Raw genomic sequence first — 144179 nt, 5'->3', positions numbered from 1 at the left:
TCTGTCACCATACAGTTGAATTCCTTTACTCATTTACTAGCGGTTACTCTCTGCCACTACTCTGTTCTCTGTATCTACTTGTTTGTTTTTATTTGGTTTGGTTTGTTCATTTATTTTGTTTTGTTTCTTTGTTTATTAGTTTTTGTATTCCACATATGAGTGAAATCATACAGTAATTGTCTTTCTCCATCTGACTTATTTCACATAGTATAATACCCTCAAGGTCCATCCATGTTGTGACAAATGGCAAGATTTCATCTTTTTTTATGGAGATATATATATATATATCCTTTCATCCCATAATGGCACTTAGGTTGTTTTTATATCTTGGCTATTATAAGTACTGCCTCAATGAACATGGGGGTGCAGATATCTTTTTGGATTAGTGTTTTCATATTCTTTGGATAAGTACCCAGAAGTGGGATAGCAGGGTCATATGGTAGTTCTGTTGTTAATTTGGGGAGTCATCTCCAAACTGTCTTCCATAGTGGCTGGACAAATTTACATCCCTAGCAACAGTGCATGAGAGTTTTGATAATAGCCATTCTGAGAGGTGTGAGGTGATATCTCATTTTAGTTTTGATTTTTATTTCTCTAATAATTAGTAACGTTGAACATCTTTTCATGTGCCTGTTAGCCATCTGTATGTCTTCTTTGGAAAAATATCTATCCAGCTCCTCTGCCCATTTTCTAATTGGGTTGTTTGTGGTTTTATTATGGGGTTATATGAGTTCTTTAGATATTTTGGACATTAACCCCTTATCAGATATATTATTTGAAAATATCTTCTGCCATTCAGTAGGTTGTCTTTTCATTTTGTTGGTGATTTCCTTTGCTGGGAAGAAGATTTTATTTTGATGTAATCCCATTTGTTTATTTTTTTATTTTTGATTTAAAAAATTTTTTTTTTAAGACTTAAATTTATTTATTTATTTTTGCTGTGTTGCATCGTCGTTTCTGTGTGAGGGCTTTCTCTAGTTGTGGCAAGCGGGGGCCACTCTTCATCGTGGTGCGTGAGCCTCTCACTATCGCGGCCTCTCTTGTGGTGGAGCGCAGGCTCCAGACGCGCAGGCTCAGTAGTTGTGGCTCACGGGCCTAGTTGCTCCGTGGCATGTGGGATCCTCCCAGACCAGAGCTTGAACCCGTGTCCCCTGCATTAGCAGGCAGATTCTCAACCACTGTGCCACCAGGGAAGCCCCCATTTGTTTATTTTTGCTTTTGTTTCCCTTGCCTGAGGAGACATTTCTAGAAACCTATTGCTAAGACCAATGTCAGAGTGTACTGCCAATGTTTTCTTCTAAGAAATTTATGGTTTCTGGTCTTACATTCAAGTCTTTAACTCATTTGGAGTGAATTTTTGTGTATGGTGTGAGATAGTGGCCCAGTTTCATTTTTTTGCATGCAGTTGTCCAGTTTTTCCAGTGCCATTTATTGAAGAGAATATCCTTTCTCCATTGTATGGCCTTTGCTCCTTTATTATAAATTAATTGTCCATATAAGTGTGGGTTTATTTCTGGGCTGTCAATTCAGTTCCACTGATGTATGTATCTGTTTTTCTGTCAATACTGTGCTGTTTTGATTACTATGGCTTTGTGATGTAGTTTGAAGTCAGGAAGTGTGATACCTGCAGCTTTGTTCTTTTTTCTCAAAGTTGCTTTGGCTATTCAGGATCTGCTGTGGTTCCATATACATTTTAGGATTTTGGGTTCTATTTCTGTGAAAAATGTCCTTGGTATTTTGATAAGGATTTCATTGAATCAGTAGACTGTTTTAGGTAATATGGACATTTGACAATGTTAATTCTTCCAATCCATGAGCACAGAATATCTTTCCATTTATTTGTGCCTTCTTCAATTTCTTTCAACAATGTCTCATAATTTTCAGTGTACAGGTCTTTCACCTCCTTGGTTATATTTAATTCTAGATATTTTATTCTCTTTGTTGCAGTTGTAAATGGGATGGTTTTCTTAATTTCTCTGATAGCTCATTGTCAGCATATAAAAATGCTACAGATTTTTGTATATTGATTTTATATCCTACAACTTTACTGTATTTGTTTTTTATTTCTAATAGTTTTTTTGGTGGAGACTTTAGGATTTTCTATTTATAAAATCTTATCTGCAAACAGTGACAGTTTTACATTTTCTTTTTCAGTATGGATGCCTTTTATTTATTTTTCTTGCTTAATTGCTCTGACTAGGACTTCCAATACTATGTTGAATAGGAGCAGCAAGAGTGGGCATCCTTGTCTTTTTCCTGATCTTAAAGAAATAGCTTTCAATTTTTCACCATTGAGTGTGATGTTAGCTATTGGTTTTCACACATGGCCTTTATTATGTTGAGGTATGTTCCTTCTATTCTCTCTTTATTGAAAGTTTTTATCATAAATGGATAATGAATCTTGTCAAATGTTTTTTTCTGTATCTTTTGAGATTATGGTATGTTTTTTATCATTTATTTTTTTAATGTAGTGTTTCATGTTGATTGAATTGTAGACATTGAACAATCTTTGCATCCCTGGAATAAATCCCCCTTGATCATGGTGTATGATCCTGTTGGTGTATTGCTGAATTTGGTTTGCTAATATTTTGTTGAGGATTTTTGTATCTGTGTTCATCAGAGACATTGGCCTCTAATTTGTGTGTGTTTGTGTTGTCCTTATCTGGTTTTGGCATGAGGGTGATGTTGCCCTCATAAAATGAGTTAGGAAGTACTCCCTCCTCTTCAATTTTTTGGAATGGCTTGAGAAGTATAGGTATTAAGTCTTCTTTGAATGTGTGGTAGAATTCAATGGTAAAGCCATCTGGTCCTGAATTTTTGGTTTGGGGGAGCTTTTTGATTACTGTTTCAACCACTGTACTAGTGTTTAATTTAGATTTTCTATTTCTCCAGTCTTGAAAAGTTGTATGATTCTAAGATTTGTCTATTTCTTCTAGGTTGTCCAATTTGTTGTATAGCTGGTCATAATATTCTCTTATAATCTTTTGTGTTTCTGTGGTCCAACCAAGTTGACTCAAAATTAACCATCACAAGTCCACTCCTTATCATCTTGACACCCTCATGCATCTCCTTAAACAACATTTAATCTCCCAATAAAGACAATAACTAGGTCCTACTTTTGCCTATCATGATACAACTATCCCATGTACAACAAAAAGCGCATTTATCTTTTCCCCAGAAGAAGATGCAAAGTCATTGGATAATGTTTACTCTTCTCCTTGATATCTTGTAACAAACATAATGTAAAGCTAACAATACTTAAATACTATGATATAAATTCAATACATCTGATGTGACATAAGGGTTAAAAGAGTGAAGAAAACAACAATATTTGCATTAAACCTATACACACAAAATATTGATAACCAAATAAGGAAATATTACTCATGACAATGACAGTCCTCATTTTGGTAACTGGTTACATGGCTGTGGTTGTAGCTGGTACTTACAACTACCTTCTTCCATTACCCACTCTGTATTCCCTTTGCCTTCAGCAAGCACCTTAGCTGCTTGTGGTTCTTTACCTGGTGGGTGACCAAAACCTTCATTCTTAAAGGGTCAAGGCCATTGGAATCCCTCCCTGAATTGGGTTGTCATAGTTTTCCATTGACCTTAGTCACAGGGCATGGCAATATTAAGATGCCCTAATTCCAGATGTACTCTTACTTACCTACATTGTGGAATAGCAGTCCACTTTCCCCTTCATAGTCAGGATCAGCCAGCACAGTAACTCCCTTCTTTGCCTATTGATTCAAAGGTATGAGGAGCCCAAAGTGGTCAGGCAACAGTCTAAACTTGCAGTTCAATGGAATCGTTGTGTCTCCTTATGGAAATATGCCTCCCTTTGGAACTAATCCCTCTAAGCCAGTAAAGCATAAAGTCATGAGACCAGAAAGCAAAAATTTTGCTTGTGTTTCACTAGGAGTAATAGTGAGTGGTGCCATTCCCATTTCTGTCACTTGATTTTTGGACCTGTGAATCCTGGCTATGAGTGAAATAGCACCCTGTACTGGATACTAATTCAGTGCATATACAGCCTCCTGTAAGGTTGGTCCTGACTGAGACCCTGCTTCACAATTTCTTCATAAACTCAGAGACTAAGTTAAATTATCCCCATTGTAACTTACAGCTTTTAGGGTCCTATATCATGACTGTATTATACTTCATGCTTCTTAGATTAAAAAGATTATAATGTTTACTTGTTATAAAAGAATTTTGGGATCTTTTTTCTTTAAAAGGAATTACCCCCAAATCTTCAAGTATTTGCAGCCTAGCCTTAAGAGGAGAAAAATATTGACTTCCTAAATGGGATTCTCAATGATTTTCATCACATTATTAATGGAACATTCAACTAATCTAACCTGTTACAGAGAAAGGATCAGTATAAGACCTTCAGAAAAAAAAAAAAAAAAAAAGAAGAAAATGCAGCTATTATATATTTTCAACCTTAATGTTTAGAAGTGGGTAATGATAGTTCTTTGGCTTGCATTTCCATTTTAGCTCTTTAAAGTTTACTGGAGGATGCAAATTATGCCATCAAGCCATCTTGTGCTCTTTAGGGCTTTGTGATAAAATAATTAAACAAAAAACGTTTCTCTCCAAAAACATATTGATTGTGGCATAATTCTCCCTTCCTTCAAATGTTAGAATCTGAATTCCTTAGGTCAGAATGTATTCCAATATGACAGAAATACATGAACATGAAACTTCAAAAAAATAATGAGTGTAAGAAAGGATGATAATTAAGGGAAAAAGGAAGAAGGAAAGGGGAAAAGGTGAGTTACTATGCTGTTACTCTAAGAAATATTTATATTTTATAATAATTTCAAAAGCAAAATTGACTGCAATGATAATTTAGAGGAAACAAATAATGGGGAAAGAAACGATATGGCCTTCAAGAGCGGCTCTGGGCAAGGTTACTAAGTCTGGCATCAAGCTTGAAGACATCTCAGAACCCTCAGTCTTCCATCTGTTATCCATTGCAGCAGACTTGTGGTGATGGCAAATGGAATTTCTATACTGTTCACGCAGGGTTCTGACTTACTTCAGATACAGCTAGTTATTCACACCATATCTAGCCTTCTCTTTTTCTTAGTAATGAAACTTTGATTTTATTCTATGGAAGTTGCATATACAAATAAATAGTAAATTCTCCAATCTTCCTTGAAGCTAAGTGTGGTACTTGACCAGCCACTGAATTGTGGTAAATTCCGGCCATTGAGTTATAAGCAGACCTGTTTGTTAGCATTAATTTCCTAACTGCCAAGTTCAGTAGGTCCATTTCCTATATGTTGGCTCTGAAGCGATTCACCTTATTTTGTTTTTTATTTATCCTGAAACTCTGTCCTTCCTTTGCTTTCAAAACAAAATCCTGTATTTTCTTCCCTAACATTTCAGCAACTCCTTTCAACTTCTACTGCCACTACTTTAGTTAAGATCTGAGTAATCGCTAATCTGTGCTATAGCAACAAATTCTTAATTAATCTTGCAGCCTCCAATTCAAATGTAACTTCGGTTTGTTATGCACAGAATCACCTTATTTTCTCTAATCACTTTAAATTAGTACAGTTTGAGGCTGATACTATGAGGCAGAGAGTTAGAGAATAATTATTATTACTGTGACTGTATTCTCAGGATGACATAGACAAGTAGATTTCAGGAACAGTGGGACATGACAAGAAATAAACATTTAAACTCATGCATATGTGGTCAATTAATTTGAAGTCAAATAGTCTCTCCAATATACTGTGTTGGGAAAACTGGAGAGCCACATGCAAAAGAATGACACTGGACCCCTATCTTATACCATACACAAAAATCAACTGAAAATAGATTAAAGAATTGAACATAAGACCTGAGACAGTAAAACTCCTAGAAGAAAATATGAGGCGTAAGTTCCTTGCCATTGGTCTTGGCAATGATTTTTTTGGATCCGACATCAAAAGCAAAGACAACAAAAGCAAAAATAATCAAACGGGATTACATCAAACTAAAAAGCTTCTGCACAGCAAAAGAAAACACAAAATGACAACCTACAGAATAAGAGAAAATATTTGCAAGCCACATATCTGATAAATTGTTAATATCCCAAAATAGAAACTCATACAACACAATAGCCAAAATCCAAACAATCTGATTAAAAAATGGGCAAAGGACCTGAATAGAAATTTTTCTAAAGAAGATATACAGATGGCCAACAGGTATATGAAAAGATGCTCAATCTCACTAATCATCAGGGAAATGGAAATCAAAACCACTATGAGGGGCTTCCCTGGTGGCGCAGTGGTTGAGAGTCTGCCTGCCGATGCAGGGGACAAGGGTTCGTGCCCCGGTCCGGGAAGATCCCACATGCCACGGAGCAGCTGGGCCCGTGAGCCATGGCCGCTGGGCCTGCGCGTCCGGAGCCTGTGCTCCGCAACGGGAGAGGCCACAGCAGTGAGAGGCCCGCATACCGCAAAAAAAAACCCAAAAACAAACAACAAAAAAACCACAATGAGATATCACTTCACACCCGTTAGGATGTCAAATCAAAAAGACAAGCAATAACTACTGCTGGCAAGGAGAAAAGTAAATGTCTGTACTGTTGGTGGGAACATAAACTGGTACAGCCGCTATGGATAACAGTATGGAAGTTCCTCAAAAAATTAAAAATATAACTGTCATATGATCCAGCAATTCCACTTCTGGGTGTATATCCATAAAAAGCAAAATCACTATCTGGAAGAGATATGTGTACCCCTATGTTCATTGTAGCATTACTCACAATAGCCAATATATGGAAACAAACTAAGTGTCCATCAACAGCTGAATAGATATACAATAGAATATTACTCAGCCTTAAAAACAAAAAAGGAAATCCTGCCATTTGTGAAGACAAGGATGAATCTTGAGGGCAGTATGCTAAGTGAAGTAAGCCAGATAAAGAAAGACAAATACTGCATGGTATCATTTATATGTGGAATCTAAAAAAGCTGAGCTCATAGAAACAGAGAGTAGAAAGTTGTTGCTGAGCCTGAAGGGTGGGGGAAATAGAGAGAGGTTAATGAAAGGGTACAAACTTTCAGTTATAAGATGAATAAGGTTTGAGGATATAATGTAAAGTGTGGTGACTATAGTGATAACATTATATTGTATAACTGAAATTTGTTAAGAGAGTAGAACTTACATGTTCTCACCAAAAAAAAAAAAAAAGGTAAACATGTGAGATGATGAATGTGTTAATTAACTTGACGGAGGGAATCCTTTCAAAGGTACACATATGTCAAATCATCATGTACACTTTAAATAACTTACAAATATTATGTGTAAATTATATCTTAATAAAGCTGAAAAAATTTAAATGAATAAATGAATAAACCTAGCTATAATGTGCCATGGGAGGATAGAGGGAAGAGTGACTCTTGGAGATGATAGGAAAATTCATCAAAGATTGGATAACGTTAAGGTCAGTCTTAAAGGATGCGTATGAGTTTGAAAGGCAGAAGGGAAGAACTCATCAGTAGAAAGAAAAACGAGCAAAATTGCAGAGGCATTAACGTGTACCAGTATTTGGAGAATGCCAAACAAGTCCATGCAATTGGAATTTTCAGTGGGTAGGGAGAAAAGCATGGAAGGTCATATAGGCCACAGTCTTCAAACTAGCCTGTGGCTACAGAAGAAAATTTCCCAAAGGTGAACTGGCATGGGTGACCTTTTTGGTAATCAATTTTTAGATACTTTTTTGCTAACGTGTTTTTAATTACTTGCCGTTTTAGTCTAAGTATTTTTTTTTTTTCTTTTTTGGCCAAGTGACGTGGCATATAGGATCCTAGTTCCCCGACCAGGGATCGAACTCACACCCCCTGCAGTGGGAATGCAGAGTCTTAACCATTGGACCTCCAAGGAAGTCCCAATTTCTAGATACTTTACTTAACTCCTAAACATACTCTTCTAAAACTCCTTCAGAATGTCTCTGTTTTTTAGAAGTCATGCCTAATTTTCTTTCTCATCTTCCTTTTACAATAGACCTTCTCCCACTTTACAAAGGAGAGGCATATCTCTTACACAGTTTACACAGTTTACTTCAGTTTACACAGTAAACTGAATTTTACTGTGGCTAACTTCCCAGGGGTACAAATCCACTGGTCACTGAACAAAGAGACTATATATATATATGATGTGTGTGTGTAAATAAAAATGCTGTATTCTTGTCAATGCTGAGATGTTCAGTGTTTTGGGTGAGGCAGGATTACTTAATTTTTATTTAATGACTTTATCTTATCCGTCTCTGGATGATTATGAAAGAAAGCATGGCTCCAGAGACTGTGTCTCATGAGAGTAAAGCAAAGATTTTATTATAAGAAATGCTGAAGGTTGTGATGCTTTATTTTATCCAAATGACACACTGGTAGCAAGACTGATCTATTTATCTATCTGTCCACTTATCCTTCCGTTTATCACTTATCTCTCATGCAACTATCTTAGAATTCAGAAGGGAGATGATTACAGTAAAAATACGAATTTATATGTTTATTTGAATTGAAAAATAAAGACAGGATTTCTTACAGAAAGTCTGATTTGACAATGAGGGCTGGCTTTGCTAATTAGGTCATATGGTAGACATTTACCATAAACTGAATGAGCTAAGTCTGTAACTCCAAAGTTCTGACAAAGACATATTTAAGATACATCAGATTAAAGCACTTTACTTTATCAAAATTTATTGTAAGGGCCAAGTTTTATTAAAATTAGCGATAGCTAAATTTCCCCAAACCTTTCTGTTTAACTAAGTGCCTCTAAGTGAAAGAGTAAGAGAATTAGTAATTGTCACTGAATAAGTTTGGGTAAAATCTATTTTTCATATGTTCCAGAAACTGAAAAGTGAAGAAGGACTCTGTGTGATAGCCATGTAAACAGCAGCTAATTGTGCCGTGTAGATCTCCTTCCAAGAGCAGACCTGCTGTGAGCAGTGTAGTTAGCAGATGCCTCCAGCTGCCACATCTCCATTTCTACTGTGATGTTCACAAGAGGTCATGCTTTCCCTAGGCTGCTCACAGCCAGTGACCGAGCCTGGCAGAGTGACTAGAGCTGGGCCATTTCTGCCAACACCAGACTCTCCCAACAGTCATCTTTGCTCTGGGGCTGCCTTCTGACCTAAGACTTTTTCAGGGCTGTTCTGTATCCTGAGGTCCTTCAAACCCAGTTTCCTTTCCTTCCACCTCTTAGGTTTAGATTTGCATTGTAGTCTGAAGCCTTTCTCTGTTCCTCGCTCCTCTATCTCTTGTAGGTATATCCTATATAAATCTTTGACGTTTCTAATGTTGTCTTGGTGTCTGTGTCCTTATCTGACCAACTCTAATGCTAGGGCATCAAATCCTTTTCAGATTCTTTGCTTTCAAAAAAATTTGAGAGAGAACCTAATCAAATTGTCCACTCCCCAATAAGTGAAAAATAAATTTTGTTAATAAATCTGGGATTGGGCTAATCGGCGTTAAGAGTAATCTCATACCCTGTTTAGGATGAATTCAGGAATTCAGACCAAGGTCAATTGTTGCATAATTAAATAGACACAGGGATTGGTTCAAGATGGGCATACATTCCAATCTGGAGAAATGATACACAAGGAGAAGTTTGTTGGGTAGTCTGGGAAAGAGTTTTCCTGTTCTTAAAAATAGGTAACTACTGGAAGACAGTTCCTAGTATCCTCCGGATGCTCTGTATGTGGATATGAAACCAAAAATCATCATTTTCACTCGGTGAGGAAAGCAAGCAGAGGAAAGGCCAGCAAGTGAAGTGCTCAACGAACAAGGGAACTGCAGGGGGGCAGAGGTGGGGTGATCTGAATAAGTAAGTTGATCCTAAAGCCCACCCCTTCTTCTGGACCTCCTAATTAAGGGAGGATATATTTCCTCTCTGATTAAACCTCTTAGGGTCAATTTTCCTATGTATTATCATCAATGTGTCCTACTTCCTTTGTCAATGTTAGCCTCCCATTCCTCTACTTAACATCGGAACCTGTCCTGAATCCAATGTGGGCCAGTCCCCTCCCACGTGGAGTGGATCCTGTTCTGCATCCCCAGTTCCTTGGGCTGCTCTCCTGAAAATGGCATGCAGTTATTTTTCTAGCCTTTGGGCACTGCCTCTGTCTGAAGCCTCCCACTTCTAATCTTTTTCTAGAATGAGACCAGTTTGGATGTGGATACCAGCCTGAATCAAAGCCAACTTCGTGACTGTTTGCTGCATTTTCTGCTGCAGAGTTCATTTCCCCAGCTACACCTGTCTCTAGCCTCTACAACTTCCATATCAGCCAACAACTTGAGTTTCAGTGGATGGCTAAGATTTCAGAGATTATGGCTCCAACAGGAATATAAAATAAGTAACTTTCAAGCTTATTCTCCTAGGTAATTTTCACAAATATATAGTTGTGTACAAACACATATTATGCAACCTCTCTCTATATGCACATAAATATGTATCTCTCTATATTTATCATATGTGAACCTTTCTTACTAGGATATGCCCAGTACATTATGGGTAGACCAATCAGAATGGAGAACAGTAAGCAACAGAGTGAATGCAGGTAACTTCCAGGCCCCAACTATCTCTTGAGCTAACACTTTCACTTCTGAAATTTGGGGGCAGTCTAGGAAAGGTTCCAGGAGAGAGGCCAGCAAGGTGATTGGAGGCCTATGGCAGGGGCTATTACCAATTGTTATCAAAGTAATCAAATATTATAATGGCCAGTATGGCTGGATTAGTTCAAATCATCCTGAATATCAACTCTGGTTATGACAATTTGCAGGCTTTTCTTCAAGTTGTGAACAATTCCACTGATGTTGTTATTTATACTCCAGCCTTTTCCTTCTCCCTGTTCTTCTGCTGTTCCTAGCTTGCAAATATCCTCCAGTGTCCTCACCTTTTTCACTTACTATCAAGGACGTCATAAAACCGTACTGATTACATCCTTAATAAGTTCATGCTATCTAACCTCAGTCTGTTCTGGTAATTGCTCACAGTTCCTAAAAAACAAAAATTTGGATAAAGTTAAACTACTTATCTTGAGATCTTTTCTCTCATTCACTGTACTCCAGACACCCTGGCTGTCTTTAACTTCTTTTTGTGCATCAAGCTTTTTCCCACCTCAGGACCTTTGCATGTGCTGCTTCACTCAGCTGCATCTACTCCCCTTTGCCTGCTTGGCTAATTCTTATTTTCTGGGTCCTCAGTAGTCCTTCCCTGTTTACTCAACTTAAAATAGAGGCTCCACGTTATTCTCTCTATTGGTGGTTATGCTACATCATAGCACTTGTCGCTGTTTGTAATTGTGCATTGTTATGGGTTGAATTTTGTCCTCCACCAAAGAAGGTATGTTGAAGTCCTAACACCCACTACCTCAGACTGTGCTCTTATTTTAAAATAGGGTCATTATAGAGGTAATCAAATTAAAATGAAGTCATTAGGGTGGGCCCTAATCCATTATGACTAGTGTACTTGTGAAAAGAGGAAATTTGGACTCAGAGACACTAATGAAGGAAAACTATATGAAGACACACAGAAAGAAGATAGCCCAGTGACTGCAGTGGCACATCTACAATCCAAGGAACACCAAGGATGGCCAGCAAACAGCAGAAGCTAGAAGAGGCAAGGAAGGATTCTCCCCTAGAGCCATCAGGGAGAGGACAGCCCTGGTGACACCTTGATTGCAGACTTCCACCCTCCAGAACTGAAAGACTAACAATTTCTATTGTTTTAAGCCACCTAGTTTTTGATACTTTATTATGGCAGCCCTAGAGCCTAACACACGCATTAAATGGAGATTTAATTTTTATTTATGTATGATGTCTACCTCCTCATTAGACTTTTAGCTTACTGAAGGCAGGTTATGTTTATTTTATTTAGCATTACCATTTACAACAGCACAGATGATGGTATCTGGCACCTATGAACAGTGGAATATTTGTGGAATTAGTGAATTACTGTTATGACTGGATGCACGGATGATGGATATTTGAATGCAAAGTGTTTCAAAAGATTTGAGAATTTCAGATTGCTTAAATAAACCACTTAGAAGCAATAATAATTTAACCTTAAAATCAGTAATCATAATACTTCAAGTAGGAAGAGAAAATTGTTTTTGCATAATTAACAAATGCCTAATTTAACCAGCTCTGATTAGCTCTTTAATTGCATGTTCTGGGATGATTTGCCTTAAAATGAGAAAGCATTGTTCTTCTGATCTTACCGAAACATTACCCTAACTGTCACGTTTAGAATAAAAAATACAAACAATGTCTCCGATCTCCATGACTTACATTAAGAGAAATATAAACAGGAACTGTGGACATTCAATTTTTCTGTTTTGAACATATGTAATTATAGCCTTAAAGAACTGCACTAGCCAAAGTGGTGGTAAACACACACAAATACCTGTCCTATTTTAAAGGATCTCATCGCTCAAGAACCTTTTGAACATGAACATAAATACATTTTCAAACCTGGGGAAAGTGTAATACACGAAAGGAAGGGAGGAAGATAAGCAATAGTATGCATGCAGTTGGCTTCTGCTCCAATGATTTTTAATTCATATGTCTTTCCACTAATTACCATACACATTCACACACTACACATGTGTACGCACACATCCACACACACACACATCCGTGTACATAAGTACGACCTTAAATGTGTATCCATATCTATCTATATTCACACGCATACATCATATTCTGAACCTTTCTTAATACACCTTAGTAACTATGACCATTAGCATGCTTTATCTCAGGATATCCTGAGTTCATGGATGGACTGAAAGTTTCAAGTATTTGGGCAAGTAACAAAGGAAAGCTGATGTAGAATTTAGTATTTTTTTAAAGTAAGTAGTCAAAGTCAGCTGTGTATGATTTATTCTAGTACTTCCCAGCAATGTAGATCTGGCACGTTAATTCCCCCTTTCCACAGATGGGAAACTGGGGCCTAGAATACTTAACTAACAAGTTCAGAATTTTAAATGCTAAAATGCTTCTTCTTCTTCTTTTTCTTTTTTACAGTATGCTCAGTACTTAATTCTACCTCTAACAACTCTAAGAGTTTATCCAAAGCCGTTATTAACACAGAAGAACATTATTTCTACGTTTGTAAGCTAGACGTCAGAATTGGGTTGCCAGAAAAAAATCTGTTTCCAGACAACTTCTATTTCTCTCTGAAGTTAGGCTGTTCATGGTTCACGTTGCTATACCCCTACATCTGATGTGTAAAAGCTAGAAATTAGGAAACTTTTCTTGATCGTTATATTATCTATGAGTTGATCAGTACCTAATTGTTGCATGTTTCTATTTCACATTATGTAGCGATCAAATTGATTCTTCCGTTTAGGAAAGAAGCCTATGCTGTAAGGTAGGTCTCTCTGGGAAAAGTCCTAAGATCCGGTTTCTATCTTTTATGTTTAACGTGTGCACTTAATATATACAGACCTTTACATAAATTATTTTATGCAGTACTATGTTAGTAAAGTACTATTATTAGTCTTTTTATAGAACAGGTAAAGCAGGGTGGATCAGGGCACAGATTCTGGACTTCTGGTTTTCACCAACCAGTGCAATTTCAGAAGAACTACAGGGAGATGAAATGATGGTGTATTAGTCAGGACTCTCCAGAGAAACATAACCAATAGGATGTGTGTGTGTATAATTTATTATATATAATAAAGGTATCATAAAATTTATATTATATCATAAATATTATATATAATAAATATACAATTATTATAAGGAATTGGCTCACACAATTATGGAGGCTGACAAGTCCCAATATCTTCAGTCAGCAACCTGGAGACCCAGGAGAACTGATGGTGTAGTTCCAGTTCGAAGGCCAGCGGGCTCAACTTCACCAGTCCCCAAATCTGGGAAAGCTATAGACCAAGGAAGAGTTAGTGTTTCAGTCCAAGTCCAAAGCCAGAAAAATAGCCAGTGTCCTAGTTCAAAGGCAATGAGGCAGCAGGAGTTTCCACTTTTTAGTTCTATCCAGGCATTCAGCTGATTGCATGAGGTCACCCACATTAGGAAGGGCAATCTGCTTTACTCAGTGTATGGATTTAAACGCTAATCTCATCTGAAACACCCTCATGAAAACACCCAGAATAATGTTTGACCAAATATCTATCTGGCCACCCTGTGGCCCAGTCAAGTTGACACATAAAATACAATTAAATTTTATTTTAATAAGTACGGACATTTCAATTATCATTACCTCATAAAGGAAGCATATTCATGACTTTAAAAATGACTTTAAATAGGACACAATTTCAAAACAATTCATGAAGAGAATTAAGTTTGGCTATATAAAAACTACAGTAATTATCTTTCATTTTCTCATTTTAATGTGGACCAAATAAAACTGCCAAGATGAAATGAGTCAGAAAATCGAGATTTGGAGGCTACAGGGAGTATGCAAGGGAGTGAAATATTGAGGGGGATGTCCACTGAAATCCAGGGCTGCTGTGACAAAGACCTGCTTTTCTGCAGTTGAGAGTACAAAAGGAGTGATGAAATGGAGAGGGCAACCAGCTAAGAGTCATTAGGCCCCTTTGAACTTTTCTTTTCTCACATGACAAAGGCTGACTGAGATACTGTTAAGAACTGGTTGTCAAATGCCCTGATTCTAGATGTTCAACCTAAGTAGATCTGTGAAATGACAGAAATAAAACAATTTGTCAAAAGCTTAAACCTCAGAGATCTGATGCAATGTGGTGCTGTGGACAGAAAATTTGGAAGTCATACTGTGCTTACCAGGTGGCTCTAGTCATTCTACAGTTGTATGAATTTCATGATTTGCTCCTTTCATTTTCAGAAGAAAAAAAGGACTAATCCTATTTAAAAACAAAGTAACATAAAATAAAACAGCAAATTAAATCCTTTGTAAAATACCTGTGGAGAAAGGAACAAATGGGCCTAATTCTACTGCTTTAACTGTGAATGCTTTTTCGGTACTGTTTGTATGTGAAAGTTTCACTTGAGATGTTATGAAAAAAGTAGCTGCGTTTCAAATGAACATTCTCTGTCACAGGTGTCAGAATTAAGAGGTGCACTGCTAAAGTGAGTCAGCATATAACATGGTAGAGGAGTCCAGGAACAGACTGATCAACTACAAGATCAATTAAGGGCATGTTGGCGTCCAGAGCACCTCCTTCAAGGCTGGTCTGGGAGCTGTGGGAAGATCAAGGTAGCCAGGCCCCAGGAGGCAGGGGTTGAAAAGCTTCTCCCCCAGTGCAGATTTATATATATATATTTTTTCCTTCACTGTGTCAGGTGGAAACACAAATAAAATTGAAAAGAAAATACCGGGGACAAATGGATACATTAATATGATTCTGTTTGTGAAGATTAAAAACTTTCTAGTGACCTGTGTATCAGTTCTAAATAAATTACTGGGTAGCATTGTTTGGGGAGGGAAGTCCCTGCCATCCTTGTTTAGTCTCTATTAAGGAAATCTGTGTCTTTTTAATATTCTTGTGAGGTTTTAAGAGCTATAGGTCTCTTCTTGCATGTTCCACAGTAATGTGTTTGTGGGTTTTACTTTTGAATGCTTGCTTTTAGAGAGAAAAGGACATTACCCCTTACCCTTTTCCTCGATTCTCGACAACCCCAAGGGGGATGATTTAAAGGGAAGGGGTGGGGAAACACCAAAAATGAATTTATTTTATCTAAGCTCTGTAGCAGGATTCATGTTGTCCCTCTGGCAGTTCTTTCTCTTTCCTGTATATGCAATAACAAAGTTTTAAAAAAAAATGATAAAGAAGCGAGACTCTTAGACAAAGTATTTATGTAATTATTTGATAACTCTTGTAAATAGGTGGAATATGAATGCTCGGAATATTAAACTTTAATTTATTGACATTGTACATCACTCTGTGTAAATAGGATTGCCGCTGTCAGGTTTTGTGGGTTTGTTTTCCTATAGTCAGTTTTATTTCAGGGTCACAGGATCGCTTTTGAAAGTAGAAAACACACTTTCTGTACCGACATCAACACACTTTTCAAAACAGTTGTCTACAAAGAAATTTTTTTTTCTTTTTTAATGTCCAAAAGTGGGGAAAAGTGCTATTGCCTATTTTACCAAAACTTGGGAAGGTTCAAATTTCTAAGAGTGGTTCTGAGATTGCTTGGGGGCAGAGGGTGGGGAGTGCAGAGGCTGTGGTAGGACTTTCTAATTTTTCTTTTGTATTTGTATTTGCTAGTCTCTGATTTCTTCAAAACCAAGTGGGATTGACTACTTACTGTCTTCAGTATTGATGGTGTTTTGAATTGGTGCCTATAGAGATGTATATTCAGAGTTCAAAAGTCAGGTGCTGAGAGCTGGTTTAAAGACAAAAATTCATGAAGGTATATTTTGTGTTATAATTTTTGATGAGTTCTTTGGTTTTCTGTATTTTTGCCCTCTCTCTTTAAAATATCATTGAAATTTCAATAAATTTTTATTGAAATGTCAAAAAAAAATTACGGGCATGGGCACTTCAATTTAAATTAAAGGTGTTTAAATGCCATTTTTCACATGCTAACCTGGCTTAAGAGACCTGGAAATCTCCACATCATAGATTAAGTTCATTATTCTTAACTTTCAAATCTTCATGAAACAGTGAGAATACTGAACTTGATCTTTAATGAAACTGGGTGCAGCAGTCCCTCATTACTCCATTCACGTTACAGTATTCATATAGTTGGTTAAACATATTTGTAAAAGAAAGGATCACAGCTTTGTCATTCAATATATCCTTCACATCAGTGTGCTTTGATGGAATCTCAATGTAGTATTTCAATACAGGAATATATTTTATACACTGGGCTCAGTCAAATCTAATGTAAAGGTTGTATTTTCAGTACAGATGTGTGCACTGTCAACTCTAATTTCACAGTCTTGTGCTATTTCTTAGCCAATAAAATTATGATTGACTTCCTATGTAATTATATGTGCTGGACTAATGGTTTATTTATACTTGTAATCTCTAATCCACGTTCCTTCAAGAGCTATTTTTACGTTGGTCCTTTCTTGTTGAAGAATTCTAGGCATAAGAACAGAATACTGTTAATTATACAAGTGTATAGAACTTATACCATCTAAATGAATAAAAATGTAAGCTCATTTTAAAATTATACTGTGGACATAATTACTCTGTCTTCCCCCAACCTCTTCTTTCTTTTCCATAAAGCAGCCCTCTTTGTTTGGAGGATGAACATCTAACATGGGGTCTGAATGAAAGCTGCCATCTTCCTTTGGCAGTAACCTCCCTGCCTGCTGTAATTTGTATAAAGTGAGAACCTGACCTAGAATATACTGATAATAGCACCCTGGCTCCATATACTGATGATAGCACCCTGGCTCCCAGCTGCAAAGATTGGCCTGGGGCAGGGATGTGGGGAAGAGGGAGTTGGCTGTATCCCAAACCACTTTCCTGGGATTTTTCAAATGAATTGAAGCTGGAAGGGAAGAGCTTTTTCCTTCCTAGCAGCAGAGCTGGGGACTCGTGAGCCAGGAGTTACTAGGAGACATTAATCTAGACCATAATTCCCCAACTTCAGCGACCTTGCATTTTGGGTCAGACAGTCCTTTGTCGTGGGGGGCTGTCCTGTTTATTTTAAGATATTTAGCAGCATCCCTGACCTTTATCAACTAGATGCCAGTGGTACCTTTACCCATAATGTGGTTTCAAAAAATATCTCCAGACTCTATTAAATGGCCCCCATCTGAGAACTACAGAATGAGTCTCATGTATGAGCAGGACTAGGTGGAAGTGAGGTCAACCTATTCGAGCAAAGTAGGAGATAAAGACAGAAGCAGAAATAAACCTGTTCAGAACCAGGTATGCCCAAGTGTACCCTTTTCCTTTTTGGTTATGTAAGTCCATCATTTCCCATTTTTCTAAAGTAGTTTCTTTCTTTTGTCAGGTGGAATAAGAATTCTGAAACAATATCAGAAAAAGAGACGGGAAAACTGGGCCAAAGGCAATAAAAATAATCAATCAATAATAGGGTTTGATCAAGGCATAGATTTAACTGTGAGTTTTGAAAAAAAAGAACTTATAAACCTGTTTAAAGCAAAGAAATTGATTATGAAACAGACGGTCAACAGCACGAGTAGAATCCTAAGAGTTCCAGAGTAATATAAAATTATCTTCAAGGTAGTAGTCTTGGGATGAGGCATAAGAAACGGGGAAAACACATTTATTTGCATCTTCTTCAGATTATACACATGTCCAGTGATAATTTCCTATTTAAAGTGTGTGTCTGTGTGTGGTTCTCTAAAAAAGGAGCACATACTGTTTTCTAGTCAATCAACTGCCAATAATAAAAAGAGAGAAGGGAAAGTACAAACTGTGAACCAGACACGTTAAGTAACATCCCCCAAAATATCTTAAACCTGAACCCACTGACTCTAAAATTCACATGAGTCAACCTCTATGATGATGACTTTCACCCAAGTACAACACAGGAAATAAGTTTCTTTCTTCCTAGGACTTTAGGTCAAAACAACAGAGAAATTCATCATTAATGTTTCCCCTTTGAATAGCCACTTGAGGCAAAAAGATTTCAAATTCCCCTCCAGGTAACTGGAATGAAAGGAGGGAGTGGAATCCTTAGAAAGAAAGAAACAGTATTACCTGGTTAGAAGCAATTGTACAAGATGGACTTGAACCATTTTCAAAATGTGCCAAGTCTATCACCAATTCCATATAGCAGCTACTGGCCTGTCTCACTTGAAATCCTTGTCTTTTTGTAAAGGCTATGTACCAGGGGGGAAGGTAACTGAACAGCAGGAAATCTGGTTTTTTGGGAAGCAGTTATTGAAAGAAGGCACGTGTGGAATGAAAAGTACCTATAAACTTTAGGGTAGATCTTTCCTTTAAGTAAAAGTCAAATGTGTTATTTTGTTGTTGTTAAATCTTTTTTTATGCTAAGGTATCCAGTAATCATATTTTCATATCACTAACAACCCAACCACCACCTCAGCACACATCACAACAACCAGTTCAAGAAAGCTACACCAGGAGTTCCACTTCCAGGATGACAATACAAGGAGCTCCGAGGACCCATTCCCCAGCAGTGAAAATTATAAGACATAGTCTCTTCAGCAAATAGTACTAAGACAACCGTATATCCTCATGTAAAAGAATGAAATTGGGCCCTTTCCACACATCATATGCAGTAATTGACTGAAATTGGCATCAAAGACCTACATCTAAAAGTTAAAACTCTCTTTAGAAGAAAACATAGATCTGCATAACCTCTGATTTGGCAATGGCTTCTTGGATATGATACCAAAAGGATAAGCAACAAAAGAAAAATACACTAAACTTCACCAAAATTTAAAACTTCTATGCTTCAAAGTGCATTATCAAGAAAGTAAAAAGAAATATTTGCAAATCATAATCTGATAAGGGATTTGTATGTAGAACACATAAATAACTTTTACAACTCAATTATTAAAAATGGGCAAAGGATCTGAACAGACATTTCTCCAAAGGATATATATAAATGGCCAACACACCCAAAACAAAAGATGCAACAGGAAATGCAAATCAAAACAAGACACCTCTTCATCCATTAGGATGACTACAATAAAATAAAATAAAATTTAATTTAATTTAAAAAATAATAAGTGCTGGTGAGGCTGTGAAGAAATTAGAACTCTCATACACTGCTGGTAGGAATGTAAAACGGTGCAGTCACTTTGGAAAACAGTCTGGCAGCTCCTTAAATGGTCAAATACAGTGGTGATATGACTCAACAATTCCACTCCTAGGTATAGGCCCAAGAGAAATTAAAACATATGTTCACACAAAAATTTACATACCAAGTTTTATAGCAGCATTATTTATAATAGCCAAAGCTGAAAAAACCCAAATGTCTATCAGTGAAAGAATAAACAGATAAATGGACACATACACACACACACACACACACACACACACACACACACACACACACACACACACACACACACACACCCCAGAATATTTTTGGCCATAAAAAAGAATAAAGTACTGACAAATGCTACAACAGGAATGAACCTTGAAAACATTATGTTAAGTGATAGAAGACAGTCACAAAAAATCACATATATGATTCCATTAACATGAACTACTATCTAGAATAGGCAAATCTATAGAGACAGAAAGCTGATTAGTGGTTCCTCAGGCCTGGGGACATGGGGGAAGGGGTTATGGATATGGAGTGTTAACCAAAAGGTATGGGGTTTCTTTATGAGGTGAGATGATGAAAAACCAGAAGCAAAGTAAGTAACTATAAACAAGAAAATGGCTGCACAAATCACTACAGATTCAGACTAGGAAGTACTGTGCAGCCGTTTAAAAATGTATACGAGCTATTCTTGACTTTGAAGGATTTCCACAAGATATTGTGAAGTGAGGAAACAAAAGGCAAAATAGTATGTATAATATGACTTCATTTTTATAAAACAAAGCTAAAAACTGTGTGTGAGGGAGTGTGTATGTGTGTGTAAGTCTGTATAGGATACTATGAGCATAGAGCAATGTAAGAAAGGATACATATTAGTTAACGTGTGTAGCCTGTGTGTGTGTGTGGTGTATACGTGGGATAGCAGTCGTGGATAGAAAGGGGGAGAGAAGCGAGGAAAGGCATACAAAGCTAAAGTTTTGTTGAGATATAATTGATATATAACATTTAAATGTTTAAGGTGTACAACATAACGATCTGGTTTATATATCGCAAAATGATTACCATAATAAGATTAGTTAACATTCATCACCTCACAGATACAACCAAAACCTTGATAAGAACTTTTAAGATCTATTCTCTTGTCAACTTCAAACACGCAACAGTATTAACTGTCTTCATCATGTTGCACATTACATCCCCAGGCCTTATTTATCTTATAACTGGAAGTTTGTACCTTTTGACCACCTTCACCTAATTCCTCTACTCCCACCACCACTTCCCTCTGGCAGGTGTTCTAAGTTTCTGTATCATTTAACACCCTGTGAGTTGGAAATTATTATCTCTACTTATTATCTCCATTTGAGTTCAAGATTATTATCTCCAGATGGGGAAATGGAATTTGGAGTGGTTAAATGGCTTGGAAAACAATACGGTTGGGGCCATCCTGATAGGAAGGACTCTCACCCAAAATTTGTTTTGTATGTCAAGACCGGCGACGCCATGAACACACCAACAGGGTATGAAAAGGTTTATCACTCATATAATGAGGCTTCCTGGGGAGAGCAGGGCTGGCCTCTCAGGCTGTTTGAAACTGTCTTGAGACCTGGGAAAGGAGACTGGCTTGGGGTTTTTATGATGGTTAGAGGGTGAGCCCCTGCATGCTGGGAGGAGGCTGTATGGTTTGAACTTCCTGTGAGTGCCGAAAGAGGGAGCACTCTTTTGGCCTTAGCAGCTTGTCCAGACACGGGGCAGGAGAGGAAAAGGGAGGTGAGGCTTAAAAACTGTCAGCAGGGTGGTGGCGCAGTGGTTGAGAGTCCGCCTGCCGATGCAGGGGACACGGGTTCGTGCCCCGGTCCGGGAAGATCCCACATGCCGCGGAGCAGCTGGGCCCGTGAGCCATGGCCGCTGAGCCTGCGCGTCCGGAGCCTGTGCTCCGCAACGAGAGAGGCCACAGCAATGAGAGGCCCGCGTACCGCAAAAAAAGAAAACAAAAAACAAAAAAAAAGCTCTCAGCAGTCAAACATCAAAAAATGAAGCCAGGGCTTCCCTGGTGGCGCAGTGGTTGCGAGTCCCTGTCGCACGGGTTCGTGCCCTGGTCCCGGAGGATCCCACATGCCGCGGAGCTGCTGGGCGTGTGAGCCATGGCAGCTGAGCCTGCGTGTCCGGAGCCTGTGCTCCGCAACGGGAGAGGCCGCAGCAGTGAGAGGCCCACGTACCACAAAAAAGCCAGATTCTTTATCACAAATGGTTTAAAAATTGTACATGCCACTATTTAAGAAAAATGTTTAGTTTTATATTTATATGGTGTTTGTGTATCTCTTGTTTTAGTTAAGATAATCTAAATGTCTAGTTTGTGTGTGTGAGATACTTAAGAGCTAGTAACCAAATGGTACTTAAAGTCATACATGTAACAGGCATGACTAAATACCTCAAACTTTACTCAAAGTCTTGAGAAATATATATTTCCAAAAATTGCCAAATATTAGGATAACCAATACATTCAATTTTTAAATGCAGCCATAAAATGAATATAAAATTACTCTGTATGATAAATATTACTAGAATGTAAGCCTGGAGAATGAAGTGAGTGTAATGTGTCTTTATCATTATCATCATAAGCACCTGCAATTGTGCCTTACAAAGAGTAGACCCTTACCAAATAAACGGGAGAACAAATTTGATAAACACTGTGTACATTAAAAAATAAATCTAGATGTGAATTGTGAAGAGTATGTAAAAAAAAAAATACCAAAAAAAAGAATAAATTTACCAGTGGGAAAATGACTGTATAAGGAATTCTAAATAGTAACTCAAAAAATAATTTAAATTTATCTTGGTAATCTTTAAACAGTTACTTAACTTTTAATAAACCAACTTTTGAAGTTATCATTAATGTTTAATAATATTTAATCATTTTTGCATATTTACTTTGAATTCCTAATATCAAAGTAAATAGCATTTCAGAGAAAATTATGATGAAATAATGGTGAATACATAGGATAGTTGTTAACATACATTGGATTCACATTAGAATCTGCTTCAGAGGCTTGAGCTACTAGTAGAAAAAGAACACACACAAGTCATTTCATATTAAACTTTTTATTAAAACTGAGTCTTTACAATATATTTAAAATGACATGTTCCACAGACAAATATTTAAGAAAAAAACTTTTTAATGTATAATTATTAGTATACAAATTTAAGAACATAGTTAAAACTAAGCTAAATATTTATATGTATATATATATCCAAATTCATATGAATGCTCTGGAACACCTGAGTTTTAAGTTGTTGGTTTTCCAGATAGTGTGAAACACTTTTCGTTCACTTTAGAAAGGACCCAGCCCATCCAGAAAGAATAACTTTGGTTAACCTTGGTTATCTCCCAAAGATCACAGAGAAGTCTTCAATGCGATTACGATTTATCTTCAGAGGCTTCTTCCAAGTGGAGATCTGTCTGTGATGTAAGGAAGGATTCCCATGTAGCAAGGCACTAAATAATGGAAACACACCATGAGGAGGTCAACAGTAGTTCACTTTCACTGTTAGAAGGATTAATAAATCCTTACGTATCTGTTCCTATAGCAAGCTGCCCTACTCCTCTCTCCCACAGGCTTGCCAGGATCCCTGTCATTTTCTACATATTTTAATTCTTAATGAGGGAAACTGTTGCTAAATAAGAGGAAACCATAAGACGTTAAAAAATTAGCATGGATTAGTTTGCTGAAATAATCCACTATTCCCCCATTGTCAGGATAGAAAACAGATCTATAATAAACTGTAGAGGGAAAGATGGGCCATTTGGATCTGAGGGGGCAGGCATTAAGTACCTAGACAGAGGAGTAGTGATACAAGCATGGCTTAATCAGATTTGAATCCTACTATATCAAGTGTGAGTTTGTGCAAATTGATTAATCTCTATTATAGTTTCTTCAGCTATAAATTAGGTAATGACAATACTTACCAGTAAAGCAATCGTGAAAATTAAATTTACATAACCTGTATAAATTTCTATGCAGAATGCCTCGCTCAAAGTAAGTATTCAAAAAATTAGCAATGATTATATTATGATGGTCTGCTGGGACTAGGTGGTGAGATAGTCATTAATGTGCCCAGGAAATGAATCAAGGTGACCTAACTGATATCTACAGAACAAAAGAGAATATGTATTTTTTTCCATGTGCATATAAAACATTTACCAAAACACACCATATTCCAGGTTATACAAGACATCTCAATAAATTTAAAAAGAATCAAGTTATATGAGGTTTGTTCTCTGAACATAATGAAATTAACTTAGAAATCAGCAATTGAAAGATATCTGAAAAATCCCCAAATATTTGAGATCTAAACAGGACACTTATAAATAAGCCCTGTGTCAAAGAAGAAATCAAAAGGTAATCTAGAAAGTATTTTATTTTAAACTGAATGAAAATGAAAATACAATGTATAAAAAATTTTGGAATGCCACTGAAGTAGTACATAAAGAGAAATTTATATCACTAAACACCTTCATCAGAAAAGAAGAAAGGGTCTTAAATGACTTCAGTTTCCACCTTAAAAACTAAAAAACAACAAATTATAACCAAAGTAAGCAGCAGAAGAAAAAAACCAGAAAAGATAGAAGTTTGACTCAATGAAAGAGAAAAACAATGAAACCAAACATTGAATCTTTGAGAAGATTAATAAAATTGATAAACTTTTAGCCAGACTGTTCATAAAAGAAGAAAGATGACACAAATTACCAACTGTTAGGAATGAGAGAGGTGACATCCCTTTAAATTCTACTGAAGGAAAAAAAGAAAATATTATTGAAAACTTTATACCTATACAATTGAGAACTTAAATGAAACCAATGAAAAGATACAAACTACCAAAACTCACTCTAGAAAAAACAGATAATTCAAATGAATTTGAATTTGTTGTTAAATATCTTTCCACAAAGAACACTTCAGGCCCAAATGGCTTCACCAGTGAATTCTACCAAAAACTTAAGGAAGAATCATATTAATTCTAACACAAACTCTTCCAGAGAACTGAAGAGAAAGGCATGCTTTCCAACTTACCAAAGACATTACAAAAGAACAAAACTACAGACCACTATCCCTCATAAACATAGATGCAAAAATTATAAGCAAAATTTTAGCAAATCAAATCCAGCAATCTATAGAAAGAATTATATTTCATGACCAAATGGAGTTTATCCCAGGAGTGTAAGATTGGATTAATGTTCAACTATCAATCAATGTAACTGACTGTATTAAATGTAATTTATTATCATCTCAATAGACATGGAAAGACATTTGTCAAATTACAATGTTCATTTCTTACTTTAAAAAAAAAATTCTCAACAAATTAGGAACAGATGGGAATTTCTACAACTTGAGGAAGAACATCTACAAAATACCTACAATTAACATCATATGGAGAAATGCATTAAATATTAGCAGTTATTAGTATTTTATTTCTTTTCAATGCCAGGAAAACAATTTTTAATTCAGCTTTATAGATACTCAAAAATCTCCTTCACCAAATTTTGAGTATAAAAAAGAAGGAAACACAAAAATACCTAAATACAGATAATGTTTAAAAATCTATCCACAACATTTACAAAACAATGAAAACTATGAACTGGGATTGAAGGGCCCATAGAGAACCATGGTTCACCTTTGGAAAGAGTCCTGTTTCCCTTGCGAACCTGATTTCTGGCCTCTTCTGCAAATCCATACGTTATCTACTATGTGGTAACACTGCAGGGCAGGCCAAAGCAATTACTGCTTTCAGGAGATATCATATCTTTTTGATAACTCTGCCAAACTATCATTTAAAAAATCTTTGAACATATGCAAGGTAAAATTCAAAATAAAAATCTGAGCAGTCTGCTCTATTTAGAATTCCTGTCAAATAAGGGATCCAAATTGCACGAAAGATGGTATTAATCCTAATGTGATGAAACTTCTATCACTGTCATATTCTTCAACTCTCCTAGTTTAGTAAATGTCTAAGGAAGATCAGCCCTCCATGCTGATTAGTGTTGTGAATTAACATTTTCATTTCTAAAGCAAATCCTAAAAATGACAGTGAGACATGGTAAAAGAAACAAGTTAGCTACTTAACTATCTCCCTACCATCCACCATATGAAAGGCAGAAAAACAATTTACGTATTTTGAAATACAGATTATAGAACACTAGCACAGAAAATCAAGAGAAGTATCATGACAACGGCTGAATATCTATATGAATACTTGGTCAGGCGTTGTAATGGTTGTTTTATCACATATTACCTTCTTTAAACCTCACAGTGACTACTATGAATCTTATTTTATAGATGAGAAAGCTGAGGATCAAACGGTTAAGTATGTCTGTGATATTACAAACCTGGTAAGAGGTATAGCCATTCATTAGCAAATGGAAAATAACCAATCTCTTGAATGACCACCAGGATACATGGATACATTTAATAAGTCACTGGCCCATCAAGATGAGACACCTTTTTTTTTTTTTTTTTTGAGACACCTTTCTTTTACATAGTGGAAGAAGGACCATTTTGGAGGGCAGGTGAGTTAAAAAAAATGCATAATTGCAGGGGGATCAACTTTTTTTTAAAAATAAATTTGTTTATTTTGGTTGCATTGGGTCTTTGGTGCTGCGCGCGGGCTTTCTCTAGTTGTGGCGAGCAGGGGCTACTCTTTGTTGAGGTGTGCGGGCTTCTCATTGCGGTGGCTTCTCTTGTTGCAAGGCACGGGCTCTAGGTGCATGGGCTTCAGTAGTTGTGGCGTGCGAGCACACTGGTTGTAGCACACGGGCTTAGTTGCTCCGCTGAATGTGGGATCTTCCCAGATCAGGGATCGAACCCGTGTCCCCTGCACTGGCAGGCAGATTCTTATTCACTGTGCCACCAGGGAAGTCCCAAGGGGATCAACTTTTAGGAAAGAGTATATATGCAGGTTGAGTGTGTAGAAATTGATTCCTTACATACCTCTTGGAAATTTTTATGTATTTCCAGGAGTATGTATACCCTTTGAAGATGACTGAGTTAATACATGCCAGGAATATAGTAAGTGCTCAGTAAATGCAAAGACCATAGAGAAGAAATGTACTTTACTACTGATGCAAATATGCTGCTCATCATAAACACTGCATTTTTCAATCTGAATATTCATCAACTGACATCCTGGCTTCTATTGATCCCTAAATTTGTTAATGTTAGGTTTTGCTATAAAAGCCTGATCCCCACTCATGTTGCTGACCATCAGATTTCTGGATCTACAAAACTGAGGACATGCTCTGAACTGTGTAGCTCCTGAAGCTACCAATCTTCTTTTGGAATTTTGATAGCAGATTTTTTTTACTAACTAAATATGTTAACTGCCTCCTCCTGCCAATGTTTAATATTAACCTATTACCTGATATGTTGCTCATTTACCCAGTTAATGTACATAAATCTATTTTAAAATAATGAATGATAATCTCTACAACTCCTTAAATCTTTTTAGTCTTTCTTGTTTTTCTTGGATTTCTGAGTATGAAAAACTAAGTAAAAACTCAAGAAATGGATTATTTATACCACATAAATAGTTTAGTTCAGTATTCACTGCATCCAGGACTGTGATAATTGGAGGATATAAAGAATCATCAAAATGACAACAACAAAAAATCTCAAAATCTAGTGTGAAACTTCCTTATAATTGTAAATTATATATATATATATTTTAAATTTTTTGCAGAACGCGGGCCTCTCACTGCTGTGCCCTCTCCCGCTGCGAAGCACAGGCTCCAGACGCACAGGAGCTGAGCTCCAGGCTCAGCTCCAGGCTCAGCTCCAGGCTCAGCGACCATGGCTCACGGGCCCAGCCGCTCCGCGGCATGTGGGATCTTCCCGGACTGGGGCACAAACCCGTGTCCCCTGCATCGGCAGGCAGACTCTCAACCACTGTGCCACCAGGGAAGCCCGTAAACTATATTTTTTAAAAATGTATTTCCCTGGTGGTGCAGTGGTTAAGAATCTGCCTGCCAATGCAGGGGACATGGGTTCAATCCCTGGTCTGGGAAGATCCCTCGTGCCATGGAGCAACTAAGTCTGTATGCCACAACTGCTGAGCCTGCGCTCTAGAGCCTGCGAGCCATAACTACTGAGCCCACTTGCCACAGCTACTGAAGCCCGTGTGCCTACAGCCCATGCTCTGCAACAAGAGAAGCCACCGCAATGAGAAGCCCACACACTGCAACAAAGAGTAGCCCCGGCTCACTGCAACTAGAGAAAGCCCATGTGCAGCAATGACGACCCAATGCAGCCAAAAATAAATAAATAAAATGAATAAATTTATTTAAAAAAAAGAAAAAGATGTTAAAACAATTATTTGAAAAAAATATATTTCTGTTATTTGGCTTCTCACTGTTTTCTATCAAGAAACTGATTTTTTCCCCACTTTTAAATCATTATAATTAGTAAAGCAAACTAATATCAAAATTAGAGTAACAATCAAAAATACACAGTGTCACGGGTGGCCTGACCTTCAATCATACCCATCAGCTCATTCTAGTTTTAGATTCTCATATTGTCATAATTGTCATAATTCCCCTTCTAGTTGAATAATGTATTATGATTTTCCATACACATTATTTTATTTGATACAACAATACTTTGACAAACTCAAGTAATTGCATCTTATAGTTAAGGGAACTGTGATCCACTGAGTCCAGCACTCTTTTCTAGTGCCCCACACTTCCACTGCAGTAAAAGTAAGTCCATAAACATGTTGAACATATTTATTGGCAGGATGTTGGGTGACCAGAAAGCAAGTTGATCACAAATCCTCGTTAACTGAGAATGCAGTGCACACTTTTTTCCAGGTGGCTCCAGTTTTTAGACAAAGACCAAAAACTGTAGCTTCTCTATAAAGGGCAGGACTGGGAAAGAGGCTGTATCGTTAGAAAAGTGAGCCAGAACTAGGGTAAACAGGTCTGACAGGTAAACAAAAGCCCTTTTGTCCCAAAACACATTCTTATGAAAGTAAATCTCTTGCTACCCCAGTAAAGTAGTGATGACATTTTGCCATTAGATAAGGTAAATGTCTCTTTAGTTCTCATAAGTAGGTAGTGATCACACAAGCAGATATGATCAAGTGTTCTACAGAATGAATGATAACAAAAATGGTGTTTCTGTAGATATAGCTTCCAATGAAAACTTCCACATTTAAGAATCAATATTTTCTCAAGATGGTGGGATATGAAGAGGTTCTGTTCCACAGTCTGACTTCAGGCAAATCTTTTCATTTCTCTAGGCCTATTCGCCCATTCATAGAATAGGGGGGTTGGACCATGTGTGTCTGTTAACTTTCATCCTAGAACCTAAAGTGGCCAACACAAAAATAAACAAATGCAACCTAATTATTAACTTAAAAGCTTTTGCACAGCAAAGGAAACCATAAACAAAACGAAAAGACAACCTACAGAACGGGAGAAAATATTTGCAAATGATGCAACCGACAAGGGAATAATCTCCAAAATATACAAACAGCTCATACAGCTCGATATCAACAAAACAAACAACCAATCAAAAAAGGGGCAGACCGAAGATCTAAATAGATATTTCTCTAAAGAAGACATACAGATGGCCAAAAGGCACATGAAAAGACACTCATTGTCACTGATTATAATTAGAGAAACGCAAATCAAAACTACAGTGAGGTATCACCTCACACCGGTCAGAATGGCCGTCATCAAAAAGTCTACAAATAATAAATGCTGGAGAGGGTGTGGAGAAAAGGGAACCGTCTTACACTGTTGGTGGGAATGTAAATTGGTGTAGCCACTATGGAGAAGAGTATGGAGGTTCCTTAAAAAACTAAAAATAGAGCTACCATATGATCCTGCAATCCCACTCCTGGGCATATATTTGGAGGAAGCCATAATTCAAAAAGATACATAAACCCTAATGTTCACTGCAGCACTGTTTACAAGAGCTAAGACATGGAAGCAACCTAAATGTCCACTGACAGACGAACAGATAACGAAGATGTGGTATATATACACAATGGAATATTACTCAGCCATAAAAAAGAATGTAATAATGCCATATGCAGCAACATGGATGGACCTAGAGACTATCATACTAAGCGAAATAAGTCAGACAGAGAAAGACAAATATCATATGATATCCCTTATATATGCAATCTTAAAAAAAAAGATACAAATAAACTTATACACAAAACAGAAATAGCCCCACAGACATAGAAGACCAAATTATGGTTACCAAAGGGGAAAGTGGTTGGGGGGTTGGATAAATTAGGAGTTTGGGAATAACATACACACATTACCATATATAAAATAGATAACCAGCAAGGACCTACTGCATAGTACAGGGAACTAGACTCAATATTTTGTAATGGCCTATAAGGGAAAAGAATCTGAAAAAATATATATATGTATGTATAACTGAATCACTTTGCTGTACACCTGAAACTAACACAACATTGTAAATCAACTATACTTAAATAAAAATTTAAAAAACGAAAAAAAAATTTGGCAAGTGAGATCACATACAATTTGTAAATATGCCTTGTTCTATTTGGCTTGACACAGTGTGGAAAGGCATCAAACATAACATTTTACCTCTCCCCTCTGTATTTGATATTTATAAGGTAATTGTCACTATAAATAATTTCCAAAGGTAAGGTTCAGAAATACATGAGAAATATTTTCGATTACTACTACTGCTACTATTACTACTAATAGTTTACATTTAGCAAAACCTTATTATGTGCTAGGCACTGCATTAAGAACTTAACATATATTTTACTTATTTATTTACTTATCTATCCAGCAGCTTTCAAACATATTTTCTACATTGGCTATTTCGGGCTCAAGTAAAATAAGTAGTGACTTAAGGGATAAACTAGTTGAGACTCCTGGAAAAGTATTTATGAGTATAAAAGCTTCAAAATGATTTACTTTTAGTAACTTACTGGGAATATTGAATTTTGCTTCTAAAACTTTCCTTTCATCTTTCTTTATTCCATTATATACATACAAACATATGTGTACATATATATTTTAATACCAAATAAAGCTGATGTATATACTATTATTTTTAGTACTTTATAGATAAGGATGCTGAGGTCCACTGAAATACAAAAAAGTCTTCAAGGTCTCTGAGCTTAAAAGTCACAAGTTATGCCTGTCCAAAGCCCATGCTCTTAGCCACCAGATGATAATGCCAACATAAAGTTTGATATCTCCATAGGTAATGCTACCACACTGTTCATGGAACAGCTAATAGAAAACCTAGTCTCATCCAAATTATCACATAAGTCAAATTAATAAAATATTATCTATATATCTCTGCTAATAAAGTAAAATAACCATATATTTGCCTAAAACAATAACAATATCTATTATTGTAAAATGTAATAAAAGCCAAACCTTACCATGTACCCCTTTTTAAACCAGAAATTTCCATATTAAGTCAAAGTTGTTGTGCTTCTAGTTTTCCTACTAATCTAAAAGTATCTTTTAGACAGTGCCATAATAATTGCATCTCTCTTAATAAATGAAAACTGAGAAATATGACTGAGTGTCCTTTACGTACTTTAATGCTGTCTCAAATGATCTTGGGCACAGACGACATCACCTACATTTGAGGAAACACTGAAGCTCAAATATGTAAACATCTCCATACTAGGCCAATATCACTGCAAAATAAATTACATTATAAAAATTGTAGGCCATGCCTAAAATGAGGGCAATGGAGTGTGTAACATTTTAGTAATTGTTTTTTTTATCATCTAAACCTAAGATCCAAACAGTAATGAAAACTTTCAGGAGCTGCATATTTAAACATTTTTCTGAAATGTAATCAATCCAGAAAGAAATTAGAGATTATGTTACAAATGGAAAGCAACTTCTATTATTTTGCAATGGCTCAAAATTATTCATTAAATTTCATTTTTGAAAAAGTCTAAATTCAGAATAACCTGCCAACTTATAATTTGAGAAATGTCAACAACTTCAAAATAACAAGACTTGCATACTTTTTTCTAAAATTACTTTTACATATCTCTCAAGAACATAAGTAATAAGTTTGGATTTGTAAATACTGCAAATACTTCAATGACTGCAACAGAGTTAACACAAAAAACTCATTAGCTACAAACGCCATCTTGTGGTCCATTTAAAAACTAATTTTGTAGTATTAGTCTGTAGATCTCTAACTCAAGATCTGCTAAAGATAGAAAAAGCCTTAGATACGAATAACTCCACTTCTGTCATTGTTACATGTGGAAAAATTGGGGCTCCAAAAGATCTAATACATTGGAAATCTTTATAGAAAGAATATGAGAGCCAAATTTTCATATCTTTTCAACTCATACTTTTCTATACCATATCATCATTGTTTTTTAGCAATAACAAACCAATTACATGAAGTTTGTCCAGTTTAGTACCCCAGACACTTCAAACACCAAGCTTATCTGTGTTTGCTTATCAAACATGGAAATACAACAAACTAAAAAAAAGCACATTTACTTTCGGATTACTGGAAAACTATCAAGGCACAGCTATGATGCTTAACTACATTATTTTAAAGCATTTCACACGTCTTCTAATTTTATTCTCCTAAAGACCTGTGAGGGATGTGTGTGGATAGGGTGTGGAGGAAGAGGAGGACCATCAGTACCACTTTTTTTTTTTTTGCTGTACGCGGACCTCTCACTGTTGTGGCCTCTCCCACTGTGGAGCACAGGCTCCGGACGGGCAGGCTCACGGGCCCAGCCGCTCTGCGGCACGTGGGATCTTCCCAGACCGGGGCACGAACCCGTGTCCCCTGCATCGGCAGGCGGACTCTCAACCACTGCGCCACCAGGGAAGCCCGGTACCACTTTTTGACAGATTAGAAAACTGGGTATAGAGAAAATATGATGAAGATTTTACAATTAGTGGCAGGCACTCTGATATCCAATTTTAATTTTTTTCATTAGTAAACCCACCTTCTTTTTTCAAGATGTTACATCATGCAGTGTGTGCATGTGTGTTTTAAATCATTTCTTCCTTTTCTTTGCAGGAACTATTTATTGGTCCATAGTGTATAGTCTGCCATTTATGAAGAACAATAAGAAGAAAATTCTTGATTCAGAATCTAGATAATTTTAGAAATTATTTAATTATCATATATAATCGCCTATTCAAGTATTTGATAAACTTAACTACAGAAAAAGTTATCCAATCCAAAGGGTGGGAAGAGGCACAGACTGTCTATGCTATGTCCCTTTTACATCTAAGCTCAAATTCGCTTGTACAGATAATTGAGAAATAACTATCTCACAGAATGAGACTGGTGAAAATATTTTTAATACAAGTTTTTAAGAAAGCAGAAACCTGCAAAACAACAAAAGCTTTAAATTACATGAACTATAATAAAAGATGTACACAGTTATGTGGAAACATGAGCTATAGCTATGGCTTTGGAATATGCAATTCAGAACAGAAATCATCACTTAATAAAACAACAAAATAGTTAATTACATAATACTTCAGAATTCTAAAAATGATAAACACTCGATTTTTAAGATTTCCTTAGAAGTAAATAAAAGTCAGACCCTGGTGCATTTAAACTGAATTCTATAATTAACTGTGCTTTATATACATTATAATACTTGAATATTAATCAGATTATAAATGTTTAAATGAGAAAAGACACTACCTATGTTAAGTGTAAGAGATGAACAGACTTTTAGAAAACAGAAGGAACTTTAGAGCAGTGCTTCTCAAACTATCTGCGATGATGAATAAGTCTTTTTCTTTCAGTCTGCTGAGGACCATTAAGTGAACCTACTGAGCTGACTAGTTTGCACTTCATGCCACAAGAAATCACCACAAAAGCTGGATAATACTCGAATTGGCCTATACCTTATTTAACAAAAGTCTAATAATCACCCACTTGGATGTCATGACAATGTCTAATTGCTATAGAAGATTTCAACTGATTACATTTAGTTTCTGAATCTATCATGTTATAAATCTGTAATTAACAATTTATGAATTGGACATTAGTCCACAGTTTAAGTAGCATCACTTTAGAGATCAACATAATTACCTGAAGTTTCCTAAATTGTGTTCCATGACAGGCTAATCCTATAAGAAGAAATGCTGACCTAGTCAAAGAAATTATGTCTTCAGATTCATAAACCATATAAGCACATAAAAGACTCTGAGAACTTTAGTAAAAACGCCTGTTTAACTTTAACTCAAACTTATTTGACTACAGAACCTATCTTTTCTTTCACGATTAACACCCATTAACATTACAAAAACTAATTTCCTATAAAATGCATTGAGAAATTCTAGTACAGACAGAATTTCTGATGTACATTATTCAACAATTGCTTAAAAACTCCCAGTGGCAGAGAACTTATTTCTTTGCATTGCAATTTAATGTAATTTAGAGAATTTTAATACATAGGAAATAACTCCGTCTGTGAATTCAAATTATACAATTTCCAAAAGTTGGTGCTAGATATGTTTTCTGAAGCAACAATAAAACATGTACTCCTTCCATGACTGCCCTCCAAATACCTTTCTTCTTTTCCAATTCCTTGAATGAAGATGCATTTCTTAGACCACTATCACCATGATAACCTTATTCTGACTACATCTTAGTTTGCTAATATTACTATCAAAATGCATCATCAAGTCTGAATTCAGCATTTTGAATAGCTACTAAATAATGGAGATCATTATTTTGTTCTAATTTTTTTTAAGTCAAAAGTGTCTTCTAATATAAAAAGACCTCAATATGCCTCTTATGAAAGTTAAGTTTTGAAAAAAGCAAATTTCAGTGTGGTCACCAAGATAAAGACCCAGTAAATTAAATGACTTAACGTCTGCAAAGTATACTATCATTCTACATGCTGAAGATAATCTTATTGCAAAGTAATTTTGGCTTGAGTATAAGGATTCCTTGTGGTGGGTGGTGGTAGAAGTAGTTAGAAGTAGATTTACTACTTGGAATACGACCTTGTCATCAATGTAGAGGATAACAATGAACCTTACCTGCTATGACAGAGGAGCATTCATTTGTATCACTGAAAAGCTGTATCAAATTATTGAGGTGTAAGTTTAAAAGGTCAGTTGGCTACAACAGAACAGTCTTTTAAGCCAAGTGGAACTGAAATGTACTGTCAAGAGCTCATATTTACCTAAACTTCTTCAGATGGTTTTACAATAAAAGCTCTAATGAACATTTTTACCAGTTTCCTAAGTGTTTTCTAGAGACTATTTCAGACATTAATTTCATAAATGACTTCGGTGAACAAATAAATCTGAGATCTTAAACAAAGGTGAACAGATGTTTTTCCTAGGGAGTTTCTTAGAAACTTTAATGTGCTAAGATGCATTGCCAAACTTCTCCACAAAGTGAAACAGTACAACCTAAAAGGAAGACACTTGGCTATGAAGTTGTCATATCCAATGACAGTCAAAGTAAAATCAATAGAAGCAAATGATTGTGTGATCAAGTATGTCCTTAAATATACAACAATTAGAGACCCAAAGAACTATGCCCTGGGACTTCCTCTGCCATTTGTAATAGTTGATTTAAAAAATTTATAAAATGTCTTTAATGTAGAGTTCCCTCAGCTCAATTTATAATTCTCACCTCTTCACTCATCCAGGATTCCTGGTACAATCTATCAAACTGAGAAGGCAGCTCTGCAGCCTCTGTGATAGCTATTCTCCATAGATGCCTCCTCCGCAACCAATCGACCATAATAGAGGACCATAATAGCCTCCCATGAACAATCCAAGCAAGTGTTTTATTGATGAGTTTGTTTCCATAATCGATGGTGAAGCTTCTCATCAGACAGTGAGAATAAAAGGTTTTAGCCTTAGGATGACACAAGGTTATTCCATCTGTTTCCATTGTTCTAGTCATTATTACCGTGTACCTTTAAATTCTATTTGAAATAGGAATTGATTGCTCCCCCCAAAAATGATCTCCATAGGATAAATGGTAAAGAGGACAAGATTAATCATTAAACAATCAATAGTGTTGGTCTCTTTACTCAAAATACAAAGGGAAAAACTCCTAGGTATTCAATGGATTGTCATTTAACAGCATTAAGAAGATGAAAACTTGGTGTTTTTCTTTTGATGAAGATGACCATCCCTAAATGAATTGGATGCTGCATAGAAGAGTAGTGTAATGCTGCCTGAATTTGCTAATCCAGACATTCAGGCTTCTAATGAGTGCCTCCCATTGAGTAAAAAAGTAAATAATGTGGACACAAGAACGTAATGAATTGGAAAATTTAGCTGGCATAAAAATGGTCAGGTTGAGTAAATATCTAAGCATCTTAGCCTCTCAAGCTGGTGGTGTGTTTACTTTCCAGGAAATCTATCCTACCCATTAATGGAAATCTACTGAATCCCCTAGGGTATATAATGTAGTTCTGAAACAGTCTTCAAATAGTTCCAAAGATAGACTGCTATTTTCTGAAGGGCTCCTTTAGCACCATCAGATCTGTCTTCCTCGGTCCTAGGGATTAGGTCAGGTACCGGCTTTAGTAAATGTTATGAGGCATGACTGTAAAAAGAAAAGTACCCTGATATGGATTCAAAAATCCCTGTCCTAGATAACTTTGAATTATTCCAGCTCTAGCTAAATTCTTTATTCTTATGATTTGGAAAGGGAGTTGAGACACATTAACCTTAAAGAAAGTATCTGTTTACTCTGTTTCATCCTAAGAGACTGTCAATATAAAAATATAATTTAAATGGTTCAACATAGACCAACTTTTATGCCTCTCTCCCAATATTTAAAAGGAAAACTCAAAAACTACAGGTCATTCCTTAGGACCAAAATGATACTAAACAACTACAACTGGTTAAATCCTTAATCACTTCCATCCTTCTCTTTACAAGAAAGGCTGTTACAAAGAGTTGAGCAGTATGAGGTGATTGTGTATGGTGCGTAGAAATTACAGAGGTTAACTATTTTGGAAACAGGTGTCATTGTTTCAGTATCTCCCAAAACCTTCTCTGGAGCTAATCTGAGTATTCACCTAGGAAAGAAAAGTAGCCTGCATTTCTCCTGGGTGAGCAGAAGTCTGTCGATCTTTCTCTACGTAAATCAGTTTAGAATTAAAGGCTTCATATAGGGCTTTGTAAGCACTGCTTTTGGGCTGATAAAGGAGAGGCTTTGCAAGGGTCATTGTAAAAAGAACACGTCAGCCTTCTCTTTTTGTGGCAATGGATAGCTAATGTTTTATTATCTCTTCAAATATACTGAATTTTAGTTACCTTTTATTTGTTTTTGCCTAAATCTTGCAACTTACATTTTCATTCTCCTTGATGGAGAGAACAGGAGTGAAATAGAAATGAAGTAGTTCTGTTTCCTCAGTTTCCATAACATGGTTTCCATTAGAGATTCACTTTACTAATTTTATTAGAGTTTATTAATTCCTAATTTTCTTGCTTCCAAAAGAGGCTCCTCACACCTACTTCCATTTGACTTTGGTACTATTTGGAAGTCATTCCATTTTTTTCCAAAACCTCACTTCTTCCTGAAATGTGCCCTTCCTGATACTGTTTCTCTGTATTCATCTCTGACTATATCTCTCTCTTTACATCTTTGTCTTTCATAGTCCATGGTCCACAGATGTAATCGTATCTGATTCTTTAACTGCTTCACTCTTTTTATTAGTTTTTACAATTGTCCATTCCTCTTATGTCATATTCTCTTTTTGAGTCTGTGATGTTGAAATTATACTTTTCTGTAATTTTTTCAAATCACTTTACTAAATTCTACGCAATATGACTGAAAATGGCCAGGGTTTCCTTCCTTTGCTTTCCTTTGACCTCCCAGATTTTGAAAATGGTACTTTCTCCCCAAGTTTCTGTCATGTTACATAACCGTTCCTCTTTGTTGGATGGAATTAGATCTAGAGAAGCTCTTCCCTCTAACTGTTCCTTTTAATTCATGTAGATGAACAGAAAGTCCATAATTTATCTGGGTCCCAATTTTTTAAAAAAGAATGAAATTTCAGACAGAAATCTAAATGCCACTCATCAAAATCTTGCTTAGCTGGCAGTTTTATAATCATTACCAATATAGATTAACCTCTTAAAGTCACAATGCTTGGGAGCTATCTTTACTTGGACCAGGGTGTTTTAAATATTCACAAAAATTTTAAAAATGTTCCAAAGCATGTAGTGCACCACTTAATTTAAAACAAGCAACTCTTTTGCTAGAGTTTATTTTACCATTCCCCAATGTAACAAGGAATACATTTCTAAATAAGAACAACTATACTTGAAGAACTTCTAGGACATTCAATGCTTATCTACTACTTACTTTGTAGAAGAACTGCTATACGTATTTTTTAAATTTTCTCTACTTTTTAAACGGTCCATATATAGCTGGACTTGGAATTTAGGAAAGCATTAGTTGTACTATTGATTTGGCTTGATGGTGAACGCTTGTAATGATATTTTTTCTTCATTTATCTTAGAGAAAACGTCCTATACTATAATTGCTTTTCTGCTTCCTAGATGTCCATGTAGATACATATATTTTTATTATTCAGTAATGATAGAACCCTTCTATTAAGCCAGCTCATTACCATTCAAGTAAAAAAAAACGAATTTAAATATTCTTCCATTAAAAAAAGTAATACATTGTAAAGCTGTATAAATCAAGTGAAAAATACATATACTTATTATTCTTCCCTAAGGGCAAGATTTAATTTTGAATTTGAATGTTGCTTAGCATAGGGTTTTGATGTTAATTGAATCTTAAATGAATGATTTTACATGAGGCAATTGACATTCTTAAATAAGACTGATAGCATTTGAAATGAAGCGACCTCTAACCTGGTTATTTCTTGAAATTCTTATCAAGAAAGATTTTAAGTCTAGTGTTCATAATTATTTTTAATAGTATTATTTATGAGAGCAAAAAATTTACATAAGTGCTTAATTATTAGTAGTTCTCTTCACTAATAAAGGTATGTTAACATGATGTACTAGAAGATTATGTCGTTATACAGAGAAGTGTTTAAACAAATAAAAAATACAGAACTCAAAATAATACATATCCACTATAATCATCATGACACAAATAAGTAACATATGTTTTTATGTTGACACATTTGAAAAGAACCACGTAGAAATTTTAAAATATTTTTATCTGCATATAGCAAATTATTTTTCTATAATTGCATTTAAGTGTAGCCTTCTCTAGGAGATAAGGTTATGGGCATTCTTTATTTCCTCTTTATACATTTGTGTACTTAGCTCTTGTCATTTTTTTGTTTTTCATGTGCATGTATTAATTTTCAAACCAGAAAATGAGGCTCTGAAACGACTTCCATACATTAACTAATAATTCTAAAATAAACTGTGCAAAGAAACAAATTTTATTACTTCAAGTATTATATTCGCTTAACTACAAACAGTTTTACTTGGCAAAAATTAGCATTATGCGATCTTTCCATGATTATGATATTAAAATTAAACTTTCAAAGGGTATATTCTTTCAGTTTATAATACCTACCAAGGATTACTTCCTTTCAAATCTCTTCACCATCATCATAATCATCAGCATCAGTATCATCAACAATTGAAACTTACACTCTTTTGTACCTACTAAAGAACAATTAGAAAATGTCCACGTACTTTATCCAGCATGTCATATTTTATGGTTTCAGCATCCCTTCACATTTTAGCAAGAAATAATTTTCTTTGGTTACCTGGATACCAAGATACTTTGAAATTATTCACCTATGTTCAACTGGATTTTTGTTTTATTGTTTCATTATTCTTGTTTTTATAAAAAGACTCAAATTTATTCTTAGTTATTGGTCATATAGAACAAAATTGGGAATAGCTTCATTTCACCTACTCAGAGTTTATTTGGAGATACCTGTCTTATATTCGGTGTCAACTGTCTCCAAGTAAATTCACACATCTAAGTATAATATTTCAATATGACAATAATTGGTTTCTGATACAGACCTATATCTCATATTTACAAACTGATTTTCCTCTTTCATTTTAATATTTAAATTTTAAGTTGTAAACAAACTGTGACCATTTTACTTCATAAAAGTCCAAAGGCAAATGTTTATACCCCATTTCTTCTATCACACTAGGAACAAGCCCCTTTGGTGATTTATTTTTACAAATGTGGATGAAAACAGAAGTATTTCCATAATAATATGATTAAATTAAAAAGGGACTGGAAAGATTCTGCAATATTTCACTTCCTTGTATATCTGAGATATTCTGAAGTTAACAGATAACAGCAGACTGTTGCTGTTTCAGGCCACACAGTTTGTGTGTTAGTTAGGAAGCCGTGATTATATAAGGGCCCCGATTTCCTGATTATGCTTGGACTGATGTGTCAAATCAGTTAAGAGTTATTCACTTAGGAAAAAAAACAATAAATACTGGAGCTGTAGGGATCTTGTGAAGTTATAATAAAGAAAACCAGAGATTCATCCAAATATATACATCTAAGATGCAGTACACTTGATATAATTTTAGCAACATGTAGAAATATAATTCATTTGGAGGAAAGGGTGAAAAACATACTGATATAAACTGCTGTGAAGAACAAAGTTTGCAATATGGCAATATGGCACAGTGATGCTAATTTAACTATTTCTAATAAAACCGTATTTTGTATAAACTGAGTGCAACCTATGAGCGTGACAAAAATATGTATTTATGTGACAGGTATAGTCAAAACTCAAACATTTCATTTGGAGTTCAATGGAATTGCCATGAACATTTTCTCTTAAAAAAATAAAAAAGCAAACTTAGAAAAGTTTTGCAGACTTTATCACTGAAAGGAAAACATAGTAGGTGCACTTGTCACATGACTTTTATAACCTAATATACTTATGCTTTATAATCACAATCACTTATAGTATATTGTATATCTTAATTTTCAAGGCATTTTCTTAAAAATTATTTCAATTAATTGTCATAACACTACTATAAGGTCAGTGTGGACAGGTTCTATTGTAAAGGAGAGATAAAGTTATTTCTGTGGATTTAAAGAGTTAAGTGGTAAAAAAAGCCTATGTTGATAAATGCGCTTTATCCAACAGAAATATTTTAAATCATTTCAAAATCTGAGATTTATGAGAAATTCCTTTTAGAGACTTGAATTTACTTAAGGTTGTTAATGTAGAATAAAAAAATAGGAGATCTTTCCAATCCCACCTGCTATAAAGAAAATCACTTGAATCTGTCCACTAATCTCTAGCCCACTGCCATGAGACCTCTATGTCAGTTCACATCTCTGTCTTTGTTGCTATGTTTTCTAACTAGGCTCAACATGTTTAGTTTTGTTCCACTCTGACCCATATAGCCAGTGTGATCTTTCTAAAAGGCAAGCACAATAGATATTGTCTCTTCCCTGCTGAAAAGTCTTCAATGGCATTCCCCATTTCCCTTAGAATGAAAAATAAAAGACAAAGCTTATAAGGCCCTCTTCAGCCTAATAGCGTTCAGGACATACTAATGTAAAATATGACATGTTGGCATATTAAGATGAATGAGTTTGAGAATATGGCAGAAGCAGAAAGGTCACTTTGACCTTCTTCCAACCCTTATCTCACAAAGCAGGTCATAAAACCCTCATACAAGAGGTGGCCTCCTTATGCCCAGAGGGAAAAAGAAGCATCTTTACCTCCAAAGACAAAGGGACACTTAGAAGACTCCTAACAAAAAGGACTTGCTAAATTCCCTCCAGTTTATTTCACTTAACTCATACTCCTTAACCTACCCTATTTCTACATGACAGCCCACTCTTCATCAAACTTAGCGTAGAAATACTCAGATCTGTTTCTTCTGGTCTAGATTTGCTCATGAAGGCTCCTGTACCACAAAGAACTTACATTAAATCAACATATATACATTTTTCCTGTTAATTTATCTTTGTCAGTTTCATTTTCAGACCCAGCCAGGAATCCTAAGAGGATTGAGGAAAATTTTTCCTCCTCTACAAGCCTCCTTTTTCAACTCAACAATACCTCCACTCCACCATCCTTCAAAGAGAACCTCAGTAATTTGAACATGTACTCTCTCACTTCTCGTCTTTTCTCTGCCTGGAACTCTCTTACTCACATCTTTATCTGGCTACCTCTCATTCATCATTCATTAAGGTCTCAGCTTAAACACATCCTCTGAGGAATCTTCCTCTTTCCCTGCAATGTCTTTCTATCCTGGAACTTATTATACTTTATTATCATAACGTTTTATTTTAATTGACTGTTTCTCTTATTGACTGTAACTACATGAGAAAGGGACCGTGTTTGTCCTGCATACTGTGGTCTCTCCAGGGCCCAGCACAGTGTCTGGTGGTAGTAGGGGCTCAAGTAATTCTTGTTGAATGAAAATATCAGTATCAGTTAGATAATCTTGCAAAATATAAAATATTTTAGTTTAAAGTACCTTTAAACTAGCAAGCACTATAGACTACAAAGGATAAAATAATTCTCTTAATGTATCAATTTTGTATAGTCATTAATTCAGTCAGAGATAAGGTTAAAGATGTATGTTTAAATATGCGTTCCAGGAAAAGTATGTTCAGAATACGCTAGATGAATGGGAACTTCCCTGGTGGTCCAGTGGGTAAGACTCTACACTCTCAGTGCAGGGGCCCCGTCATCGACCCCTGGTCGGGGAACTAGATTCCGCGTGTATCCTGCAACTGAGAGTCCGCATGCCACAACCAAGACCCAGCGCAGCCAAAATAAATAAGTAAATATTAAAAAAAAGAAAAGAAAAAGAATGAAGTTGTACCCCTACCTCATACTATCTAAAAAAAAAATTAACTCAAAATGGGTCAAATACCTCAATGTAAGAATTAAAACTATAAAACTCTCAGAATATGCTAGATGAAGAAAGTGATAGCATAAAATTTATTTAAAATAATAACTACTTTGCGGAATTGTTAGTTGTTCAAAAAAGGTAATCATTTGAAAAGAAAAATGTTGACTAGGCTCTTTCCTGAATTAAAAAACAAACAAAAAAACAAACTGAACTATAAACTAAACTGAACTAATGCTCCTTTTTTGATTTTTTGAATAGCTACAGAAGGCATGGTAGGGATGGCAGGGACATAACGTATAAGCCCTGAACTAATTTTCAAACCTTTGGTCCTTTCTTCATTTTGCAAACCCTTTTTAATACAAGAAAAAGAGAGGAAAAGGAAATAAGATAGGAGAATCATTAGGAAGCATGTGCAAGTGCTTTTGAAGAATTCAAATCCTTTCAAAACAAGAAACTGAGGGGAAAACAGACACAATAAAATGGTAGCATAATTCTTTCTCACATCAAGCTGAGCTCAAATTAGGTACTTGGGCATGCTGTGTAGGAAGGAAAACTTATCACCCTCCCTCCACATATACACATTTGTGTCAGTGGGTGGGTTCAGCGTTACTATATTAACTGGCAACTCCACTGGCACTGAGCCACCGAAGAGGTTTCTGAATGTGACACTTGGTTCCTGAACAGACTCTTTCAACACAAGACATATAGAAAGTAAGAGAGAGGATAACATTTTAAAAATGAAGCAATACCACATATCACTAATTACCTGTTCATAAGAGTGGATATTCTCCTCAGCCATATCCGTAAATGCTGACTTGATATCATTTTGCATGTTTTGTTTCCATCTTTCCCAATCTGCTTTCAAGGCATTATTAGCGCACTCCACTTTATCTTCCAGTTTTCCAATCTCTTCCGTAAGCTGAATTAGATCACAAAGAGATCAACTGATCTATGTATTCCTGCCACTAAGTGAATTCTTAAAGTCTAAGCTGAATATTATAAAAAACAGTTTAAGAAAAATACTTTTTTTGAAAAGTCACCAGTATTTACCCTGTATACTAACTAGTTAAAGTAAAGAGAACACTGGATTCAGAGATGTCAAGTAGAGTTCTAAGGTCTGCCACCAATTAGCACTTGACTTTACCTAAATCTCTCTAATCTTGGGCTTCAGTTACACTATTTATAAAGCAAAGGAAATTGGACTACAAGTTATTCCAAAATTTTTTTGCAATAACTCTCTAATTACCACTGATTGTGATGAAATATTTATGTTAAAAGGTATGGTTGGGGGCTTCCCTGGTGGCGCAGTGGTTGAGAGTCTGCCTGCCGATGCAGGGGACACGGGTTTGAGCCCTGGTCTGGGAAGATCCCACATGCCGCGGAGCAACTAGGCCCATGAGCCACAACTACTGAGCCTGCACGTCTGGAGCCTGTGCTCCGCAACAAGAGAGGCCACGATAATGAGCAGCCCACGCACCGCGATGAAGAGTGGCCCCCGCTTGCCACAACTGGAGAAAGCCCTCGCACAGAAACGAAGACCCAATACAGCCAAAAATAAATAAATAAATAATAATTAAAAATGAATATCTGCTTATAAAAAAAAAGATATGGTTTCACATGTTCAGCTTCCCCTTCCTACTCCTCATTTTTCAGCTGTTTTAGCAGAATGCTCAGTTAACTGACATGTTATAACATCCGTATAGATTATGTAGTCCAACCTGGAGGCCCAGGGGATTAACTTGTCACATTCCACTCAGCTGGTAACAGAGGCAGGTTTATATCACAAGACACCTGACACCTAGTCCACGCTCCATTAGACAGGCTGAGTGTGACAGTCATACCCCCTCCCCAACTTACCCACCAACCTTTGAGCATGGAACCCATCAATTTATTGCTTTATATTTAGCACATTTATATTTATATAAATTTTTATATATTTATGCATATTTTATACACATATATTTATTCATATAGTCAGCATACATTTATTTATTAAGTTCCTTCTCCATACCAGGCATTATTCTAGGACTTGGAGATTCAACAGTGAAGACAATAGACAAAAATCCTTGTTTTTACCGGAGCTGATATTCAACTGGGGAGAGACAAACCATAAGCAAGATAAATGAAATATGAACTACCATTTGATAATAAGTGTCAAAAAGAAAAACAAAGCAGAAAGGTAGATAGGGAGTATAAGAATGATGCAATTTTAGATAAGATGGCTGGGGAAAGCCTAAATAAGAAACTGTCATTTGAATAAATATCTGAAGTTGATGTGAGAGTGAACCATGGGGTTCTTAATCAGAAAAGCATTCCTGGCTGAGGAAGAAATAGGACAATGGCCTAGAGGTGGAAGCATGCCTGGATGGTCCAAGAAGAATAAGGAGACCAGCATGGCTGTAGCAGGTGGCAGAGTTAAAAAAGAGGGAAGCTCTTAGGAGATGAGGTCAGAGAAGCAGTGGGTGACCAGATCTTACTGAGCCATGCAGTCCATGGTAAGGATCTTAGGTTTTATTGAGTGAGACCCAAAGCCAGAGAGATTCAAGCAGAAATGACACCACCTCTCCCATGTTTTAAAAGGGGCATATTATACGTTACCACTATTCCTTGGCTCTGAGTATTTGAAAGAGGCTATCATTTAAGAAGGTCCCCATTACAGACATGCTAAAATGTGAAAATGTATGTCTTAGAATCAAAAAAATGTTATTTTACTTCCAATGCTTGTTTGAAATATTCTTTTTATTCATTTGTCAATATTTTGTTGTGAAATTTCACTGCTGACTTTATTTCATTGCAGCCATATTTGCTTTTGTTTCCCTAAGAATAGACATTTGGTATTATATAAATCTTTTATTACCTATGGGAGATCTATTTCAGTAGTAAGGTTGGTTTTCATGCTTTGTGTGTGGCGGGAAGATGTGTTTTTTTCACTTTCTTATTTTGTTTGTAAACTATCTCAGTGAGGCCATTTATTACTTTATGGGTATGTATGACACTTTGGGGGTAATTATTTTGCTTAATCACAGAGAATTTGTCTAAAAGGATGTTAATGGGATTTCTCATGGTGGACTGCGGATGCTGGAGAATAAGCTAAGGTAAAATTTTACTGACAGGCCAAACTCAAACAGGATCCGGAGAAAGCTCAGGGGCCGGTTACAAAACCTCACTCCTCTGGGTTGTTGGATGGAATCTTGCCATCTTCACAGCCAGATGGAGATGATTAGAAAAGTGTCTTTTTTTATAGCTAGGATCAAGAGGTACCTACACCAACTGTAACTGCACTGTTTTTCTCCTCTGCTTAGGTTTTGCAGTCTAAAAGTGCCATGCACTGGAGTGGAGTGGGATTACTGGCAAAATTCTTTACTGAAAGTGGCTTCAGGAAACACAGTATCTAAATCATATATTCTATCTTCCTTCCCCTCCTGATGGAGCTTAAAATGGTGTTACTGCCGTAAGGGATTTAAACAAAGTCTTCCCCTTTTCAATCTGCAACTCCCTCTCCTAAAAGCCCTTGTTAGTGGTAGTCAGGCTGGTTGGTGCTTCTGCTCTGGCCCAGAGCTACTGCATTCCTAAAGAAGTCCTGTCCTGTTCTTTGACTTCACTCCCACCTACAGAAAGAAGCTTTGTAGCCTGATCAGCACGGCACTGGGATTAAGATCACTAATGATAGGTTAGACTGATCGCAGACCTCACGTCTGTCTTTCACAAGCTGTGTGACACTGGGTAAGAGTACTTTTTGAAGCCCTAGTTTCTTCATCTGTAAAATGAATATAAAAATGACACTACCTATCTCGAAGGGATTTTTATTAAAAGTTGCCTGAGATAATGAACACATTCATTGATGTGCACAGTGCCTGACAATTTTTCTACTAAACTGTATCTATTACTATCATCATTACCACCATTACCACCCGTACCACCACCATTACCACCATCATCATCAGTTGGTGAAATGGAAATGGATTCCCTCTCCTCTTCCAGTATTTTGGTCTCTGGAAATATACCATTGCTTTGCCAGGGTCTAGGTCTTAATTTCTAGTGCTATTTCTTGATTTATTCTCATCAGTGTAGAAGAGGATACATATGTTCTAAATATACATGATCAATTCCTCTCACTTTTTGGAGGCTATATATATATATATATATATATATACTGACCACTTTTTATTTCTTTGATGATTCCATCATTATTTTAGTTAGAAAAGGAAAAAAGAGACATTAGGTATTTCCTCACACTGAGTCATCTTCCCCTAATTTTGACTTGAAGAAACTCTAATTGATAATAAGCACAAAACACTTAATTCAAATTAGGAATGATCTGGACTATTCTCTTTCCTACCAATTTACAAAGGCATATTATTAGATTTCCCTTCCCTTAGTTGACTGCACTTTTAGCAAGTTCTTTGGTACAAAGAACTGTGCATTTAGATGGCGCAATCCAGGCTCTCAACATAAACAATGAACAAAATTTCACCGAAGTGGGAGAGTAACGTGTTAGGCACCTGGCGGGCCAAAGAAGCCCCTCTAGTGCTTCAGCACCCCTCTAACCACAGAGCAGGTTTCAATAACTCTAAAAGTAGGGAATTATAGTTTCTACCGGAAGGCAGCATAGAAAAGACTGAGTTTAAAAGGATTAAAGCTTGAATCATTCATTTCACAAATACTGGAAACGACTTGGCCCTCTGTTGGTGGAAAAACTGAAGAAGGAAGCAATCCTTCTTGCCAGGAAAATGTTGTAATATCAGAATAAGTAATAAAAGATTATAATATAGTGAAAAATAAAGATTTAGATTTAACTGCAAGGCTAATGGGTAATCTCTAGCTTCAGTTATATTCAGCTAGAAATGAGCCATACAATTAAGTGAAAACCATTAATACTAAGAGCTCAGGCAAACAAAAAAATATCCTTCTTCAATAGCGAGTACCTACTATAGCACCAGAAAAAGCAGCAATAATAATGACCACTTATTGTATTTCTGCCATGGGCCACTGTATTAAGCTATATACTTTACATATATTATTTCATTTAATCTGCATAATAATATTGCAAATTTGGTAATATTATCTTCCTTTTACAAGCTGGGAAACTGGGAGAAAGAAATAAAAGAGATCACACAGCTTTTTGTGGCATCATGGAGATTCAAGTGAAAATACATGCTCTTTCCATAGTGAGTGAATAGCCCCAAGCTAGCTTGCCTGTGGCTTTCAAGGTTAAACTGATTCAGCTCTTACCTTAAAGAGTTTGTTATCTTTTAGAATGCAGATATGCAAAAATAAAACAAAAACCGAAGGCTATAATACAAAGCAGAATGTGATATATATCATAATGGAGGAAAAAAATTAAAGTAGTATATAGAAAGATACAGCATGGAGGATTAATTCCAACTTTGGTAGGGGACATTCCAAGTGTTAATTTGCTAGGCAGTGAGTGGGGAAGAAGACACCTGGATGAGGGTATGGCATAAATAAAACCACAGGGATGTTATGCTATAGAGTGTGACAAAACAATGGATAAGAGATAGGTTTGGAGGCTGGAGGTGGGCAAGAAGAAACATGGGAAATGCAGCTGGACAGGCTGATTGAAGATTGACCACTAGAGGGTGTAAATGCTATTGAGCATGAAATGGATTCTGTAGGAAAGGGTAAGCTACCGAAAGTTTTTGACCAGGGCTGAAGTATACTTCAGATAGATTCCTGAGTCAGAGATATGCAAGGATGCTTAAAAGAGAAAGGGAGGAGGAGGGGAAGAAAGGAAACCAATTAACCTGCACTGGGACTATGGAGACAGCGATAAAAATGATGAGGATTTGGTTCATTCCCACTCACTCATCCTGCAGCATTCACTCAGCATCCATCTAGTCTCTGTTAGGAACTAAGATGAAGGGTGAAAAAACAGACCTTGCCCTCAAGGACTCATGCCTAAGGGGAGAAATAAAAAAAAAACCAACTGGATACAGAAAATGTGAAATGCAGTTCATGTGAAGCAAATAGGGTGTACAGTCCTAGAAGCATGTTTACTTTGAAGTTTCTAAAAATCGAAGGTGGTCTGTCAAGGTTGGTACCTAGAGTGTGAGTAGGGGAATAGCAAAAGAGGAAAGAGAGGCAGCTGCCAGGTACTAAAGGGATTTCCCTGGGGGGTGTTTGGATTTTCAAACCAGGACCAGGAAAGCAGCAGTAACAATGAGATTCCTGATACAGGGGATACTGAGAGGAGGAGATCCTGAGACACAGAATCAGTAGGGGCTGGCAACTGACTAAGTATGGGTGGGCACTGGAAGAAAAGATAAGATTATCTGATATTTTTAACTGGATAGCATTCACTGGAAGAACAGGTGGGATAGGGTGAGATAGGAAATGAAGGCCTAAAGCCAACAGTAATAGTCTTGCAGGGTGAGGTATACATCAAACAACTTTTGGAGGTCAGCCTTGTGACATGTTTCACTAAAAATTCTTACTATAACTCTTACAAAGTGAAAAAAAAAAGTACTCATCCCTGAGAAGGAACAGGGTCATGGAGAAAAAAAATAAAGGAAATAACAATGAAAAAAAGAGAAAAATATGATCATGCTAAAAATAGTCCACCATTAACATCAACATATTAAATGTTAAAGTAATATTTAATTACTACGCTTCATTATTTCTCATCCATGGAAAGTACAGTCTAGGAGGTGGGTGTCAGATCAAAGAATAAAAGATGCATGAGGTTCATGTCATATCCCATCAACTTGGATATATCCTAGATTCAGCTGAAGGGTGCCCCTTCCTTTACTTGTTAGATTGAGCTTGTTTTGTTTCTTTGATTCAGTTCAAGATTATCTAGAGAATGGTCTGACGGCTAAAGGGCCAAGAACTGACATACTGGTTCTGTCCACGTCAGTTACAGCTCTGAACCCTGGTTATATCATGTCATGAATGTTTGTCACAGGTCATGTGGGAAAGTGGGTAAAATAATTTGGATGAATCCACGCAGATCATTCATTACTGCTAGGAAATAAAGCCTACATTCTAATGAAATAGCCCTGTGGACCATTTCTACGATTATAGACCATTACGCTATTTTTAACAGTTACTCAATTTTTGAAGCACATGTCTGCTAAGACAACCACAGGTGCACTGAATCGCTCAAACCCATTTAACCACCTTGGAGGTTTTCCTCCTTATTCCCTCAAAGCTGACTTTACAAAGCGAAACCAATCCAGAAACCCTATAACATTTTAATAATTTTTATTAAAATAGGCCTTTTATGGATTTTAATTTTCTATGACTTTTATACATTTAAATTTGCAAGAACATATTTTCCCATAAGTACAACCATCAGAAATAGATGGATTTTTATAGAAAAGTTAGATAAATCCATGCAAATACAGTTTATTTATTACCTTTCTTTAAGCAAATGATTAAAATATAAAATTTTTTCACAGATAATTCATATTTTATTAACAATAAAAAAGATATAAGTGATAGAACATTTTAGAATCCCATAATAAAGACAAGTTTTTTCCTTTGTGACAAAATGTTGTCTTGGAAATTATATCAGAAACATCTATTTATTTATAAATAAAATATTACAGATGTGAACTGTATAATCACAAAGTTAGGGTAGCAAATAAAATAGGGTAGCGAATAAAATATGAAAAATATTTTAAAATATTTTTAAAAAGAACATACTCCACAAATATACATCTCCAAAAATATTTTATAATAAATAAAGTTTGGAGACAAAAATGGGATTACCTGTATACTCATAAACTATTTAAGAGGTAAATACAATGTATCTAGAGTACGTATATTTGATCTAACACTAAACATTAAAAAATAATCGGGCTTTTCTTAGAGATTAAAGTGTGCTTAAAGATGATTAGGTAGGCCTTTTGCTCTTAAGATTTAAGGTTGATCTTTTGATGCTATTTCTCTCAATATATTTTCAATACAGAGGCAAGAACTTTTACATTTACTAACAGAGACAAGAATTATTCCACTGGATTTGCTTGGCTATACTATGTCCTCCTGCAAATGGACTCTGAGCGCTTATCTGGACTTTCTGGCAGAGAAGTGCAGGTATTTAGGAATTACTTTAGAATAGCTTTAGATTTGGCAAGGACTATGAAAGACAGCAATTAACTTTTGGAGGGATGGCACAAGATATGGGTAACTACCTAGCCAGTCAGATGAGTGAAATCACCTTTACTACTAAGGAGGAGATGACAAACAGCCCGATTTCCTTTACATTCTTGCTGGATAGCCTTCTGATTATCTTTGATTTCTTTGTCTCTAACGTTATCAAGAATGGTCTGATAGTAAGAAAAAGAGGAATTTACAAGAGGTGTCTCGAAGCTATGGTGAGGGATAGAGTTAGGAAAAGGAGCTGTGTTTGTGCATGTATGTTGCACATTCTTAACATCTGCCTGCTCACCAGCAATGCTGAGTCCCTACTATGATCAGGTCCTGAGCTGCATGTCACACGTGGCATCTCATTTAACTTTCTCCGTAACTCTTAGAGGTAGATTTCTTCCCCCGCATCTAGCTGGTCCAAGTCTTACAAAGTAGACTTTGCACGTGATGAACGTGGGTCCATGTAACAGTGCACTTTCAACATCCTTCCACCAGCTCTCAATTATGCTTTTCCTCTCTTGAATTATTTGGCAAACTCAATCTAAGTTGATTTTTTAAAAAAAATATTTCCTGCCCCCCCACTTTAATTTTATTTATTTGTGCTCCTTAAACCTCTATTCTCCTCCAAAATACAGTTTCTTATTACCTTCAATAAGATGAAAGAACAAATAAATTGAGAATAAAAGTAAACATTCATTCAACAAATCTTTAAGTGCTTACTGTGTCCCAGGCATTAGCTCAGGAACATGACCAAGAGCACAGGGGTGAATACGAGAGGGAAGGTCCCTGTTGCTGGGAGCTTACAACATAGAAGGGGTTTCAGATCCACACTGCATTGGGCATTCCCTCTATGTCACCTTACCAACTACCTTAGAGTCTATCAATGAGATTGTTCTTTTTGCATAAAAAAAGGAAGTACCTCCCAACGTAAATTTTAAGAAATCCAGAACATCTAGATTCAAAAATTTCCCCAGAAAAGGAAATGTATCTTTATATCTAATAAATATCCTTACTGCATCTTTCTCAGTTGCCTTATGGTATTAATAAGTTGTATTTACCTCCTCTTCTCTTTTTTCCATGAATTTTAAAAATTTCATAATCACACACATTTATAGGACAGTGATCTAGAGCCTGCGCTCTGAAATCCATGGGTGATAATCTTGACCGTGTTGACCTTAGCTAACTAAATTCAGTTCTGTGATAGGCTGCCATTTCCTCATCTGTAGAATGAGGAAAAAGAAAGTACCTACTTCACAGGATTGTTTTTGAACAACATGTTAGCAAAGTGCCTGGGACTTAAGCATTTAATACATGTTAGGGTGAGAGTGGCACTCCAGAGTGATTATGGAACGACAATTGTTAGGGTCTCGGAAATGTCCTGACTGAATCTGCCAGCTCACTCACTTCTACTATGTTAGGGAATACTTACTGAGGACATGCATATAAAAGGAACAGCCATAGGGGAAACAAAGAGACATTAATAGCTCAGAAAGCTCCCCAAATGCTCCAATATGCCTGAGAGTATTGGTGGCTGAATGGACAATGTGGCCATGCCAAAAAGTCTATGTAAGGCCATTCCAATCAGGCTCTCCTCCAAATCAGATGGGTAAGGCCAAGAAGTCCAGAAATTACCTCCATTTTGAGGAACTAGGTTACCACATTACATCAATAAATTATTCCACTCTAATACAAGAAATATTAGTATCTTGCTAATTTATGGAATGATAAAACCCTAAGACAAACAATGCAGATGGATCTTCCCACACTGATTCTGAAAGTTCCTTAAAATATACTTCCTAGTAACCAAAAAAACCTGTCCAGCAACTTAAGAAGACCCCCTATACTTCCAAACATTCTCTTATGCCTTTAGTTTTTCTTACCAGATATCAGTTTTTAAAAACATATTAGTTCCTTCAAGAACTATTTGTTGAGCACGTACTATGTGCCAAGAGTACCACGCTAGACACGGTGCCCCTATGTGAAATATTTTCCTTCTTTTCTCACTCAATTTTTGACACACTGATGTCATAGAGGTACATCTTTACTTAAATCAGAAAGTCCTCCTAATTCTGATAGTTTCATGATGAGACCAGTACAGAATGACTTAATGTGTGTTTCTTAAATTGGGATTTCTATATCCACATCAATACTCAGTGATAACATAAAGGATTGCCAATGTCATAAATAAATGTGGCATAATCTTGTCATAGATATTTTATGGAGATCAGAGAAAAATATTTTTAAATTAACATAAACATAAATATATTATGGAGTAGTGATATTCATATGAAACTTTAAAACAGGACACCTTAATGAAATTTTGATCTTGCACTCGCCACGAATGGGTCTCTCAGACTACTGAGGTATACATTCCAACTTTCCTATACCAAAGAAAGTAAACTCTTTTCACAGAAATGTTTGAACTACACACTGCATTACAATGTGTTAGAAGGAAATCTGCTTGACTGCTGAACTACATATTTAATAAAGATTAATACACTTTGGCATGATAATTCTAGGTGAGTTAATTGCCATGATTACCAAGTTTTATCAAAGTATCATTTATAAAAATTACAGATTGAGAAAGCAGCTTCCCCATAGTCTATTTCTCCAGGAATAGCTGCCAGGATGATAGAAGGAAAGTCAAACTTTTTTCAACGACTTTGATCTATCACTGCTGAACAGCAGTCTAGGGAAAATTTCACTTACCTCTCTAAGAAAGAACCACCGTCTCTGACTATTTAATCATCCCCATCCTTCATCACTTACCCCTGACATTATAATCTACAACTAGTGGCAAGTAAGCACCCCTTTTCCTCACCCTATGACTGTCTCTATTTACAAGTACAGCAGTAAGTTCATGTGGGCAGCATGATTAAAATTTAGAGTCTCTCCAATATCATGACTGAGCTCCTAACATCTGAAGAACTTACAAGGGTCTGCTCCTAATGCATTATTGGAAGAGTTATTTTCCTAATGAATGATAGCAATCTCACACAAATTAGTCTAGCATGTAGAATTTATAAGGATAGCATGACCTGGATACAAAAACTGACATTTCTGGTACAAGCAATGGTAATTACAAATCACTCTCCCCCTGCCCCCAGCTTTATTGAGGTATAATTGACAAAGAAAAAAAAAATGTATATGTTTGAAATATACAACATGATGACAAATCATTCTTATTCAGAAATATAAACACAAAAGTCCTAAAAGTTGAGGTAGCCAAATCCAGCAAGGGCCAAGTTGAATTTATCCCAGGGATCCAAGGATGGCTAAAATGAGAAAATCTCTCAGTGTAAATCACCACATTACGTGAATGATGAAGAAAAATCATACACTTACAATGAGTCGGTACAGGAATCCACACAATAAATTTGAACACCCACTTATGAATCAACTTCTCATCACATAGGAGTAAATAAAAACTGCCTTAACCTGATTAAAATATATATACTTTAAAACGTTTAGCAAATATCAATACTAATGGAAAAAATCCTGAAAGCACTTACTTTAGCATCAGGGATAATACAAGGATGTCCCATCACTGATAACTTTACAATGCATTTTTTAGCCAGCTCAATAAGAAATGAAAAAATAAATACAAGGTATAAAGATTGAATAAATGAGACAAAACTATCAATATATACCCATAAGGTTTTCTACATAGAAAATCCCAAAGAATGTACAAAGAAATTATTAAAACTAAAAATAATTTAGAAGATTGCTGGATATAAGATACATATGCTAAAGTGAATTATATTTCTATACTCTGGCTCAAAAAAAGTTAGAAAATAAAACATTTTAAATATATAATTTATGATAAATACAAACAAAACATAAGGTACTTAGGAATAAATTTATGGAAAGATATAGAAGACCGTTTTGGAAAATAACATTTTAAAACTTATTGAGAGATATCAAAGAAGACAAATAAATGGTGAGGTTTCTAAAAATTATTCCGTTTTAAATCTTGTAGCTAGTTCTCTTTCTTTTAATTTCAGTTTAAGTATCAGTTCCTCAGATAGTCCTTTTCAGACGCATTTATGTTCAAAGTAGGTACTTTTTCACTACTCTCTCCATCTCAGTCCACTGTTCATCTCCTTAATATTCATGAGAACAATTATTTTTTGTATGTTTATGTACTTTCCTGTTAGAATATAAGTTCTAACATGGGCCATGTGTCTACCTTTTGGCCACTATATCCTCAGTACTTACTATGTTGAAATGTGATAAATATTTGTAGAATAAATGAATGATTTCAGAAAAGTAAAATATTAGTAATGAATCTAGGCTTGTTTTACTACTGCCTTTCCAAGGATTGTTTTACCACACTTTGAAATACCACAGAAACTTACAAGCTGCCTGTACCTAAACCTAAAGGTATATATCACCAAAATTTTTGAGCAAAACAATACAATTTGAGGATAACAGCTATTCTTACTTAAAAATATCTTCATTGTTTTCTTTTTAAAATGGCTTCTCTATTATTGCCTTTTATGGAAATAATTAACCATTCAATCTATTTATTCAAGTGCTAAAACTTTCTCTTCATAATCAGAAAAGCTGAGAAATTATCATTTTAAAAGTTCTTGAAAATAATATACCTAAATAAAAAGATTTAGCTTGCCACTCCATCATAAGACAATAGAAAATTCAAAAATTCAATTCTAATCTGACAGCTACTTCTTCTTAACAAGTATTAATTAAATTGCAGGGGAGAGAGAAGAGGGCTCTTAACAATAAAATTACATTATTTTCTGATTTGTGAGAGGGGTAAGATGTGTCTGAAAAATTAGCTGCTTGATTATACAATGCTGCTCAGGCATCCATGTGATTACTACATGTGAATGCCTTTTTTATATACTTTACAATACATACTTTTCTTAAAAAGTAGAAACCTCTCTTCCTGAAATTCACTGCAAATTTTGTTATCCAAATGTAGCTTGTTCAGTAAAGCACAATGTATTTTCTAAAAATGACAAATTAAGTCATAAAACACCCACAAATATAGTTGATACATCACCTTTCAAGTCAGTACCTCCAACACCATTAACGTCCTTCGAATAAGGAATAATCATAATTTTCTTTGACACTGGAAGCAACAGAAAGCCAATTATTTAAACAGTCCCATTTTAGGAAATGTAGTGATCCCTTTTGCATCCTTTGTACAACAGAGGCACAGTAAAAATATATAGGATAGAAGAGGATTCATTTTTTCCAGGTGCTTCCATGAGTCCGATTAATATAAACCTTTTAAAAAGGAATGATGTGGCTCCTAAGAAAAAAAATTTTTTAATCAAGGTCTTTTAACTCTTTCGATATAATTTCCTATATTTGTTTCTGAAGAACATAATCCAAGCCTAGAAAAGCTATATGCTATACTATCATTAGGTTTTAATAAAGTTATAAAAATTATTTCAAAGCCAAATCTAAACATTTATTTTATAGACCTTCGCAGGCCATACAATTTTCTGCCATTAAATATTTTTATTCACTATTTAACCAAACAATACCTCTAGTATTATTTAATTCTCACTATACACCTATAACGTAAATATTGTTTTACTAACAAGAAAAAGGAATGCTTACTGAGGTTTAAGTTACTTTTTTGTAACTTTTTTCCAGAATCCAGATTCTCTAATTTGTGATCCAACCCCACCATATTACACAATTCCATAATGCGGCCCATGAACCTCAAGACATATATAAGACAGCTCACAGGCTGCATGAAGGAACTCCCATTTATATTTAACTCTTTTTAATTGACATAAAACATTATACTAGTTTCAAGTGTACAACAAAGTTATTTGATATAGTATATATGGAGAAATGATCACCACAATATGTCTAGTTAACATCCATCACCACGCAGTTACAAATTTTTTTTTCTTGTGATGAGAACTATTGAACTTTTCAGATCTACTCTCTTAGCAACTCTCAAATATACAATACAGTGTTATGAACTACAGTCACCACCCTATACATTACAATCCCATCACTTATTTTATAACTGAGAGTTTGTACCCTTTGATCACCTTATATGTAATTCTCATATAATGTTTTTAACTTATATGCATAGTTTATAATACAGATAAAATATATGAGTAAAGTAGTGCAAGTAGATAATTTGTAAATTTAAAATGTACACGTACTGGGAGGTGTGCTCAAAAATATTTAGGTGATAGAGTACGTTATCAAAAAGTCTGGTGACTGAAATGTTATCTTTGCTGAAGTACTGTGTACATCAGACTTTTAATCAAGTGATTTTGCTTGATGTTTTTTCAGACATTCATCTCTTTTCTATCTGAATCCCTACCAAAGCTAAAACCTTCAATAGATATGGTCTTTCCTCTTTGACTCAATCAACCAAACTACCATACATAAAAAATACAGCTCTTAAAGTTGCAGCATATTCTAAAACAGAGCTAGCCAAAAGAACTTTCTGGAATGAGAGAAATGTTCAACTTTGGAGTGCCCAAAATAGTAGCAATAGCCGCATGTGCCTTTGAAATGTGCTGGACCAACTGAAGAACTGAAGTTTTCCTTGTATTTAATTTAAATTAATTCATATTTAAATGTAACTAGCCACATGTGGTTAGTGGGTACAATACTGAATAGCAAAGCTCTAGAGAGCTGTGATCAATATAACTGGAATAGCATATGTACTCAAGTATATAAATTTTAGGGCTTCCCCCCCCAAAAAATATCCTTTAGTAAACCTGCTTTTACATGGTTTCCCAGAAATCCTCTAATATTAATGAATATTTTTTCAATTACTTCATTCTAAAGACATGACGGTATTTTAGAATATTACCTTGAAACAAATTCAATATTTGGTACTTTTGGATATATATAGTAGTTTACTAATAGAATTCGTTTAGTTTAGTATTTTTTTAAGGGAGACAACACACTAATTATTTTTAGGAAATAACTTCATAATTCAAATGTTTATTATCATTACAAATAAGTATTTTAAAATTTACTTTTAAAAGCACAGCAAATCAACAAATAAGAAGGATAAGTGGGGGTAGACAAGTTCCACCACATATAAAACATATTTTAAAACATCCATTACTGAAACAGTACAGTTCTGCTGCTTAATTAACAGGCCAATCAAGGGAACATACAGAAAGCCTTAAAACAGTTGCATGTGACAACAAAAACTGAGTATACTTCAAAGGTAGCGTTGCAAAGTATTGGGGAAAACATGACTACGCAATAGATAGCTTGGGCACAGCAGGATAGTTATCTGAAAAAATATATAGTTGAACCCACACCTCACATTTATAAACAGAATTAATTCCAAATGGCTCAAAGATTCAAATGTAAAAAAGAAAACCCCAAAAGTTAATAAAAGAAGTGTGATACAATTCTTTTGTCATCCTAACTTGTACTTGAAAGTAAAATCCTTTAGAAAAAGATAGATAAATCTGACTTTATAAAAACTAAACTTTTCTGCACAGAAAGATCACTATAAAGAAAACTAAAATACAGTACAAATGACAAAAAGGACTGATTTCTCAAACAAGAATTTCTTAAAAATCAGGAAAGATCAAGAATAGGTAAAATCTAATGAGCAAAAACCAGACAATTACAAAAAAAGAAAGACAAATTTTACTTAAACATAAAAAATGCTTAACCTTGTTCATCATAAGAAAAATAAAAATTAAAACTACGAAGGGATACTATCTTCACTTAACGGATGGCAACGATTCTACAGTTTGATAACACTGACAAGGCTGGGGTGGAGGGTACAGGAGTAAACAAGCAATCAAACATGTTGGTGAGACTGTAAATAGCTCTCCCAGCGGAAAGTAATTTGGTGGTAGTTCTAATAACATCAACAATAACATCAGCTAATTCTTTTAGCTTTTCCTTTGTACCAGGCACTATTCTAAGCACTTATGTGTTACACATTTAGCCCTATGAGCTAGGTACTGTTATTTCTTCTATTCTACAAACTGTGAAACTTGACCAAGGTTGCATAATTAATAATGAGCTATCAAAACTGAACAGTCTCTGGTTTAGCAATTTCAATTCTAGGTATTTATTCTACAGATCTACTGGTACATTCACAAAATAATACACGTACAAGGTTATTCACTGAAGCATTGTTTATAGTAGCAAAAGGTTAGAAATAAATGTTCACCAGTTGGAGTCAGATTAAATAAATTCTGGTACATCCATACATCAGAAGACCATGTAGCTGTAAAAGACCAATAACTGGAAGGATGACCAAGATATGTTATTATATTAATAAAGCAAACTACAGAAAACTTTACAGCATATTACTACATTCACTAAAAAGTAAAATCAGAATGTATATTTGGATTTGTGGTACATCCATAAAGAAACCTGGAAGGCTACAAAAGTAACTAACAACAGTACGTACTTGTAAAGTGGGTGGTGGGAATTGGGAAGATAGGATATGGGGATGGGAAGGAGACTTTTCATTAAATGTGTGTTTTAAAATTTATGAGTTTTGAATCATGTGAATATATTACATATTTAAATAAATCATTTTGGTTTTTTTTTTAAAGCAACATGCTCATTGCTTACATTAGAGATCAAGAAATGTATTTTTGGGGACAAATGAAATGTTGACATTCCTAATGTTCTATAAATGAGCACTGGTGGCTGGAGATAACATTTGAAGGGACATTTCACATAGGGACTAAAACTGAGGCACAGACACAGAGACTCTGAGCTCCTTTTTCCTGGTTGTTGAACTGTATGAGTATATAACCTCTTCCAATGAAAAGAGAGTCAGATGACTCAAAAGAAGTGTTGAAGATGCATGTGCGAGTGCAAAAGGTGATATTTCTACATTAATATATTATTTAATGTGTATATTAAAGAACCACATATTCATATATATGTGTATGATCTTAAATGTGCATGAGTAAGTTAATCTAAATATCATAACTAAAAATTTGACGCTGGACAAAAACCTTGTTTTTTGGTGTGGAATCTTCTTTGGGAAACTTGTGTCAGGGTGTCCTTACATTTGCATTTCTACATGTGACAGTGATGACCACACCTGGCATATGTGCATGCGCCTTTCATATCCTCATTAATGGAATATGCAGGACATGTCCAGCATTTTCCTGGTGTGAGGGTCTGTGACAGATCTTTTAATGCATTAAAGATTTGTTCTGAATGCATTTCTTTGTCCTTTCTCTTATTCATTTTAGATTAAAAGCTTCTATATCAGAGGGTGCCAGCAGCAACAGAACCTGCCTCCTGGGAAGCACAGAACCTCTGCAAGTTTGTAGCTTATTTTGAAAATGCACCTGGTGATCACCAGGTGCATTTTCAAAAAATTCTTCCCCTCTTCCCCAGCCACACAGCTACTGAGAACTACTGACACACATCATGCCTCCTTAATTCATTTCACATTTTCTTTTTTACCGAGAGATAAGCAAGGCAGGTCAATTTACTCTAAAATTCATACTATTAAAACTGCCAGTTCACTGTCACAGAGTATTTCAAATCACCAATAATGTTCTGTGGCAGGAATGGCAAAAAGAATTTATCATGCATGCCAACTCTAACTGATCGGTATCAGTCATATGAAGCACGTTGATATGTATCTTTTCAGATGTCACCCTAGAATACAGTTTTTAAGTTACTGGCACAATTTCTGGAGTCCTGCTTCGACAACCTCTACATGTGCAATATTGAGCCAGTAACTTTTATTTCTCTGTACCTCAGTTTTCACATTCGTAAAATGAAGAAAATTATAGTACCTACCTCACTGTATTGTGTGAGACTTAAATGAGACAATACATGTAGAGCATTTAGAACTCTGCCTGGCACATGGTAAGTGCTTAAAGAATGTTAGCTGTTATTATTATCATCATCATCAGTTTTAGCATAACATACTGATCTGGTTAAAATAAAATTCTATATAGTCATTCCTTGAAAGAAGGCAAAAAGAATTTCAACTTTCCCAGATCACAACTCTACATGTTCTAAAGTGTTTCCAAGTTGCAATTCCCAATTTACTGTGAGTTCTAAATATATATATATTTGGAAGCGATTGAAAAAAAAGCACTAAATTCTTAAAATTCCTTTCTTGTTTTGATCTTAGTAGAATATAATTGTTATTTATCTTCGAAGTCTCACACCCTTCTAGACTTCAAACCCACCTATCAGGAAAAGAAAAAAAGGGTAAGAGACCAGGGAGTATAGTGCCAGGTTATAGTTCTGGTTCTACTATTTAACTAACTGTATAACTGTGGACAAATCACTTAACCTTTCTTATCAAAATCTCCACTACTACCACCTTAGTTTATGCCATCATCATCTCCTTCCTACTGCACTGGACTCAACAGTCTTTTTGTTTCCCATGCAGGAAACAGAGTGAGCACTTGAAAACAACTGTCAGTTCTTCCTTTTCCCTTTCTCTTCTTGAACAATTCACTCCTAAAGCTTATTTGGTAATGCAGAGCAAGGCTGGTGTCCATTCTGGTGGAGGAAGGAAGGCAAAGTCATGGTGGCCCAGAGCAGGATATGAAGGCATTAGCAAGATGATGAGGTCTTCCCTGCAAAGAGTGGTCCAGAATGGGAAGTAACAGCACAAGCAGGGTGAGAAGGGTGTGTATTGCGTGTGGGCAGCATGGGGGAGCTGAGGCTAGCATGGAAAACAGACTCCTAGAGTGGTAAAGAGGATGCTCTTGCATGGGTGTGGTCCAGTGCAGGGTGTGGAAACTTGAGTGGGGTGAGGAGTACCTCTACTTAGGAAAGAGCTATGAGCTCTTGAGCTATGCAAGCTATGCAAACAGGGAATCAATCAAATAAATAGATATGTAAAGGATAACGGGAGCCTGTTTCTCACTGTCAGAAAGAGAACCACAAATATTGAAAGAAAGAAAACTAGAATGAACCCTCATGATATTGGATTTAAGTTGGAGGCATTGGTATGAAATTGTTATTTTTAATATTTATAAACAGACAAATCAATATAGATATAAAAATGTGTGATTATACATTATATTCCTATCTATATATCCATAGAAATGTTTCCTATCTATGTCCACTCAGATCTTGGAATAATGTTACCTAAATAGCAATGAACATATCTAATGCCAAGATACTATATTCTAAACATAATTTTTTCCACTAAAACTAACCAGGGCTTGTTAGGAAAATGGCTGATTCCGGGGCTGGAGCAAGAAAAGTACAAGAAGAGCCTAGAAAGTCTTGTTGTACCAGAAAGAAGTAAAGAATGATGGGAACATGTTAAAAGGAGGGAAAAAAAGACAGCTTGAAGATGGTCCCACTAGCCAAATTGGAGGCAATTTGTGTATCAAAATACATAGTGATAGTAATGGACTAAAACCCACTGACTAAAATAGAAAAGCGCACGCGCGCGCGCGCGCGCACACACACACACACACACACACACACACACACACACACACACACACACAAATCAATTTAAAGTTTAGGGCTTCCCTGGTGGCGCAGTGGTTGAGTCCGCCTGCCGATGCAGGGGACACGGGTTTGTGGCCCGGTCCGGGAAGATCCCACATGCCGCGGAGCCTGCGCGTCCGGAGACTGCGCGTCCGGAGCCTGTGCTCCGCAACAGGGGAGGCTACAACAGTGAGAAGCCCGCGTACCGCAAAAAAATAAATAAAGTTTAAAGTAAGGTAAGGAATGATATAATTATAGTCTCAGAGTAGCTCCCCACAAAATGTTTTTTAATTACAAAGGGAAAGGAGTGATTTTACAGTGGAGAAGCTTGGCAGATATCACCTTAATCGAGTGAGATCAAAGAGTATATCGTTAATGGGACAAATAAAAATCATGTGCTAACAGGTAGATTGCAGCATCACTTGAGTAATATTCCTGTCAAAGACTGACAGTTTAAATCTAATCATAAGGAAGTATCAAACAAGTTAATATTGGAGGTATTCTACACAATATTTGGCCTGCAAATTTCAGTGTAATGGTCATAAAAGTCAAGGAAAGATGAAAAACTATTCTAGACTGAAGGAGACATCTAACCATTGTCAAGAACATTACAGAACACTGGCAAAATCATTCAGGGGTCTGTGTGTTAGATAATAGTATTGTTTCAGTGATAACTGATTGATACTGATAGTTGTATTATGGTTATAGGGGAGAATGTCCTTGTTTGTAGGAAACATACACCTTTAAGGGGTCATGAGCATAAGGTTTGCAGTTTACTTTCCAATGGTTCAAGGAAAAAAAAAGATTTTTAAGTTGTACTTGCAACTTTTCTATAGATTTGTCACTTCAAGATTAAAAAGAAAAAATTTTTAAGCCTATAATATATCAAATCAGAATTCTTCCCTGCTTGAACTCTTCAGTAGCTCCCCACAGCAACTAGGATGGAACCCATGGCCTACATGTTCTCATCTGCTTGCTCAGTCCTCACGCCCCAGCTGCTAATGAAGGGGTACTTCATTCCCTATACTCTAGCTACACCAGATATAACTACAGCTCCTGGAACACAGGAAGCTAATTCCCATTTCAGAGCTTTGCACGGATTCTTCTTAGAACACTTGTGCCAGATTTGGGAATGACTGCTGCTTATCAGCACTCAGCTCTCCTCTCAATGTCACCTCCTCAGAAAGGCCTTCTCTTCCCCTCCTGGTGTTCTCCATCACATTACCCTGTTTTATTTTCTTCATAGCACTAAGCACTATCTAAAATTATCAGAGTCATTTATTATTTTTTTCCTTTATTTTCAGTATCCCCCCCCCACCACACACACACACTAGACCATAATTTCCTTGGGGACAGGGGCTATGTCAGTCTTGGTCACTGCAGTGTCCCCACCATGAAGTGCTTAGATGGGGAGGGAACTCATAACTCTTGGCTGACTGACAAGCTAGGCCTCAATTTTCTTATCTACAAAAGTGGGAATAAAGTATGCCTAACGTGTAGTATTATTCATTGGATAGTAAACGTAAATTATTAAAACAGTGCCTGGCATACAACAGGTACTATACAGATGCCAACTGTGCTTCAGAAAGGAAAGCACTAGTTTGGGTCTAGAACCTCTTTGAAAGTTGAACGGAGCTTTGATTGGGGCATTTCCCCTTAAGTCTGCTCCGCTATTGACTAAGCTTTAGTAGAGAGAAAAAGTTTACTCTCCAAAACCCAGAAATATAATAAATCAAAATGCAATTACTTTGGTGATATGGCACTGTACTAGAAGAAAAACTACTGGTTCTGTTCTTTGTAGAAATATAATTTTTTTATTTTTAGAAGTACTATTTAAAAACGATTCATACTTTAAATAATGTTTTATGATACCATTACATGTTTTCCAATATATTAGCCTTTTATACTTTCTTCTTCTAACTTACCAAAATTTTTACTGACACAAGCTCTAGATTTATAAACATTAATTCATCTTCAAAAAAAGTTTCTTCAGAGTAAGCATTATTTCTGCCTGTTCGTGGATAAAGAATACTTAATATGTCTGATTAAGGTCACAAGTTAAGTAAAAGTGAATCAAAGCCCTCTCCAGGCTTCAGACTCCCAGCGTGTTCCTGCTCTAAGCATAATCATATATTTATTGAGTGCCCAGGCAGGGCCAGGAGTGAAAGAGATATGTAAGACAGACCCTTAGGACACATTTCTTATTAACGAAAAGTCTAAATTAAAAGGAAATTGAACCTATTTTGAGTTTCTATACGGGAAAGCTGTTTAAACTATTATATCTATGGTAGGCAGAGCTCCACAAACCAAACCACAAATCCACAAGGACACTTTAAGTAGAATTTCTTAAATCCTGAGAAGAAATGACTGGAATTTTAAACTACCCCTTTTACTTAACCATCTGTTACTTTTTCTGTTGCAGTCAAGACAGTGGGGAAAAAATGTTCCTAGAGAAAGACACAGAGCTTACAATCTTCCCTTAGAAAATCACCTACACCGATGTTACACTGCCTCTTTTCTTCAGTATTTCATTGTCTCCCCCCTGCCCCTGTCCACCCTCATCCACCACAAACGTACACAGCCCTTATTCATCAGGACTGTAAGTTTATGTGTTCCTTTTTCAAATCAGTAAGCCTTAATATGCAGTAACTTCCCCAAGCAAATTTCACGGGTAAAAATTTTGGAAGTAGTACAATTTTTTTCACCTCACCTGCAAACATCTCCTGACTAATTTTCTGGGTAACAGTTAACACGAGTAATTTGGTGTTCAAGTTTGTGCTCACATCAGATATGCTGGCCTTGGAGGATTCCGAAAGAAATAACTAAAAAACACGTTTTTTGTGTTAAAAATACATTATAAAAAAATGTGTTGAACTTTGAAATTTTTGGAATATTTTACCTCTAGTCATTTATTAATTTGTTCCTTGTTCCATATTAGATTTAAGATGGCTTCCAAAATTATACTCTACAACTAGTTTAAAGGTATTAAGTGGATAAAGACATTAGCACAAAGGAAAATAAGAATAGGGGAATAACAAGGTAAAGCCAGGGGTGAGTTTGACACATAAAAGACATTTGCCAGATAGAAGTGGATCAGAATTGGGGTTCTCAACAGTCTAGAAACTAATGTAAAGAGTGGTATAAAGAGTGGGATAGGAACAGGTATAAAACCCAAGATGTGTACACGCTGGAAACAAGCTAACGGCTCAGGAGAAATTAAATCCCATTGTTGGTGCTGAGACATAAATGAAACTTTTCTCAGGGGTCCTCATAAAGGAAAACCAGAATGTAGTCTGTGCTGTTGATGCTTATCATAAGGGATTTATGGTTCTCTTCCTTAAAATGTCCCTTATAACAAAATCAATGGTACAATACCAAGCATTGTTTAGTTAAAATAATTGTTTAGAGTCCAAAACATAACTTTTTTTTTTTTTTTTTTTTTTCGGTACGTGGGCCTCTCACTGTTGTGGCCTCTCCCGTTGCGGAGCGCAGGCTCAGCGGCCATGGCTCACGGGCCCAGCCGCTCCGCGGCATGTGGGATCTTCCCAGCCCAGGGCACGAACCCGTGTCCCCTGCATCAGCAGGCGGACTCTCAACCACTGCGCCACCAGGGAAGCCCCAAAACATAACTTTTTAAGAGTCAGTATAAATTCATATACATTTTAAATTATCTATTCAATTGCCTAAAGTGACCAGGTGGGGCAAGTGGGAGTGGTCACTAGTCACCTCAAGATAATTGATGCCTCTTTTTTTTTTTTTTTAACAATGTGAAAGTCTAACAAGCAGGATTACAGTTATCATTTCCAAACCTTAATCTAGAAAAATGAGACATCCAATATATACTTCAAATACAAAATATTTACAATCTAACACTGGTTAGGTACTGCGCTAAGAGTTTTCATAGGCTGATTTAACAACACTCTAAGGAAGATATTACCCACAACTTTTATAGTTGAGGAAACTAAAGCAAGGAGAATGTAAGTAACTTGTCCCAAACTACAAAGGCACACAATACTGTAGCTGAAATTACATGCAACTCTGCAATTGGTTTTAAGACCTTATATTAAATACTTTTCAGATACTGCTCTACTTGCAATGCCATGAGACAAATAACAGAGGGAAAAAGTAGCCTGGTAAAATCCCAAATAAAGACCTCTCCCCACAAAAAAAAATAAAAATAAACACCCCAGGCTCAACAGACTTATTCATAAGGTAGACACGATTTTTTGCTATTTAATCAAATATTATCCTTTACAAGTTTATATAAATAGCAGCACATGGATCTTTTTTCCAACCACCTGAATGAATGATGCCCTGAATGAGAGGTCTGACTGTGACGGTACGGAGGGAGAGGAATGCTAGGCACCGCCTGGATCTTTGTTCTGGGACGAGAGGCTGCTGAGGGCTTTGTTGATTAAGCGTCACTCATTCACCCAGATCCCCACCCAGTGTTGTGTCTACAGCTCCAATACACAGGTACACTGTGTATGTGAGGCACATATTTATTAGCTGTTTACCCAAAATCCATTCCCCGCTCTCCTTCTTACGACATGAAAGAACTCCAGTTTTTTTAGGTATTTGCATCAGAAGGCAGTTTGTAGCTGATCCAAGTCCATTCTGATGGTCCCATTCCCACTCCAAGCAACTGGCTTGATCCATGAACTTTTCAGGACTCTGGCCAATGAGATGTGAGGAGAAGTCTGCTGATACCTTCTAAGATAAACTGATAAAAGGAAACATACAAGAAGAAAGTCCTTTCTCCTTCCACTGGATAGCAGCATGTCCTTCACTGCTGTGTGAGTGTGTGTATATGTACATGTGTGTATCTGTGTGTGTGAGAAATACATATAGATGCAAACAGGCAAAAAAGAAGCAGAGAAATAAAAACAGATACTAGAAAATGAGGCACATAGAAAGGAATAAATTTGTTAAAAAGGGGAGAGGTGAGACAACAAATATCTGAGAAAACGCAGAGCCAACCTCTGCTGCCACCACACACAAAAAAGCTATGTCAATATTATCATTTCTTTAAAGCTTAAAGAGAAGGCACTCTTGCTCTATACATCATTTAGTACACTATCAAGAACATTTGAAGATTAATAACCACAATTTGAGGATGGGAGTAAAAAACTGGTTCAAAAATAGCAACTCACACAGAGCAAGGACCAGATTAAATAAATTTGGTATCTGTTTGTATCTTCTGAATGTGGCTATATGCAAATCCAGACTATAATGATCTTATGAAAATGCATTTTTTATTTTTGTTCCCATAAATATACTGTTGAACAGCTATGGCATTATATCTAGATCCAGCTCTCAGATTCCATGCACATATTGCTAAATGTCAAATGTATTCATATTCATTTATATTTGAATGCTGCTTTGAGTGGCAAACTATAAATCATCCATTCAAAAATAAAAATACAAATAAAATGGATATGCAGCATTATTTAGCACCACAGATGAACTTTATTTATCTTACAGTTAAACAGTGAAGTGAATAAGCATTTTCAAACAGAAGCTCTGACTCTGAAAACTTATAACTAAACTGCAAAAACTACAAGTTCCTCCAAGTATCTGAGTTTTCCTCAAAATCTGTTATTGTTATACCTTCATCTCCACAGACAGAAAATTCCTTACTTTGAATATCTACTTTATTGAATCTCTTCTTTATCAGAGCATCTAATGCTCAATCTCTCTTAAAATGTTTTATTATCTACAGTTGCCTTAATTATTCTGTATCAAGCTGTTTTTATAAATACCTCATAAATGGAGAGGTGGTTAAAAAATTTGAATGACCCTAAATAAATCAGTTTAGTTCATCTTATTGGTCCAATTATTTACCACCAGCCGAAGCTATATAAATACTCTTTCCTTCTCCTCACTAGCCATCCCTTCTTAGATTTTTATTGGTGGAATATGCCAAGGCTCAGTCCTATTGTCCTGGGACCTCTTTTTTTCATCCTTTAGTGACCTCAACAAATGTCATGGCTTTAAATACAACCTATCTGCTAACAACTCCCACATATATATCTCCGGCTGGATCCCTTCCCTGAGCTCTGGATTTTTATGTTCATTTTCATATGTGACTCCCTACTCAACACCTCACTTGGGTATCTGATGGGCACATCAACATTATACATTCAAATCTGATTTCTTCACCTTCTCCATGTTCTTCCCAAACGTGTTCTTCCCAAAGTCTTTGCCATCTCAATGCCAACACTTAACTTCCAGTTGCTCAGTTCAAAAACCTTGGTATAATCCTTGTTCACTCACAATTCATAGTCCACCAAATAGCAAACAGCTCTCTGTCTTCAAAATATCCTCAGAATCTGACCACTCCACACCACTTCTGCCCTGGTCCAAACTATGATGTCTCACTGGGGTTGGAAGAGCTAGTCTCCAGCTCTGGCCTTCTCCCAGTCCATACACACTCCACATAGACATTATATTTTGTCCTTCCCAAGCAGAGTAATTGATTTAGAACAATTCTGAACATGTCACTCCTCTGTTCAACTGTCGTCTTCCTATCTCGCTGAGACCAAATCTTATAAGGCTCTACGTGATCTGACCCCTGGCGACTTCTCCGACCTCATTTCCCACAACTCTTCTGCTTCCTCATTCCATTCCAGCAACACTGGTCTCCTTGCTTTTCGTGAAACATGCAGGCATACTTCCACTTTGCACTTACTGTCCCCACTGCCTGAAATTTCTTCTGCCGGGTATTCATGTAGTTCAAGACCTCACCTTTTTTGGGTTTTACATAATCACCTTCTCGGTAAGACCTTTCCTAACCCCTAATTTTAAATTGCATTGCTCCCCAACACTACCTCTTCTCCACACTTATCACTATATGACAATACACTATAAATTTCAGTTGTTGCTTACAGTCTCTATCACTAGAATATAAGACTCATGAGGGCCTTTCTTGACCACTGTCTCCTTAGTGCTTACAATAGCGTCTTTTATATGTTAGGTACCTAAAAACATTTGTTAAAAGGTTTTCGTTGAATACTTCTACCTTAAATGCCATCTCATCATGACATAAAGTTGCACATCTCCAATTTTCTTCTTCCTCTTATATGCTATAGTTCAATTTGTAAAGCCACAATCTGCTTTCCTTACAATCTAGAAATGTCAAGGGTCACTAAGAACTTGAAACAAGGGCCAACCTCATTCTTTAAGTGCTTCAGATTCTATCTTCCACCTACGTCTCTCTCAAATTTCTCTTCTCTGCAACTCCACTACCACCTCTTCAGTTCAGGCTCTCGCTGAATCCACACAGTCCAAAGAAAAAAGCCCATATTCCTCATCCTGACAATTAAGACTCCTTTCCCATCTGACTGTGGCCCATCTTTAGAGCCACATCCCTCAATTCTCCTGTACCCTGCTCTCTACACATCAACCAGGGTTTCTCAGTTTAGCACACTTTTTTGAGCCTTTACTACTTTTCATAATATCCACTCACTAGTCTTCAAGGAACAATTACTTACTCATTCTACAGGACCCATCTCAAGTATTACTTCTGTAAAGCCATCAAAATAACAACAGCTAACAACCACTGAGTGCTTTCTATGATACAAATAATTGACTTGCATTGTATCATTTGATCCTTAAACAAGCCTATTAGAAAGGTACTAACAATGTCCCCCTTTATACATGATAAAATGAGGCTTAAAAATGTTAGGAAGGGCTTCCCTGGTGGCGCAGTGGTTGAGGGTCCGCCTGCCGATGCAGGGGACACGGGTTCGTGCCCCGGTCCGGGAGGATCCCACATGCCGCGGAGAGGCTGGGCCCGTGGGCCATGGCCACTGAGCCTGCGCGTCCGGAGCCTGTGCTCCGCAATGGGACAGGCCACAACAGTAAGGGGTCCGTGTACCGCAATAAAAAAAAAAAATGTTAGGAAATGTGCCTTAAGACTTAATAAACAGATAAGCTAAGATTTGATCCCAGGTCTATCTAATTCCAAAGCCTAAATGACAAAACTCTAAATCAACAGCTGAACTGACCTTCAAATGAGTATTCTACAAGTCTTTACTGAGTTTAGGTCACTTCGAAACAATTGATTTTATTGTTGTGAGATAAGAAGTACAAACCACAAACTCTAAGAAGCAGCCACTTTACAGCTACCCAGATAATAAATCAAGGAATTCGCTATAAAACATTATTTTCCTTTGCAGGAAAACACATAATTTTTGTGGGCATGTTTGTGTGATAAGAAAAAAGTAATAATAATGTCATAATTGCCAATTTACAGCATATACAAAGTTACAGGCATGGTAAAAGACAAGAGCCTTGTATTTGCATGCCACGTAGCCCACCTGATAAAGATCACCTGATATGTCTAACATGACCTCCGGAATGTTACATCAGTGCTCTACTTCTACCCAATAATTATAACTACACTAGTGTTTGCCCTTCTTGGTAGGGCTTCATTTCACTGACCTTTGCATTATGAGTTGCTTTGCCCAGTTTGCATATAACTTCCCACCCAAAGGTGACTTTGATGGAGCTTCTGAAGGTAGCCCCAGCAGGTCTCCATAGAAATGGCCCCAGGGTTGTCTCCAAAGTGCCCTGCTTGAGTTGCCATGGTAAACAACCAGGCTAGATTGCTCTATTCAGTTCTCTGCCAGGGTCTCCATGGTGACTGCAAAGGAGGGCTCCTTTTAAGGACCTCACAAGGGCACGTTTCCATGGTGACCCTATCCTGCATATTTCTAAGCAACTTCCCTTCAGTTGTTCTGCAACCAATCAGAGCAGGTTCATTTTGAGAGTAACCCTGGAAGGTTGCTCCCAAAGATATCATCGTAACACACAGGTATTTGGAAGTGAGGTCTGTAATCAAATAAACTGCTTGAAAATGTAAATGGTACCATTCACAAATCATTAAATTAGTTCCTATGCATTTTAGGATCTGTTTTTGATGGGTAACAAATAAATACTTTCTCTGTTTCAAACCTTAATAAAAATTATCTTACAGAATATAATGCAGATAATTAAAGTTTCAAATTTCTCCAATCTTACAACATAGCAGCTAACTAGGTAAAAAATACTTTATAGTGGACATGTCTCACACTCACACACACACACACACACACACACACACACACAAAATGAAATCCAAAATACAGATGGATCATCAGGTTATAATGAGATATCAAGGAAATTTTTATAGAGCAAAAGACAAAATATTTGCAAGTCAAATGAAAAGAAAAAATGTGTTTTTTAGTTGAGTTGGGAAAGCCTAGCCATATTTGGGCCTAAACTATTTTTTCCTGTGTTTTTGTGGTTGGAACAATCCCAACTACTCTTCCTTTCAATTTAAAATACGAATATAAGCCATTCTGAACAGATGCCTGGTTTTCAAGCCATTTTACTATTCTCCTGAAACTTTAAAATACTGTACTTTTCCTAGTATTTAGTCAAGGGCAATATTTTATCTAATCACAAATTTCAATATCCCACAAATTTAAATATCTTTAGAAATTATTTAACAAATAAAAACATTCTACAGTTACAATGATACAATTATAATTGTTGTACATGTGCTCACCCATCTCTGTTCATTCCAGTTGACTTTTTAAATTAAAAAAAAATATATGTACATATATGTGTGTGTATATATATTATATAAATATAATATATATGTGTATATATATTTATCCCTTACTGTATTGAGAAGGTTAATCTTGGATTTCCTCTTTTTTCTCCTCATCTTGAGGTAAAAGCAAGAGCTCCCCCTCGACCACTAGTTCCACTTGTTCTACATTTTCTGTTAGTCTCTCTCACAGATTCCATTCTCCTACTCTGTCCACAGCAGCCCACCACTCCCCGCTCACACTCCATGCAGAAGAATAAATTTGAGTTTGAAAAATAAGCATAGTTAAGAAAGGTGAGGATAATTCATAATCACGTTTTAGTGAAATCTCAACATTTTACACAAAGTCTGATTTTGTAGAGACTTATTGCTTCAAATGTTCAATATGTTTTTATGAAGCCAAGCAATCACGGCAAGTTTCATTCATTCACAATATTTATTGAGTGACCACCATGTACCAGGCACTGTTCTCTGGGCTGAGAATACTTCAGGAAACAATTAAAAAATTCCTACCCTCAAGGTATTTAGATTATGGACAGGGAGAGAAAGAGAAAGATAATACAAAGAAAACCAGTAAGAATTTCATCTTTTGTGTTAGAAAATTATTAAAGCTAGAGAGAAAATTAAAGAAGGGAGGAGGGAGGTTAGCTCCCAAGCCAAGTTGGGATGGGCAGCAATAATACTATGGATTAATGGGGGGCGGGGGGGTTGGGGGCTGGGGGGGTGTTTCAAGGACTCCCCCATTCACCTGACATAAGTGTACTCTAAACCCTTAAATTAAAAATAAAATTAGGAAAGTCTCTTTCATAGAAAATGTAATAAAAGTTAACAAAGTAATGAGTGATTTCTCCAACTTTTATACTTGCTCTCTGAGAGGCAGCATGGTTTGAGGGAGGCAAGTGATACTCCAGTCCTACTTCTGTTTCAAGAACTATATAAATTTGGACAAGTTACTCTACGTTTCAAGCCTCTTCCTCTGTTTTAAAATGATAACAATTCTGATCTGATAGTATCATGACAACATGCAAAGACAAGAAAATATAAATGCTAAACTATTGTGCGTGAAAATATAATGTCTGAAATTTGCTTTAGAGTACTTCAGAAAAAAAAAAAAGTGAGAAATAGCCAGGTGAAAAAAACTGGGCAAAATGTTGGGAATTAATGAAGCCCAGTGGTGGGTAAATGAGTTCATTATATTATTAGATCATTTTTTATGTTTGAAAATTTCCATGAAAAAAGTATTTTAAGAAAAGGATTAAACTTGAAAACGAAGATACCTCCTTTGTAGAGATTTTTACAATAACTAGAAAAATATGTATAGGAACACCAACTTACCTTGTACAAATTTCTTATAAAACTAGTAAAAAGTAGATTTATTTACTGAGTACTTACTAACCTTCTGGAACAATGTTAGGTACTTTTTTCCATACTTTCTGAATTCAAGCACTCTAATTTAAAAAAAAATTAACTTCATACTTTACTCATTGTAAGAAAAAATATAAGACAGAAAGGCAGAAAAGCATCGTAAGCTTACAGACTCACCTGGTACTCAATGTATAATTGATTTTTGGAAGAAATTTTAGTATCATTTACTGAATGCTTAAAAAAAAGCATGTAATGGAGCTAATACAAATTTTAGACAATCAATTCTACGTGATTATAACAAGAAATTTAAAAACTTACCAGATCAGTATCTGCCTTTTTAGAGGTCAAAGCTTCAACTTTGGAATCCAGTTCTGCCTGTATTTGATCTCTTCTTTTCATGACACCCTTCATATTAAAACACAGGAATGAAACAGGTTGTACTTAGTTTTAATAATCTTTGTATAACAAAAATATACATTTGAGAATATAAATACCATCTCTTCCCCAGGCCATCAGTCATCTAGGGGTGTAATGACTTAAAAAAAAAAATAATCTCTAAAAGCTAAACTGATAGCAAGTATTTAAAGGAAACTTTTTCATAATCTTTTATTAGTTTTCCCAATGTACACCTTACTGGTTTAAGTACTTTATGTACAAAAGACATGTTTTGATGGTGCACTCTAGGCAGGTACAGTTCTTCAAAAAGAGCAAAGAACTAAAAAAGTCAATAGGAGCACTGAAAATACGTGCTATGGTGTAAACTGGTTGCAGTTGGGAGGGCACATGGGCTACACATCTGAAAGTATCTACAATCAGCCCTCTTATTGGACTCCAAAGGCATAGTTAATCAAAGTCAATTACAGTGGGGAATCAAAATTGAAGTGTGCATTCACATCTTAAGATTTTATTTTAGCTTAAAATATGTAAGTATTAACCGATTAGCCAAGACTGAGGAGAAAGCATGGCGTCTGCTCTGACTGAGAGGAGTTCCATCTTGTTTTCTTGAATAACCATGATTTCACGTTTCACTTAATACACCCTGGTGAAGGAATTTGAGTGCAGAATTCATCTACATCTTTTATAATGTTTTCTAGTCTTTTTCAATGTCTTTCCCTTGGTGACTCACTTTTCTTCCAAGACAGTCTTCGTAGACACCAAGATTCTTTTTATTTGTACTCATCTTTCACTGGTTTCCATAGTATTAATTAAATAATGAAACTGTAATAATGAACACAAGTGTCCTAAACAGTTCAAGGCAAAAATAAAACTAACTCTGGGTAAGCAAACAGTTCAGCCAGGGAGAGCAGAGTTGCAGGACATACAAGAGAAGGGCCTTAGTGACGTACAGGTCTTTTGGGTATTTTCAGAGGAAGGGAAGAACCTTAACCACAAATCAGTTAAATGGAACCAGATAAGCTGGCTCTATAGTATTTGAGAGAATATTGAGAGGCATTAAGGATAAAACTCATCCTGAAAATGACTCACCCTGGTTTTGTGCCTGGTGGAATCAATCTTAAAACGTTCAAAAGAGATTAACATTTCTCTTGTTTTCAAAGAAATGAATAGAAAATTCAACTAATTATCACAAATTCTTTTATATTTACTTCAATGTTTAATGGCCATTAATGTCAGGAACCCCTTCCTTTCTCTAACCCAAATGACACATACTATAATTTAGTCCCATTAATTTTATGTATGTTTCCATAAATATGAAATATTGTGCTTCATATAGATAGAAATATTTTAAGTAAGAGGTGACTTCAGAAGACAACTAGTAAAAACTGCACAAATTTAGTCAAGGCATGTATTTTTCATTATTTTAGCTCACATTGAAGAAAATATTCCAATATAAAACAGAAGCACAACTTCAATATAAGTGCTATTGATTATACCCTAGGAACCTACAAAATAATACAATCAAATGAGGACCTATAAAATAATTCAATTCCGGTTGCTATTATAATTTTTCCACACCTTTAATAATACAGGATTTAAATTGCATAATTTCCATCCTGACATAAAGAGCAAAACATCTAATTAAGGGAAAAGAATATAATATTTTTAATGATAAAAATCAGATCTCTTTGAACAGCCACACAAGAGAGATCAATAATGAAGTAAACCAATGGAATGTAGCCAAGGAAATTGATGGAGGCAAGGAGGAAGCACCTCAGCAGTGAAACATTAGAGGACTTTGGGAAGCAGGGAGGGTGTGTTTATGGGAGGATCACAACAAAGTCAAGTAACAGCAGAAATCCGAAATACCTACAAAATATTTAATGATTCTGTGAAAGGAAAACCTAAACATGATAAATACGAAAGAGGCAGATATCATGCTGAAAGGCTAAGAGAACTTTTCTTAACAGGACAAAGTAAAAAAAATTTTTTAATCCTCCCAAATCAAGAGTACATGAATACAGAAACCAGACATGGATTCAAGTCTAAATGGCAGAAAAAATGGACTATAACTGAATGCAAGCTGACTCCTTCCCCCACTGTCACCCTACAACACCAGAAAGCTGAGGGTATCAGTTCAACTGTGCAAGGTATTGTGAGCAGAGAATAATACTGGATGAAAAACATTAGCTTTGCAGATAGCATTGCTAAATCCAAAATATCTGGAAACCTTAACTTGAACTGAGGAGGGTAAATGCAAAACTCTGATGTAAGAGGAATAAAAGCCTTTTCAAATAGTGAAAGAAACATGTTAATTTGAAGGATCTCTTTTCAGAAGCACCCAGAAGACAGAACAAACATCAAGATCCTACTCAAGTACTTTCTACATAATGATACTAAATATATTGCTAAATCAAATGTACCTAGAAGCAAGAAAGCAACTCTTTCATGAAAAGAAATTTCTCAAGTGCTGAAAAATTTTAAAGTAAAATTTTAAAAGGCTGGAAAAACTAATCATACTCCCTATGTAAATCTTGACTGAGGATGCTTCAAATCTATCTTATAAACTGTTGTTGCTACTGTTGAAAATTCCTGTCTTTTATTAACACATTCTTCCACTCATCAATTCATTCATGCAGTGAACAAATATTTACGAGTATCTACACACAAAGCATCCTTCTAGGATGGGAAGATAGTGGTGAACAAAAAGAAATAGAAACTGCCTTTATAAAGCATATAATCAGGTCAGGAACCAAGGCAGAAGTAGAATTAGGTGTTCTTACCATTAACATTTCACTATAAAGCACATACTCATGTACGACAGGAAGCAGGGCCTCTGAGAGTCCAGACATCCGTTTTTCAGTGGCCTTACAGCATCTGTCAATGCAGCTGGCAACACCTTTTAGAGTATCAGCCAGATCTTCTTCTGATGCTGACCACAGAATATGAATTGGGCCATATTCTTTCATTTCATCAAAATATTCTAAAAAAATAATAAGTTCTTCAATTTACAGGAGTTTTCAAAATCCCTGTATTACAGACAATAAGAAAGGACCTTATTTTCTCATCGTGCACATGTTCTTGTACATGAACGTAAGAATGTGGATATCATCTTTCATTAAATTGACCTGTCATCCCAATCTGCTCAACTGGTCCTTGAATGAAAACTTTCCAAGTGTAATCAGTAACATGCTTTTTCATTCTCAAAAGTGTCCTGGCTTGGGAGATAAATTATACGATCACTGTATCTATCACAGACTTCTGCCTACCAAACAAACTATACCTGAATACCTCATAGGCAACGTGACCTAAACAAAACATGTCTTCTTTTTCCTCTTATCCTGTTTACATATGCTCTTAATGGTAATTGCTTCCAGAGATCTAAGCAAAAAATGTGGGGTCATCCTAGACCCTAGACTCACACCTGCACAGAGCCAGTCAGCAATTCCAATATTTCTAAATCTCTATCTATCTAACCATCCATCCATTTACCCACCCACTTACCTACCCACCCACCCACCTCTCCGCACTTCCACTGTCATCAGCATCTCTAACCTGCACTACTGCAAGGAACTTCTAACAATTCTCCCTCTTTCAATTTTTGTCACAGTATATGAACAGTGAAGTTTCTTAGCTGAATTAGAAAGTCCTTTATGATCAGTCCCTACCTTGCCTCTCCAGGTCTAACTCCTCAGATTCTCCCCCAAAGATATTTTAATTCAAGCCAAAATAACCGCTCATTCATGAATATCTCATGAGTTCTCCTAACTTAAACAATGCATGTATCTTTTAGTCTTGCCCTCTACCATTTCTATCATCTAACAAACTACTTCTAATCCTTTAAGTCCTAACACAAACAAATCTCTTCTGTTTCTGTTCCAAAGCCTTCTTAGATGCTTTGTCCTCAATGAGTCTATTATAATTTTATACTTCTATTAAAGCCTATCATAATTTAATACTTCTATTATCCCACTTTATTATAACTGCTTGCATAACTCACACACGCCTAGGCCACATGCTCCAAGACTCAACTGGGCAGGGTCTTATTATTTTTTTAATCTCAAAGCCTAATACATAATATATTCAATATATATTTTCATATCAATGAAAGAATGAATAACAAAAGACTATTCAATGCTTGATAAGCCAAAAATTTATCCAAAAATTTGGATTTCATTTTAAAATCTGAATGCTTTTATATGTTTGCTTTCACACTATCAACTTTTTATGACAGACGGCTTTTTATGGTAGAGAATGCATGAGTAGTGAGTGTTTTTGGTTTAATATCCATATAAATACAATTAAATTCTCTATATTTAATCATCTTACTAGTCACTGGGCTTAGTTGAAATATGTCATATTGCTCTAAATTAAACTTTTTACTAAACTATTAAAATTTCAAAAGTTTATATGATCAAGTAAACTAAAAAAGACTTTAAAAATTAAAAAAAACAGAAATATTAGTTGTCACCTAAGGAAGATATTCGGTTTAATGACCACTAGAGCCCTTCCAAATTACATCCTCTTGATCTAGGCCTATCTTTTATTTTAAATAATCACCAAACTAAACTAATATTTCTAGAAAATATTCTACTTTATTTCTTTTCTCAATTTGTGTATATATCAAAGTGTGTCATTAACCCTGTGTAGTATTTATTTTTATATAGAGAGCTTCCCTGAAATTCTAAAACTGTGCTTATACAGCACTCAAATCGCATCTGTAGGCAAACACTTAATGAGCTGCACTGTAATTTGTCCATTAATATATCTGTTTCCCCAACTAAACTGTGAGCTCAAGGACAGGTACTATCTTAACCCTCCTTCAATCTCCAGCACAAAGCAGCAGCACAACATGTGGTCAATACAAATTTGCCTAATAAATTGGGGAACACAAAACAAAATCACAGAAAAAAAATGAATAAAAGTAAATCATAAGAGAAATGACTCGTTGTGATCATCAAATTCTTTATGATTTAAATATGAATGAAACACCCTATATAGCTTAGACTCCCAGGACTACAAAAAAAAAAAAAATCTATCATTTTGAATGAAATCTTGATAAGTGGGCTTCACATTCGAAAGACCAAGAAATCCCTCAAGTTTGGGCCAGTGTGCATTCACTCCTTGAAAATGAGAGCTCAGATTTATAAAGTCTACCACAAAACCCACTTTTCGTTTTGAGCGTTTCACAAATATTAGAGTATATCAAAGATTTTAAAACTAGTCCCTTGTGCTGGCAAATATAAAGCATATTGATATTCTACAGAAATCTTAAGTGTCAAGAGTTTCCAAGGGACTCTTTGAATTGCTATACAACTTAACTATGCATCAAGAATCTACTTAATAGAATTGGAATCACAGAACCTAGTTAAAACAACTGGCTTCTTGACATTAAAAAAAATGACAAATGGTAAATACAAAGGCAGACCAAGAGGCATAAAACAAATTATTAAACTATATTTAGTCACCACAATGACCTCACCAAGTCAATACATAGGAAAGGAAGTTAGAGAAAAGGCAATACACACTCAGATATAAAAATTTTTTCTATATCTCTTTTAATAACCAATCAATTCTTGATAAAGCAGATTTTCATACCACCAAATCTTATGTTTATTCATTTATTTTTTCAATCACGGAATAGATTTTAATTGAGCATCTACAATGTGTTAGGCGCTATCTAGATACCAGAAATAAATCAATCCTTTTCCCTTTTTGTCCTGATGGAACTTACAGTTTAATGTGGGACATGGACAATAAAGAAATAAACCATCAAAAAAAAAAAAAAAAAAAAAGAAATAAACCATCAATGCAGGGACTTTAAGTAGTTCATCTCTAAAACCCATTTATATTAGGAAATATATTTTCTGAATTAGTCATCTATTTTTAATGTAGGTAAATACAATCAGAAAATTAGCAAAAACTCATAGAATTAGAAAAAATCATAATGGAATAAATTATTATTTTTTAGTATTTATTTATTTGTTTGGCTGCATTGGGTCTTAGTTGCGGCATGCAGGATCTTTAGTTGCGGAATCTTGAGTTGCGGCATGTGGGATCTGATTCCCTGACCAGGGATTGAACCCAGGACCCCTGCATTGGGAGCGTGGAGTGTTAGCCACTAGACCACCAGGGAAGTTCCATCATGGAATAAATTCTAACTTGAAAATAGGAAACAGGACCTATTTTCCCATATATAAATCTCTGCCATTGGTTGGACAGGCCTAATGAGTACTTGTCCCCCCATACAAAAATCACTAGAAACTGTGAAAACCCTATTTCCTGACACATCCCTTCTTTGATTAAAACTGTAGCCCATGTTGAACATTTGAGACCAACTACATCCAAAATATTAAGCTCTTTATCACTATTATCTATAAATGAGAACAAGACAGCTAGTGATTAATTAAAGCAAATGGAAACCGGCCAGGACTACATTCAAAATCATTTAGGAATCAGAAATTTTCACAATAGATCTGGGAATAAACCACACTTTGAAGGTGAAATTCTAACTTAATGTTGTGTGATTCCTCTGTAAGGAGCTTGGAAGTCGCCACTGGTCTTAACAAGAAAACTGCCGAGCAGACTGAAAAGCCAACTTTTTTTTGGATCTGTGAGAGAGGGGAGGACACAGGACAAACCACTGCCTGCAAGACTGAAAAGACAGACACATGGATACAAGGAATCTTGTCTTCCTGGAGCAGAGACTCAAGAGGGGAAATCACTTCTGCAACCAGTGCCGGGGGGTAGGGAGACTGAAACTGTCAATGATGAATTGCTGGAGGCTCAGTGTGGACAATTCAAAGAGTTAATAAAAACTCCAGAGGAACCCAGTCACAAGGGGACCCCACAATGTTGTGAGATTTACCCCCAAAAGCTTACACAGTAAATATCAGATAAAAACTACTTCTGCTTCCTGCAGGGGGTGGGAAAATGAACCATTTTGAAATAGCCTTCTTAACAAGGCCTGCCCTCATGGGAAACTAGTTAACCAGAGCATAACCTGATGGGGTATTATCAGAACCTAAATGACCTGGAAGGGAAATACCCAACTTGAGCCCACTCTGGTCATCCTGATCCAACTAAGAGGGGGGAGGAAAAAAACCTGAACTTTTGTGAAGCTCACGGTCCAGAGGCACAGACTCACTAAAGGACTGAGACCTGATCACAGGCCTCTAGAATATTTCCTCTCCCCGACACCTCACTACCACATTACTAAAGGCCTATTTACTTTTATGAGTACATCATGTCCGGCTACCAATAAAAAAATTACAAGACATACCAAAAGGCAAAAAACACAATTTGAAGAGAGGGCAAGCATCAGAACCAGATGTGGTAGAGATGTTGGAATTATCAGACCAGGATTTTAAAACAACTCATTAATATGTTAAGGGCTCTAATAGATAAAGTAAACAGCATGCAATAACAGACAGGCACTGTAAGCAGAGACAGAAATCCTAATAATGACCAAAAAGAAATGCTAAGTTGATGTTGCCTTACCACACCAGCAAATGTAAAGATCCATCAGAAATCAAACAACTTTGAAATCACATTTCAGTGATTCTACATACCCCTTTCTTCCTTGTAAATTCTCTGAGATATTTTATCTATCAAATTTATTTTCTGGCTAAATATTTCAATAAAGTTATTCATTTCCATGAACTCCTCGGGGCGGCTTTTAACTCCTCTCATTGATAATGCAACCGCTCTGACCGTCTGCCCCATCCTGCTGAGTAATCCAGGCCCTTGCTTCTTGTGAGAAGAGAGTTCCTAGACAAAAAAATAAAATATGCGTGATGAAGCAGACAATGATATTCCAAGTCCCAACAACAAAAAAGAAATCTAATTAGAAGAATAAAATAAAGATAATAAAAATGTTTCATATACGTCTTTTTTTTTTTTTCACGTTAATTTGAAGCAGATGAGTTTAGGGTACAGTTCTTTCTCTAAATCTCAGTCTCCTTGATAACATTCCTTTTCAAAGAGCTCATGTAAAATATGTTTCCTCAGAGCATGGATCTTTCAAAGAACAAGGTTTAACAGAAGGAATCGCACTTAAGGAGATTACTGGAGAAGATAAGAAGGATGATATGAGATGAAATCCATATTTTATAACAGGAATTTAATAGAAAAATGATTGAGAAAAAGATTTCTTAGGGTCTAACTATAACTACTCCCTGGAAAAAAATTGGAAAACTTCATTAATTCTTTAGTTATAATAATAGCTAGCATTTATTAAGAGCTCAATGTTGCAGGCACTATACCTGCATTCTTATATACATAACTCACAATAACACTATGAAGTAGGTTCTATTATTATCCTCATTGTACAGAAGAAAATAGAAGCAAAGGAAGGTTTGCTCAAGTTCCAAGAGCAATGAATTACTCGATAAGGATTGGAGCCCTAGCAGTCTGACCCTAGGGGCTTCACTGCTAAGCACTAACCTGCTTTGTCTACTTAAAGTCACTAGAATAGTTGGTAAACAGATACTCCCTGACCATAGCTCTGCAACTAACTTAACTGGATAAACTGTGACACTATCTCCACTGGCTGACTGTCTTTGGAGAAAGATTTTTAATAAAATATATAACTAGCTGTTTCTAATTCTAGTTAACTTAGGAGGGTCAGCTACAGACTTGCAAAGTAGAAATGCTATAAAAGGATACACTACAGTATTCCTTCAGAAGTATGGCATACTAAAAAAGAACACCAAGAAGGAGGACAAGGGATTCTGAGGATGGTTGTAGCACTTACTGAAACACAGGTTTGAGATCAAATAAAAGATGAAGAGTAACATACACACACACACAAAATCTATAACAATGCTGACTACCAAATCCACAGATAAAAATATTATGTATTATTTACCCAAATATTAAATAACATATTATCTTTCTCCAGATCTTCTTTCCTAAAGGTCTTACACAAAATAATATATAAACTTGTTTATTTCCATGTCAATATGATTTTGTGTGCAAATAATAACAGATGCTATTCTTGACCAGGCAACACATCTATCGAGGAGTGCTACCACATCATTCGATAGAGTAAACATTATCAGAAACGGCACAAGTCACAACGGGCAAGCTGTTACTGCAACTGCTGACTGCAGATAATGTTTCTAACAGCTTCTAAGGGTCTGGAGTCAGGCCACAAATTCATCTCACATAAGTCACATAGGGCTTCCAGACAGCAAGTACCGTCAAGATTGAGATGAATCACTTTTTAGCTTCGATCACTTTGGCAACAACCGAGAGATAGAAAACTCAACACTGGTCAGTAAGTATTTAATACTGACCGTTGTTCTACCTGTCATCTTTCTTGGTGAGTTACATCTTCATAGAATAAAAGAAAAGGAATATATAAGGTTTCTGTATTAGAAATTAGACCCCCTTCAATTAGGTAATTGAAGGGAAAGTAAGGAAATTATATTATTTACCTATCTCTCCATCCATCTATTTAATAAAATCTTTTATCCTAACTTGAAAAGCCCTGACTAATTACTACTCAAAACAGTGTCAATTTTTAAATGTTTATATATTTTCAGTATTGGCAATATATGCAAGGAGTACCCAGGCATTAAAAAAAAAATCCAGCTACCAAGAGAAATATGAGGATGTATATGTGAGAAAGGTACAAGATTTTCATAATGTTTATACGTAGACCTGACACAGGGTTGTATCTAAAGGATCTCTCTCCAATGTTTAAAAACACATCTTAATTCGAGGCCACTCTTACCTGATTTATAAAGGTAAATAAGAGAAAGCATACAACCTACTACACGTATAGATACTAAAGGATTATATGAGTATAAATTAAAATCCTTTACCCAAGCTTGTGCAGTAAGAAAAACTTTAAAGTCTTCATTAAATGTTAGAGTTGGATGATCAGCAATTCGGTTCAAAAATTTATGCAATGCCTTCCTGCGTGTCTCAATGAAGTCATCGTTAAAGCGTTCCACCATTCCTTTCACTATAAACTTTTCTGGCAATGGCTAGGGCAAAAAAATTTAAAAAGGTATCTGAACATTATGTGGCACAGGATTATAAGGAATTCTACACTTTTTCTTTTTGGAAGATTATTTGAACGTGTGATCATTTCTTATAAAAATAATTTTTCAAAATTCACAACGCTAGAGCCAAACACTAAAATCTTAACACATTACAATACTTTAAAAAAACAAATCTGTACATAGATTGAAAAGTTTAAAAACAAATGTTCCTAAGATAAATGAATTATACTGAATTAAAAGGTCTGAAATTGGGTGTTAGGCATTCTAACGATTCACAAGACAAAATGGCAGTTATTCTGTGAAAAAAAAAATGTAAACTTACTGGAATAATCAGAGTGGGGTGTGCTTCTTCAAGTCTTTCTTTCAACCAAAGGAAATCTTGATAACGTCTCCTAACTTCAAATTCACTGGAGTCAAATTCCCCACGAGACGTCTGAAGAAAGTAGGAGAAAATAACAGCACATGCAATATAAGACAGAAGACATTTGCCTAATGTTATTTTAGACATTCTGAAATAAATGGGTCTCTAAGAAAAACTAACAAATTCTAATTATTCAGTGTTTGTCAGCCTGTCTTTTTTTTTTTTTTTTTTGCAGACATCAATTCATGTAGCAGATGAAACAAAGCAAACTTTCCAGTATTCCCAGAAAGAAAGCAAACATCATGCTCAAATTTAAAATCCAAACTGAAAAAAATCTGTCTTAGAGCAACCATCTGTCTTCCACAAGATTTTAACTACTATTATCTTTGGCATGACTTTCTTGCTAACAAGAAAGTGTGTTCTGAATTTAGGTTTCAAATATATTTCATTTTTCAAGATGATCAGAATTCAGAATTTGAGGAAAGTCCTATTTTTGCAACTTGGAAAATAACCTGAACATAACTGAGAAAAAAATGTTTTCCTGGAATTTGCTCAAATGAATTGCTTTAATAAAATTTGCTTTTAGTATTTGAAAATTCTAACATTATACAGAGTGATTTTACTGCTTTTTAAAAATGTCATTAATGGAAATTTAACGTGAAAAGAAAATCTTCCTATCATTTCTCAAGGAATTCTGAGCTATATGCCTAAACTCCTAAAAACTAAGCAAATACATTAAAATATCTGTTCTTAACAAACTAAAAATCTATTCCAACACACATGACAAGAAGAACATGGGTAAAATACCAACCTCACTTCTATTACCTGAATTCCAAGCCAGATACAAAAATAGCTTAGATAATGCGCCCTCACCTATCATAAGAAAAAAAGTCATTTATATAATTTTTTAAAAAATTATACACAGTAATATTAAGTTTGAGATTTTCCTGGAGAAGTAAACATGGAATAAATAACACATTACATATTTCACATTCACCAGAAATATCAATCACCCACACAGACGAACACAATTGTAAAATTAAGCAGTTCAAGTCAAAATAAGATGCAATCTTAATTGTTATAAAATAAGGCTCACAAAAGCTATACTTGACAAAGTTTATTCTTTTAAAATGAATGTTTAGAATATCATAAAATATATCTTAGCAAAACATTCCCTTTTTAGCGGGAAAAAGTGGAGGTAAATGAGATGCGGAAGTCTAAGGAACTACATGTTCAAAAAACACTACAAAATCTAACTATTATGCCAAATGGTACAAGTTGTGGAAATGGTAAAAATAGGCAAACTAAATCTAGTAGAAACACAGTTTAACAAATATATATACAAGTTGGTATGTGTATATATATATGCAAATACATAAACATGCATACATACATATGCACACAAAACATGTTTAGAGTCACTCATTAAACAACACTTACTGATACCTCCTCATACCTGGCACATACGTATAGGTTCACTACCCATTTCCAAGAAAATAAAATGGCATAACTAACAATAAAAACACTCAAACACTGGGAAGTTAAAGTAAGATAGAGCTTTACATGTCTTCAAGAATTCCCAAAACTTCAAGTAAACACAAAAGAAACTTGTATAAATTCCAGGAACAGAAAGATATAAAATCAAGTCAAATAATTGGTTGATTCCGTCCTCATCACCCTGCCACTGACTTAAAAGAGGAGTTCCCTAACATACTACAATAACAGAAGAAAACAGAGGATAAGTACAAATCTTAAGGACAGTGCATTCTTTCTTCCTACTCTAAGACTTCATTGGGCTTCTAAAGAGTTATAAGTTATATATTATTTCTGCTCCAAAATAACTTTTTAGAACACAAGTTCTTTCTAAGTTGGAAATTTATCATCAAACGCTGTTATTCCTACTGTTTGGAAGTTTTATCTCTATCTTCTAATCTAGAATACAGTTTCCCATGGAAAGTAAATTGTAAATGGTGTTTCATGTCTGACCATAAGAGCTTGCATACTTGAAGTTTAGGACTAATGGACTCATGTGATCTATACCTCAAAATGCATTTATTTAACAAATACTGACCTTTGGTCAAGGGCAAACAGTTACTCTAAATTGGAGGATTTAGAAAATTGTTTTTGAGGGAAAATGAATCTCAGAATCAAGAATACACTTTAACCCACAATTACATACTGGCAGGCATTGATGAGTTTGTCTTCATGATGAGGATGTGAGAGGACAGACCCTTATTAAACCTCTGAGTTCTTACTCCTACATGTCCTAGGTCAAGGCAAATCTCTAATCTCTGAAACAGAAAGTACTTCGTTAGAGCACTCACCTCAGATATTCTAACCTGGAGAGTAAAGGATCATTTCCCATAAGGGGAACAGATGCCAGGAATGTGGGCTTCCTGATATAATTATTTACAATCGGGTCACCCTTAAGTATTTCTAAGTAGGAGATTGCCAGTGTACATGTAGGTATATGAGCATGTGCATTTATCCTTCTTTTTTATGAATATGTATCTTTATTTTTTATTTTATTATTACTTTTAACATCTTTATTGGAGTATAATTGCTTTACAATGGTGTGTTAGTTTCTACTTTATAACAAAGTGTATCAGTTATAAATATACATATATCCCCATACCTCTTCCCTCTTGCATCTCCCTCCCTCCCACCCTCCCTATCCTACCCCTCTAGGTGGTCACAAAGCACTGAGCTGATCTCCCTGTGCTATGTGGCTGCTTCCCACTAGCTATCTATTTTACATTTGGTAGTGTATATATGTCCATGCCACTCTCTCACTTTGTGGCAGCTTACCCTTCCCCCTCCCCATATCCTCAAGTTCACTCTCCAGTAGGTCTGCATCTTTATTCCAGTCTTGCCCCTAGGTTCTTCATGACCATTGTTTTTTGTTTGTTTTTTAGATTCCATAGATATGTGTTAGCATATGCTATTTGTTTTTCTCTTTCTGACGTATTTCACTCTGTATGACAGACTCTATGTCCATCCACCTCACTACAAATAACTCAAATTCGTTCCTTTTATGGCTGAGTAATATTCCATTGTATATATGTGCCACATCTTCTTTATCCATTCATCTGTCAATGGATGCTTCCATGTCCTGGCTATTGTAAATAGAGCTGCAATGAACATTGTGGTACACGACTCTCTTTGAATTATGGTTTTCTCAGGGTATATGCCCAATAGTGGGATTTCTGGGTCATACAGTAATTCTATTTTTAGTTTTCTAAGGAACCTCCATACTGTTCTCCACAGTGCCTGTATCAATTTACATTCCCACCAACAGTTCAAGAGGGTTTCCTTTTCTCCACACCCTCTCCAGCATTTATTGTTTGTAGATTTTTTGATGATGGCCATTCTGACCGGTGGGAGATGATATCTCATTGTAGTTTTGATTTGCATTTCTATACTGATTAATGATGATGAGCATTCTTTCACGTGTTTGTTGGCAATCTGGATACCTTCTTTGGAGAAATATCTATTTAGGTCTTCTGCCCATTTTTGGATTGGGTTGTTTGTTTTTTTGACATTGAGCTGCATGAGCTGCTTGTAAATTTTGGAAATTGATCCTTTGTCAGTCGCTTCATTTGCAAATATTTTCTCCCATTCTGAGGGTTGTCTTTTCATCTTATTTATGGTTTCCTTTGCTGTGCAAAAGCTTTTAAGTTTCATTAGGTCCCATTTATTTATTTTTGTTTTTATTTCCATTTCTCTAGGAGGTGGGTCAAAAAGGATCTTGCTGTGATTTATGTCATAGAGTGTTCTGCCTATGTTTTCCTCTACGAGTTTTATAGTGTCTAGCCTTACATTTAGGTCTTTAATCCATTTTGAGTTTATTTTTGTGTATGGTGTTAGGGCGTGTTCTAATTTCATTCTTTTACATGTACCTGTCCAGTTTTCCCAGCAACACTTATTGAAGAGGCTGTCTTTTCTCCACTGCATATTCTTGCCTCCTTTATCAAAGATAAGGTGACCATATGTGTGTGGGTTTATCTCTGGGCTTCCTATCCTGTTCCACTGATCTATATTTCTGTTTTTGTGCCAGTACCACACTGTCTAGATTACTGTAGCTTTGTAGTATAGTCTGAAGTCAGAGAGCCTGATTCCTGCAGCTTCATTTTTCTTTCTCAAGATTGCTTTGGCTATTTGGGGTCTTTTGTGTTTCCATACAAATTGTGAAATTTTTTGTTCTAGTTCTGTGAAAAATGCCAGTGGTAGTTTGATAGGGATTGCATTGAATCTTTACATTGCTTTGGGTAGTAGAGTCATTTTCACAATGTTGATTCTTCCAATCCAAGAACATGGTATATCAAACAGATGGTATATCTCTCCATCTGTTTGTATCATCTTTAATTTCTTTCATCAGTGTCTTATACTTTTCTACATATAGGTCTTTTCTCTCCTAAGGTACATTTCTTCCTAGGTATTTTATTCTTTTTGCTGCAGTGGTAAATGGGAGTGTTTTCTTTTTTTTTTTTTCTTCTTTTTGCGGTACGCAGGCCTCTCACTGTTGTGGCCTCTCCCATTGCGGAGCACAGGCTCAAGACCCGCAAGCTCAGCGGCCATAGCTTACGGGCCTAGCCACTCCGCGGCATGTGGGATCCTTCCGGACCGGGGCATACACCCGTGTCCCCTGCATCGGCAGGCGGACTCTCAACCACAGCGCCACCAGGGAAGCCCGGGAGTGTTTTCTTAATTTTACCCTCAGATTTTTCATCATTAGTGTATAGGAATGGAAGAGATTTCTGTGCGTTAATTTTGTATCCTGCTACTTTACCAAATTCATTGACTAGCTCTAGTAGTTTTCTGGCAGCATCTTTAGGAGTCTCTATGTGTACTATCATGTCATCTGAAAACAGAGACAGCTTTACTTCTTTTCCAATTTGGATTCCTTTTATTTCTTTTTCTTCTCTGATTGTTATGGCTAAGACTTCCAAAACTATTTTGAATAATAGTGGTGAGAGTGGGCAACCTTGTCTTGCTCCTGATCTTAGTGAAAATGGTTTCAGTTTTTCACCATTGAGAATGATGCTGGCCGTAGGTTTGTCATATATGGCCTTTATTATGGTGAGGTAAGTTCCCTCTATGACTACTTTCTGGAGGATTTTTATCATAAATGGGTATTGAATTTTGTCAAAAGCTTTCTCTGCATTTACTGAGATGATCATATGGTTTTTCTCCTTCAATTTGTTAATATGGTGTATCACATTGATTGATTTACGTATACTGAAGAATCCGTGCATTGCTGGGAGAAAACCCACTTCATCATGGTGTATGATCCTTTTAATGTGCTCTTGGATTCTGTTTGCCAGTATTCTGTTGAGGATTTTTGCATCTATGTTCATCAGTGATATTAGCCTACAGTTTTCTTTCTTTGTGACATCTTTGTCTGTTTTTGGTATCAGAGTGATGGTGGCCTCGTAGAATGAGTTTGGGAGTGTTCCTCCCTCTGCTATATTTTGGAAGAGTTTGAGAAGGATAGGTGTTAACTCTTCTCTAAATGTTTGATCGAATTCACCTGTGAAGCCATCTGGTCCTGGGCTTTTATTTGTTGGAAGATTTTAAATCACAGTTTCAACTTCAGTGCTTGTGATTGGTCTGTTCATATTTTCTATTTCTTCCTGGTTCAGTCTCAGAAGGTTGTGCGTTTCTAAGAAATTTCCATTTCTTCCAGGTTGTCCATTTTATTGGCATATAGTTGCTTGTAGTAATCTCTCATGATCCTTTGTATTTCTGCAGTGTCAGTTGTTACATCTCCATTTTCATTTCCAATTCTATTGATCTGAGTCTTCTCCCTTTTTTTCTTATGAGTCTGGCTAATGATTTATCAATTTTGTTTATCTTCTCAAAGAACCAGCTTATAGTTTTATTGATCTTTGCTATCATTTCCTTCATTTCTTTTTCATTTATTTCTCATCTGATCTTTATGATTTCTTTCCTTCTGCTAACTTTAGGGATTTTTTGTTCTTCTTTCTCTAATTGCTTTAGGTGTAAGATTAGCTTCTTTATTTGAGACGTTTCTTGTTTCTTAAGGTAGGATTGTATTGCTATAAACTTCCCTCTTAGAGCTGCTTTTGCTGCATCCCATAGGTTTTGGGTTGTCGTGTTTTCATTGTCATTTGTTTCTAGGTATTTTTTGATTTCTTCAGTGATCTCATGGTTATTAAGTAGTGTACTGTTTAGCCTCAATGTGTTTGTATTTTTTTACAGATTTTTTCCTGTAACTGATATCTAGTCTGATAGTGTTGCAGTCGGAAAAGATACTTGATACAATTTAAATTTTCTTAAATTTACCAAGGCTTGATTTGTGACCCAAGATATGATCTATCCTGGAGAATGTTCCATGAGCACTTGAGAAGAAATATTCTGCTGTGTTTGGATAGAATGTCCTATAAATATCAATTAAGTCCATCTTGTCTAATGTATCATTTAAAGCTTGTGTTTCCTCATTTATTTTCATTTTGGATGATCTGTCCATTGGTGAAACAGGGATGTTAACGTCTCCTACTATGATTGTGTTACTGTCAATTTCCCCTTTTATGGCTGTTAGTATTTTCCTTATGTATTGAGGTGCTCCTATGTTGGGTGCATAAATATTTACAATTGTTTTATCTTCTTCTTGGATTGATCGCTTGATCATTATGTAGTATGCTTCCTATCTATTGTAATAGTCTTTTTTTTAAAGTCTATATTGTCTGATATGAGAATTGCTACTCCAGCTTTCTTTTGATTTCCATTTACATGGAATATCTTTTTCCATCCCCTCACCCTCAGTCTGTATGTGTCCCTAGGTCTGAAGTGGGTCTCTTGTGGACAGCGTATATACGTGTCTTGTTTTTTTATCCATTCAGCCAGTCTATGTCTTTTGGTTGGAGCATTTAATCCATTTACATTTAAGGTGGTTATCGATATGTATGTTCCTATTACCATTTTCTTAATTGTTTTGGGTTTGTTATGGTAGGTCTTTTCCTTCTCTCGTGTTTCCTGCCTACAGAAGTTCCTTTAGCATTTGTTGTAAAGCTGGTTTGGTGGTGCTGAACCCTCTTAAGTTTTGCTTCTCTGTAAAGGTTTTAATTTCTCCATTAAATCTGAATGAGATCCTTGCTGGGTAGAGTAATCTTGGTTGTAGGTTTTTCCCCTTCATCACTTTAAATATGTCCTTCCACGCCCTTCTGGCTTGCAGAGTTTCTGCTGAAAGATCAGCTGTTAACCTTATGGGGATTCCCTTCTGAGTTATTTGTTGGTTTTCCCTTGCTGTATTTAATTTTTGATAGTTTGCTTAATATGTGTCTTGGCATGTTTCTCCTTGGATTTATCCTGTATGGGATTCTCTGTGCTTCCTGGACTTGATTAACTATTTCCTTTACCATATTAGGGAAGTTTTCAACTATAATCTCTTCAAATATTTTCTCAGTCCCTTTCTTTTTCTCTTTTTCTTCTGGGACCCCTATAATTCAAATGTTGGTGTGCTTAATGTTGTCCCAGAGGTCTCTGAGACTTTCCTCAATTCTTTTCATTCTTTTTTCTTTATTCTGCTCTGCAGTAGTTATTTCCACTATTTTATCTTCCAGGTCATTTATCCGTTCCTCTGCCTCAGTTATTCTGCTATTGATCCCTTCAGTGAACTTTTAATTTCATTTATTGTGTTGTTCATACTGTTTGTTTGTTCTTTAGTTCTTCTAGGTCTTTGTTAAACGTTTCTTGTATTTTCTCCATTCTATTTCCAAGATTTTGGTTCATCTTTACGATCATTATTTTGAATTCTTTTTCAGGTAGACTGCCTATTTCCTCTTCATTTGTTTGGTCTGGTGGGTTTTTGCCTTGCTCCTTCATCTGCTGTGTGTTTCTCTGTCTTCTCATTTTGCTTAACTTACTATGTTTGGGGTCTCCTTTTCACAGGCTGTAGGTTTGTAGTTCCTGTTGTTTTGGGGTTTTGCCCCTAGTGGCTAAGGTTGGTTCAGTGGGTTGTGTAGGCTTCCTGGTCGAGGGGACTAGTGCCTGTGTTCTGGTGGATGAGGCTGGATCTTGTCGTTCTGGTGGACAGGTCCACGTCTGGTGGTGTGTTTTGGGCTGTCTGTGGCCTTAATATTTTAGGCAGCCTCTCTGCTAATGGGTGGGGTTGTGTTCCTGTCTTGCTAGTTGTTTGGCATAGGGTGTCCAGCACTGTAGCTTGCTGGTCGTTGAGTGGAGCTGGGTCTTGGTGTTGAGATGGAGATCTCTGGGAGATTTTCACCGTTTGATATTACGTGGAGCTGGGAGGTCTCTTGTGGACCAGTGTCCTGAACTTGTCTCTTCCACCTCAGAGGCAGAGCCCTGATGCCTGGCTGGAGCATCAAAAGCCTGTCATCCACATGGCTCAGAATAAAAGGGAGAAAAGAAAGAAAGAAAGAAAGAAGATAAAATGAAATAAAATAAAATAAGAAAGTTATTAAAATAAAAAATAATTAAAAATTTTTTAAAGTAATAAAAAAAGAAGAAAGAGGAGAGGAACCAAAGCAAAAAACAAATCTACCAATGATAACAGGAGCTAAAAACGATACTAAAAAAACCAAACAAACAAAAAACGGACAGACAGAATCCTAGGACAAATGGTAAAAGCAAAGCTATACAGACAAAATCACATACAGAAACATACACATACACACTCACAAAAAGAGAAAAATGGAAAAAAAAAAATATATATATATCGTTGCTCCCAAAGTCCACGTCCTCAATTTGGGATAATTTGTTGTCTACTCAGGTATTCCACAGACGCAGGGTACATCCAGTTGATTGTGGAGATTTAGTCTGCTGCTCCTGAGGCTGCTGGGAGAGATTTCCCTTTCTCTTCTTTGTTCTCACAGCTCCTGGGGTTCAGTTTTGGATTTGGCCCCGTCTCTGCGTGTAGGTCACCTGAGGGTGTCTGTTCTTCGCTCAGACAGGACAGAGTTAAAGGAGCAGCTGATTCATGGACTCTGGCTCACTCAGGACAGGGGGAGGGAGGGGTACAGAGTGTGGGGTAAGCCTGTGGCGGCAGAGGCCAGTGTAACATTACAACAGCCTGAGGTGCCGTGTGTTCTCCCAGGGAAGTTGTCCCTGGGTCACGGGACCCTGCCAGTGGCGGGCTGCACAGGCTCCCGGGAGGGGAGGTGTGGATAGTGACCTGTGCTTTCACACAAGCTTCTTGGTGGCTGCAGCAGCAGACTTAGCATTCATGCCGGTCTCTGGGGTCCGCGTTGTTAGCTGTGGCTTGCGCCCATCTCTGGAGCTCGTTTAGGCAGTGCTCTTAATCCCCTCTCCTCATGCACCAGGAAACAAAGAGGCAAGAAAAAGTCTCCTGCCTCTTCGACAGCTCCAGACCTTTTCCCGGACTCCCTCCGGGCTAGCTGGGGTGCACTGGCCCCCTTCAGGCTGTGTTCACGCAGCCAACCCCAGTCCTCTCCCTGGGATCTGACCTTCGAAGCCCGAGCCTCAGCTCCCAGTGCCTGCCCACCCCGGCGGGTGAACAGACAAGCCTCTCGGGCTGGTGAGTGCTGGTCAGCACCGATCCTCTGTGTGGGAATCTCTCCGCTTTGCCCTCCGCACCCCTGTGGCTGCACTCTCCTCTGTGGCTCCAAAGCTTCCCCCCTCCGCCACCGGCAGTCTCCGCCCGCAAAGGGCCTCCCTAGTTTGGAAAGTGGAAACTTTTCCTCCTTCACAGCTCCCTCCCACTGGTGCAGGTCCCATCCCTATTCTTTTGTCTCTGTTTTTTCTTTTTAATTTTGCCCTACCCAGGTACGTGGGGAGTTTCTTGCCTTTTGGGAGTTCTGAGGTCTTCTGCCAGCATTCAGTAGGTGTTCTGTAGGAGTTGTTCCACATGTAGATGTATTTCTGGGGAGGAAGGTGATCTGCACGTCTTACTCCTCTGCCATCTGGAAGCTCCTCCTGCATTTATCCTCATAATCTTGGTGTCCATGAATGTAAAATTTTTTAATATTTATTTATTTATTTATTTATATTTGGCTGCATTGGGTCTTCGTTGCTGCGCGCGTGCTTTCTCTAGTTGCGGCGAGCGGGGTCTACTCTTTGCTGCGGTGTGCAGGCTTCTCATTGCAATGGCTTCTCTTGTGGAGCATGGCCTCTAGGCACACGGGCTTCAGTACTCGTGGCACACGGGTACTGTGTGCCAATGACTGTGTTGTATAACCTTTGGCAAGTTTTGAGTTTCAGTGGGCTCATTCACAAAATGAGGGTAAATCATAAGATCCAGATTGTTGTGAGCTTCAGATGAGTTAAAACATATAAAGTGGTTAGAACATTGCCTGGCACAAATTAGTCCCACAATAAAAGTTAGTTTAACACACTATAATGTTATCACTATCACTATTACTACTACTACTACAAGAGCAGTACATTTAAAATATGATGTAATATGGATAACTCATAAGAACTGTATGTCTATGATTAGAATGAAATCCATAGGGTGTTTTATAAAGTGTCTTTCTGAAAGAAACAAATGAGGGGAAAATAATTCAGTTTCACAAAATCTTTGCTAGAAAGGGTAATGAAAATGGATGATTATAACAGTAGTAACAGGAGAAATCTGGCTCTATTCTTAGCAGTGTGTCTGTATTAACACACTAAATATTCACAAAGACCATACGAGGTTAGTACTGTTATCTAATTTACAAATGAGGAAACTAAGCATAGAGAGGTTAATTAAATAGCAAGGAAGGGGGGCGATCAAGATTCAACTCCATGCTGTCTTGCTCTACAGCATCTTGATATGACTATGATACTATAAATTTCTTCACTCACTCACTCACCGAAAGGTTAAATTGCTAACTTGCTATATCCCAAGGATTGTGTTTAGAATTATGGATAACTTAAGATACAATTACCTTCCTTGAGAAGCTCACAGACTCATTGGGAATAAATACAAATAAACACACAGTTAGTGACCTACACACAGGTAGGTGTCAATTACTGAATACTTATTATATGTTAGGTACTTTGCTAAGTGTTTTACATTGATTAGTTATCCTAACTTAATTCTTACAGCAACTCTACAGAACCAGGTTCTATTATCATTTCAGTCTTATAAATTAAAAAACAAAAAACCCTGAGGCTTAGAAGGACTAAATATAGGCTTTTGATTTCTTTGCTACACTGACTGTGGTATCTTACATTCTTTAAGAGTTCAGTTAGAACACTGTGAGCAAACAGAAGAAAGAGGACTCAGCACGTGGGGCAGAGGTGGTGGGCATCATTTTGAATTATATCTTGAAAAACAAACAGTAACTCTTCTGTCTGAAAGTGGGAAGGGCATACCAGACAGAAGAAAAAGCATATGCAAAATCATGAGAGGAAGAAATAGCCTAGAATATTCAGATAAAAGAGGTAGTTCTATGCAAGTGGAGAGCAGGGGTATTACAAGTCGGGAGTAAGAGGTGAGTCATATATGGTACGCTGGCCCCAGACTGAGAAGTTCTCTATATATCATACAAAGGAGTCTGCACTTTGTTCTGTAGGAAGTGAGGAGCCAGGGAAGGATCTTAAGAATCTGAGTAAAGAGATCAGATATATACATCTTTATGCAACATAATTAGCAGCAGTGTGGAGGCTGCACTGGAAGAAGTGATTATATGAACAGGGTCCAAAAGCTTTGCAGCTACAAAAGGGATGCACTACAAGAGATGTAGAGTGAGGCTTCATCAGCAAAATATTATAACTTATAAATAGAATTCTTGAAGGCTGCTATTACACAAAGGACTTTAAAAAAAGATTATACTATTTGTTTTTCTTTACTTTTTCAGAGTAAACTGTCTTTTTGCAGAGCCTTGTCCTAGGAGTCAGGAGACTCAGATTCTAGATCTGTCCTTGCATCATTAAACAACTAACAGTGTTTCATATATTGATATAAGATAAAGTGGCCATTTGCTCTTATTTGGAAAACAAATGAAATTATTTTTTTGGAATCTTCAGAAGAAATGTGAACACAAAATATTGTATCATGTTTTTAACTAGTTGTTTTCTTTATTAGCAAACTGAGGCTCTTCTTTTCCAAATATATTTCTTTATAATTTTTAAACTAAAAACCTAAAATGTTCCTATTTTAATAAGCACAACTGCTAAAATACAAGTGACTGGTACTCAGGTTAATTTGAATTCATATAGAACAAGTGAAGGACAGATAAGATGCAATGTCTTACTCAAAATGGCTGAAAAACTAGAAGTCAATTCAGTTAAGATTCTCTAAGTTGAGTGTCAAAGTGAACAAGAAGCAGTTCCAAAAGTTCAAAAAAGCAACTATATTCAAGAAAATGTTCATTAAATACTTACCTTAGTAATAATCCTATAAGTAATGAATGTTTCAATTGTAGTAACATGGCTTTCAGGTTCATCAACTGTAATGAAAAGATCTTTCAAATCTGGCTCATCTTCAAACTTGACTTGGTTTATCATTGATAAAGGGGATGTTGGCATCACAGGGCTGAAGGAATTCATGTCCATCAATGAGGCATCCTAGGAATAAAACAATCAAAAATTAATATCTATAAGGAATAAAAAGTTAAAATCCTCTTTTTCTTAGGCACGACAAATACTAATCAAATATGTCAAGAACAAAAAGGATAACTGGACTCCTGCTTAAATAAGGTATATGGAATATGTATTTTTATCTCTGCTTCTTCTCAAAATCCCACTTTAAAAATGACAGTAAAGAAACAAAGACAGAACAAGACAAAAAGTCATAAAAAGGCATAAACCCTCAAGGTAAAAAGAAGAGACTAAGCAAACAAAGTTAACTACTGTTTTGGAAACTGATGGTTGAGTGGTAACTGAAAAGCAGTGCAGAAACAGCTAGAGTAAATGTAGGAGAGAATGGTAGACCAGGAAAAAGAAGGCACATTTATGACACAGGATCACAGCGACACTCAAGAATTAGAGGTGCCAGGAACCTGTGGACATAGAATGCTGGAAGAGTTAAACCAGAGGATTGGTTGAAAAGCTCATAAAACAAAAAAGGAGTTAGTACCTCAGATTCCCTCACCTACCCCATGCAATCAGGCGACTTTTCTTCCCCAGTTTTGCAAAAAACCTGGAAATTTGCTTTCTGGAGTGTCTCTGAACTCAAGAGCACCAGGCAGGATGGAGGGAGAGAGAGGCCCTATGAAAATACAGATATCACGGGAAAGTCCTACATACTAGAGGAAACGATATCCAGCCCTTTCCCCTCATTTGGCCCCAAGAACGTGGGCAGCAAGATGTTGAATGTCTACTCAGCTTGTCAGTACCTGGTGCGGGAACTACCGAACATCTCAACATGTGGAAAGCCTCTGATGTGAAAGATTCACAAATAAAGAAACAAAGAGAATACAGGAAGCAGACAGAATAGAGAATATAATGCTTTAAAAATAGATGAACTCATTAGCGATAAGAATGATATCAAATTCATGAATAAAACAGGTGTTATTTTTCAAAAAAATTCAGAGAACAACAGGAAAACCAATAAAAAAGGAGACTCGTGAAAGTTGAAATATGATGGAAGGATAAAAACTCAAGCGGAAGTTCAAAAGATTTAACTTGAGAACTAAGCTGAACCAAAAGAACATGGGATGGAAAAGGAGAGAGAAGTATTTTTAAAAATTAGAGGATCCAGGTAGATAGTACCTGAATGAACAGAATTCCAGAAAATGAAGAAGGAAAATGTCCTCTGAATTGAAGTATTTCCAGGTTGACAGGGCCTAGCAGGCCTCCTCAAAATGAAGAGGACAGTAGTGGGGTGGGTAGTATCCCTACAAGCATCTATCACCATGCCATTTCATAACAGTGGGGATTTTCAATTCCTACAAGCTTCCAGAGAGACTATAAACAGGTAAAATACAATAGGAATGGCTTCAGATTTCTCAGTGGTAACACTGGAAACTAAATGATAATAAAATAGTATCTTTAAAATTTTTAGAGGAAAATATTTCCTACCTAGAATTATATACATAGCCAAACTGTCATTCAAGTATACAGGTAGAATGAAGCCATTTCAGATAGGAAAGATTTCAAAAACTGACTTTCCATGTACCCATTCTTACACATTCTTTGGAAAACTCTTCACTTTTCCAAAATAAGGGCATATACCAAGAAAGAAGAAATATATCTGAAAGTAAGAGATTCAACATAGAAGAGAACTAAAGGAAATTCCTTGGATGACAGTGAAAGAACAGACTTAGAGAACAACCTATACAGACTACAGCAGAAAGACTCCGGGGGGCAAGGAGATGAAGAGGGAAAGAATAAAGGAAGAGAGGGAGGAAGGAAAGAGAAAGAGCAAAGGAAAAAGGGAAAGAGAATGAGGGAAGGAGGGAGGGAGGGAGAAAGGAAGGAAGGGAGGAGGGAAGTGGGGAGGGAGGGAGGCTGACAGAATACCTGATACATTTAAGCATAATGAAAGGAAGCATGCTATATTAGATTTTATAGATGAATTGGTGCAAAAAAGCCAAGAGGCAGAGAAAACAAGAGAGGGAGAAAGGGAGGGCCTAAAATAAAGGAATGAATGAATGATGAACTCTAAAGAAAACAAAAGGTACAAGTATGAAAAATGTAATCATAGTTCATTACATGGCTTAACTGTAAATAAAAATAAATTGTTCTTAATACTGAATTTAACTAAACATGGTGATACAGTTATATTAAGATAATGGGGGGAAAAACATATGTATATGTTAGAAGGAAGGAGACATTGCCTATAAAACAGTTTCAAACATGCCAATACCATGAAGGAAAAGGAAGATGAGGAACTGTTCCAGACTGATGCAGACCAAAGAGACACAAGAGCCAAAGCAACATATGATCTTGGATTGGATTCTGTTCCAAAGGAGAAGAGCCTTTGTTTTTTCTCTCTAAATGATATTATTGGGACAACTGAAAATTTTGAAAGGGTCTGTGGATTAGAATATAGTATTATGTCAATATTAATTTCCTGATTTGCATACTTATACTGTGATTACGCAGGACAGTGTCCTTGTTTTCAAAAAATATACACAGATTTAATTAGGAGTAATAAAACATGTCTCTAATTTACTCAACTTGCACACACACAGAGAAAACAAATGTTGTGAAATGGTAATAACTGGGAAATCTAGATTCTTTGTGGTATTCTTGCAACACTTCTCCAAGTTTGCAATTATTTCAAAATAAAAAGTATATTTATAGTTTTCAAAAGTCAAATCATCTGACAAGGCTTAAAATAAAATGAAACAAATTAAAAAAGCAGCATCACATGCTCCACTATTGCTATTACCAGTTCATGCTCCTCAGAAGCAAATTCAGAACTCTATTAGCTATTTTTGTTCCTTGTTACCTTCCTTATTTCAAAATAACATATATTTTCTTTTTTTTTTAATTTTTCAATTTTCATATTATCAGTAGGTTTCCTACTAAGGAGGATGAAGAGTATTTATTTAAGCCAATTAATTATATGAGTATAGACTCAGAATCCTATTTTACTCAATGGGTTATAATCCATTAATATAATTTATTTTGATGTTCTAAGTGCCCAAAATTTGCCTAGTAGGAGCTCCTTAAAGCTGGCATCTGTGTGTTTTTGATATGTCTTCATTTTTCCTTGAGCACTTTATTTTCTGGCATAGCAAGATGTTTCAGATTTATGTTATATTTTCCCTGCCCCAGTCATGGAATCAGACATTTCTCCAAGGAGCTCTGGTTTCTTTTAGAGGAGACTGGTATTTAGAAAACAAGATATAAATGCTAGAAAATATATGTATATTAGGCATGATTTAGACCAAGGAATAGAGGACAAATTACAGTTGAGTTGATCAGACACACAAAAACATGGAGACAATAAATGTCTTGCAACAAAAGTTTAGTGAAACAAATTATGGTATATACCTACAATAGGATACAATAAAGTCTATCCACATATTAGAATACAATAAAGTGATTAATATATTAGAAGAATATATAGTAACTTGGAAAAAGATTCCCAGTATGGTATTAAGAGAAAATATTAGCTCATAAAATTTGTATTCAACTAGATTCTAATGCATGTATGTGTATTTATGTGTGTGTATGACAGAGGGGGATCAGAGGGTAGGAGAGAAAAAGTGAGAAATAGCGCACTCACGATATGCATGCACTCATGAACTTAGAAGCTATACAAGAAAGTTAACAGAAGTTATTCCAGGTGTTGGGATTGCTGTTGAGTTTAATATTTTCCTGTCTGAGTTGCTGTATTTCCAAATATTCTAAAATAAACGTGCATCATTTTGAAAAAAGGTTTTTAATTGTTTAGAGTCAACACTGTATCTAACGTGTTCAGAAACAGTAAGAACTACTGTAAAAAAAAAAAACAGTAAAAACTACTGAAAAAACTACTGTGAAAAAAAAACAGTAAGTTAAGAGAGCTGTCTAGGGCCATTTTGGCAGAAGACCTTGGATTACATATTTGATTATCTGTTATTTTTTCTTAATTCAAAGTTGTATAGTTAAATATGAAATTTAAAAATATGTCCGGAATCACATGAAAATGGGATTGTCAAAATAAATTATGGGATGCTAACACGATGGAATACTAAGCAGCCATTAAAACCAGAATTTAGAGGTTTCAAATAAATGTGCAATCAGCATGTACAAAAATCTCTCTCAATTATCATTTCATATAAACAGTAGTTTTTTAAGTTGATGGGCAAATGTGCTTTAAATTTCACTGACAGTGCATACAACCATGTGCTTTGGCGTTCTTTGTAGTCACCCTCTTAACTCACCACAACCCACTTCTTTTACCTACTACATAATTTAGCATTCTATTTCTTCTGCTTAAAATGCATCCTTTCGTAGAGTGGAAAAGATCTGCCTGAATTTATAAAGGCTCACAATTCCAATGAGTGTAGTGTGGTGTCATAAAAATATGCTTCAATATCTAGCAAAGGAAGAAAATTACAGGCTGAAATTTAGCAACATCCAAGATTTCAGTAGAAGGATGTAAATTACTATGAATCACTCAAAAACATTCTTAAAACCTCAATAAAAGTGACTATCCAAAGAGTTTTATATTCGCTTCAAAAAAAGGAAAGAAAATATACTGACAATACTTAAAAGATTTACATTTGGACACGAATAAGTAAAGACAATAAGTGTTTGAGAAGATCCAAAGAAGTAACTGACCAAAAAGAACTTCATTTAACTTTTTGTGGTTGATGCTTTTCAGGAGAAATGGATCGTTAAAATTTGTTCTTTCCAAACAAAGTTCTTACTTCCACAATAACGCATGCCTCTTTATCCTGCTAGTTCTCTCTGTCTTTCTCCCCGTCCTCAATCTCATTTATACATTCGTTCATTCTTAGCATTTGGATATACAACCATTATCCTATGATATTTCACACAATGAAAATACATCTTTTCATTTTTTTTCTTCAAGAGATTAAAGCAGAAGGGAAATTATTTGCATGGTAAATCTCTACTTCTTAAATAACATTGAATACCTTTCTTATAGCTAGCATAGTGAAAACACACTCACACTCACTCAAAAAATCTTGGGATGGTTTCAGGCTGAGATTTGAATATGTATAATAGAGAAGTAAGCCAAATTGTCGCAGGAAGTCATTGTCTTTTATCCTTACTGCAAATCAACACATTCACTGTAAGAGAAACCATTTAAGTGACTTTCCTGAAATGAATGGACATTAGCACTGTGCTAGAATAATACTGAAATTTGTTGACAAAGTCACTTACAAATTAAGGGTAAGTTTTCTTTGTTCTTTTTTTTGGTTTATTATAAGCATTTGTTGTGGGTTGAACCATGTCCTCCCAAAATTCATATGTTGAGGTCCCCCAGTACCTCAGAATGCGACCTTATTTGGTGACAGGATCTTTACAGAGGTAATCAAGTTAAAATGAGGTCACTGGAGTGGGTTCTGATGCAATATGACTGGTATCTGTATAAAAAAGGGGAAATTTGGACATAGACGTTCATAGAGGGAAAACATGAGACATAGGGAGAAGACAGCCATCTATAAGCCAAGTGGAGAGACTGGGAACAGATCCTTCCCTCACTGCCCTCAGAAGGAACCAATCCTGCTGACACCTTAATTTCAGATTCTAGCTTCCAGAAGTGTGAGAAAATAAATTTCCGGCTGTTTAAGACACCTAGTCTGTGGTACTTTGTTACGGTAGCCCTAGCAAATGAACAGCATTTCTGTATATAGAGTGGTACATAATAAATATTTAAGGAAGGAAACAAGGATAGAAAGGAAGGAAGGAATTATAATTAAAATATTTCATCCTTGCTCCATTAATTTTTTTTACAGGTTAACAATCAACTTCAGTAATTTCTGAGAAATGTTTTTTGCCTCCCACTTTTAATGCTATTAGATGGTTCCAACGTTCTACTATTGAAATAAATAAAATACAGAGCTGAAATTTAAAACAAACAATGACTTGCCAATATTTGAGTGCTCAGGAAATAAACTCCAAAAGAAACAGGTTGAAAGGTGAGATATGATCTCTCTAAGAGGTGTTCTTCCTTAATATCCTTCACTAAGATGCTACTCGGGAACATCTCATAAATATAACATGAATTACTCTGATAATACTAAATTGCAACCACCATCTGTGCACAAACAACTATTTTCTTTTTACAAGTAGAGGGAAAAAAATCAATGTGAGAAGTGTGATAAATCAGAATACTGGCATGAAAAGGCCATGCAAATAAAATTGCTGATGTACAAGAAACACGTACACCAAGAGACATCTGGTAAAAAGCAACTTAAAGTGGAAGGAGTTTGAGAAACCATGTTGTTATGAGGGACACTCATCTTGATGGGCCTAAATTTAGACTTACCAGCTGTGTTTTGGTTTACAACTCCTTCCAATCTGCCTGCTTATAATAATAATAAAAAATTAGAAAGGCCTTCTGTGGAACACTGTTGGAAATGTGATTGGGGGAAAAGCCAGCCTATGTCGTGTTCTATAAAGGGGCATACAACACTCAATAATCTTGTTTGACATAATTTCCAGTGCTATGTAGTATATATACCCTTGTATGCATATATCATAATCTATTTATTCATTTTTCTGTTTCTATTTTCTAACAGTGTTGCTTTGAATATACTTGGACTTTTTCAGGTTTTGTGCACTATGAAGTTATATACTGACCACAGATATGTTTCACATAATTTTGTTTGACATAATTTTCCACTCTGGCAAAAAAAAAAAACTGGTATATTAAAAGAAAAAGTCTCTGTAGTTAGGCAGAACTAAACTTAATTCAAGTTTACATATATATACAGCTGTGTGAACCTGGTCAAGTCACGTTACTTTTCTGAGATTCAGTAACATCAGAGAGGTCATATCTCACCTTGGATCACAGAGGATAAAAAGAGATGAATAAATGTGGGGTATATATTGTCTCCTTGAAACCTTCATGTGAATTATATAAACCTTACCATGACCCCACAGAGTATGTTCTATTTCTTTCCCTTTTTTAAACCAGCTAGCAATACTATTGAGTAGGTACTCTTTTACCTCTTGTTTTCCAATGAGGAAATAGGTTAAATCACTTGTTCAAACTCTTAACTGCTATTAAGTAGAGGAACCAGCATGTGACCACCACCTAACTGCCAGTAAGTCAAACGTACTGGGAGTTGTCACTGAATTCAATTTTCAGTTTCCCACAAAATTAAACAGAAATCTAAAGCAAGAATAAATCAATCTCTGTGGTTAAAATATAGTCATGTAGTGGACAAAACCTAAGGAAGTACAAAAACATTCAAGGCAGCCCGTAAGAATGGATAGATAAATTGTGGTATATGCATACAAGGCTTTATATATATATATAAAACACATCAATGAAAATCAATTACAACTTCATGTAAGGCCATTGATAAATATCACAAACTAAATATTAGAAGAAAAAAGATCAAATCAGAGAAGAATTCACACAGGACAACATCATTTTTTAAAGTCCTAAAACATACGAGGTCCAAATTCACATAAATCCTTAACAAATAGTGCTTCAAGATACATATACAGATCTCCCTTGACTTACAATGGGTTTACATCCCAATAAACCCATTGTTAATTGAAAATATCATAAATCAAAAATTTATTTAATACACCTAACCTACCAAACATCATAGCTTAGTCTAGACTATCTTAAATGTGATCAGAACACTTACATTAGCCTACAGTTGGACAAAATTATCTAACACAAAGCCAGTTTTACAATATAGTGTTGAATATCTCATGTACTTTATTGACTGTTGTCTGAAAGTGAGAAACAAATGGTTTTATGGGTTCAGAACGGCGTCAAGCGTATCGGTTGCTTCCCCGCGTGATCGTGTGGCTGACATGGAGCTGTGGCTCACTGCTGCTGCCCAGCACCAGGAAAGCTTATCTACCACTGCTCGAGAACAGATCAAAATTCACAATTCAAAGTATCGTTTCTACTGAATGTGTATCGTTTTTGCACCATAAAGTCTAAATATCATTAGTCAAACCATTTTAAGTTCAGGACCATCACTTTTATGAAAACCAAATGAATGATAAAAACAAAATTCAAATTATTATTTTCTTTTAAGCATGAGAGAGAGAAAGAAACTTGGAGAGGGCCACACAGGGAATGCAGGCATACCTCATTTGATCATGCTTCACTTTATTGCACTTCACAGATACCATGTTTTTTACAAGGTTTGTGGCAACTCGGCATCGAACAAGTCTATAGGTGCCATTTTTCCAACAGCATTTGCTCACTTCATGTCTCTGTGTCACATTCTGGTAATTTTTGCAATACGACTTCAAACTTTTTCATTATTACTATATTAGTTATGGTGATCTGTGATCAGTGATCTTTGATGTTACACTGTGATTGTTTTGGGACATCACGAACCACGCCCATATAAGATGGTGAACTTGATGTTTGTGTTCTGACTGCTCCACCCACTGGTTGTTCCCCCATCTCTCTCCCTCTTCTTGAGCCTTGCTATTCGCTGAGATACAACAATACTGAAATTAGGCCAAGTAATAACCCTACCATGGCCACTAAGTGTTCAAGTGAAAGGAAGAGTCTCAAGACTCTCACTTTAAATCAAAAGCTAGGAATGATTAAGCTTAATGAGGAAGGCATGCTAAAAGTCAAGATAGGCTGAAAGCTAGGTCTTTTGTGCCAAACAGTTAGCCAAGCTGTGAATGCAAACAAAAAGCTCTTGAAGGAAATTTAAAGTGCTACTCCAGTGAACACACAAATGATAAGAAGGTGAAACAGCCTTATTGCTGATATGGAGAAAGTGTTAGTGGTCTGGATAGAAGACCAAACCAGTCACAACACTCCCTTAAGCCAAAAACTAGTGCAGAGCAAGGCTCTAACTCTCTTCAATTCTATGAAGTCTGAGAGATGTGAGGAAGCTGCAGAAGAAAAGTCTGAAGTTTGCAGAGGCTGGTTTATGAGATTTAAGGAAAAAAGCCATCTCTATAACATAAAGTACAAGGTGAAGCAGCAACTGCTAATGTAGAAGCTGCAGCAAACTATCCAGAAGCTCCAGCTAAGATCATTAATGAAGGTTGCTACACTAAACAACAGATTTTCAATGAAGATGAAATAGCCTTATATTGGAAGAAGATGCCATCTAAGACTTTCATAGCTAGAGAGGAGAAGTCAATATCTGGCTTCAAAGCTCTTCTTAGTGGCTAATGCTGCTGGTGACTTTGAGGTCAATGCTCATTTACTATTCTGAAAATCTTAGGGCCCTTAAGAATTATGTTAAATTGACTCTGCCTGTGCTCTATAAATGGAACCACAAAGCCTGGATGACAGCACATGTGTCTACAACATGGTTTACTGAATATTTTAAGCCCACTGTTGAGATCTACTGCTCAGGAAAAAAAAAAAAAAAAATTCCTTTCAAAATACTACTGCTCTTTGACAATGCACCTGGTCACCCAAGAGCTCTGATGGAGATATACAGTGAGATTGATGTTTTCATGCTTACTAATACAACATCCATTCTGCAGCCCATGGATTAAGGACTTTCAAGACTTTCAAGACTTATTATTGAAGAAATACATTTCACAAGGCTATGACTGCCATGGACAGTGATTTCTCTGATGGATCCGGGCAAAGGAAATTGAAAATCTTCTGGAAGGATTTCACCAGTCTAGATGTCACTAAGAACATTTGTGATTCATGGGAAGAGGTGAAAATATCAACATTCACAGGAATTTGGAAGAAGCTGATTCCAACCCTCATGGATGACTTTGAGGGGTTCAAGACTTCAGTGGAGGAAGTAAATGCAAATGTGGTGGAAATAGCAAGAAAATTGGAATTAGAAGTGTGAAGATGAAGTGAACTGCTGCAATCTCATGATAAAACTTGAATGGATGAGAAGCAAACAAGTGGTTTCCTGAGATGGAATCTACTCCTGGTGAAAATGCTGTGAAGATTGTTGAAATGACAACAAAGGATTTAGAATATTACATAAACTGATACACTTAGTTGATGAACCAGAGGGAGGGTTTGAGGACTCACTCCAACTTTGAAAGAAGTTCTACTGTTGGTAAAATGCTATCAAACAGCATTATACGCTACAGAGAAATCATCTGTAAAAGGAAGAGTCAACTGATGCTGAAAATCTCATTTTGTTGCCTTATTTTAAGAAACTGCCACAGCCGCTCCAATCTTTGGCAACCAACTCCCTGATCAGTTAGCAGCCACCAACATTTCTAAGTGCCAGGGATGCACCTTAGCACCATACACTTGCATTATTTCATTTAATCCTCTCAACAATCTGATGAAAGAAAGCTCAATTATTATCACCTGAATTTTACAGATAAATAAGCTTGTACCATAGGGATAATAATAATTCTCCCCAAATCACTTATTTCTTAATTGGAAGAGCCAAGACTCAGTCAGCACTACCATCACCACCACCCATGCACACACACCAAAAGCACCTAGTATAGCACCTTTATTTCACTTAACAAAAGTTCATTGAATGTCAACTATGTATCAAGCACTAGGCTGGGATACAACAGTGGCCAAGACTGGCTGGCATGGTGCCTTCTCTCATGAAGCTTACACGATAGTTAGGGAAGAGGGTAACAGATGATAACCAAATAAAAATATAGAGAAACAAGATAAGTCCAGATATAAATAAGTGTTGATAAACAGGGGAGTAAATTCCAGATAAAGTGGAATGAATTGCTGGAGTAGGTGGTTAAGGCAGGAAGTGAGAGGAATGCTTTTGAGAGAGCTGTCAGGGAAGGTGTCTTTAAGGAGGTGATGTGAGAAGAAGCCAGCCAAGAAAAACACTGACAGAAGAGCATTCCAGTCAGGGGAACCAAAAATGCCTAACGCAGGAAAGGACTTAGGATGTTGGGAGACCAGAAAGGAGGCAAATGGGAAGAACACAGGCTTTGATGAAGATATAACCAATGAAACTCATTTTGACGTTTACTGTGGCAGAATTTTAAGTATTCACATTTTTATCTTATAGGTCTTGAAAAAAGGGAAGGGAGAGCTCCACGATAAATGAACGTTGCACCTGAAATCCAAAGTAAGATATCTGTTGCACAGCTAGAGGTTTTTAAGGGTCTGTATGATCCTAATCAGACTATTCATGAGCATTAACCAGTAAGAGGTTATTAATCATGACTAATGCCTTTCCATTTATCTCAATTATGCTTGGGTAATTTCTTATCTAGTGGAAATTTTTCTTTTTTGTATTTAACACTCCATAGAAAAAAAATTAGTTTTCCTTACTCAGAAAGGTTCAACATGCCATTTGCATATGATTTTGCCACAAAACCACTGTGGGAGCCGCTATGATTGTTCCCAATAACCCCTTGTCTTTCTATGAAAGGAATACACCTCCTGGTCAGTTACCAGGTAACTTTCAGTGCCTCCTTATGGAAGGAAAATAAGTTTCCCACCCCAGTTAATTTGACCAGTGACTTGCTTTGGATGGTGTCATGTGTCTGGGCAGAAGATTTGGAAGACATTGCCTGTTTCCACCGGTGCTCATATTCTTTTCCCTTTGCCGCAGGAATGACATGTCCCAATTAGCATCACTCCTTTAATCTTGATCCCAAAATGAAGAAAACACAAGAAGCAGACTCAAAGCCTGGACCAGACTCTCAGTTCAGTCACAGTTGACAGGTACATACCTGAGAAAGAAGTCTTTATTGCAGGTAAGCCACTAAGATCTTGAGGCTGTTTGTACTACCGCATTATCTAGTGAAACCTAACAAAAAAATACCATTCAACTTTCAACCAGGTTAAATATACATAAATATATATGTACATATGTATTATGTATGTATGCACACGGATACACACACTTAACCTTCTCAGAGTTAATACAAAAGAACAAAATAGGAATTTTTTTCCCCCCAGTTCTGAAAACTCACATACCAAGAGTTTGCCTTTAGTTTTTGGTCACATATAATAAGGTTTCCATTTTAACTGTAAACAGAATTTCTTTTCCTAATGTTTCATTGTAAATCAGTAATCTCTGTTTTTCATTTTAAAATGAAATTTTTATTTCTTATATCAAAAATTTTTAAACAATGATTTAAAAAAATAAAATATGCTAAATGAAAGAAGCTAGACACACAAAAAGTGCAATTCCATTTATACGAAGTGTCCTAAAAAGGCAAATTTATAAAGACAGAAAATCAATTAGTAGTTGTCTAAGGCTGGGAGTAAAAATGGATATTAACTGGAAATGGCATGATGGATTTGAAGTGGAAGATGAAAATGTTCTAAAACTGGTTAACAGTGATGGTTGTACAACTAAGTAAATTTACTTACAAAAAATCATCTACCCAAAATGGGTGAATTTTGTGGTATATAATTACACCTCAATAAAGTTAGTTAAACACAATTAAAAAGGGGTATGTTATACCAAAGCATTTCTCAAGGCCAAAAAAAATTATTTGTTTCAATTTTAGAAACTACTGATTTAACCTTCTGTTTTATCACAGATGTGTTTTACTGATTTTAATATCAGTATTTGCTAATAATTTTGATTATCTAACTACACCCTTTTTTATTAATACTATAAGTAGCACTGCATTATCCAGCGTGATTGGATATATGAAGTGTCAGAGTTATTCAAATATTCTGTTTAAAATAGACAAAACTTTTAAGCACATAACTCTCCATTTGTTTATTGAGACAACTTTAAAGTATATTCTTAAAGTGACTAAAAATGTTTATTTTAACTTTTAGTCTAATATCCTCTTTGAAAAGTGTGGGATACAATTAAAAAATACATGAATAAAATAAATTTGAACACTACAACTGCATAACTGTTGAATCTGTGTTTCCTTTTGATCACACTAGTCACTTGCAAAACTAGCAGGCTCTCAGAGTTATACTAGAGCATCCTATCAGAACCCCCAAAATGCACAAATAAAACTCCACCTTCAAAACCCAATAGAATATATTTTATTAAGTTCAAATCTGAAGTCTTTTAACATTATTTTCCCAAAATACTTGTAATAATTTTCCCCATTGCCACTGACCAATAAATAAATAAAATACTGCTATCTGCACAAAAGAACTCTATAGTTCTTCTTCCTATAGGTTCTCATGGATTTTTTCTTCTTTTGGCTATACAACATCCAATCTTGTTTCCAACCATAACACTGGGTATAGTTTCTGCTAGTGCCTGTCCCTTTCTGCATCTGCATTTCCAGCCTTCAAATCTACTTTGTGAGCTACTATTTCATTCCTTTCCTGCCAGAGTTGATTTCCATTGCTTGCAACCAAGCCCCCGATTGAGACAGGTGCTATTGGCTTCAAAGGATTTATTTTTCCCAAGTAAGAAGGTTTCTAAATGATTCCCTTGGGTTTTCTTATGCTTTGTGTTTATTTCTTCTAATGAAATCTAAATAGGAGCTTTTGTCCAGAATTGATGCTTAACATAGCTCTGTGTCATCCATCAATAATATTTACTCACCATTTGTCAAGACAAATTTGTTTTAAATTCTATTTGGTCTAGTAACCTGATTGGAAAGACCAATACAATACAAACTGAATTTACTGAAAACAGATGATTGGAAAATTACTGCAATAACTGTGTCCATATATACGAAAAAAGGCACAGGCCATATCATTCATTAATGTATTTATTCCATTAACATTTAGAGTTCCTACTCTTCTACCTTCAAGGAATTTAATTTATTGGAGATAGACAAGCAATTAAGATTTTAGAGACGAGAAACAAATACCTCTTTATAAGGCAAAATGTATTAAGTATTATGAGATTCAAAACACTATTATGGGGAGCACAGAGAAGAAATTATGGGAAGAAATTAATTCTAGCTGGAGAATGAAGAAGCTCTTAAGGAAGAAGTCGCTTTACAACGGGCCGTAAATAACAGAAAGGATTTTGTTTTGTTGACCCAACAGTATAATGTAAGGTGCAGATAAATCATTGAGGAATCCTGCTAAAACACAGATTCTGATTCATTGGTTCTGGAGTGGATTCTGAAACTGCATTTCTAACAAGCTCCCAGGTGATCCAATAGATTCATGGAACATACTTTGAGTACTAAGGCGCGTGCGCATGCGCACATGCAAAAGAGAGCGAGAGAGAGAGAGAGAGAGAGAGAGAGAGAGAGAGAGAGAGAGGTGAGAGGAACCACGGTGTAGCCTAATCACCAAGAGCCTTGAATGACACAATGTGACAATATGTTCTTTATGTTCAGAGCTGGGTGCTCTGGAAACAGTTTTCTGTGAGCACACAGGACAGACTACAGGCAAAACAGAGAAGAAAGAAGACCTTGTGTCTTCTTGTGAACTATTTTAATGGTTCTCAAATGTAAACACAATACTACTTGGGGTTGGAGCAGTGGGAACGAGATGAAGGCACTAATTCTAGAGATACCAAGAAGATAAAACCAACTGGGACATTTCAGATATGTAGGGGACAGGGAAAGTGAGTGAAAGGGATAAACAGAAGGTAAGACCTAGTATTTTATCCTAGATATCGAAGAAATCATCACATCATTAGCAGAGAATCAGATGGAAAAGATAACAGGTGTGGGAAGAGAAATATAAGAATTAGGGAATGGAGAAACATAGTTCAGTTTGGGAATGAAACTGTAGGGATGAGTTGAGGGGATGAGTAGGACCACCTAATCAAGGCTTTCCATTGCTCCTGTGGTTAAGTTTAGCATGCTAAAATTTCATTTCCCTTTTTTTTTTTTTTTTGCGGTACGCAGGCTTCCCACTGCTGCGGCGTCTCCTGTTGTGGAGCACAGGCTCTGGATGTGCAGGCTCAGCGGCCATGGCTCACAGGTCCAGCCGCTCCGTGGCATGTGGGATCTTCCCAGACCGGAGAACGAACCCATGTCCCCCGCATCGGCAGGCAGACTCTCAACAACTGCGCCACCAGGAAGCCCTCATTTCCCTACTAATAGCAGGAAGGGACAGTGCAACTGTCACACCCTCTTCTCTGGGACAGTCATCCAGCTTGTGCCAGAGCATTTTTAGTGACAAAATTTATGGCCTAGCTGAGTAATCCCTTTCATTTTGGAACCTTCAATTAGAAAACTATTCCATAAACTGACCTAAAGCTGATCTCCACATACTCTTGACCTAGTGGTTCTACTTTTGCCCTTCAAAACTATAAACATTTAATCCACCTAGATCATAACAACTCTTCATAAAGGTTGTTAAAAGAATCAGCCCAAGTCTTTTCCAAGCTAAACTACATTTTGTTCTTCCCAGCCTTTCTTCACAGTTGCCAGAACATATCATCAGTGAAACCCTTAGTTTATTCTCCTTCATGATAGCAAATGCATGGCGAGACTGTTACTACTGCAACCCTCCCCACTCTTTGTGCCAATGAAAGACAGTGCTGATGGATCCAAGCCCTCTTTCTGCTAAGCCCAGACTAGATCTAAGGTTCTATCTCAAAACAGCATTCCAAGGATCAGGGCACTGGTATCCATAGATGACATAATATACCTTTGCCATTTTCTGACATCAACTCCCCCTTTAAAATACAGAGGGTGGAATGGAACTTAAGTTGCACGAACAGTTCAAATTATAGTACAATTAATACTCCATATGACCTTGAAAATATGTTGTTTGTTCAGATTCAATAGGTACCTTGTCATTTGGGTATACTGATCATTCAGTCACTGAAAATCACTAGGAATGTTTGTACATAAAATGGTCTTATGCAAGGTCTCTCCAAACTTACCCTGCAAGTTCCTTGTTGGTTTTAATTCTATTGTTGACCATATATGCTCATTCATCAGGAGAACTGAGGATTTTTCATCTTCTTTCTACTTCACTCACCTACTCTTCCTCCTCTGGGAGGAACATAAGAGTACTTAACATCTAAGAGGACTGTGATGGTAGACAGTGGAGCTCCTAGTGGGAGGAATCCTGGATCAGCCCTATTTTCCTTTATTTTATTGGCTCCTCTTTTATTTATTAATTTTATTTTTTTATTGGAGTATAATTGCTTTACAATGGTGTGTTAGTTTCTGCTTTATAACAAAGTGAATCAGTTATACATATACATATGTTCCCATATCTCTTCCCTCTTGCGTCTCCCTCCCTCCCACCCTCCCTATCCCACCCCTCCAGGCGGTCACAAAGCACCGAGCTGATCTCCCTGTGCTATGCGGCTGCTTCCCACTACCTATCTACCTTACGTTTGGTAGTGTATATATGTCCATGCCTCTCTCTCGCTTTGTCACAGCTTACCCTTCCCCCTCCCCATATCCTCAAGTCCATTCTCTAGTAGGTCTGTGTCTTTATTCCTGTCTTACCCCTAGGTTCTTCATGACAATTTTTTTTTCTTAAATTCCATATATATGTGTTAGCATACGGTATTTGTCTTTCTCTTTGAGTTACTTCACTCTGTATGACAGACTCTAGGTCTATCCACCTCATCACAAATAGCTCAATTTCGTTTCTTTTCATGGCTGAGTAACCATCAACATGGTAAAACCCACTGAGGTAGGATCAGTATGAAGGTCAGAGAAATGGAAACACATGACTTGCCTGCTTTAATCGTGTATTCTAGGTTTTAAGTGAGACAATTGAGAATGCATACACACATACACTACATATATACATACATAGAAACATTCACTATGCTTACACACTCTACATGCACACACATACATACGTGTATATATATATACATACACATTCATATATGCCCACACTACACACATGCATACATATGTAAATACTGTGTGTGTGTGTGTGTGTGTGTTATATTTCTGTACAGATTACCAAGGTAGAAAACCACTCATTGATTCAAGGATATTTCTTGAGTAATCATAATCCAAGCTAGTAATAAAATATTAATTTGGTTAGACCTGTACTCCTCAAACTGATAGCCACTAGCCACAGGTGGCTATTTAAATTTAAATGTAAATTAATTCAAATTAAACACAATTAAATGTTCAGTTCCTCAGATGTACTAGTTTACAATTCAAGTGCTCAAACGGCACATGTGGCCAGTGGCTGCCACATTAAACAGACAGAGCTGGAACATGTCCATCACTGTCGTTCTTTTTGGACAGCAGGATCCTACACGGGCTGTGTATAACTGATCAATATTCAAGAGGGTTTACTAAGGGCCAGGTACTATTTATAAGCTCTTTACATTTAGTAAGTCATTTAATTCTCATATTTATTATTTGCCCTCATTTTACGGATGAAAAGTCTGAGGCTTTGAGAGGTTAACTAACTTGCCAAAGGAAATAAAGCTAGTAAGCAGTGGAGACAGGATTTCACACACAGGCAGTGTAGCTACAGAGTCTCTGCTCCTAAATACTAAGTTTACGTCTTGCTATATTTTAATTTACAATGATGAGTAGAGCCTCCTTCAAGACTTTACATGTATCCCAATTAAATTTCATAATCTGCTTTTAAACCCAGTATTCCAATTTATCAAAAATCTGGAAGACTGATTATGTTATACAGACTATTAGCTTTTGGTAGTTTCCACTGCTGTATAAGAAACCATCCCAAGACAATTTGTTTTTATATTTTATTATGCACATTGGTTTACTGGGTCAAGAATTCTGACAGGATACAGCAGAAATGGATTGTTTCTCCTCCATTATATGTGGGGCCTCAGCTGAGATCTGAGGTCTCAATGCTGGGGGCTGACATCATGTTAGACATTTTCACTCACAAGTTAGTCATTTAATGCTGGATGGCGCCTGAGACTTCAGCTGAGGCTGCTGACTGGAACATTTACGTGTAGTCTCTCAGTGTAGCCTGGGCTTCCTCACAATATGGAGGCCTTAGGTTGCATGTCTTACATGGCAAAAAGCACACTGTCCCACTGAAAAAAATCAGAGCCTTCATTTCCTTTTGTGATCTGGCCCTGGAAGTTGCACAGCATCATTTCCACCATACCCTACTGGTCAAAGCAGTCACAATCCTAGCCAGATTCAATAAGTGGGGCATAGATCCCACCTCTTGATAGGAAGGTGGCAGGTCACATTATAGAAGAGCATACAAGATGGGAGGTGGTGATGTGGCTGTCTTCATCCAGTTATTCTCCACACTTTTGTAGTATTATGTGTTATGCTGGTTATTCTCTCTTTTCACCCCCACCCTTCCAGCTCTCATCCATCTATTCTCTGTCCCTTTGGAGACGGACCCCTATGGATGCCATCACCTGAGCAGCTTGCTTAGTGGGGGCCAGAAGCAGAGATCCAAGAACAGGAGAAGAGGAGCTCAGGGAATATACCCCCATTTCCTCCCTGCTTTGGTGCCACACTTCAGGCAGTGGCATATTTCTAGCTACATCTCTGTGTAAACACAGCTCATGTGGAAATGGCCCCTTCTCCACAGCTCCAACTCTCATTGGGTTCCAGCAACACTATTTCCATCTCTCTTCCCTTTAGAACTAGGGGTGCTAAAGGCTTTTTGCTACTGCAAGTCTCTAAGTGCCTCAGTATCCTTTCTTTGTTCCTGAAACTTGCCCAAAATGCTATAAATAAATAGTCCTTGCATTAAACTCTCTTCATTTAAATCATGGAAGAGAATTCTGATTCTTGTCATGGCCATGAATAATAGATGCAAACAACAGGAACTGAATAAAGATGGTTCAGACAACAAATGTGAAAAATTAATAACCAGACTTCCAATATCTTCTTCTAAGTATTTGAGAGAATTGTTGGATAGTATAATTGTCCCTCCATCACTACACTGAGTTGCCAGATTGATAGAGATCATATATATGATCATATATTGATATATATATGAGCTGGTTTTCTCCACAACCATAGCTCATTATTCTTTCAAAAATATCCTTTTCCACAAAAATATGAGTGATTCTTTCAAAAGCTTGTTCAAATAAACATATACATTGTTATATTTCTGATTTACCTAAAAACAATCTTAGTTTTCCACAATTCTTATTAAAAATGATCACCTCCTTCTTTTCAAAGTGTTTACACTAAATATACTAAGTAGTTCTGTTGCTTTGATAGCTTTACCAGAGCTTGAAATTAAGCCTACTTGTCTATACCTTCCAGAACTTCCTTTCTTCCCCCTTATTTTTGAAAAGAATTTTTACCTATTTCTAGCTTTTGAGCACCAAGCCTGCATACCATGACTTCTCGAAGTCGACTAGTGGTGATGACGATAATTACATCTGTAAATTCCCTGATCATCCTAAATGATATAGATCTCACTTTATGGTCCTGAATACCATTTAAAAAACCAATAATAAGAGCTATAATTTACTGAGTAACAAATAAGCATCTCAGTGTTTCACTGTGACCTGTTTACCTACACTCTGTTTCAACTGCTGTTTCTTCTACACATTACAGTATTTAATTTTAAAAAAGGCAATTTATTTTAATATATTATTTTTCCCCCAAAAGAAGAACTTTTTCTTTTAAATGTAGACAAGTTTGCTCCTTTTCTCTAGGTAAATTTTTTGCAAGCCTCATCTCATTTTGGCCCAGTTCTAAAACAATTATTACACTATTGTTACACTTTTTATCCTTTTTCTTTTCCTTTTTTCGAATTATCAGTTATGTTCTCCTACCTTCCACATCTATTCTTGTTCTTTTAAGTCAATATCCTCTGCATTCCCTGTGCTCTATTGAGAGTTGGCATCATTTTCTCTTAACTGGATTATCTGAAAACTCAGAACAATACTTTGTTTTACTTTCCATCTCTCTTGATACTGTCATTTAGAGTTTCTGTCACATCCTCCAACCAGACTCCAAGACTGTGATAACAAGAACTGAATCTTGCATTTCTTTTTTCCAAAGAATCCTTAGCACAGAATCTTACACAAAAATACTTAACATGTATTTACCAGGTACTCGTAACGTACTGTGAGAAAAAAAGGAATAATTATAAGCCAAAGAGCCTACTCTTTAAAAAGCTTCTGACCTGCAAATGTATACTGATAAACCACATTAACAAAATGAAGGGTAAAAATCATACGATCATCTCAAAAGATACAGAAAAAGCACATGATAAAATTTAACATCCATTTATGATAAAAACTCAACAAAGTGGGTATAGAGGGAACATACCTCAACATAATAAAGGCCGTAACAAAGCCATAGCTAACATATACAGTGGTGAAAAACTGAAAGCTTTTCCTCTAAGATCAAGAACAACACAAGGTTGCCCTTATTCAACACAGTATTGAGAGTCTTAGCCATAGCAATCAGACAAAAAGAGGTAAAAGTCTTCCAAATTGAAAAGGAAGAAGTAAAACTATCACTGTTTGCAGATAACAGGATACTATATATAGAGAACCCTAAAGATGCCAAAAAAAAAAAAAAACTATTAGAACTAATAAATGAACTCATTAAAGTTGCAGGATACAAAAATCAACATACAGAAATCTGTTGTGTTTCTATACACTAATAATGAACTATCAGAGAAATTAAGAAGATAATTTCACTTACAGTTACTACAAAAAAATACGTAGGAATAAATTTAAACAAAGAAATGAAAGAATTATACTTTGAAAAGTATAAGACACTGATCAAAGAAACTGAAGACAATACCATGCTCATGGGTTGGAAGAATTAATATTGTTAAAATTTCCATACTATCCAAAGCAATCTACAGGTTCAGGGCAAGCCCTATCAAAATACCAATGGCATTCTCCACAGAACTGGAACAAACAATCCTAAAATTTGTATGGAACCACAAAAGACCTTGAATAGGCAATTCAATCTTAAGAAAGAAGAACAAAGCTGGAAGTATCATGCTCCATGGTTTCAAACTATGATACAAAGCTACAGTAATCAAAATAGTATGGTACTGGTACAAAAACAGACATATATATCAATGGAAAAGAACAGAAAGCCCAGGAATAAACCCATGCTTATATGGTCAATTAATTTATGAAAAGGGGGCCAAGAATATATAGTGGGGAAAAGAGAGTCTGTTCAATAGATGGTGATGGGAAAACTGGACAGCTACATGCAAAAGAATGAAACTGGACAACTTTCTTATACCAAAAAAAGAAGTAAACTCAAAATGGATTAAAGACTTAAATGTAAGACCTGAAACTATAAACTCCTAAAAGAAAACAAAAGCAGTTGCTCTTTGATATCGGTCTTAGCAATATTTTGGGGGATCTGTCTCCTCAGGCAAGGGCAACAAAAGCAAAACTAAACAAATGGGACTACATCAAACTAAGAAGCTTCTGCACAGTTGAAAGGCATCAACAAAATGAAAAGGCAACCTACTGAATGGGACAAGTTATTTGCAAGTGATACATCTGATAAGGGTGTTAATATCCAAAATATATAAAGAACTCATACAACTCAATAAAATAACAATCATGAAAAAGAAAATAAACAAAAAAGAACAAACAATCCAATTAAAAAATGGGTAGAAGAACTGAATAGATAATTTTCCAAGGAAGACATACAGATGGCCAGAAGACAAATGAAAAGAATGCTCAACATCACTAATCACTATGGAAATGCAATCAAAACCATAATACGATATCACCTCAAACCTATCCAAATGGCTATTATCAAATGAACAACAAAAAACAAGTGTTGGTGAAAATGTGGAGAAAAGGGAACCCTTGTGCACTGCTGATGGGAATGTAAATTGGTGCAGTCACTATGGAAAACAGTATGAAAGTTTCTCAAAAAATTAAGAATAGAACTGCCATATGATCCAGCAATCCCTCTTCTGAGTATTTATCTGAAGAAGTGAAAACACTAATTTGAAAAGACGTATGCACCCTATGTTCACTGCAGCATTATTTACAACAGCCAAGATATGGAAGCAACCTAAGTGTCCATTGATAGATGAATAGACAAAGAGATGTTGTATATATGTATACAATTGAATATTACTCAGCCGTAAAAAAGAATAACATCTTGCCACCTGCAACCACATGGATGGACCCAAAGGATATTATGCTAAGTGAAATAAGTCAGACAGAAAAAGACAAATACTTTATGATTTCATTTATTTGTAGGATCTAAAAAAACAGAACAAATGAACAAACAAAACAGAAGCAAAACTCATAGATACAAACTGGTAGTTTGGCGGAGGGAGGCGGAAATAGGTTGGGGGGATTAAGAAGTGCAAACTTCCAGTTATAAAACAACTAAGTCACAGGTATGTAATGTACAGTGTAGAGAATATAGTCAATAATATTGCAGTAACTTTATAATGGTGACAGATGGTTACTAGACTTATCATGGTGATCAATTCATAATGTATATAAATGTCAAATCACTATGTCATACACCTGAAACTAATATAATATAGTATATCAACTATATTTCCATTAAAAAAGAGAAAAAAAGAGCTTCTGGACAGGGGCATGGTATATATATTCATAAATAATCTAAGGAAATAAGAAACTACAATTGTAAATACAAACTGAATATGAAAATGGTCAATCTCAAAGTACTAAGGGGTAAAGTTAGTACACTTTGGTAGTAATGGTTGATACCATCTTAGGGTAGGCTGGACAGTGGCAGGGTTCTACAGAGAAGCAGGCTAAAAAGGGAGTCATAGAGAGAGTAGGCCAAATGAAGACAACTTTCTTAAATTTGCTTATCTGTGGTTAATGGTTGAAAAATTCAACTTACTAAAATAGAAGCAGGCAAGGCCCATACACTTGGATCCACCCTGCTTGCTAGTGCTGTATAACTACATGTGTTGGACACTTAGAAAAAGTTAAGATCATCTATAGAAAGCAGCCATACAGATTAAGGTAAAGATACAATATTACACATTATTATATGCCCTGCTTAATAAAGCAGAGGTTAAGTATGGTGCTGCCGCTTACAGCCTTTTAAAACAGGACACAAAATTACAAACACAGAATTAGGTGGAAAAACAATTTTTTTATTTAGAATGAGAAAAAAAATCTCAACAACTGGTTGGAGCCATAGAGTTCTAGATTCCTTTCTTCTGATGTAGCTTTAGGCAATTCACCAGAAACGCCAACTTAGAAATGCTTCTGGCTACAACCTGTCATTCCCTTTCCACCTAGAACCTGTACAACTCCCAGTAACTTACATTTTACAGAGGCCTAAGCCAACAACACAGTTAAATTTAAATTAAAGTTAAATTTCATTAACTTCACCTAAAATCCGCCTCTGACTACGGAGGCTCATTAAAACAGTGATTCTCAGTTGAGGCTGGGACACTGAGAATCTGGGGAAAGAGAAACCACATGACAAATTTAAACCATCCCAGATGATTCTGATATGCAATTGCCACTCCCTACATTCTCCCCGTACCCCCTGCCCCCGAAGATTCACAGTGCAGAATCCCATACACTAATACCATAGCCTAAAGGTATCTTAGAAGGCAATATAAACAAGAACTGGCCAATTGTCCTTGATCTGAACATAAAATATGTGTGGAACATAAAAGTGTACACAATTCCATTATTTTAGAATTTAAACACATTGAAAGGTCAAGTGACTTCATCAAGGGTACAAAACTGATACTCTCTCTGAACCTCCCAAATACAACTGTTCCTACCATTTCATTTAATCCTGAAGGAAAAAAAAAGGGGAGTTTTACATATTCCTCTTTGGGGTCAGAGTATGCTTGTTCACTTTCTAACTTCTTTCCCAGAATAAAGCAGCGGTGAAGTTTGTTGGCTTTTCTTAACAGCTCAAGGTAACATTTACCTACTGTACAGGCTTCTTAGTAATTAATACAATGTTCCCATCTCAAGTCTTCTGCCAACAGCAACGAGAGAAGATGCAGTGGCATTGAACGGCCCCGCAAGAATGGTATTTTTCTTTTCCCCCCAAAAAAAAAAATTACAACCACCAGCCTACACGCACAAGTCGGCCAGTAACCCTTGTCAATTTCTCTCCAACTATCCTACAAGTTCAGAGGGCCCTTTGGTCCTAGATTTCCCCGGGTAACCTTTAAAAACGAAAGCGCCGTCTGTGGGTTCGGTAGCAGGAGCTGACTATCTGAAAAATCCTGAGCTCCGCAGCGCAGGAGCTTCCCCGTTGGACACAAGAACCGTTTTCTCCTGAAGAGGGATTCCCTCACGCCTCTTCCCACTAGACTTGAGACTCACCTCCGGCGCCACCCAAGTCTCCAATCCACAACCAGCAACAACACTAAATCAAGAATAATTTCTCTAGACTCGGGTGATTTCGCTCCCAGAGTTCAGGGCTGGCTGCGCCTGAAAAGAAGCTGCCAGGGGCGGGGGCAATTTTGGGCCACCGCCTCCCGGGTTCGGGCACTGTCACTGGAAATGTCCGCGTCAAAGAAGGGAAGAGGAGAAAGGGGGGAAACAGCACAACTTTGCAGACTCCACGAATCCAAGGCCCTGCCAAACATAAGGTCAAAGTGCAAACGAGGAGCGGCTGCTATTCGGGACCCGCCGGGACGCAGCCCCGGAGCCGGCGAGCCGCCAGGCGGGGTCGGGCAGCTGGGGGAGACCCACCCTGTCCCGGCTCCGAGTCTCCAGCGGGGCCGAGCGAGCGGCTGGGGCGGCCGCCGCACGGCGGGGCCAACTCCGTGAGTTGACTTGGAACTTTCCCGAGACGCGCCGCCGCGCCGCCCTCACCTTACTGAACACCTCCAGGTCGTCCTCGTCTTCGTCCAGATCCAGCACCTCGGCCTGCAGGAGGGCGAAGGAGCCGCTGCTGCCGGGGAGGGGGGCGTCGCCCCCCGGGCTCTCCCCGCCGCCGCCCCCAGCCGGGAGGCCCGAGGAGCGCGCCTGAGGTGCCCGGCACTCGCCCTCCATCCCGAGAGTGCGCGCCCCGCCGGCCGCCGCAGCCAGCCAGGCTCCCCCGAGCGTGCCCATTGGCTCCCGCGCATCCTGCGCCTCCCCGGCCAGCCCCGCTCCAGCCCCACGTCCGCTGCGCAGACGCGGAACTGCCAGGGCGAACGCGGGGCCCAGGCTCATCCCCACTTGGCTTGGGGCCTGCAGGAGGCGAAGGGGTGGGACTCTCGGACTCTGGCTAGGGTGGGGCCAGGGACGCTGTCCCCTGAAGGTAGGAAGGGGGCGTCCTCGTGCGGACCATGCTGCGGGGCTACCCTACGACAGCTTCCACGGGGGCGGGGGTCTGGGCAGAAGCGACGGAGCGAACCGTGAACTTCAGAGCATCCACAGCGGGGCTGGAAAGCAGCCGACCTATCTCGCCAAGAGAAAAAGCCAATACTGTATTTCCTGCATTTTAATGGTTGCCTTTTTTTCTTGGTTGTGGATTTCGAGTCCGTCTTTTACTAAGGCTAATGCAAAACCTCCTCTGTTTTGTAATTGATTTTTGACCCAGTGACCGGACTGTGTGGTCATTTCACTGTAAAGCCAGGGAAGTTGGATTTAAAAACGATTTTCAGCCCCTTTCAAATGTATCTTTATTCCTGGAGGTCATCCTGAAGTTAATGAGCAAGAATGTTACTAAGAGTCGAGGACAGCGAGCAGGACTGGACCTTGACACCAAGAAATAATCAGCAGTCTTTATGCTGCCAATGAAAAACTGTAATTATTTAGTTGTTCACTGCTTATTATTAAAAAAAAAACAACAACTAACTTCCAAAAATAATGGATAATTGAATGCAAATTGATATATTTGGAACTATCTTCAGGTTTTATTACTTACTCGCCTCAGCCCCAGCTCTTTTCTCCCATCAGCCAGGAAAGAACATCTAAGAACTTTGCACATAGAGAAGAGGCTAATTCAGACTTGATTTCCAAAACCTCTCCTGGCAAAGTGTTTAGCCTGATGTTTAAAACTATTAACTTTGGAAAAAAAGACGTATGTAAGAGAATTTCTCTTTCCAGTTAGAGGACAGGGCCTTAATAATATGTTCCCTCTTAACCGTTCATACTGGTTTCAGTTCATGAACACACTTATTCAGTCAAGCTGGTCTCTCTAAGGGGTGAATATCCAGGCTCCTTCCTATGCTTTATAGTTCCTGTACCCAAAATGCCATCTCCTGCCTGTCCTGCAGGAATTAACTATAATCCCATGTCTTTCAGGAAGACTTTCTGATTGACACAGTCTGTTCCCAATTTAGCATTTAATTTTATTTCATGCTGTAGGTTGTATTTATTTCATGTAAATGCCTTACATTCCTTAGTAAATTATAACATTTTAAGCTTACGGATCACATTATTTATTAATAAACCACAGTAGTAGATGTACTCACTTAAAAAGGCTCTCTGCTAGGGTATACAAAAAATATAAGTTATTAAAAGGCTATTTTTTCTCTCTAAGCTCATTCTGGCTAGTCAGGAAGATTCAAGTTTTTCGACTTGCCGTCTGAACCAGGAAATTCCGAAGGATACTGTGACACACAGAATTGCCAGAAAGCATAGAGACAGGCTCAGAAAATGGGCAGAACAAACCAAGACTATAGAGTTTGTATCATAGCCACACCCACGCCACAAACTAATAACGCAGACATTGCTGCCACCATTACTGAGCACCAGATGCCACACCCCTTCCACATACTGCCATTGACAGTGATGTCACTGGACTCCAGGTGCTGACACCAACATCAGTACCACAGCTGCCTCTGAGAACTGCCTTTGCTATTACTACCACAAACGTACCCACAGTCCTGTTTCTCTGTTTTAATTATTCTAGTTTCAAAACCCTGAAGGGTAGATCTGCTTGACCCACCTGGCTAAATCCCACAGAGATTTCGAAGGCAAATTAGATTTCTAAGCATAGAAAGGCCATATTGACACCGGTCAGCCAAAAAAAAAGGAAAAAAAAAAAAACCCTTACTATTATTCATTCCTTTGGCCGCCCAACATTAAAATCACATTTGTTCACATGCTTTTTTTTTTTTCCCATTCCTGCTAAATATAGTTCAGCTATGCCTCAAACACCTGGGAATATAGTCCTCAGCTCCCCAAAGGAAGAAAATCCAAACATACTCATTATTGGTGCAGCTCCAAGTCTAATATGTCTATTCCTCCTGTAGTTCTGCTGCACTTAATGCTGTAAGTGCTCTCTTACAGTCCCAGATTCCCATTAAATGGGATCATCACTGGCTTCTTTAATGGAAGCATTCTTATTTGGGTGCTATATTCTTTCAATCGTCGTAGTCCAAAACTTTAAGTACAGGTATAATATTAAGAGAAGCCCTACCCAGTCCTGTCCCTTGGTTTTTGGACTCTTATTCTGATTAATATCATATATTAATTTTTGGGTCTGAGCATATACATCTTGTCAAAAAGCTCCCTCTCTCCCACACTTTCCAGGTAGGATCTCCTGAGACCATAACAGTGTTTAATATGCCAGTCAACTATCCATAAAGTCAGCTGTTTCTGGTAATGGGACTCATGATAAGACAAGTCACCCCATGGGCATTGCCCAATGGCTTTATTTCCTTTGCTGGAGGTGATTTAATTGATTAGAAAAAAAAAAGTTATGTGCGAAATCTGATGGGAAATAAACCAGTCAGTAAGTTCATGGATGATCGTGCTGGCAGAAACTTGTTGAGCAGGAAAAGCAAACCCAGTGTATCTTTTCCATTAAGGACAAATCATGACATCCTCCAGATTATGTGGCTGCAGAAGGACCGGGAGTAGTTGTGGCAAGTTGAGGTTTAATAACTTACGCAAGGTAAGTAATAAGGGGTAAGTAATTTAAGGCTCTCTGAAAGAAAGTGTTATAGATGTTGCCTTAAAAAAATAGGAGAGGGCTTCCCTGGTGGTGCAGTGGTTGAGAGTCCGCCTGCCGATGCAGGGGACACGGGTTCGTGCCCCGGTCCGGGAAGATCCCACATGCCGCGGAGCGGCTGGGCCCATGAGCCATGGCCGCTGAGCCTGTGCTCCGCAACGGGAGAGGCCACAGCAGTGAGAGGCCCGCGTACCGCAAAAAAAAAAAAAAAAAAATAGAAGAGAGGATTTATAAGGATATTTGGGGATTCTTTGTTCTTAGACTTTGGCAGAATAGATAATTCTACAATCCTTCCACTAAATATACTGACAAACTATAACAGAATCTTTTAAATGCATGGATGAGCGTTCAAGGAAGTAATTGACTTCCAGGGGCAAGAAACAAAGTAAGCTTAAGTGAGAGAATGAGACTAAACATTTGAGCTGATACTCTGCTGGCCCCCAGGGTAGGATGGTAGGATTGGCCTAAATAATCTAAAAGTGTGAGTTTGAATTATCATGAAAGAATAATGGAAATGGAAATTTGTAAAATATTCAGTCAATAATAAAACTCTTCTGGATCAGCCTAGGCTCAAAGTGGGAGAGATCTCTCCCCCCAAAATCCTAACCATGGTTCAGGAAGTCACAATTCAAAAATATACAAGTGACCCTGGTTGAACGATATATCCCTGGGATATCTGGCACAGGCAAATTCAAAATCTCTTCAACCCACTTCTGGCAGAGCCACTAGGGATAGAGCTATACTTCAGATTAGATCACAATCCAAATGAAAAACATTGAAGGAAATGATCTACCACGTGCCAGAATTACTATACAAAACTATTAAAAGGATTAGAGCCTCAAAGAACTTTAAACAATATGCCAAAAATATAAATTATTTAATAAATGAAAAGAATAAACATAACTACAAGATGCTACCAAAAAAAGAACCAAAAATCCAAAAATGAAAAAGCACAATCATTGTGCTGGTGGTTGATTTTTTTTGCCTTTTCACTTCAAATTGGATCTTGTTGCCTGCTCTGTAATAGTTGTGCTGGGTCTTATAAATATTTCTCCTTTGCTACCCAGCATGATGTTAAGCTTGTCAGTAGAAGGCCTGGAAGAACACTGGAGGAGGAAGGGTTTTCCTGTTTCGAGTGTGCTCTCTTACTAGTGTCCTGCAGAAAGCTCTTTTTGTCTTCTTTGTTCAGCTCCTGCATAATTTCTCTAGAGTAAGGTTCCCGCAGGGCACAACTTTTTATGATGTTTGAGCAAACTCATGCAGCTACGGAGGCATAGTCTAGAGACCCAGATATTGTGGGCCTGTCCCTGGCCCAGGTTGCTTCACCCCATATCCTCTCCTCGGTCCAGGACATGGACACACACCAGGGGCACTGGAGGTCAGCCATCCCCTAAACTTTGTCCTGAACAGCCAGCCCAGGGCTGACCTAATCTGAGCTATTCATGGAAGTGCACTAACCTCCTGGAGAGGGGGACCTCTCCAGCTCCTGGTTCCAACAGTGTCCAGTAGCTTCTCCTGGTACTTAACAAGTTCTGAGGCTCAGCACCTCCCAGAGGGTAGATTTCCAGCAGGTCCCACTATTGAGCTACTTCATTGACTTCTCTAACATTCAGGAGGCCAAGGTGGTATTCTTTCCAATGACATCTGCATCTCAGTCATAGAAGGAAGGCTTTTCCTTGGGTACTTATCTCAGCCCTAGGGGTAGTGACCACATCTTATATCTGCTATTCCTGGATTCTTTAGAATTGTTTTTAACTCTCACTAGCCAATTCCTCCTTACTCCAAGCCCCTGTTAATAAAGCTTTATATTAAACTTTCCCTGTTCAAAAGACTATGTGGTCCTATCTCCTGACTGGACCCCAAACAATACAGAATTTGTACCAGGAATGGTCCCAGGAAAAAACCCTGCAAAAATGGCATTCTGGAACTCTCCTTAGAACCAGTTGACTGAGGAAGAAAAATCCTGAGCCTGGTTTACAGAGTGGTCTTCATGATATGTTAGTATTGCTTGAAAGTAGCAGCTGCAGCTCTATAGCCCCCCCTCACTCAAGGGTAAACCTGAGGACAGTGGTAAAAGAAAATCCTCCTAGTGATCAGAACTTCAAGTGTGACATTTAGTCATCTACTATCTCTGGAGTGAGAAATGTCCAGAAATATAGGTCTATATTAACTTATGGGTAGTTGCAAATGGTTTGGTTGGAATAGTGAAGGATTTGAAAGGAACCATATTAAAAAAACTGATGAAAAGGGAGCTTAAGGAAGAAGTATGTGGATGGACTTTTCAGAATGAGCACAGACTGTGGAGATATTAGTGAATGCTAAATGTCTGCCAGAGGACCATTACTGCAGAGGAGGTTCTTAATGATCAGGTGAATAAAACTACCAACTCTGGGGATGTCAGTCATCCTTTCTTCCTAGCCATCACATTCCTTGCTTACTGGGCCCATAAACTAAGTGACTATGGTAGCAGAGATGGAATCAATACATGGGCTCAATAGTTTCACGAGGAAGCAGTTCTATGGAGCTCCTCATACTACCATTCTGGAAGTTGTCTCTAATGCTCACTTTCTATAAATAACAAAACGTCTAGAAAATTGCTCAGAGCTAAAGTAGTTTTTACTCCTTTTCATTATGATGCAGAATTTGGAAGATACAATTTTTGTAATGCAGTGTGATCCCAGGGAAAACTTTTATTTCTTTAATTTTTCTTAATTAAAATTGCATTTTTGTTTCAAAAAGAAACTTGTCACACAATCTCCTTAGGATTGGAACTTAGTATCAACACTTTGGCCTGGAGAAATTTTAAATTTTCTATGTTAGATACAGTTTATGGAAATTAAACAGTTCTTGTTTAAAAAAATAACTTTTTAAAATACCCGGGCTATAAATAACAATGATGCCAAATAAATACATAGAAGAGGGATAAATAAATAAGTGCATTAAAACTCCCACATTTAATATCTTTAGGAAAAAGAGAAAAAATTTGCAGTGAATTATTAATATACTTTGAGAACAGAGGCAACAGTGTTGAATATTTATAAGTATTAAACAGCAATTTTAACCTTGACCTTATCCTTTTGAAAAATTGCAGTTATTATTATGAGACTGAATATTGCTCCAAACATGTTATGTAAATGTTTGATCTTATACAGTAGAATTTTTTTTTAAAGATAAGAAGATGTTAATATGTAGATGTCTCATAAAAATGTTTCTCTCTCTTTTGAATGGTTGGATCAAAAGAGTGGTTTAATAGTGACAATACTGATGAACGATCTGACCACGCACTCTTTGAAGGTAGAAACCTTGGCATATTGTCTTTCATAAGAATCTAGAGAGTATTTGTTAGCTGTGTGAACTTGCATATCAAATGCCATTGAGGCATATGGCACTGGGATAATAGCATACTCCTCCCATTCTTGGTAATGCCATCTACTTACTTCTCTATCACTCCCCTAAATACATAACCTTTTTGGCTTTAGGTTCACAGTCTTTCCTTACATTCAAAATCCTATAATCATCCTGATTGAATCTGTTCTTCATAATGACTCCCAAGTTCTTTATCTTCTTCAACACAAGGTTTTCTTGACCATTTCAACTCAGTCACTCATTTCTGTCAGAAAAAAAAATATATATATGGATTTTAAGTATATAAAAAAGACTCAAACGCAATAATAAATACAGATAAAATTCTAAGTTCTAATTTCTATCTATGTAATTGTCTAAGATCCCAAAGTTTTTAAAATTTTTCAAATTTTGTTTCTTAGAGAATTTGATATATTTAGTTCAATTTGATAATAATTAGAAAAAAGCAATTCGTAAGTAATTAGTAAATAAAAATTTTACATACTTAGTATGGGCTGAATTGTGTCCCCCCCCCAAATCCATACATTGAATAAGGAAATGACAAAATTAAGTATGATATATTCATGAAATGAAATGATGTGTGCTAGTTAAAGGAATGAACAGCAGCTCCATGTATCAACAAAGTCAAATATGATTGTTAGATAAAGTAACAAATGAAAAAAGAAAGTAGCAGACTGTGGATAAACAAAAAATGTATACCTATATCTATATACACTTACACAAACCAATAATATGTTTTCTGTGGTGTGTATGTTTGTACATGAAATAGACATCAAACTATTATCATGGTTTACCTTTGCAGAGAGGGAGAGAATATGGGTGGCCCAAAGCAACTTTAGCTTTTACTCAAGTGCATCTAGGAATTTTGGCTTTTCTCTAAAATTTAAAGGAGAATGCATTCATGTTTTCATGCTTTATAAGGAATTAATTGTTTTCAAAACAAAACATTTTATTGAAGTATGTTTGATTTACAATGTTGTGTTAGTTTCAGGTATACAGCAAAGTGATTTGGTCATACATATATATGTGTGTATGTATATATATATATATATACACACACACACATATTCTTTTACAGATTCTTTTCCATTATAGGTTATTACAAGATATTGACTGTAGCTCCCTGTGCTATACAGTAGGTCCTTGTTGGTTATCTATTTTGTATATAGTAGCGTGTATCTGTTAATCCCAAACTCCTAATTTATCACTCCACCACTTTCCCCTTAAAGAATTAATTTTTTAAAAAGCTGCTCTGCCACCAAAACACTAATTAAAACATTGTGCTTCCTGAGCACAATCTTCTATTATTCTAGCTTATTCTTTCAACTCTTCCATGGCCATTCTTTTCTTTTCTTTTTTTTTTTTTTGTTTTTGCGGTACGCAGGCCTCTCACTGTTGTGGCCTCTCCCGTTGTGGAGCACAGGCTCCGGACGCGCAGGCTCAGCGGCCATGGGTCACGGGCCCAGCCGCTCCGCGGCATGTGGGATCTTCCAGGACCGGGGCAAGAACCTGCGTCCCCTGCATCGGCAGGCGGACTCTCAATCACTGCGCCACCAGGGAAGCCCCATGACCATTCTTGTGTCTCACTCAGCCATCAGGTTAGTGCTCTCTTTACTTCTCTCTAATACAGCACCATTCAGCTTAGATTTCCTGGTCCTTCATTCCAGTCATTCTAGTAATCAGTCCTCTCGCCCCTTTTTTCTTCTTTTGCATGTGCCTCTAATGCCCTCAATGTGGACAGTTACAACTGTTTATTTTCTCAGTATTCACACCTGAGTACTGATTGCTGTTGGAAGACAGAATTACTGAACATGACAAACTGTTCCCAGTAACTTCATAATCACTCACCTCAACTTGGTCCTCACCTCACAGTTATTCTACTGTGTTTCTTTATTTTTTTAGTTTATTTTTAAAATTTTTATTTTATATTGGAGTATAGTTGATTAACACTGTTGTGTTAGTTTCAGGTGTACAGCAAAGTGATTCAGTTATACATATACAAGTATCTATTCTTTTTCAAATTCTTTTCCCATTTACTTTATTACAGGGTATTGAGCAGAGTTCCCTGTGCTATACAGTAGGTCCTTGTTAGTTATGTATTTTAGATATAGCAGTTTGTACATGTCAATCCCAAACTCCCAATCTATTCCTCCCCCACACCCTTCCCTCCTGGTAACTATAAGTTTGTTCTCTAAGTCTCTAAGTCTGTTTCTGTTTTGTAAATAAGTTTGTTTGTATCAGTTTTTTAGATTCCACATATAAGCTATATCATATGATGTTTGTCTTTCTCTGTCTGACTTACTTCACGTAGTATGATAATCTCCAGGTCTCTCCACGTTGCTGCAAATGGCAGTATTTCATTCTTTTTAATGGCTGAGTAATATTCCATTGCATATATGTACCACATCTTTTTTATCCATTCTTCTGTCAATGGACATTTAGGTTGCATTCATGTCTAGGCTATAGTCTACAGTGCTGCAGTGAACATTGGGGTACATGTATCCTTTCGAACCACGTTTTTATCCAGATATATGCCCGGGAGTGGGATTACTGGATCATATGGTAGTTCTATTTTTAGTTTCTTAAGGAACCTCCATACTGTTCTCCATAGTGGCCCACGAACAGTTTTACTGTGTTTCTTTATTCAGCTTTTATTCCTACTCACTGCAATGGCTATTTCAAAAGTCAGATGTAACTCAAAAGTTCAGAGAAGACTCTGAACCTAGCTGGCATAAACTCCCTCCTCACGTTCAGCAGGTGACTTAATCTCCTATTTTATAAAGCAAATGGAAGCTTCCAGGTGTCAGATATATAGACCCACACTTCTGTCTCCATGCAATTCTCCTTCCATTTGTAACGAAATACTTATCCCACTTCTGAAGACAGGGAAGTTGTCAATTCTGAATATGAACACTGGAAATGTTGGGCCTATTTTGGGAATGCAGGAGGATTAATCCTGAAAACAAAACCAACACTCTGAAGTCAACAAACAGAAATGGGAAAATACTTAAATCCTCATTGACAGTATTAAGTATTTTACAAGCAAATTTCAAAGTGTCCTTATGAGAGATTCCATGGCTGTACATGCAGATTGAAATGATAAATATCTTCATCATTTAAGTTACTTGATTCATTCTTTTCTTTTCTTGTTATTTACATTTCAAAACCCTCTATATTCTGAAAAAATTCTTAGTTCAGGAAGACTTGAAAATGGCTACATGGGGATTCTACTCAGTATATCCTTTCACTCTGATATGCAGCCCTTTGGGAATCCAGTTTATTGTGGAAGGTGGGATGGGTGCTCCTGTTAGACCCCCATATTATGTAGGGCATGGGATTTCTTATCTACTCCTATACGACTGGAAAGACTAAAATTCTATTTTTCTGGATTGCTAAATGCCTTCAGGACAAAAGTTCATTTCATATGTTTTGAATACTTAATTCGGTATTTTTTTTCTGATAGAGAGGTTAATCTTAAATACCTAATATACTCTTACTGCATATAGATGCTACCATAGCTTTTAAAACTTGAATCAGCTTTTCTGAGGTATAATTTACATTCAAGAAATTTCACCAAATTTGAATATACAATTTGATGAGTTTTGACAATATATACAATTGTGTAACCACAACCAAAATTCTGATATAGAGTATTTCTATCAGTCAAAATAGTTCATTGGTAGCCATTTGTCATACGTAAAACCTGGATTCACAAAATTTGACTTAAAACCTTAATACATTTTTCATATTTACATATTCTTTAAATGTATTATATTTGTGAATAATTTTAAACAATTACTTCTTTTTTCCCTCTTCTGTGTACTTTACAAAGTTGTAGTAATTTTGTGATTGTTTAAGTGAGGGAATGAAAAGGGATTGTGTACAGAGGAGCACCTTGAATTCACTATAAAGTTAAGCCCTTTAAATGAATGCACAAGCAAATGGGTGTTAACTGGAAGAGAAGCTGCATGTAAAGAGAGGAAGAGGACTAACAGTATTGAAAGTCTACTATGGTAGACACTGCATATATCATCCCTTTCTGTACTCACAAATAACCCATAAGTTAGATAGTTTTAAATCAGTATACTAATTAATATAGAGGGGTTCCCCCAAGCCTTAGGATTATAAGTGGTAAAACTGAAGTATGAATCCAGCTATAATTACACAATGTCTTCCCTTTATTATTTCACGTGACCTTCCAGTGTATTTGAAATTAAAAAGACAGTAAGTTCTTTAAAGATAGAAACTCTGCCCAAGGCACCATTTTTTGTTTGCATGTGTGTATGTGTATATGTATGTATGCTTATATATTTCCATTCATTCATTCCATAAGCATGTGTTCAGTGTATACTACGAGCCATACAATATACTTGATTTTCGGGATACAAAGGTGAACGAAACTGACAGGAAGCCTGCCCTTGAGGAGTTTACAGTCTAGACAGGGTTGCAGAAGAGTAAGCAGACAATGGCAATATAATGTGATCAGGATTGCGGAGCATAGGTAGAGGGTACTCGGGGAACACGTAGAGGAGGCGCCCATCTCACATATGGTAGTTCTGAGAAGGCTTCTTGGAGAAAGTAATGTCTAAGCTAAAACTTATGTAGAAGACATGTTATCTAGGTGAGGTAAGTCAAGTGTAGAGGTGAGGAGTGAGTTCTAGGAAGAGGAGATTGAATTTGTAAGGGCATGGAAATAAAGAGCAGCATTCTCCAGGAATCTGGGGGGAAGAGATGATGAGAGAAAAAGCTAAAAAGGCAGGTTAGTCAAGTTGGGATTATGACAACAGATGCCACTTCCGTGAGTGTGTCTTTGGATATTCTGAGTCTGTTAAATTGTGTTTGGGTGCATATTGTCTATAGTGGTTGCATAGTGTCTAGAGTAGCCTTAACAAGTAAGGAGTTACTGTTATTAATAATAATATTTTTAGACAATAAGTCCAAAGAAACACTCCAAATTTTAGGTCGCTGGTCAAGGTCAGATGATTCTTCTAGCTATCTGCTTGGCAGTCCTTAGCATGTAGCTTCTGCTTTCATGGTTTCATAATGGCAACTTTATTTCTATGTATTGAGTCTACATTCCAGTTAGGGAGAAGTGGGAAAGACAAAGGTTAAAATGTGAATATTGTCAGTTTATATTTTTTTATTTTAATCAGGAGAAGACATAGTGTTTTGGAAGCCCCAATGAGCAGCCATCAACTTACATCTCATTGGCTAGATCTGTGTCACAGGGTCATCCCTAGCTGCAGAATAGTCCAGAAATTTGAGGTTTTTAATCAGGAAAAATCTGGATTGGTTGGCAAGATAGTGAATGAACAACTAGGGGTGTTCCCCATACTCACCATATGAACTCTTGAGTAAACGATTATTGAAAATTTCTTCAGAGATCACTGTAAAAATGTTAGTTTTAGGAAAATATGGGAAATGTGATATCCAGAGAAAGGATGGAGTAGATCTTACTCATGGTTACTGTTGGGTATTTGGGGGCTCCCTTGGCATAGACTATGGGGATGAGGTGTCATAACAAACTAATCCCAAGATCACTTGTATTACTGGATGGTAAGAAATAATCACCCATAAAAAGCAATTCAACCCAAAAGATGGATTTTCTAGTTGACTCAAGTTTCAGATTCCTGGTAGAGCATGTCTGGTCCATCATGTGCCACATTTTACAGGTAGCATAGGGAACCTGTAATAATACTAGTGTGACGAGGAATAAGGATGGGGACAGATCATTCATTAATTCATTAAATATTTACTAAGTGGATGACGGGATCATGGCTGGTAGGCAGGATCATGGCTGCGGGCAGGAATGGACTATTCTCTATGGTCATTCTTCCCTTTGGTTGTACTCCTAACCATTGCAGTGTTTTGTTTGTTTTGCTTTAAAAGATAATGTTTGGTTCATTTTGTTAGTATCTGTGATCTCTACTGCAATTTTATTCAACTTTTTTATCCTACAAGTTCCCATCTCTGTTTCTTTCTTGAAAGGTCCTTTTTGCTTGGATTGTAAGGCACTTCTTCCTCAGCTCATTCTTAAGTGTCAGTGCTCCTCAAAATTTTGTCTTTTACTCTCTTCTCTCTTTACATACTCTTCCTAGGTCACATTATGCATTCAAAGTGCTTCAGTTGCTTCTTCTATATGCCAGGAATTGTTAAACTTTATACTTTCAGATTTCTTTCTTTTAAGCTTCAGATTAATAAATCTAATTGCCTGTAGGACACCTTGTTGGTTTAAAACCTTGAAACCTTCCTGGGTGAAATCTGAATTGGACCCCAAATGCAGAGGGTAAGGAGAGACCCAAGAAAGAGGCAGACCACTCCAGTTTGGTAGGTGGCAGGTTTAATAAGCAAGGGAACTTATATAGGAGGTTTGTCTTGGGTGGCTGCAAGATGAGTAGATCTCTGCACCCACCCACCACAATCTTAAAAGTATATATAGAGGCCTTAACTGGGTTCAGTCACATGTACTGTCCAGATGTTCTCAACAACATGGTGCTCTCTCAAGGCTACATCCTTACAAACAGCTCCCACTGTGGTAATGGTGGGCAGAATGTACATTCCAAGGACAGGATAAGGGGAGAGGAGTCTCTGATTGTCCAGGTCCAGTTCTGGTGTCAGTGGGAAGTCACGTCCTCTTGATGACCTCCTCCAATGCACGTCCTGTTTCAGAATCCTCAAAGTTAACATTTCTAAAGTTGAATTCAGAGATACTTGCCGATCTGTGGTCAAAGCATTCTCATTGTTGCAAAAGCCCCCTTCCCTTTACTGTAATAGTCATTTCCCCCACCTTGTAATAATCCTTTTGAATAAAATCTCTCTTTACTAAATCCAGACTTGTTTCTCATTTGACAATTAATGGTGCTGTGCTTCGGATGGAGTGCTGACTGCCCCTCGGGCCCCACTGTCTTCGCCGATGTATTCATAGTGGCTTCTCAGACCCTCTGTGTCCTTTTCTAGTTGGAAAAATCAGGATTCATGGTGATGAATCACAACTCCTAATCTAATCCAGTTGTCAGGACATTTGTCTGCTGTAGCATGGTAGCAAAGAGTTAGTTTTACGTATTTTTTCTGGCAAAGAGATTTTTCTTCACCCCTTTTAGGGGGTGTCTTCTATTTTCCCTTAGATTCTCTAAACTGGGATTGGATGTGGGAATTCCCTCAGTTCTCAGAACCATGGAGATTGTGTGTGTGTGTGTGTGTGTGTGTGTGTGTCTGGGGGGGGAGGTGTTCCCTCAAACTCTGGTCCTGGCTTAACTGTCTGTTAATCCCATGTGTAACTCTCATTCTATAAGGCTTATTCTTTCCTCTTATTCTCTGTTGACAACATGAGACTCCATGCTTTCCATTCTGGCACGGAGTCAGTTTAATATCTTCAGAAGTAGCCACATTTCTCAAAAGGCAATTTAGAACTTCAATTGCCTTTGGGGGGAACTTGGCAACTCCTCAAACTGGCTTATCTAAGCCATCATCCCTGTTCCTCATTCCTCCTTTTTACCACCTTAGACTTTGAATATTCCTGATTTTCCCAGAAATTAATGAAACTGAACTTATTCTGAAAAAACTTTATTTCAACAGTAATTATTTTTTATATGTAGTGTGTCAACTTGAAGGTAGTTTCTAACGTCTTTTGATAACTTAAAACCCTAGATTTATGCTAAATTAATTATGCAAAATATTGTGGTTGTGTTTCTGTTAAGGAAAAAGAAGAGTAATTTTGTCCTAAAGTAAAATGATTGGTTGTTTCAGAATGAGAAATAAGAAAGTGTAGGACAAAGTCTGAATGAATATGGAAAGTTGTAGAAGGTTTATGGGAAAGGAATTTTATTTCTTGTGGTAAAAACCTGGCTAAAATTTATGGGCTTATTTATAAGATTTTCAAAAGAAACTTTAGTATCAGTTATTAAACTGATATAAAGCTAGATTTGGTTTTCTCTCTGTTAAAATGACAAAATTTTCTTAGATGATTGTTCTGCTCTTAATAAGAGGTTATAAATGTCTTTTCTTTACCTTCTAAGTATCTGCCCAGAAATATTGTGTCTTACTAAAATAATTTCCTGTGCTTTATGTTAACTTTAAATTTTAGTTCACTATTTTTCCCTGCTCTATTTTTCTCCAGTTACCTTATCACAGCCAACGGCATGACCATCAAACTAGTTACCCAAGTCAGAAATCCAGATGTAATGCCTTTTCTTTCCTCCCATCCCACCATCTGATATATCAAAAGATTCGATTGATTCTACCCTTAAATATATTTGGAGTCTGTCCCAATAAACATTTTAGCATGGTCAGCAATTCTCTCCCTGCAGTGAAGCAACAGAAGATTCCAAATTATAATAAGATGCAACTGTTTTGACTTACCATAAGATATCACTCTCACAGCAATGAAAGACTATTCAGTGTGCAGTCTGTCTATGTTGGTAGAACAATACGGGTATCAGAAAGTGAGTTTTGAAGTTGAAATTGGATTAAAGGAAGTTAGGGATAATTTGTTTAATGGCATTAGGCTAAGTAAGACACTCTCACGTAACCAGCTAATGATAGGGTGATCTTTCCCATGCAACTGAAAGATTTGCAGTCATTGACTATAATTTCAGACATTCATCTCAACAAGGTTAGCTCACCTTTGAAATTTAACCTACTTGAAGTTCAGTGGCTGAGACTCTCTATTACCTAGAAAGTACTTGGATAGTCATGGCTAATACTTGATTCTCTCGCTCAGATTTTTTTTTAATATAGTTGACCCATCTCTTCTGACCAACATGTAGCATTGCTGGCAAGGAGAATGTTTATAATGATTTCAATTGAGCATGAATTGCAAAACGAACAGTTCAATTCTTAAAGAAAAATCTGTTTTCCTCATTTCCAAGAGATTAGAATTTTATAGTTTTTTCATTTTTAAAAGTTATTTTAAAAAGGTCCTTTTTAATCCAGACATTATGTTATTAGATACTAACACCTAATAAACTGTGGTTACTTGTGACAGATTTGGGTTTTTTCATTTTTCCTATTTTTTAAATTAAAAATTCAAAAAGTTATATATTATGTAAGAACTAAAGTGAGACATTTTTATTTTCCAAAAATAAGTATTCAGCTAAATTAGGTGTCAGGTAATGACCCTTCTTGCTTTCCCATTCATCGAAGCAATTATTTCATGCCTTCCCTTTTCTTCTTAAATTTCTGATGCTGACAGCCCATCCTTTCCCTCAACAACAACAACAAAAAATGTACCTAGTAATTGGTATCATATTTCATTAAAAAAATTGAAACTATCTGATGGGAACTTAACCATCTTCCACTAGCAGATGCGTTGATGTTGTGAAGAAGGGGCCTTCCTCTTATGAAAGGCCAGTTCTTCTCACATGCTCCTGTCCCCAAGCCTTCTCATGGTCTCACTGGCTTTGATTTATCATTATATTAGTTTGCAAGGGCTGCCATAACAAATACCACAGACTAGGTGGCTTAAAGAATAGAAATTTATTTTCTCACAATTCTGGAGGCTAAATGTCTGAGATAGGATGTGAGCAGGGTTGACTTCATACCGAGACCTCTCTTTTTTTTTTTAGATGGTCATCTTCTCCCTTTGTCTTGCCCATCATGACATCCACATGGTCACACTGATGAGTTTTTTCCCCATGATCCCTGTAAGTGGTCTTCTCTTTCCCTCAGAAGTAAATGGAGAAGCATGTAGCCTGTGTTCTGCTTAACTGCATTTTGTCATAGAAGTGACACAATCCTGTGGAAACAATACCACGTGGAAGAAGGCAATGATGAGAGAATTTCTGAGAAACAGAACCAGAGTCCTGATAGAACCATACCTGAGGCTTTCTGTATTTCTGGACTTTTAATTCAAGAGGGTCAATAAATCCTTCGTTGTTGGTTAGTTTGAGCTAAGTTTTCCTTTCTAACTGAAAGCATAACTGAATCAACAGACTGAATCAACACCATTCTTGCCTGGCCGTCTCATCCATCTCTCTCTTCATTTCTCATTCTCGGTCTCAGTCTTCTCCTCAAGTTGGTCGTGAAATATGTTAGTGTCAGTTCTCAAGGACATGGTTCTCGGCCTTGTTTCCTTCTTTACAAACACTCATGCAGAAGAGTGCAGACTGAGAAAGAGATTATGTGTGTAGTGGGCTCCAGTGGCAGTCTGGTGGTATGACAGGGCAAAATAAAAAGAAGGGCTGTAGGGATCTCTCAGGGATAGGCTCTCTCTCAGGAATCAATAAAATTTTTGCTTGTGTGTGTTGAGGGAATAAAAAATGGAAAAATAGCTAAAGAACACATGATTGAGTATAGTTAAAAGAATTTCCTTACTATAATTATATTGTTTATTGTATTGAATCAAAAGCAATTTCTATTCAAGTTCTGAATTCCAAATCTGGAGTTGAATCACCAAGGTGTTTTAGATTTTCACCTGTGCTTAATCTGTTTTCATGTGCACTTATGAGAAGTCTTAGAATTACTTAATTTAATTACTTATAATTAACAATTCTGAATAGAATTCTAATGTTCTAATATCAAAATTTTATCAAATTCAAATTTGGAGAGTTATTCAAGCATTGATTTTTTTCCCTTGGTAAGAAAGCAAATTTAAGACATGGAAATATTATTTTAGGCTTTGTTCAAGGTGATAACAAGGAAAAAGAACATTTCAAAATATCTCCATGGTAGCACTTGGTATGTTTTCAGTTGAAAATAAGAGAAAACCCAACAAATATTGATGAACAACAAAGGGGATTTATTAGCTCTCTTAACTGAAAAGAGTAGTAGTTCTTACTGTAGATGAAAGTTAACAATTCTTGCTTAATTAGTTTGATGGCCATGAAATACAGTGAGTCAAATATATGCCAATTTGTTAACTCTAAAATATGAATCATATTAAAATATTTCTGAGGAAGACCCCCAAAATCTGCAGCCACAATGGCTATTTACCTTAAGTTAGCACTGTCTGCTGTGTTCCATAGAGCACTAGTTTCTTGCAAGGTCTTGAGGAAAAGAAATCCACAGTCAAATACATCTTGGGATTATGGAGTGGTTAGCCACCTGGGCTTCAGAGGCAGAAAGCTTCGTTTGGAACACTGGCTCAGTCAGAGACATATTGCTCACCGTCTCTAAGCTTCATTTTCCTCCTACACAAGTAGAATGAATGTCGTGGAGATATAAGTATTACATGAGATAGTATACCACAGTATCTAGTACTTATGGAATGCAGACTCTGTACCAGGTGCTTCTCTGAGAACTTCATGCACATTCACTTGTTTAATTCTAGCAACAGCCCTAAGAGGTAGGTAATATTATTGCCTCCATTTTACAGATGAGGAAGTTGAGGAACATAAAGATTAAATAACTGCCTAAGATCACCTAGCCAGTAAGCAGCAGAGTCAGGATTCATTCCAGGGCAGTATGTATCTAAAACCCCTGCTTTTAACAAACATGCTATACTTCTCATTTGATGGTAAAGAAATGTATTTTATTATATGAAACCTAGAATTTTCCTCAACACATTTGGTCACTAAACAGTTTATTTGTAATGCTTGTTAACATACTTACTTTAGAAAATATTGCTGTTATAAATGCACTTGGAGAGGTGAATAAGCAAAGGAAAGTATCTCAGCAGTCAGGTCCCAGTGCTTTCAGGACAGAAAGGAGAGCCAGCCTCAGGGAAAGCTGTATCAAGGGTCCATAACCATCCAGGAGAGAACAGGAGTTTTATTAGCTCAATAGCTCTGACCACTAACCTCTTCAACACTCTTTGAAGTTGTATGTTTGTTACCTATTTTTCACTCAAAGTGAATCTCAGTTTCAGAATTTCCAAAAGAGATCTGTTCGGGATGATTTGCCAGTTTCTAGTATCAAGACATAGTTTCTTGATAAGTAAACCATAGGAGGATGACCTTCTTAATGTCAACTCTGTTTTTCCTTTATTCACCGTTTACCTTCAGCAGAATCCCTGGCCCAATCAGTTGTGGCCTGGGAGAGAAAATCACGTGACCCAAGGCTTGACACTTTTGTTTGGAAGGAGTGGCTTGTTGTTGTTTCCTTCAGAAGAAAACTCTAGGCATGGCAGACACTTATGATTCATGAAATATTTAGTACTAAGCCTAAGAATAACTTCTTGCTAGTACTAAAGTTATCATATGTATGTTTTGAAGTTTTAATCACTGATAACATTCGTTATATTAACATATATGAAAAATAAAATCAATATTACTTACTTTTAAATCATTACTTGGTGAGCATCTATAACTTGACAGACTAATTTTATGTCTAAGGTAGAGACATAAAATCCCTACCTTTTTGCAACTTCCATTTCAGTAGATGAAATCAGACAATTAAAAAGAATAAATACAAAGTATATTATATGGTTAAATGCACAAGAAGAAAAATGAAGCTGGGTAAGGGAATTAGTGTGGGGGAAGTTATTGTTTTATAGGATGGTCATGGAAGGCCTTTCTGATAAAGTAATATTTTAGCAGAGACCCAAAAGAAGGGAGGAAATGATACACTTGGAGAATAGCATTCCCGGTGGAAGGAACAGTAAGTACAAAGACCCTGTGGCAATTTAATTCTAGGGGAGGTCATGGAGGTAAGTAAGGGGAAGACTGATAAACATGAGATTAGGGAAGTGGCCAGGGATCAGATCAGCTAGACCTCTGGCTTTTAATCTGGGGAGGATGGGAAAACATTGAGAAACTCATTTGAGCGAAAGAATCTCTCTTACATTTTTGAAGAATCACTCTGACTATTGTTTGAAGAGCAGACTTTAGGAGGGCAAAGGTGGAAGCTGAAACACCAGGAAGAAGACTACTACAACAATCCAGGAAACAGATGATGTTGGCTCAGAACAACAAGGAAGTGGTGGACTGCTGGATAAATCCTGAAGATTAACCAACTGGATTTCCCATCCAATTAGGTGTTAGGACTTGGGTCATGTGGTCCTGCTTCCCAGACCACAATCAATTGGGCCAGGAATTCATACCTAAGAAAAAGGTGGCTATAAAAAAACCAGGATTGCCATAAGAAAAGCCAGTCTCCTTTAATTTAGTTTCCAGGAGATGAGGGGCCAAGGATGACTCCAAGCTTTTTGGCATAAGCAATACAAGGAATGACATTTCTATTTACTGAGAAGAGAAAAATTGTGTAATGAGTAGGTCCGAGGAAGGGTGGAAATCATGAGTTCAAATTTGGATTTGTTAAATTTGAGAGGACTATTAGCTATCCCAGTGGGAATGTTGAGTAGGCAGTTAGATATTATGACTGGAGTTTCGGGGAAAGTCTAGTCAGGAAATAAAAAATGTGTCATGAGTATATAGATGGCATTTAAAGCTCTAAGATTTAATGAGTGCACCAAAGGTTGTAAAACAGAAGAAATCTGAAGATTGAGTCTGTGGTACTCCCATGTTTAGAGTTTGAGAAGATGAAGGGGACCAGCAAAAAGAGAAAGAGCGACCAGTGACTTAAGAAATAGTAGGGTTTTGTTTTTGTTTTTGTTTTGTTTTGTTTTGTTTTGTTGCGGTATGTGGGCCTCTCACTGTTGTGGCCTCTCCCGTTGCGGAGCACAGGCTCCGGACGCACAGGCTCAGCGGCCATGGCTCACGGGCCCAGCTGCTCCGCGGCATGTGGGATCTTCCCGGACCGGGGCACGAACCCACGTCCCCTGCATCGACAGGTGGACGCTCAACCGCTGTGCCACCTGGGAAGCCCTAAAAATAGTAGTTTTTAAAAGGTTTACAATTTTTTCAAACATAGATATGCACTGTAAGGATAACTAATCTCTGTGCTGAAATTATGCAATATTCAATATTAGAATCAGTAGAATAACAAATATTTTAGTTTCATAAAAGGAAAAATCTATTCTATATCTGTAACTTTGCTTCTGTAAAAGCAAAAAACAAGCTGATTGTTTTGGATAAGTTAATTAAATATGCTAAGTAGTTTTAAGGTAAATTTGAATAAGTCTTTCAAACTGACCTTAAAATAAAAGTCTCAAAGTCTAAAATGAAGTCTAAAATAAAATAAATGTAAAAGTCAGATAACCTAGTATTAAAATAAAGATTAACAGGGGCTTCCACATTTCCGTCTCTTGAGGGAAACTTGAGTTTCTCTAACTTTTCTGCTCAGTATATTCACTGAGGAAACATATGTGACCAGTTCCAGGTTCTCAGGTTTTTCAATTCTGATTTTACCTAGAAGTATTATCAGAATGATAGTGGACACAGCAAAGAAACCATAATTGCAATCTTGTACAAAACCAATTTGGTTTGGATTGTCACTTACAAATATGTCTTTTATTTAAAGATAAAACATTAGAAACATTTTATCCCAGAAAATGAAAGTAGAATTGGGGTGTTTTGATGTCAGAGCTAGAAACAATTTTTTGAGTGCTGGGCAGAATTCTCATCTTCTCTTAAGTTTTAGAGTTAATATAATATATACCCGGATGTGAATACACTGCCATCCACTCTATTCATGTTCTTTCAATGTGTCATTCTCTTTTTTTTTTTTTTTTCAGTTTCAGAGTTAGTACACATAACCAAATATGTACATACCAGATTGGAATATTCTAAATGTCCCAAGATACTTATTGAACTGTATAAACCTGTATTTGCCTTTGACAGAAATGTGTTTCATTTATTTTGTGTGAATGCATTCTGTAATAGAGTAGACATAAAAATAAATAAATTGTGGAATGTCAAAGAAATCACTATTATTGAGAAAGACATATGGATTTACAGCATGATGTAAACATGTGATATTAGTAATAAAATTATAGCACTTGTAACTTCTATGGGTGCAGCAACTTTGCTGATATTCTCATCTCCCGCGCTCTACCTGGCAAGCAGCACATTTTTGTTGAATGCTTTAAGAAAGTATTGCCTGGTGGCAATGGAGAAAGTTCTAGTGGAGGTATCAGCTAGTTCTTAAACTTAAAGGACTTTTCTAAGTGGAGAAGTGGGGACTATGGCATCTGAGCAGAGATAACATGTTCATAGAGAGGTTTGAAAGTGCAGAGCCCTCCTGAGAGCTGTGGGTCTGACATAGGGTTCTTCTCCAAAGATATAAAGAGCTGCTAGGGAGAAATGGGGGGCTAGGATGAATGCCGGTGCTTTAGGGGATTGCACCACCCCGCCCCCTTTTCTAGCATGTCTATCCACTTTCCCTGACCTGAAGGCCAGATCCCAACCTACTCATCATAATGTGAATGTTAACAGCCCAGCTTACAAACACAGAGCTCCGAAGTAAACCTATTCACAAGAGAGAATGTGTAGTAAAGAGTTCACTTAGAAGGCCTGGGACTGTTATCATTAGAAAGGCCTGTTTGCAGGGGTGGCCCTTGGCTGGCATCTGGGAAGTTGGCTCTCAGAGTGTTCTCAGTCAATAGTTACCTGATAAGGGTGGTTCATTGTGCCTAGACTTTATGAACAATATCGTTTATGCTAAACGTCTGATTTTTTTCTGAGAGTTTGGAATTGTGGCACAAGCAAGGCAGAGTATGCTATGTGACCAGACTCCAATAAAAATCTTAGGTGCTAAGTTTCTATTGAGCTTCCCTGGGAGACTTTGAAAATGTTGTCCCAACTCATTTTTGGAAAAATTCAAGGTGTCCTGTGAGTCTCCTCTTGGAAGTTTGTGCCTGGTTTCCTCTAGACTTCTCCCCGGTGCCTTTTCCCTTTTCTGATTTTGCTTTGTATCCTTTTACTGTAGTAAACTGTACCTGTGTGTATGGCTATATGCTGAATTCTGTGAATAACTCTATTGACTCACCAAACCTGAGTGTAGTTTTAGGGACCCTCAACACAGGGACCTAAGAGAAAAGAACAAGCCTACAAATATAATCCATATCAGCTATGCAGAAAAGCCAACTGAGTTTTGCCATATATACAAATGCTAAATTACTATGTTACACACCTGAAACTAATATAATGTTATATGTCAATTATACCTCAAAAAAAAAAACAAGTCCTCCACTTTAAAAAATACATTCACTTGAAGTGAATGAAGTAATATTGATACAACAGCTTAAAAGAGAAGTAGAAGACATACTAACAAAGCAAATCGCTCAAGAAAAATATCCAGATAATCCAGAGAAAAATAAGAATATAAAAGTAAAAACAAAACAACTATATTAATTAACTTGTGAAATAGTTGAGAAGACATTTTATCAAAAAAAATTCAAAATAGGCAAATCAGAGAAAAAGAAAAAAGCTCTTGGAAATTATACATGTAATTGAATCATTTAAAATTGCTTTTAAGGCATTATTCTTTAAAATAGAAAAAACAACAAAGAAAGTTCGAGGAAGTAATCAGGTATAGATAATAGATGTGGGTGGTTCTAAATCCTGAAAGTTCCAGAATGAGAGAGAGAGGAAAAATATACAGGAATAAATTTTCAGAGAAAATGGAAGTAAAGTTGCCAGGGTTGAAAAGAGACATGGATCTTCAAACTAAAATATTCACTGTGAGCAGAATAAATGAAGAAAGATCCAGAGATAGACATATCATCATGAAATTTCAAAATGTCAACGATGAAGAAATAGTGTTAAAACCTGACATAGATAGGGAAAAAAAGTCAGCTATACAAGAATGTGATTTAGACTGGTATCTGATACATCATCAGCAAAATTAAATTCTAGAAGGCAAAAAAACAAATCTTCTAAACTTTTAATTAAAATTATTTTTAACCTTGAATTCTATACCCAAACTGTTAATAAAATAGGTGGACAGATTATGTGTCTCCTGAAATGCAAGATCAATTACCTACTTGGGGATTACTCTGAACAAAAGGAGGAAGAAAATAAGAAAAGGAAAATATTTACCAACAGAAATGATGAAACTAACCCAAGAATCCAGTGAAAAGGATCCCAGGGATGGCAGTTTTACAAGAGTACCTACCCTAATTAGATTAAAAAATCATTGGATTCTAAGAAAAAAGTGTGATCGGGAAGAACAA

General features: G+C 36.6%; 1 protein-coding gene across 5 annotated transcripts; it reads right to left on the bottom strand.

Moving 5' to 3' along the window:
- Positions 1 to 22750: 22750 nt before the first annotated feature.
- On the bottom strand, positions 22751 to 120990 carry SNX7 (sorting nexin 7). Of its 5 annotated transcripts, none has more exons than XM_060026081.1 (10): positions 120796 to 120990; positions 96086 to 96268; positions 84599 to 84646; positions 83735 to 83845; positions 83230 to 83394; positions 80971 to 81169; positions 76183 to 76382; positions 73322 to 73408; positions 43274 to 43426; positions 22751 to 23160 (listed from the first exon to the last, which is right to left on the bottom strand). In XM_060026081.1, exons 1-10 carry the CDS (start codon positions 120973 to 120975, stop codon positions 23083 to 23085), a joined length of 1404 nt encoding a protein of 467 aa, XP_059882064.1. In that variant the 5' UTR covers positions 120976 to 120990; the 3' UTR covers positions 22751 to 23082. The 5 variants fall into 5 exon arrangements, with proteins under 5 accessions (XP_059882064.1, XP_059882088.1, XP_059882073.1 ...); XM_060026097.1 differs by lacking the exon at positions 22751 to 23160 and adding an exon at positions 28884 to 29019 and having other exon boundaries at positions 120796 to 120985; XM_060026105.1 differs by lacking the exon at positions 83230 to 83394 and having other exon boundaries at positions 120796 to 120985.
- Positions 120991 to 144179: the final 23189 nt, after the last annotated feature.

This window comes from Delphinus delphis, chromosome 1, assembly GCF_949987515.2.
Source record: "Delphinus delphis chromosome 1, mDelDel1.2, whole genome shotgun sequence".
NCBI lineage: Eukaryota > Metazoa > Chordata > Mammalia > Artiodactyla > Delphinidae > Delphinus > Delphinus delphis.
This window is presented reverse-complemented; position numbering and strand designations above follow the sequence as displayed.

Bases quoted from the DNA above. Each gene is read 5' to 3' on its own strand.
- SNX7 (XM_060026081.1), bottom strand. From the start codon at position 120,975: ATGGAGGGCGAGTGCCGGGCACCTCAGGCGCGCTCCTCGGGCCTCCCG. The intron at 76,383-80,970 runs GTATGTAGAATC...TTATTTTTTTAG, and splicing joins AATTTACAAGGAAGAAAGGG to AATATTTTGATGAAATGAAA. The intron at 23,161-43,273 runs GTAATTAGTGAT...TCCATTATTTAG, and splicing joins ATATCCACTCTTATGAACAG to TGCCTTGCTACATGGGAATC.